This window comes from Ranitomeya imitator, chromosome 5 (genome assembly GCF_032444005.1).
Source record: "Ranitomeya imitator isolate aRanImi1 chromosome 5, aRanImi1.pri, whole genome shotgun sequence".
Lineage (NCBI taxonomy): Eukaryota > Metazoa > Chordata > Amphibia > Anura > Dendrobatidae > Ranitomeya > Ranitomeya imitator.
Window position 1 is genome coordinate 580,431,185 of NC_091286.1, and position 140,166 is coordinate 580,571,350.

Sequence of the window (140,166 nt, forward strand, 5' to 3'; positions counted from 1 at the left end):
TTCACTTTCTAAGCCAGGGACGGTATGTGTAAAGAGCTCCATGGAGTAACCCGTTGTGTCGCCTGCTGCATTCTTCTCTGTTGTTGTTTTTGCTGAAGAGGACAAGGAAGCGACTTGTCCCTGACCGTGAACATCCACTAACGACGCGCTGCTTTGACATTTACCAGTTTCACGAGAGGAGGCAAAAGAGCTAGAGGCCGAGTCAGCAAGATAAGCCAAAACTTGCTCTTGCTGCTCCGGCTTTAAAAGCGGTTTTCCTACTCCCAGAAAAGGGAGCGTTCGAGGCCTTGTGTAGCCAGACGACGAACCTGGCTCCACAGCTCCAGACTTAGGTGCAATATTTTTTTTCCCACGACCAGCTGATGCTCCACCACTACCACTACCCTCATTACCAGCTGACAATGAACGCCCCCGGCCACGACCTCTTCCACCATACTTCCTCATTGTTTTAAAAACGTAAACAAACTAACGGTATTTGTTGCTGTCACACAAATTACACGGTGAGCTATAACTTCAGTATGATTTAGCTACCCCTTTACAGGTGAGTGAGACCACAACGAAAATCAGGCACAATGTTACACACTCTGTTGTTGGTGGCAACAAATGAGAGAGATGCCACACACGCAGGACTGTCACTGAAGCACAAATGTAAATATTAATCTCCCACTGATTTGATTTTTTTTTTTTTTTTTCAGGGAGACTTTAGGAAAAAAAAAAAATAGAATAAAATGATTTTTTCAGGAAGAATTTAGAAACCAAATAAAATAAAATGATTTTTTCAGGGAGAATTTAGAAAACAAATAAAACAAAAAAAGGCTTTCTATGGCCCACTGAGTGAGAGATGACGCACACAGGAGTCAGGAGTGGCACACAAGCCCAGAGGCCAATATTTATCTCCCACTGATTGATGTAGTGATTTTTTCAGGTAGATTTTGGAACCCAAATCAAGCTAAAAAAAATAATAGGCTTTCTATGGCCCACAATTGGAGAGAGAGAGAGATGGCACACCCAGGAGTCAAGACTGGCACACAAGCAGAAAGGGCAATATTAATCTCCCACTGATTTGTTTTTTTTTGTATTTTTTCAGGGAGACTTTAGGAAAAAAAAAATAGAATAAAATGATTTTTTCAGGAAGAATTTAGAAACCAAATAAAATAAAATGATTTTTTCAGGGAGAATTTAGAAAACAAATAAAACAAAAAAAGGCTTTCTATGGCCCACTGAGTGAGAGATGACGCACACAGGAGTCAGGAGTGGCACACAAGCCCAGAGGCCAATATTTATCTCCCACTGATTGATGTAGTGATTTTTTCAGGTAGATTTTGGAACCCAAATCAAGCTAAAAAAATAATAGGCTTTCTATGGCCCACAATTGGAGAGAGAGAGAGAGATGGCACACCCAGGAGTCAAGACTGGCACACAAGCAGAAAGGGCAATATTAATCTCCCACTGATTTGTTTTTGTTTGTTTTTTTTTCAGGGAGACTTTAGGAAAAAAAAAATAGAATAAAATGATTTTTTCAGGAAGAATTTAGAAACCAAATAAAATAAAATGATTTTTTCAGGGAGAATTTAGAAAACAAATAAAACAAAAAAAGGCTTTCTATGGCCCACTGAGTGAGAGATGACGCACACAGGAGTCAGGAGTGGCACACAAGCCCAGAGGCCAATATTTATCTCCCACTGATTGATGTAGTGATTTTTTCAGGTAGATTTTGGAACCCAAATCAAGCTAAAAAAATAATAGGCTTTCTATGGCCCACAATTGGAGAGAGAGAGAGAGATGGCACACCCAGGAGTCAAGACTGGCACACAAGCAGAAAGGGCAATATTAATCTCCCACTGATTTGTTTTTTTTTTTTTTTTTTCAGGGAGACTTTAGGAAAAAAAATAGAATAAAATGATTTTTTCAGGAAGAATTTAGAAACCAAATAAAATAAAATGATTTTTTCAGGGAGAATTTAGAAAACAAATAAAACAAAAAAAGGCTTTCTATGGCCCACTGAGTGAGAGATGACGCACACAGGAGTCAGGAGTGGCACACAAGCCCAGAGGCCAATATTTATCTCCCACTGATTGATGTAGTGATTTTTTCAGGTAGATTTTGGAACCCAAATCAAGCTAAAAAAATAATAGGCTTTCTATGGCCCACAATTGGAGAGAGAGAGAGAGATGGCACACCCAGGAGTCAAGACTGGCACACAAGCAGAAAGGGCAATATTAATCTCCCACTGATTTGTTTTTTTTTGTTTTTTTCAGGGAGACTTTAGGAAAAAAAAAAATAGAATAAAATGATTTTTTCAGGAAGAATTTAGAAACCAAATAAAATAAAATTATTTTTTCAGGGAGAATTTAGAAAACAAATAAAACAAAAAAAGGCTTTCTATGGCCCACTGAGTGAGAGATGACGCACACAGGAGTCAGGAGTGGCACACAAGCCCAGAGGCCAATATTTATCTCCCACTTTTTTTTTTTTGTTCCAGGGAAAATTTATAAACCCAATAAAAAAAATAATAAATAGGCTTTCTATGGCCCACTATCTGAGAGACAGAGAGAGATGGCACGCTTAGGACTGGCACACAAGCCCAAAGGCCAATATTAATCTCCCTTTTTTTTTTAAGGGAGAATTTATAAAACCAAAAAAAAATAAATAAATAGGCTTTCTATGGCCCACTATTTGTGAGAGAGATGGCACGCTCAGGACTGGCACACAAGCCCAGAGGCCAATATTAATCTCCCACTTTTTTTTTTTTTTCCAGGGAAAATTTATAAACCCAATAAAAAAAAAAAAAAAAAAAAGGCTTTCTATGGCCCACTATCTGAGAGAGAGAGATGGCACGCTTAGGACTGGCACACAAGCCCAAAGGCCAATATTAATCTCCCACTGATTGATTTATTGATTTTTTCAGGTAGAATTTAGAACCCAAATAAAGCAACAAAAAAAAAAAAGGCCTTTCCATGGCCCACTGAGTGAGTGATGATGCACACAGGAGTCAGGAGTGGCACACAAGCCCTGAGGCCAATATTTTTCTCCCACTTATTGATGTAGTGATTTTTTCAGGTAGATTTTATAACCCAAATCAAGCAAAAAAATAAATAGGCTTTCTATGGCCCACTGAGTGAGAGATGACACAGACAGGGATGGCACTCTAGCAGAAATGTCAATCTTAATCTCCCACAAAAAAAAAAAAAAAAACAGGGAGTGTCCTTCAATTACTATCTCCCTGCAGTAATCTCAGCCAGGTATGGCAGGCAGCAATAAGGAGTGGACTGATGCACAAATTAAATAAAAAGTGTGTACAAACCAAAAAGATAGCTGCGCAGAAAGGAAGGAACAAGAGGATTTGTGCTTTGAAAAAAGCAGTTGGTTTGCACAGCGGCGTACACACAGCAATGCAGCTATCAGGGAGCCTTCTAGGGCAGCCCAATGAGCTACAGCGCTGAGGGGGAAAAAAAAAAAAATGTAGCTTCCACTGTCCCTGCACACCGAAGGTGGTGTTGGGCAGTGGAAATCACTACAGCACAAGCGGTTTGGTGGTTAATGGACCCTGCCTAACGCTATCCCTGCTTCTGACAAAGCGGCAGCAACCTCTCCCTAAGCTCAGATCAGCAGCAGTAACATGGCGGTCGGCGGGAACTCCCCTTTATAGCCCCTGTGACGCCGCAGACAGCAAGCCAATCACTGCAATGCCCTTCTCTAAGATGGTGGGGACCAGGACCTATGTCATCACGCTGCCCACACTCTGCGTTTACCTTCATTGGCTGAGAAATGGCGCTTTTTGCGTCATTGAAACGCGACTTTGGCGCGAAAGTCGCGTACCGCATGGCCGACCCCGCACAGGGGTCGGATTGGGTTTCATGAAACCCGACTTTGCCAAAAGTCGGCGACTTTTGAAAATGAACGACCCGTTTCGCTCAACCCTAGTTGCTATATCAGGTTATTGTTGAAAATATGTTGAAAAAAATCAAATCAGACAATGCTAGCAGCAGGGGAGACGCTTCCTCCTTGCCCAAACAAGGAGGAGAGGTGAGGGAGACACTCAGCAGAGGCAGGAGAACACTGTCAAAGGCCTGGGCCAATTTCATGACACCATTCCAGCATCCAGGGCCTGCAGACCAAATATTTTTTACAAGGAGGGAAAAGTTTTTAAAGATGGTCAAGCAATACCTGGCCAACCAAACCAGCGTACTCCCTAATTCCTTTGCAACCTTCAACTATTGGTTCTCAGAGCTGGACACCTGGCAGGAGCTGTCCCTTTATGCCTTGGAGGTGTTGTGCTGCCCAGCCTCTACCATCTTGTCTGAGCGTGTTTTTAGCACTGCCAGGAGGGGTCATAAAAGACAGGCGCTTTCATTTTTCAACAGAGAATGCTGACAGGCTCACTCTGATAAAAATTAACAAAGCCTGGATTAGCCCCACTTTTCCACACCACCAGATGATAGCAGCACATAAAATGTTTTTTAATGTTCAATATTTGAATGAGGCCTTCCAGTTGTTTACTTCAACGGTGTATGAATGACCCTCCTTATAATGTTTTCCTGGCTGTGCATTTTGAGCCAAGCCTTTATGAGTGTAGGAGTACATAAACTACACTAAATTGTTAACGTTTTTTATGAGGCATGGCACTTGGTGCTTTCAAGATTATATGGATGACCCTCCTTATAATTGTTTCCTGGCTTTGTACTTTGTGCAATACCTTTATGAGTGTATGAGTACAGCAACTACACTTTAAAAATATTTGAATGAGACCTGTCAGTTGTTGCCTTTCAGAGGTCTATGGATGATCCTCTTTATAATTTTTTCCTAGCTTTTCACTTTCTGCAAAGCCTTTGAGTGTAGAAGTACATCAGCTAGACATTCAAAATATTTACATTAAATAAATTTTTCTGGATTCAATTAGTTATTCCTACAGTTGAATGCGGTTATTAATGTATTACGGTGGTATGTAAAACTACAAAAAAGTGAAGAAAAATATTTCTGGATTCAATTAAACATCTATAGAGTATTACGTGCTTTGGGGAAAATTTCAGTGATATATAACTATCTAAAAAAGAATATAAAAAATTATCTGGATTCAATTACACATCCATATACTATTACGTGCTATGGGGTACATTGCGGTGTTATCTAACCCTACAAAAAATAGTTAAAAAATGTATCTGTAATAAATTGTTCATCCATAAATTGTTACGTGTTCTTGGGTACATTTAGGTGGTATCTACCCCCCCCCAAGAAAATTCAACATTTTTTGGTATTATATTGCTCATTCATGGAGTATTACATTTTCTTGGGTACATTTCGGTGGTATCTAACCCTCCCAAAAAAAATTTCAAAAATTTTCAGCATTATATTGCTCTTCCTTAAAGTATTACATGTTATTGGGTAGGTTTCGATGGTGTATAACCTTCAAAACAAGTTGTCAAATTTTTCTTCTTGTCACATTTCGCTGGTATGTTAAACTTTAAAAAATACCTTCCAAAACTTGTTATGGATTCAAGCATTCATCCGTACACTTTAAAGTTGTTCTTGTTACATTTCACTGGTATATTAAAGACTCAAAAACCCTTCCAAAACTTTTTAGGGATTCAATTAGTTATCCATACACTGTAACACAGTTCTTGTTAGATTTTGCAGGTAAAGTAAACTCTCAAAAAAACCTTCCAAAACTTTTAGTGGATTCCAGGATTCATCCATACACTGTAAAGCGGTTGCTGTTATGTTTCGCTGGTATATTAAACTCACAAAAAAACTTCCAAAAATTTTTATGGATTCAATGATTCAGCCATAAACTGTAACACAGTTCTTATTACATTTGGCTGGTATATTAAATTCTAAAAAAAAAGCTTTCAAAATTTTTTGGATTCAATGATTCGTGCATACAGTTTAACGTGCATTGTGTAAAATTACGACGGATTGAAAATTAAAAAAAATGCTTGGCCTGGTACAGTTCACAAAATAGTGATGCCAAAAAAATTGATTATTGTCATATATACTATACAACCTAAAAAACACCAAAATTAGCCTGCTACAAGTGTACACCTTCTTAATATTTTAATGAGACCATTCAGTTGTTGCCTTCAAGGTGACCCTGCTTGTAATTTGTGGAAGGCTTTGCACTCTGCATAACTTTTAGTAGTGTAGGAGTACCAGAACTTTTCTTTGCTCACAATATTTAAATGAGACACTATATTTGGTGCCTTGAAGGGTGTATGCATGACTCCTCAGCCCTATCCTGGTATGCATGGCTCATTATACCCATCCTGGTCTGCATGGTCCCCTCATCCCTATCCCGGTCTGTATGGCTCCTCATCCCTGTCCTGGTCTGCATGGCTCCTCATCCCTGTCCTGGTCTGCATGGCTCCTCATCCCTATCCTGGTCTGCATGGCTCCTGATTTCTATCCTGGCCTGCATGGCTCCTCATCCTTATCCTTGAATGCATGGCTCTTCATCCCCATCCTGGTATGCATGGCTCCACATCCCCATCCTGGTATGCGTATGCATGGCTCTTCATCCCTATTTTTGTATGTATGACGCTTCATCCCCATCCTGGTCTGCATGTCTCCTTATCCCTATCCTTGTATGCATGGCCTCCTCATCACTATCCTTGTATGCATGGCGCTTCATCCCCATCCTGGTCATCATGGCTCTTCGTCCCCATCCTGGTCTGCATGGCTCCTCATCCCTATCCTGGTATGCATACCTCTTCATCCCTATCCTGGTCTGCATGGCTCCTCTTCCCTATCCTTGTATGCATGGCTCCTCATTAAAAACAAAACAAAACCATCCTACTTACCATCCCTGCGCTCCCTCGAAGTGTCTTGTTCCGGTGCAAGCAGTTAATTTATGCTTGTAAGCAGCACATGGCAGGGACATCATGGGAGTGAAGAAAAGTGAATATTCATTTCTCTTAAGTAGCGGGCACGAGTGACTGCCTGGTTGCTGCAGGAAGACGGCCGCTGCGACTACTGTGCCACCGCAGTGAATATTCATTTCTCTTTAGTAGCGGGCACAGGCTTTAGCTGCAGAAGGCACCCCCTCCATCTTCTGGGACCCTCACTCAAGTATAAGCCAAGGGGGGTGTTTTCAGCACAAAAAAATGTGCTGAAAAACTCGGTTTATACTCAAGTATGTACGGTGCACTGCAATTTCAAATTTTTTACTACAAATTTCAATTTTGATTTACTTAACATTTTTTTTCATTTTTTTTTTAAAATCTTTTTAAATTTTGCCTTATATAAAAGCCATTATACAGGAAAGAATGTTAACATTTTTTTTTTCATGTAAACTCCATGAAACTCCAATGTTTTTTTGTCAGTCCTTAAAGTGGACTAAAAGTGTGACACCATTGTTCTCAGCAGTGATCTGGGAGTCAGAGATGCTTCCAGGGGTTTTCCTCATCCTGTTCTCCTTCCATTCAGCACTTTTTCCATCCATTTCAACATTTTCACTGCTCCCAGACCTCTTTATAGGGTCTGCTGGAAGAATGTTCAGATTTCCAATTGACTCCCAATATACTCGTTACTTGATATGAGCATTGGAGCATTAGGAAGTGTGCGGTTCGAGCAAGGAGCACCAGAGCATTTTAGTGTTCGCTCATCTCTAATAATAATGGGTACATGTTGTATCCGTTAAAAAAACGGACATGTGAATGAGACCTAAGGCAGACTACATTGCCTATAAAATAAGAGTTGCTTTGCAAAGGGAGTAGAATCTCATCACAATGTTCTTACTCCTATGTAATAGAAAAACGTAATAAATCAGTGACATAGAGCTGCTATCTAACTACACTGCAAAATCCCCAGTGCATCTAATGTGATGCAGTTTCAGCCTGTCTCCTCTGCCTCCTGCTTGTGATTTTTCCCTTTCAACTTTTAGCTGTACAAAGTTCCATAAGAATTTACTGTATTTATTGTTTTGTTATTTATTGTTTTGTTATTTTATTTTATTCTATTTTTACTTTTATGCTACATGAATGTTTCATGCCATTGCATTTATGTTAACCTTGCTCTCTCTATGTCTTGTTTTGGTTGAAAATGTTAATAAAATTGTTTGGAAAAACAAAGTTGCAGCTCATCGAAATATACAATATATCAATTTTTGAGGGACATCCAGTTTTAGGTAATGTCATTGTTGTGCCAACTTTAAGCCACTTCTTGATGACTGTCTTCACAGTTTTGCATGATATAGCTAATGCCTTGAAAAAAATGTTGTACTCTTCTACTGACTGCTAACTTCCAGCAATGAGATCCCTTTGCTGTATTGTAAGCCGATTATGGACCATGGCTTTTGCTGTCAAAGGAAACTAAAAAAATGTCTGGAAAATCCTACTAGAGCAGTTAAACATTAATCAGAATAACTGTAAATGATGGCAGCTGAGTACAAATACTATTTATTATGAGTTCAGATAGGATTGGCTAATTCCAAACATAAAGTAAAAGGCAGTTAGTAGACATTTTGTACATAGCTTCTATGTCACAAGCGGCGTCGGACTGGAGCACTTTGGGCCCACCAGAGAAAATCATTCTTGGGGCCCACTATGTAGCTACATAGAAATAAATACAAGACCACCAATTGTGTGGCAAAACATGCTAATATCAGGGTATAATATAAGGTAGTACTCATCTTAATTATGTAGCAGGAGTTGGGGTAGGCCCCTCATAGAATATAACACCTCCATCATTGCCTTCACTTCATCAACACCTCCATCATTGCCTTCTCACCCACTACCCCTCATTGCCCTTTCCACCACCTCAATCAATGCTTTCTCACCCACCACCTCCATCATTGTCTATTCCACCACCTCTATCATTGCCTCCTCCCCATTACCATCTTTGTCCTTTCCACCACTACCATAATTGTCCTTTCCACCACAACCATCATTGCCATCTCCCCCACCACCCCATCATTGCCTTCTCCCCTACCACCTCCATCATTGCCCTTTCCACCACCTCTATCATTACTTTCTCCCCCACCACTCCCATCATTGCCCTCTCCATCTTCTCCATCATTGCCTTCTCCCCCACCACCACTTCATTGCCCATACCAACACCGCCATCATTGCCTCTCCCCACCACCATCATTGTCGTTTCCACCACAACTATCATTGCCTTCTCCCCCACCACCCATCACTACCAATGCCACCACCTCCATCATTGCCTCCTCCCCCACCACCCCATCATCTTTTCCACCACCACCAACATTGCTTCCTCCCCCACCACCCCATCTTTTCCACCACCACCAACATTGCCTTCTCCCCCACCACCCCATCACTGCTCTCTCCATCACCCACATCACTGCCCTCTCCAATACACACACACACAGCCCCACTCTCACCTACACACACCACCACACACACACACACAAAGCACCGCACCACTCACACACACACACACACACACACACACAGAACCGCACCACTCTCACACACACGCACACAGACACACAACACCTCTCACCTCTGCGCATGTTTCCCGCAGCCACAGCACATCCTGGCAGCATCTTTGTCGCCGGCAGCTTTCTCTCTGAAACAGCTGCGCACTGAATGATGTCATCCAGCTGCGCTGCTGTGTCAGACAGGAAGCGCTGGGCAGGAAGCAATACGGCATGGGATTCCTGCAGCTACTTTCCGCTGCCATTTTCTCCTGTAGGCAGCGGAGCTGCAGGGATCGCTCCCTGCCTGCCAATTTCCCTCAGTGTTAGCCACCTTGCAGGGGCCCATCTCCGGGGCCCCGATGCAGCCGCACCAGCTTTACATGCAGTATGTCTTCCCCTGCAGGAAGTGTTAGCCTCAGCCTGTGGCTAACACTGCCTGCTATTAAAGTGAAATGAATATTCACTCCTCTCCACGCCCATAAGGGCGTGGGGAAGCGTGAATATTCATTTCTGTTTAGCAGCAGGGACAGGCTTCTGACTCCAGCTGCTGTTCCGCCGCTAGCACCAGCATGCCCCCCTGAATCACTGGCCCCATAGCAGCTGGGTGTGCCGCTATTAGCGACACACCATTGGCTGGGGCCCCTAGCGCAGCGGGGGACCTAGGCAGCTGCAGGCCCTGTATGCCAGCAGGTGTAAGTGCCTGGGCCCCTGTGGGCCAGTCCAACCCTGGTCACAAGTATAATACTGTATAGACTTATAATCTAATTAATCTTTAAGTGAAACCTAGAGCTGTTGACATGTCGCTCAAAACCAGAAACATTCATGTTTTATTTGTTATTCATACTTGCCAACTCTTTTGGAACATCCCCCAAGAAAAAGGAAAATCTTCCAGACTCTCTGAAGAGTTTGCAAATTCAGTGGCCCTGCTGAATGTGCCTGGAAACTCATAGAAATCAAGAGAGTCCAAGAGAGTCTAGAAGGTGCCTTGTGCCCTAAATATCTGGAGGTAGGACCCAGAGAGGACAATGGTTGTGACATGTAAAAGAGATGTAATTATTCTCCAGCCCTTCCAGATGCCAACCATCAAAAAATGTACACCCATGTTATAAAATTTCCAATTTTGGTCAGTCTTAGGGCATGATACAGTCACAATGTCTTCAAAAACCAAGAAGAAGGGGAAAGGGGCTGCAGTTAAAGCAGTAGATTCATCAGCTCTGAAGAAATTCCTGAAGAGATACGAGCATCATTGTGGGCAATATCAATCATTTGTCAGCCCCACCATCACTCATACCCTCAAAAAATGTATCCAAGATGGATCCAAATATGTCAAGGTAAGCCTGGAACAATGAGACATTGATAATGAAGAATAAAAGAATACAGTAGATCATCTACTTTTGCAATTTTCAGATGTAATCGACAACATCCAACCATGCCTATTAGTCTTATCGCTGTAGAACTATTTACATTAATTACATTTTCAACTGAAAATCAAACAATCATATATTTGGAATGATAATGAAAATTTCTTCATAAAAACCCTAAAACTGCGATGCAATAGTGTTTAAAGATATAATAAAAAAATTTCACTAACAAAGTAAAATTCTGTCTGCCAACACTAGACAATCCAATAATTTCAAACGTATGCTTTTTAGATATTTGTTATTAAATTGGCTAAATTAATTTTAAATTGTGAAGACTGATATTTGACATTGGTAATGGGGCTTTCTTGTGGTTTATTTTCCTGCAGATCATCTTGTCGTGTCCTGAGACCTCCCCCAATGGTTCCTCCCCAGTTTTATTAAGACCACTACTGATGACTATACGGGATGAGCGATATATGCTTGCCACAGACTTGTGCTTATGGGGAGTTCCTCTCAGTAACCAGGATGTCGCCAGTCTTGTGCGTTTGTAGGTTACATGTATTTGGGGAAAATCAAACATTTCCGGTATATTATAATCTTGTATTTTCCATTGCCGTGACTTCATGGAATTGTCCGACATGGGTAGAATTGTCAATGGGTTTCTTTTATATTTTCTTTTCAATAGTGGCTAGTTTTGATCTTTTTAACAACCTATGAGATATGATTTCTCTTCTTTATTCAGGCTATACTACTGGAATTAAGAGGGAGAACGTCATATCCATTTATAAAACTGGAAGCTATAGACTGTGGGATTGACGTGTGGTCAATGGAGAGGTTGGGGAAAGCAGTTCAGTACACCAAGTTAACATCCATAACACTGGATCACAATGAGTAAGATGATGATCATGTCCTGCGGTTCATACAGGATCCATGAACACATTTCTGCGTAACAACACATTATATTATTTATTTAGATTTCAAGATGAAGGGATTCGGAGTCTTATCCGAGGTCTTGAAGGTAACGTGAAGCTGGTGTCTCTGAGCCTATGTTATTGCAAACTTGGTCCTCCTAGCGGAGCAGTACTGGGGAACCTTTTGGCAGAATCGGCCATCAGGTAATTTTTATGGAAGATTTGCTGATGTATTGTGTCATGTATCAATCTTATTGTTTATTTCAGATTATTTATTAGCAATTTATTTATCCAGCACTTTACAGCAGCACTTTACAGCTTTTAGAGGGTCCAAAAGGTTCCTCTAGCCCATATGTAGGTGGCGGACATACCTTTGGTGCAACCTGTTCAGCCACACAGGAACACAAGTGGTAAGGGAGCCACTACCACCTCCAAATCAGGTGGAATTGAGCATTAGGATGATGAACTGCAAAGGGACAATATATCATTCTCGCCCAGAGGCCCTCATCTGTCTGTATTGGCTCCTGACCATAAGAAAATACTAATATTATTACAGACCCATGGTAGCTCGGAATCCTGTTGGAAATTTTGCATCGAGACTCTAGAGTTTTAAATTATTCCATTGGATCTATGCCATGTTGACTCTATGTTTTGTCATGCAGTGAACTGTATCTCACTGGAAACTACTTGCAGTGCTCTGGGGCAGTGGATCTAATAACTGCCATTGCAGAATATGTCCAGAAAAAAGCAATAGAAAAGTCACCTGAAGAGGCATCCAGCCTGGCGCATCAGATTCTAGAAGGTAAAATGGAAGTTTTCTTTATCTATTACGAGTCGAGTCATCTTGAGTTTTAACATCAGAATGATTCAGTTAATAATGAAAATTGGCCAGTATTTTATTGCAAATAGCGGCCCCTAACGCACCACGTTTATTATATGTTTTGGATCATATTTCCACCTTACTTTGAAGTTTTGACCAAAGCATAGCTAAGAGGACTACGAAAATTAGCAACATGTATTAATGGCACGTGCGTAAAATGTCTAATATGTGCCAAGATGTTCCAAAAATATAGCACAGCATTAGCCAATCTGATTAGTAAACGTAGAAGTGGGAAACAGAGCGCACAATAGGGGGATCTCCTATGGAGGGAGAGTAGGAGAGTGCTGGTAACACATACCTGGTGAAGATGTGACAGACACAACTCCTATGTAGTCAAGAAGAAAAACATCTGCTGCTGCCCCATGGCTGGTGGAGATATTGGATCCAGTTGGAGGAACATGTAGGTGGGCTGCGCTGCTGGAGTAAATCAATTCTTCAGGAATGATGATGAGAAAAAGTTTTTTTTTATTGACAACGCGTTTCAAAGCGATACCGGCGTCTTTATCAAGTGAAAAATGTAAAATGTGTAACTCTGGTTAGTAAGTCATAAATTTTGGTATAAATTATATTTGAAGAGTATCTACCACCCATTTAATGGATTGTCCTCATCAAAAAAAACTTTCTGCTTTGAGCTGCCATTGTTATAAAAAAAATAAACTTAACCTCCTTGGGGCTACGTGATGTCTACGCTGCAAGCAAGGACCATCGGAAAGGAAGAGCTTTGACTCCGGACCAAGAGTGTGGGGTGGGAGGATGAGTACCTTATATTCAGTGTGTTTGTTTTTTATAACTACTGTAGTTTATAGCAGAGATTTTTCTGAAAGGGAACTATCCCCATAAGATACAAGTGGGCCACCAAAGAAAGTTGATTTTTTACTAAGTAACTTTAAATTGAAAAAGTGCCCAGAAGTGCTCCTAATGCTATCCCAGAGGACCTAACTTTCTAGCAAAAATCTGACAAAAACTTCCAAGTTGTGGGGTCCCAGCATTCAGCTAACATAGAGAAACTCAAAAAAACACATCATAAAAAGCAGACTCACCAAAAGCTTGTCAGATAACAAATGCACTAGCAGGGTGCAGCAGGCCCCCACTGATAAAGGCTGGAGCAGCACAGGTGCAAGCTACTGATGAGAACAACCACCCACTTACCTAAATAATGGAGGGGTGGCTGCCTAGTAGCAAAAATGCACACAGATAAGGCTTGCATAAGACCCTGTTCACACAGATAGGTGTGGTGCATAGTGTCTGGACAACCTATTGATCACGCTCATAGTATTAGCAGGCGGGTCGTTCAGTACTATATATAAATGCACCACACAAAAACCAAGCTAACATAAAGGGGCCCTGCGGCACCCTGCAAAAATGATAAAAAGTGCAATAAAAAGATGAAAAAATTAATGCATATAATATATTAAATGAGGTATTGGTTACAATTTTGGCCAAAATGGATAAGCTCGCAACCCAACGTCAAGGGTCCTCATAAACTTGTGAGTCCTACGCTAATATCCAAACAGCTGACATAGAGAAACTCAAAAAAACACATCATAAAAAGCAGACTCACCAAAACCTAGAGGATTTGTCATCTGACAAGGTTTTGGTGAGTCTGCTTTTTATGATGTGTTTTTTTGTCCCAGCATTCAGAGCGGGATCCCATTATCCTCCACAGCGTGCCCCATTGGCAAAGCACGGTATCTCGCGCATTTTTCTGAAATCTTGTGCTTTTAACTACAACAGGGATGCTGCTTAGCTAAAAGCATGAGATCCTGTGATAAGTGAAATTTTGAGCTTTTCCAGTGAGGGGGCTACAGAGGGTGATGAGGTCCTGCTCCTAATGCTGGGATGTCACAATCCAGAAGTTTGGAATTTTTCTAGAAAATCGTGTTTTTTAGGCTTGCATTGGGGACACTTCTGGGCATTTTTTTTAATCAATATAATTTAGTAAAATGACTTGCTCGCTGTTGTCCATTGTTTTCTTGAATAAAACGTGCAGCCACAGACAATAAGTTCTTTTTAAGCCACAATATGTGACTTTTTGCAGTTTTGTATGTGCTCTTTCCATTCAAGTCTATAAACAGCCGAGCAAGGGGCTACCTCACTTGGCAGAACTTTTCGCACAATAGATGGGGTTTCCAGAAAAGAACTGTCCCCTCTATAAAACATTGATAACATCTGTCATCTATAGTATTAGTAATCAGTATTTAGAACACGTTGAAAACAAACCACAAAGTGAATTGTGTATTTTAATGTAATACAACCTTCTGTTCTGGGCTTCATGAACAGCACAAGACCAATCTGGTGTTCATACAATGATCTCAGGAGAGCCAGCAGCTATGGAAAACTCCGTAACATCACCCGACAGACGTTCTGACAAGAGGAAACGCAAGAAAAGGGGTAAATATGTCTACAATCACCATAAAACTGATTATGGACAAAATCCACATAAGCACAGGGAGAACATGGAGGACAGGAACATGGAGATGCTAGACCAGATGGACATGGACTACTAGCTGTGATATGACTGAGCCTCCATGTTTTTCTCTAAGGGCAGATGCAGAAGACCGTATAACTTGGACGAGTGCTATCCATTATTTTGATGGGATAGCACTCGTCCTCATGTTATTCTATGGGGCCGTAAACATGTCAGTCACGGGAAAAAAATGCAGCATGGACGTTTTGCCTCTGAGAATCGTATGGCACTCGCCCATTCAACTCTATGGGTCTGATTTTCATGGACTGACAGAATGGAGAGGATGGAGAAACCTTTTTTATCTCCAAATTTGAGAATATCAGGTCACACTCTGATCATATCATGATTAGCAAAATTGGATCGATGTTCTCGGATGTGGAGAAAACAGTTGTCTGCTTCTGCCATAACCTAGAGAGTCTGAAGCTGCTCCATTTTCATTAAGTTCTTGCTTTCATCATTCATGAATGTGTTTGTCAGAAATTTTTTTTATAGACCATAGGGTGATTTCAGCTTTTGAGCTGCCTGTGGTACAAAAAAAAATCATGTCTCTACATTAGAGATATTAAAGAGGGATGGTTTCATGCACTTTCATTCAGGGTTTTCCAGTTTCTCCTGACTGTAGCTAGCAGCACTGAGTCTCTGCTGTTGGTCCCGGTTTCTCTGTTATTGTTCTGTTATTGTCTGCAACGCTGATGGTACATCAACAGGTCTGCTGCCGAAAAGTGAGCTCAGTGGCTCGTGATGTCTACTCGGGCAGCTTGCAGCTGGGAAAAAGACATGTTCCGAAACCGGAAAGCCCCTCTAATACCCTCTGACAAGTATCTTTACATGTAAAATACAACAATGGATACTTACACTCCAAAAAACCCTTTCTGATCAAACTTTTATGGAAAAAAAACAATACTTATGGTAGCACTCAAGGGGCTAGCCTCATAGAAGTCCTCATTATGCTAGACTCGCTGTAGTGCCCATCACTGTAGTGCCAGCCTTATTATAGCGCATCTATCTATGTTCCATGTATCTCTCATCTCCATTGTCGTCAGTCATACGGCTAACTTTAGCGCAAATGTGATTGATGCAGCTGGTAAAATGTTCCCATGCGGAGGCCATGGAAAGGCTACTCAATTTTTTTTCTTCATTCTTCACATGTATACATCTTTAAACTTATTAGTAATAATGTGAATGCATAAGTTATTTATATGTGATCAGGAAGAAAGAAAAAGGACAAACCAGTACCACTTCCGGGGCCCTGGGTTAGTAAACTGAACCTGGCTAACAATGGTATCGATGCAAGAGGCAAGGAAGGAGAGACTGGGGTGCTGGAGTTTTCTCAGTTACTGAGTAGGTAAGTGAGGAACCTATTACTGAACACTTCTAAATAAATACCATTCATCTGATCATTATCAGTGTGCGCGTCACAAGCACTACTCAACCATATGGCAAGCATTCGTTGACTTTCTTGTAAATGTGGCCATGATTGTGAGTTTTTCCATACAATGGTCATTCTGTTTTCTACCCCTCTTATACAGTTTGCATTACAGCACATCTCCTATGGGCATGAGGGGATCTGCTGTTGACAAAGTTTGATTTCTATATCATCATAAAAGACTTTATTAGCAAATAACGATCAAATTATCGATCATTCGACATTTGATCAACATGTTTACATTGCCCAATTATAGGGAGCGCATGTTTATACCAAATATTGGGTGATTATCACAGTTGAAAAGGCCTTGATACGACATGGATTTGTCCATTAATTATATTAATTATGATGCCTTATGGTGGGTCACCATGAACATAACCTCAGATGCTCGGTGGACCTTTAACCAAGACTTGGAGGATTACATGTTATTTTGAGAAAGGAAACTCAACTGTCATTCTGAACTCATTCTGTTATCACTTACCCCACTGCCTTTCATTTGTTTTTAGTATTTTCAGGTTATATTGCACAATGCACTATGAGCCACTTTCTTTAGTTTGAGACACTCTTTATTGAACTGTTCATACTATCTTGAATGGCAGCGTTACACACCTATCTCAAATCCAAGGCAGGGGTTCCTCTCCCTTCCTCTATGACTGCCACATGTTGGGTTTCAAGCTTGGCATACCTCACTGACATCATCATCCAAAGTATTTTAAAAGGAACCTGTCACCTGAATTTGGCGGGACAGGTTTTCGGTCATATGGGCGGAGTTTTCGGGTGTTTGATTCACCCTTTCCTTACCCGCTGGTTGCATGCTGGCTGCAATATTGGATTGAAGTTCATTCTCTGTCCTCCGTAGTACACGCCTGCACAAGGCAAGATTGCCTTGTTCAGTTACTGTTAATTTGCAGTTTGCCAATAACCATTTTTTTCTGCTGCAATATTCTCTACAAGCTCCTATGTCTCTGCAGTTTGCATCTTATGATTCTCAGGCCTGCTGATTTACCTATCATCTGCTGTAAGCATAACGATCTATCTAGAGACTGTTCATATTCAACTGAAATCATCTCTGAGAATTCCTGTAGTTTATACAATCTGCATTTACTGCTCCTCAGACCTGTTGTTAATTCATTAACTGCTGTAAGCATTATGGAATGCTATTTATGTTGCAATCATCTCTGCGAATTACTGTGGTTTTTGTAATCTGCATCTACTGCTACCTGCTGTTTAACCCTTTGCCTGCTGTAAGCTTTACAAACTGCTATCTTTTCACATTATGCTGTAATTATCCCTGAAAAGTCCTGAAGTTTATACAACCTTCATTTACATCCTGGTTCAGACCTGCCTTTTAATTTTTCACTAACTCTTTACTACACTCCTGACTCCATGACTTCTGTTGTTTCCTACTCTGCTTGTTTGCTTACTTGCTATCCAGAATAGCCCGTTGCCCTCACACTTGGTTCATGTGACCTGTGGCGTGGCAACTCCACTTCACCAGGTGTGTCCTAACATGACAATGGTATTGTCGAGACCCTAGGTATACCGGGTGACCCCCTTACCTTGGATCACCTCGCTTTTTCTCCGATACCTTCCCCCAAACCCATTCCCACAAAACACAAGACAAGAATTATCTTTTGGAATAATTTGGCCACACCAGCCTTTTATTTAACACATAAATAAATAACAATTAACCACAATGTAAATATTATCTTGAACTAGAGGAGTCCTTGAAGCTACAAAGGATCTGGCGAATATCCCAAACATAACTGTGAACATAACCGTAAACACATAATTACTCCCAGCCGTTCCCACCCTGGCTCAGGAGCACCAATAAACCCCAAGGGTTTCACTGTTCACGAAAACTTCACGGGGATTCGGCCACCCCAGCCGAAAGTCCCCACCACAATTTACCAGATCCAAAACCTGTTAAACTCTGAAAACAGGGGACCCATATGCCGATGGATCCCCAGAACCAATTTCCACCAACTCCAAGGACTCCCCCCAGCCGCCACAACGAGGGCCGATGACCACCTCAAAGGCCCGAGACCCCCCCAAAACGAAAAGCCATGGCCCTTTCGATACCTTCCTGCAGGCCTAAAGCCCACAGATCACTACCAACCGCATTCAAATGCACGCCATCCGCCAACCAATAACCACCTTCACCCTTTTCTAACTCGAAATGTCGCACCGCCACACCCCCATTCCGCGACACAAACGCCGATACCGCCCTGTTCACCTTCACCCTGGCCTTGTTCATTTTAACACAAGATCGCATGTTCCGCCAACGAGAACACGGCACGATTTCCGACCAAACAACAGTAAGGCCGGGATACAACACCCACAATCGCAGCAAATCCTGCTTAATGTCCTTATTAATTCCCTGAACGAGCGGACCCCGAGGTCATTCCCCCCGGTGTGCAGCCAGTTTGAAAATGTTTGCGGTATCAGACGCCATCTCTGTTTCTCCTCATCCTCTTTCTTATTTTCTTCTTTTTTGCTCTTATGCAAATTAAACTTCTCTAGTGGAAGCAACGAGAAAATTTCAACATATTCATCTTTACCTATTTTCTCTTTCACTTCCTTCTTAAGATTGGCCCCCAAAGGGCCTTCAAAACAAACGTAGACTTCCCCGTGAGCCCTATCATCAAGATGCACCCTGCATTCCTTTTCCTCTTCCGTCTGCACCGACACCGAAACAGGCGACACCTGCACTTGAGTTGTCGCCACAACACCAACCGGTGGCCCGCAAGGGGCTACCCAAGCAGCTAACTGCCTCTGCTCCACTAAACCCCTATCCAACCTAGACCACAACGCCTGTACGCTATGTAGCAACTGCTGTACCCCTGCCCCCCCCCGAAATGGCAGCACCATTCGCCCCCTCCGCCCCAGCCATACTACCCAGCGTACCACCAGCCACCGGTACTAAAACATTTTGCATAAATGGAGTAGACATGGACATGTACTCACCAGGCTGCGAGGAGGCTGTGACTCCTCCAGCCGATCCGCCGGTCTCCAGACGTCCCTGCTGCCCGACCTCCTGACTCGACACCTGCTGCAATCGCTGTGCCTCCTGCGAGTAATCCAATGCCGCCGCTGGGGACTGAGGTGTAATGCTGCCTCCGGAAGATCCTGAGCCTCCGGCCGAGGCCCACTGTGCTCCAGCCACCCGAACAGGCACTGCTGCTGAGCCGCCGCAATTGTCCAGCTGGGCCGGATAATGCCCAGCTCCCGGCGACAGAACCGGCGCGTCTCTGGGCTGACACAGGCAGTCCGCCCCCCGCTGGCTCCGTCGCTGCTGTACTGCATAGGGACAGGCTGTGCGACAGGAGCATCGCCGCTGCGGCCCCCCGCACTGCTGCGCCTCCCACGCTGCCCGGCGCGTGCTGGCTCTGCCCCCTACTAGCGCGAGGCTGAGGCCCCGTCACCGCCGAAGGGACCCGCCCGGCAATAGGATTCCTCCCAGGCCGGGGCCTGCTGGCACCGCTACTCACCGGCGCCCGGCCTGGAGGGTCCCGGGAGGGGCTCCTGCGCCTGCGGGGGCCACTGGGAGCCATATCTGGGGACAGTCTCTCTGGGGGCCTACATCTCCGGGCCGGCAGCTCAAGCGGAGACGCTACTGCCGCCGCTTGACTCCCGCCGATAATCGCCGCCACCTGCGCCTCCAGCTAGCCATCAGGGTGCGAAGCAGCTACAGCCCTGAGGCTCTCCAAGACACGGTCCACCGCCGACATGGTGAGGGATGTCTGTTCCTGAGTCTTGAAGAGCGGGAACTGACAGGCTCCACCCCCACCTATCCCATATTACCCCCCATACCTAGGCCCTCCTCCCAATCACCCTAAAACCCACCTCCAACCCCTTGTCATGCTGGCCTCCGCTCAGGCCTTGCTGTGGGGGTTGGGCGGCCCGGCTCCAGCCATTACTGATACCTCCACTACCACTGTAATTTACTAGGAATGATCCTGAAATATTTTCCAATCTTGAATCGTTGAGGTGACATTACATAAAATCTGTATGCAACAGCCCTATTTTAAAACCTTTCATTCAGAAATGCCTCTGAGATTTAGCAAAGTATCTGAGAGAAATGATTAACCCCTTAGTGACCGAGCCAAATTTTTGAAATCTGACCAGGGTCACTTTATGTGGTAATAACTCTGCAACGCTTCAACAAATCCCAGTGATTTTGAGATTGTTTTTTCGTGACACATTATACTTTATGATAATGGTAAATTTTGTTCAACATTTTTTGTGTTTATTTATAAAAAATATCAAAAATTTTAGAAAAATGTAAAAAAATTAGCAATTTTCTAAATTTGAATGATTATCCCTTTAATCCGGATAGTCATACAACAGCAAACCATTAATAAATAACATTTCCCACATGTCGGCTTTACATCAGCACCATTTGTAAAATGTTGCTTTATTTCGTTAGCATTTTAGGAGGTTTAAAAATGTAGCAACAATTTTTCATTTTTTCAAAGAAATTTACAAAATTTATTTTTTTAGGGACTTATCCATGTTTGAAGTCACTTTAGGGGTCTCATATATTGGGAAACTCACAAACGTGATACCATTTTAAAAACAGCACCCCTAAACATATTGAAAACTGCTGTCAGGTAGTTTATTAACCCTTCAGGTGCTTTACAGGAATTAATGCAAAGTGGTATGACAGAAATGAAAATGTGTATTTTTACCACCTAAATGCCGCTAACTTCTAAACAGATTACTACAGCCGTCAGACTCTAAGGCCACTATTTGGTCATGAATTGCCATGGCAAACATCAGGACAACAAAATCATGATCTGAGGGCACCAATTGTGACAAAGAAGAAGCCCCCACACACTGTTAACCATTTATAATGATGTAGTCACTATTGACAGCAGCATCTAAGGGGTTAAACAGATTTAGATGGTGCAAATACTGATCGTGGCTGGTACAGCAAGTTGTCAGCTATAGTGTACAACCGACAGATGCTGGATTGTCATCTGTATGGGGAGGCTATTCTCTTATATCTCAGGTCAGTTAAAAGGCGTATTGGCGGTCATTAAGGGAAATATCTCTAATGTCAGTCGTCAGTCAACAGGTTCACAAAATCAGTGAATCCATGGAAAACTTTGCAGAGACAAAACTGTCCTTTCACAACTAAAATGTAAAAGTTTATGTATGGGATGATATTAGTGAATTCCATGTATATTGGCTCTGATTTAAGATATATTAGAGTAATCACAGTCTCTAAACAAAGTTCATTTATATTTTCTAGTCTCATTCGCTATTCTGAGCAGCTTTCTGAACTTGACATTGATGACAACTGCCTTGGAGAACTACCAGCCACGGACATCCTGGAGGCTCTAACAGACAGAAATCAAGGTAAGGCTTCCATAGTAAAGGGACCTCCAGGGTCATTGTGTCCAAACTCCTGATCAATGCAGGATTCATCATTAAGCATTAGATGTTCCAAGCATATGGGTACAGTCCTACATCCTCCCAGCTTGACACTAGCGCTCAAGTATGGGGAGCTAGAATTACGTGATGATTCACTTAACTCCACTTCCCCTAGCAACCCAAGAACGGGTTCTGAATCCAGAGAAAAGGATATACCATAAATGATAAATGGCTGCAGGTCCTACTTATGACAGCTTGTGAACTAGAAGGTTACATTCACTATATAAAAAGACACATATGCATGTTTTTCTCAATATCTGACATGAAATCAGAATAAACCCTTACCGTTTAAGGTCAATTAGGATTACCATAATTATTAATATTTGTCCAATGCCAGGATAATGAGAGAGACAGAGAATGTTTTAAGGCATTTTATTACTTACGGCAAAGTCAAAAGTTTACATACATTTCATTAGTATTTGGTAAAATTGCCCTTAAACTGAATAACTTGGGTCAAACGTTTGGGATATCCTTGAACAAGATTGTCACAATAGTTGGTTGGAATTTGGTCCCTTTCCTCCTGAGAAAACTGGAGTAACTGATCCAGGTTTGTAGGTCGCCTTGCTCGCACCGGCCTTTTCAGCTTTGCTCATAAATTTTCAATAGGATTGAGATAAGGGGTTTGTGATGGCCACTCCAAAACATTAACTTTGTTATCCTTCAGCCACATTATTATTGTTATCATTTTGGCTGTATGCTTCGGGTCATTGTCCATTTGTAAGACCCATTTCTGTCCAAGCTTTAACTTCCTGGCTGATGTCTTGAGATGTTGCTTCAGTATTGCCACATAATCTTCTTTTCTCATAATGACATCTATTTTGTGAAGTGCACCAGTCTCTCGTGCAGCAAAACAACCTCACAACATGTGTGTTTCACAGTTGGGATGATGTTCTAAAGGTACCTGCACACTGAGCGACTTTAGAACGATAACGATAGCGATCCGTGACATTGCAGCGTCCTGGATAGTGATATCGTTGTGTTTGACACACAGCAGCGATCAGGATCCTGCTGTGAGATTGCTGGTCGGAGCTAGAAGGCCAGAACTTTATTTCGTCGCTGGATCACCCGCTGTCATCGCTGGATCGGCGTGTGTGACGCCAATTCAGCGATGTCTTCACTTGTAACCAGGGTAAACATCGGGTTACTAAGCGCAGGGCTGCGCTTACTAACCCGATATTTACCCTGGTTACCTAAAAAAAAAACACTAACAGTACATACTTACATTCCGGTGTCTGTCACATCCCTCGCAGTCAGCTTCCCGCACTGACTGTGAGCGCCAGCCGTAAAGCACAGCGGTGACGTCCCCTGGTTACCCGGGGACCTCGGCATCGTTGGTCGCTGGAGAGCTGTCTGTGTGACAGCTCTCCAGCGACCACACAGCGACGCTGCAGCGATCGGCATCGTTGTCTATATCGCTGCAGCGTCGCTTAATGTGACGGTACCCTTAGGCTTGTAAGTTTCTCCATTTTTCCTCCAAACATAATGACGTTCATTATGCCCAAAAAGTTCAAGTTTCATTAGACCCCAGGACATTTCTCCAAACATTAAGGTATTTGTTCCTGTGTGCATTTGCAAACATTAATCTGGCTTTTGATGTTTCTTTTGGAGTAATTGTGTCTTCCTGGCAGAGTGGTCTTTCACCTTATGTTGATACAGTACTCTTTTCACTGTGGATATTGGCACAATCTTACCAGCTTCCGCCATCATCTTCACAAGGTCTTTTGATTTTGTCCTTGGGGTGACATACACATGTCGGACCAAAGCACGTTCATTTCTACGACACAGAACCTGATTTCTTCCTGGGCGTTCTGATGGCTGGACATTCCCATCTTGTTTGTTCTTGCGTATAATTGTACAGATTATCGAGGCACCTTCAGGTATCTTGAAAATGCAGGTTCACAATTCTCTTTCTGATATATTGGCTGATTTCTTTAGACTTTCCCATGATATTACACAAAGCAGTGTGTTTCAGGTGTGCATTAAAATACATCCACAGGTGTTTCTCTAATTAACTCAGATGTTGCCAAAAAAACAGAAGCTTCCAAACACATGACATCATCATATAGGCAGTCCAGAATTGTTTTAAGGCATAGTAATGTTAGTGTATGTAAAGTTTTCACTTTGCAGCATGTAATAAAAATGCCTTAAACATTCTCTCTCTCATTATTCTGGCATTTGGAAAATATTAATAATGATGGTAATTCTAATTGACTTTAAACGGGAAAGGTTTATTCTGATTTCATGTCAGATATTGAGAAAAACATGCAGATGTATCTTTTTATATAGTGTATGTAAACTTCAAGTTTCAACTGTATATATTTTTTAGACCATGTTGGGCCCTTTTTGAAGACAGAAAAAAGGCGAATAATCCATGTAATGTCTTCCATAAACTGCAGTTTAATGACACAAACCAGAAGTGACACATAAAGGTTTCTGTTCCACCATCCCATCAGGAAAACTACCACGCTTGAAAATTAAAGTAACAGCTCAGATATCACCAGTTACATTTAAAGCCATCCTAAAACAGAGCGGGAAGATGAAGACCTCAAAGAAGAAAAGAAGAAGAAAGGTAACTGTATAATTTTCTAATAATAAAGCTGAAATAATTAATAGAGTTTACTTATCATTATGTAGTAGGACATATTTTACGTATCTCATATCAGAACTATTAAATCCCAGATTGTTACGGTATCTGATCAGGTTTAATTTTGGCTTCAGTGATTTAAAACCCAGAAGTTTTGCTACAGCACGCTAAGTGTTAAGAGGAGTTAAGCAGCCAATTTGTTTAAGGGCTGGGTTTTTGTAGACAACCATGGAGCGGGTGGGAGGTTGTCGACCTTATCTCCACGCCACGGTGTGGTCTGGGGCTTAAATAGTCGGCCTCCAGAGGCATTCAGGATTCGGTAGGTCTGGAGAGTGGAGCTCCAGTGCGTTGTGTCCAGTGAAGGAAAACTGAACCTTTGGATGGTGATTTCTCCGGAGTGGGCGGATTTCCCGCAGATGTATGGAGTGTGTTATACCATTTTGTTTTGTTTTCCTATTTTGCCCTAAGAGCTGTGTTTATTTTTACATCACCGTGGTTTATGCCGCATGTATATAATAAACCAGTAAAGGACTGAAAAGAGACAGCGTTCCGATGCTTGCCTCCGTGTCAGCCGAGTGAACCGCTCCACCACAATTGGTAACATTACACATGTCTCAGATTACACTGTGGATTTTCTCTGTAACATTTGGATCAGACGTTACCAAATCTCATCCACAACGCTTGTAAGTGTAAAACAATGGATTTCTGGAATGAAAATCCACTGTGTATTGAACCTGTGTGACCATACTCTAAAATTTACCCGACTCCTGAGCAATCTTTTTTTTTCTGCACAAGTTGCAATAACAGGACTATTAAAGAGGTTTTTCAGGATAATCCCAAATTTCTGCAGTTGGAGGTAGCTGAATCCTATGCAAAATCCTATGCTATGTGCACATGGTCAGGATTCTTTTTTCGCTCACTGTCTCTTTTGGTCTCACTCAATGGTCATCTGAAGCCACCCATAAAGATGGCCACACACTGGACCTCATCTTCACCCGCCTTTGTTCCCTTACTAATCTCACCAACTCACCCCTCCCTCTGTCTGACCACAACCTACTGACATTTTCTTCTCTCTCCCCTCCTAGCGCACAACCTCCACTCCACAAACTCACTCACCCTCGCAGAAATCTCAAACACCTCAATTTACAATCACTGTCTGAGTCCCTTCTCCCTCTTACAAACATAGCTTCCTTCCATGGCACAGACGCTGCTGCCTCTTTTTATAACACCACAATAACAGCAACACTTGATTCGGCCGCCCCACTCATGCATAGCAAAACTCGTAGAATCAACAGGCAGCCCTGGCTAACCAGCCTGGCCAAAGAACTGAGACGGGCTTCCAGCATCGCTGAACGGCGATGGAAGAGATCTTGTTCTGCTGAGCACTTCACTGCATACAAGCAGTCCCTCGCCAGCTTCAAGTCCGCGCTCACTGCCGCAAAACAAACTTACTTCTCATCTCTCATATCCTCCCTGTCGCACAACCCTAAACAGCTCTTCAACACTTTCAATTCTCTACTCCATCCCCCAGCATCTCCTCCCTCCCCTATCATTTCAGCTGAAGAATTTGCCTCTTTCTTTAAGCAGAAGATAGATAACATCAGACAAAGCTTTGGCCCGCAGCCCCCAATGCCCCTCCTCTTGACTACTCAGCCCTGTTCCAAAGCCAGCTTCTCCACCATGACAGCAGATCAGCTCTCCCTCCTTCTATCAAGATCACATCTCACCACTTGCACTCTTGACCCGCTCCCATCCCACCTCATCCCTAACCTCACAAAAGTCTTCATCCCAACCTTAACACAACTCTTCAACCTCTCACTTACAAACGGTGTCTTCCCCTCATCCTTCAAACATGCATCAATCACACCTATCCTCAAAAAACCCTCCCTCGACCCATCCTCCATGTCCAGCTATCGCCCGATATCCCTTCTCCCTTTTGCCTCAAAACTACTGGAACAGCATGTCCATCTTGAACTGTCCTCCCACCTCTCCTCCTGCTCCCTCTTTGACCAGTTACAATCTGGCTTCCGAACACATCACTCAACAGAAACTGCCCTAACTAAAGTGACCAACGACCTACTAACCGCCAAGAGCAAGCGACACTACTCTGTCCTCCTCCTCCTGGACTTGTCTTCAGCCTTCGACACTGTGGACCACTCCCTTCTGCTACAGATCCTCTCATCTCTTGGCATCACAGACTTGGCCCTATCCTGGATCTCATCATATCTAACAGATCGGACATTCAGTGTCTCCCTCTCCCACACCACCTCCTCATCTCACCCCCTGTCTATCGGTGTTCCCCAAGGTTCAGTTCTAGGACCCCTACTCTTCTCCATCTACACCTTCGGCCTGGGACAGCTCATAGAATCCCACGGTTTACAATATCATCTCTATGCTGATGACACGCAGATCTCTGGACCCGACCTCACTTCCTTACTGACCAAAATCCCGCAATGTCTGTCTGCTATTTCATCCTTCTTTTCTGCTCATTTTCTAAAACTGAACATGGACAAAACAGAATTTATCATCTTTCCCCCACCTCACTCTACCCCTCCACCCGACCTATCCATCAATGTCAATCGCTGCTCACTTTCCCCGGTCCCGCACGCTCGGTGCCTCGGGTGATCCTTGACTCTACCCTCTCTTTCAAGCCACATATCCAAGCCCTTGCCTCCTCTTGCCGATTCCAACTCAAAAACATTTCCCGGATCCGTACATTCCTTGACCATGAAACCACAAAAACACTAGTAACATAGTAACATAGTTAGTAAGGCCGAAAAAAGACATTTGTCCATCCAGTTCAGCCTATATTCCATCATAATAAATCCCCAGATCTACGTCCTTCTACAGAACCTAATTGTATGATACAATATTGTTCTGCTCCAGGAAGACATCCAGGCCTCTCTTGAACCCCTCGACTGAGTTCGCCATCACCACCTCCTCAGGCAAGCAATTCCAGATTCTCACTGCCCTAACAGTAAGGAATCCTCTTCTATGTTGGTGGAAAAACCTTCTCTCCTCCAGACGCAAAGAATGCCCCCTTGTGCCCGTCACCTTCCTTGGTATAAACAGATCCTCAGCGAGATATTTGTATTGTCCCCTTATATACTTATACATGGTTATTAGATCGCCCCTCAGTCGTCTTTTTTCTAGACTAAATAATCCTAATTTCGCTAATCTATCTGGGTATTGTAGTTCTCCCATCCCCTTTATTAATTTTGTTGCACTCCTTTGTACTCTCTCTAGTTCCATTATATCCTTCCTGAGCACCGGTGCCCAAAACTGGACACAGTACTCCATGTGCGGTCTAACTAGGGATTTGTACAGAGGCAGTATAATGCTCTCATCATGTGTATCCAGACCTCTTTTAATGCACCCCATGATCCTGTTTGCCTTGGCAGCTGCTGCCTGGCACTGGCTGCTCCAGGTAAGTTTATCATTAACTAGGATCCCCAAGTCCTTCTCCCTGTCAGATTTACCCAGTGGTTTCCCGTTCAGTGTGTAATGGTGATATTGATTCCCTCTTCCCATGTGTATAACCTTACATTTATCATTGTTAAACCTCATCTGCCACCTTTCAGCCCAAGTTTCCAACTTATCCAGATCCATCTGTAGCAGAATACTATCTTCTCTTGTATTAACTGCTTTACATAGTTTTGTATCATCTGCAAATATCGATATTTTACTGTGTAAACCTTCTACCAGATCATTAATGAATATGTTGAAGAGAACAGGTCCCAATACTGACCCCTGCGGTACCCCACTGGTCACAGCGACCCAGTTAGAGACTATACCATTTATAACCACCCTCTGCTTTCTATCACTAAGCCAGTTACTAACCCATTTACACACATTTTCCCCCAGACCAAGCATTCTCATTTTGTGTACCAACCTCTTGTGCGGCACGGTATCAAACGCTTTGGAAAAATCGAGATATACCACGTCCAATGACTCACCGTGGTCCAGTCTATAGCTTACCTCTTCATAAAAACTGATTAGATTGGTTTGACAGGAGCGATTTCTCATAAACCCATGCTGATATGGAGTTAAACAGTTATTCTCATTGAGATAATCCAGAATAACATCCCTCAGAAACCCTTCAAATATTTTACCAACAATAGAGGTTAGACTTACTGGCCTATAATTTCCAGGTTCACTTTTAGAGCCCTTTTTGAATATTGGCACCACATTTGCTATGCGCCAGTCCTGCGGAACAGACCCTGTCGCTATAGAGTCACTAAAAATAAGAAATAATGGTTTATCTATTACATTACTTAGTTCTCTTAGTACTCGTGGGTGTATGCCATCCGGACCCGGAGATTTATCTATTTTAATCTTATTTAGCCGGTTTCGCACCTCTTCTTGGGTTAGAATGGTGACCCTTAATATAGGGTTTTCATTGTTTCTTGGGATTTCACCTAGCATTTCATTTTCCACCGTGAATACCGTGGAGAAGAAGGTGTTTAATATGTTAGCTTTTTCCTCGTCATCTACAACCATTCTTTCCTCACTATTTTTTAAGGGGCCTACATTTTCAGTTTTTATTCTTTTACTATTGATATAGTTGAAGAACAGTTTGGGATTAGTTTTACTCTCCTTAGCAATGTGCTTCTCTGTTTCCTTTTTGGCAGCTTTAATTAGTTTTTTAGGTAAAGTATTTTTCTCCCTATAGTTTTTTAGAGCTTCAATGGTGCCATCCTGCTTTAGTAGTGCAAATGCTTTCTTTTTACTGTTAATTGCCTGTCTTACTTCTTTGTTTAGCCACATTGGGTTTTTCCTATTTCTAGTCCTTTTATTCCCACAAGGTATAAACCGCTTACACTGCCTATTTAGGATGTTCTTAAACATTTCCCATTTATTATCTGTATTCTCATTTCTTAGGATATTGTCCCAGTCTACCAGATTAAGGGCATCTCTAAGCTGTTCAAACTTTGCCTTCCTAAAGTTCAATGTTTTTGTGACTCCCTGACAAGTCCCCCTAGTGAAAGACAGGTGAAACTGCACAATATTGTGGTCGCTATTTCCTAAATGCCCAACCACCTGCAGATTTGTTATTCTGTCAGGTCTATTAGATAGTATTAGGTCTAAAAGTGCTGCTCCTCTGGTTGGATTCTGCACCAATTGTGAAAGATAATTTTTCTTGGTTATTAGCAGAAACCTGTTGCCTTTATGGGTTTCACAGGTTTCTGTTTCCCAGTTAATATCCGGGTAGTTAAAGTCCCCCATAACCAGGACCTCATTATGGGTTGCAGCTTCATCTATCTGCTTTAGAAGTAGACTTTCCATGCTTTCTGTTATATTTGGGGGTTTGTAACAGACCCCAATGAGAATTTTGTTACCATTTTTCCCTCCATGAATTTCAACCCATATGGACTCGACATCCTCATTCCCTTGGCTAATATCCTCCCTTAAAGTGGACTTTAGACAAGACTTTACATAGAGACAAACCCCTCCTCCTCTCCGATTTTTACGATCCTTTCTAAACAGACTGTAACCCTGTAAGTTAACTGCCCAGTCATAGCTTTCATCTAACCATGTCTCGGTTATTCCCACTATGTCAAAGTTACCTGTAGATATTTCTGCTTCTAGTTCTTCCATCTTGTTTGTCAGGCTTCTGGCGTTTGCGAGCATGCAGTTTAGAGGATTTTGTTTTGTTCCAATCTCCTCGCTGTGGATTGTTTTAGAAATGTTCTTACCTCCCTTCTGAGTATGTTTTCCTGGGTCGTCTTTGTTCGAGTCTAATGTTTTTCTTCCCGTCCCCTCTTCTTCTAGTTTAACGCCCTCCTGATGAGTGTAGCGAGTCTTCTGGCGAATGTGTGTTTCCCAGGTTTGTTGAGGTGTAGTCCGTCTCTGGCGAGGAGTCCATCATACCAGTAATTCACACCGTGGTCCAGGAATCCAAATCCTTGTTGTCTGCACCATCGTCTTAGCCAGTTGTTTGCATCAAGGATCCTGTTCCATCTCCTGGTGCCATGCCCGTCTACTGGAAGGATAGAAGAAAAAACTACCTGTGCATCCAGTTCCTTTACTTTCTTCCCCAACTCTTCAAAGTCCTTGCAGATTGTCGGTAGGTCCTTCCTTGCCGTGTCATTGGTGCCAACATGTATCAGAAGAAATGGGTGGACGTCCTTGGAGCTGAAGAGCTTTGGTATCCTATCGGTCACATCCTTGATCATCGCACCTGGAAGGCAGCATACTTCTCTTGCAGTTATGTCCGGTCTGCAGATGGCTGCTTCGGTGCCTCTCAGTAGTGAGTCTCCCACCACCACCACTCTTCGTTGCTTCTTGGCTGTACTTTTTGCTGTCACTTGTTGCTGTGTGCCCTTTTCTTTTTTGCTTGCTGGTATTGCTTCATTCTTAGGTGTGCCATCTTCATCCTCTACAAAGATTTGATATCGGTTCTTCAGTTGTGTGGTTGGTGATTTCTCCATGGTCTTCTTGCTTCTTTTGGTCACATGCTTCCACTCATCTGCTTTTGGAGGTTCTCTGACACTTTTTGCACCTTCTGTGACCAGTAGAGATGCTTCTGTTCTGTCTAGAAAGTCTTCATTCTCTTTGATGAGTTTCAAAGTTGCTATTCTTTCTTCCAGACCCCGCACCTTTTCTTCTAAAAGGGCCACTAGTCTACACTTCTGACAGGTGAAATTGGATTCTTCTTCTGGTCGATCTGTGAACATGTAGCACATGCTGCAGCTCACCATGTAGGTTGTCACATCTGCCATGTTGCTCCTAGATCCTGCTGACTTGCTGTGTGTTTTCCTTGTTGTGTAATCTACTCAGCCAAGCTCTCTTGCGATAATGTCCTACAGGCAAAAATTACGGCGCGCGGTTTGGTGATGCTTTCGAAGCAGCTGGTCCCGGCTGTACCCAACGATCTTCTAGCTTAGGGAGACTTCGCTTCTCCCAGAAGGCACCTGGAATATGCAAATTAGCCTCCTGAAGCTTGAATCCCTGGTTTGGTGATGCTTTCGAAGCAGCTGGTCCCGGCTGTACCCAACGATCTTCTAGCTTAGGGAGACTTCGCTTCTCCCAGAAGGCACCTGGAATATGCAAATTAGCCTCCTGAAGCTTGAATCCCTGGTTTGGTGATGCTTTCGAAGCAGCTGGTCCCGGCTGTACCCAACGATCTTCTAGCTTAGGGAGACTTCGCTTCTCCCAGAAGGCACCTGGAATATGCAAATTAGCCTCCTGAAGCTTGAATCCCTGGTTTGGTGATGCTTTCGAAGCAGCTGGTCCCGGCTGTACCCAACGATCTTCTAGCTTAGGGAGACTTCGCTTCTCCCAGAAGGCACCTGGAATATGCAAATTAGCCTCCTGAAGCTTGAATCCCTGGTTTGGTGATGCTTTCGAAGCAGCTGGTCCCGGCTGTACCCAACGATCTTCTAGCTTAGGGAGACTTCGCTTCTCCCAGAAGGCACCTGGAATATGCAAATTAGCCTCCTGAAGCTTGAATCCCTGGTTTGGTGATGCTTTCGAAGCAGCTGGTCCCGGCTGTACCCAACGATCTTCTAGCTTAGGGAGACTTCGCTTCTCCCAGAAGGCACCTGGAATATGCAAATTAGCCTCCTGAAGCTTGAATCCCTGGTTTGGTGATGCTTTCGAAGCAGCTGGTCCCGGCTGTACCCAACGATCTTCTAGCTTAGGGAGACTTCGCTTCTCCCAGAAGGCACCTGGAATATGCAAATTAGCCTCCTGAAGCTTGAATCCCTGGTTTGGTGATGCTTTCGAAGCAGCTGGTCCCGGCTGTACCCAACGATCTTCTAGCTTAGGGAGACTTCGCTTCTCCCAGAAGGCACCTGGAATATGCAAATTAGCCTCCTGAAGCTTGAATCCCTGGTTTGGTGATGCTTTCGAAGCAGCTGGTCCCGGCTGTACCCAACGATCTTCTAGCTTAGGGAGACTTCGCTTCTCCCAGAAGGCACCTGGAATATGCAAATTAGCCTCCTGAAGCTTGAATCCCTGGTTTGGTGATGCTTTCGAAGCAGCTGGTCCCGGCTGTACCCAACGATCTTCTAGCTTAGGGAGACTTCGCTTCTCCCAGAAGGCACCTGGAATATGCAAATTAGCCTCCTGAAGCTTGAATCCCTGGTTTGGTGATGCTTTCGAAGCAGCTGGTCCCGGCTGTACCCAACGATCTTCTAGCTTAGGGAGACTTCGCTTCTCCCAGAAGGCACCTGGAATATGCAAATTAGCCTCCTGAAGCTTGAATCCCTGGTTTGGTGATGCTTTCGAAGCAGCTGGTCCCGGCTGTACCCAACGATCTTCTAGCTTAGGGAGACTTCGCTTCTCCCAGAAGGCACCTGGAATATGCAAATTAGCCTCCTGAAGCTTGAATCCCTGGTTTGGTGATGCTTTCGAAGCAGCTGGTCCCGGCTGTACCCAACGATCTTCTAGCTTAGGGAGACTTCGCTTCTCCCAGAAGGCACCTGGAATATGCAAATTAGCCTCCTGAAGCTTGAATCCCTGGTTTGGTGATGCTTTCGAAGCAGCTGGTCCCGGCTGTACCCAACGATCTTCTAGCTTAGGGAGACTTCGCTTCTCCCAGAAGGCACCTGGAATATGCAAATTAGCCTCCTGAAGCTTGAATCCCTGGTTTGGTGATGCTTTCGAAGCAGCTGGTCCCGGCTGTACCCAACGATCTTCTAGCTTAGGGAGACTTCGCTTCTCCCAGAAGGCACCTGGAATATGCAAATTAGCCTCCTGAAGCTTGAATCCCTGGTTTGGTGATGCTTTCGAAGCAGCTGGTCCCGGCTGTACCCAACGATCTTCTAGCTTAGGGAGACTTCGCTTCTCCCAGAAGGCACCTGGAATATGCAAATTAGCCTCCTGAAGCTTGAATCCCTGGTTTGGTGATGCTTTCGAAGCAGCTGGTCCCGGCTGTACCCAACGATCTTCTAGCTTAGGGAGACTTCGCTTCTCCCAGAAGGCACCTGGAATATGCAAATTAGCCTCCTGAAGCTTGAATCCCTGGTTTGGTGATGCTTTCGAAGCAGCTGGTCCCGGCTGTACCCAACGATCTTCTAGCTTAGGGAGACTTCGCTTCTCCCAGAAGGCACCTGGAATATGCAAATTAGCCTCCTGAAGCTTGAATCCCTGGTTTGGTGATGCTTTCGAAGCAGCTGGTCCCGGCTGTACCCAACGATCTTCTAGCTTAGGGAGACTTCGCTTCTCCCAGAAGGCACCTGGAATATGCAAATTAGCCTCCTGAAGCTTGAATCCCTGGTTTGGTGATGCTTTCGAAGCAGCTGGTCCCGGCTGTACCCAACGATCTTCTAGCTTAGGGAGACTTCGCTTCTCCCAGAAGGCACCTGGAATATGCAAATTAGCCTCCTGAAGCTTGAATCCCTGGTTTGGTGATGCTTTCGAAGCAGCTGGTCCCGGCTGTACCCAACGATCTTCTAGCTTAGGGAGACTTCGCTTCTCCCAGAAGGCACCTGGAATATGCAAATTAGCCTCCTGAAGCTTGAATCCCTGGTTTGGTGATGCTTTCGAAGCAGCTGGTCCCGGCTGTACCCAACGATCTTCTAGCTTAGGGAGACTTCGCTTCTCCCAGAAGGCACCTGGAATATGCAAATTAGCCTCCTGAAGCTTGAATCCCTGGTTTGGTGATGCTTTCGAAGCAGCTGGTCCCGGCTGTACCCAACGATCTTCTAGCTTAGGGAGACTTCGCTTCTCCCAGAAGGCACCTGGAATATGCAAATTAGCCTCCTGAAGCTTGAATCCCTGGTTTGGTGATGCTTTCGAAGCAGCTGGTCCCGGCTGTACCCAACGATCTTCTAGCTTAGGGAGACTTCGCTTCTCCCAGAAGGCACCTGGAATATGCAAATTAGCCTCCTGAAGCTTGAATCCCTGGTTTGGTGATGCTTTCGAAGCAGCTGGTCCCGGCTGTACCCAACGATCTTCTAGCTTAGGGAGACTTCGCTTCTCCCAGAAGGCACCTGGAATATGCAAATTAGCCTCCTGAAGCTTGAATCCCTGGTTTGGTGATGCTTTCGAAGCAGCTGGTCCCGGCTGTACCCAACGATCTTCTAGCTTAGGGAGACTTCGCTTCTCCCAGAAGGCACCTGGAATATGCAAATTAGCCTCCTGAAGCTTGAATCCCTGGTTTGGTGATGCTTTCGAAGCAGCTGGTCCCGGCTGTACCCAACGATCTTCTAGCTTAGGGAGACTTCGCTTCTCCCAGAAGGCACCTGGAATATGCAAATTAGCCTCCTGAAGCTTGAATCCCTGGTTTGGTGATGCTTTCGAAGCAGCTGGTCCCGGCTGTACCCAACGATGTTCTAGCTTAGGGAGACTTCGCTTCTCCCAGAAGGCACCTGGAATATGCAAATTAGCCTCCTGAAGCTTGAATCCCTGGTTTGGTGATGCTTTCGAAGCAGCTGGTCCCGGCTGTACCCAACGATGTTCTAGCTTAGGGAGACTTCGCTTCTCCCAGAAGGCACCTGGAATATGCAAATTAGCCTCCTGAAGCTTGAATCCCTGGTTTGGTGATGCTTTCGAAGCAGCTGGTCCCGGCTGTACCCAACGATGTTCTAGCTTAGGGAGACTTCGCTTCTCCCAGAAGGCACCTGGAATATGCAAATTAGCCTCCTGAAGCTTGAATCCCTGGTTTGGTGATGCTTTCGAAGCAGCTGGTCCCGGCTGTACCCAACGATGTTCTAGCTTAGGGAGACTTCGCTTCTCCCAGAAGGCACCTGGAATATGCAAATTAGCCTCCTGAAGCTTGAATCCCTGGTTTGGTGATGCTTTCGAAGCAGCTGGTCCCGGCTGTACCCAACGATGTTCTAGCTTAGGGAGACTTCGCTTCTCCCAGAAGGCACCTGGAATATGCAAATTAGCCTCCTGAAGCTTGAATCCCTGGTTTGGTGATGCTTTCGAAGCAGCTGGTCCCGGCTGTACCCAACGATGTTCTAGCTTAGGGAGACTTCGCTTCTCCCAGAAGGCACCTGGAATATGCAAATTAGCCTCCTGAAGCTTGAATCCCTGGTTTGGTGATGCTTTCGAAGCAGCTGGTCCCGGCTGTACCCAACGATGTTCTAGCTTAGGGAGACTTCGCTTCTCCCAGAAGGCACCTGGAATATGCAAATTAGCCTCCTGAAGCTTGAATCCCTGGTTTGGTGATGCTTTCGAAGCAGCTGGTCCCGGCTGTACCCAACGATGTTCTAGCTTAGGGAGACTTCGCTTCTCCCAGAAGGCACCTGGAATATGCAAATTAGCCTCCTGAAGCTTGAATCCCTGGTTTGGTGATGCTTTCGAAGCAGCTGGTCCCGGCTGTACCCAACGATGTTCTAGCTTAGGGAGACTTCGCTTCTCCTAGAAGGCACCTGGAATATGCAAATTAGCCTCCTGAAGCTTGAATCCCTGGTTTGGTGATGCTTTCGAAGCAGCTGGTCCCGGCTGTACCCAACGATGTTCTAGCTTAGGGAGACTTCGCTTCTCCCAGAAGGCACCTGGAATATGCAAATTAGCCTCCTGAAGCTTGAATCCCTGGTTTGGTGATGCTTTCGAAGCAGCTGGTCCCGGCTGTACCCAACGATCTTCTAGCTTAGGGAGACTTCGCTTCTCCCAGAAGGCACCTGGAATATGCAAATTAGCCTCCTGAAGCTTGAATCCCTGGTTTGGTGATGCTTTCGAAGCAGCTGGTCCCGGCTGTACCCAACGATCTTCTAGCTTAGGGAGACTTCGCTTCTCCCAGAAGGCACCTGGAATATGCAAATTAGCCTCCTGAAGCTTGAATCCCTGGTTTGGTGATGCTTTCGAAGCAGCTGGTCCCGGCTGTACCCAACGATCTTCTAGCTTAGGGAGACTTCGCTTCTCCCAGAAGGCACCTGGAATATGCAAATTAGCCTCCTGAAGCTTGAATCCCTGGTTTGGTGATGCTTTCGAAGCAGCTGGTCCCGGCTGTACCCAACGATCTTCTAGCTTAGGGAGACTTCGCTTCTCCCAGAAGGCACCTGGAATATGCAAATTAGCCTCCTGAAGCTTGAATCCCTGGTTTGGTGATGCTTTCGAAGCAGCTGGTCCCGGCTGTACCCAACGATGTTCTAGCTTAGGGAGACTTCGCTTCTCCCAGAAGGCACCTGGAATATGCAAATTAGCCTCCTGAAGCTTGAATCCCTGGTTTGGTGATGCTTTCGAAGCAGCTGGTCCCGGCTGTACCCAACGATGTTCTAGCTTAGGGAGACTTCGCTTCTCCCAGAAGGCACCTGGAATATGCAAATTAGCCTCCTGAAGCTTGAATCCCTGGTTTGGTGATGCTTTCGAAGCAGCTGGTCCCGGCTGTACCCAACGATCTTCTAGCTTAGGGAGACTTCGCTTCTCCCAGAAGGCACCTGGAATATGCAAATTAGCCTCCTGAAGCTTGAATCCCTGGTTTGGTGATGCTTTCGAAGCAGCTGGTCCCGGCTGTACCCAACGATCTTCTAGCTTAGGGAGACTTCGCTTCTCCCAGAAGGCACCTGGAATATGCAAATTAGCCTCCTGAAGCTTGAATCCCTGGTTTGGTGATGCTTTCGAAGCAGCTGGTCCCGGCTGTACCCAACGATCTTCTAGCTTAGGGAGACTTCGCTTCTCCCAGAAGGCACCTGGAATATGCAAATTAGCCTCCTGAAGCTTGAATCCCTGGTTTGGTGATGCTTTCGAAGCAGCTGGTCCCGGCTGTACCCAACGATCTTCTAGCTTAGGGAGACTTCGCTTCTCCCAGAAGGCACCTGGAATATGCAAATTAGCCTCCTGAAGCTTGAATCCCTGGTTTGGTGATGCTTTCGAAGCAGCTGGTCCCGGCTGTACCCAACGATCTTCTAGCTTAGGGAGACTTCGCTTCTCCCAGAAGGCACCTGGAATATGCAAATTAGCCTCCTGAAGCTTGAATCCCTGGTTTGGTGATGCTTTCGAAGCAGCTGGTCCCGGCTGTACCCAACGATCTTCTAGCTTAGGGAGACTTCGCTTCTCCCAGAAGGCACCTGGAATATGCAAATTAGCCTCCTGAAGCTTGAATCCCTGGTTTGGTGATGCTTTCGAAGCAGCTGGTCCCGGCTGTACCCAACGATCTTCTAGCTTAGGGAGACTTCGCTTCTCCCAGAAGGCACCTGGAATATGCAAATTAGCCTCCTGAAGCTTGAATCCCTGGTTTGGTGATGCTTTCGAAGCAGCTGGTCCCGGCTGTACCCAACGATCTTCTAGCTTAGGGAGACTTCGCTTCTCCCAGAAGGCACCTGGAATATGCAAATTAGCCTCCTGAAGCTTGAATCCCTGGTTTGGTGATGCTTTCGAAGCAGCTGGTCCCGGCTGTACCCAACGATCTTCTAGCTTAGGGAGACTTCGCTTCTCCCAGAAGGCACCTGGAATATGCAAATTAGCCTCCTGAAGCTTGAATCCCTGGTTTGGTGATGCTTTCGAAGCAGCTGGTCCCGGCTGTACCCAACGATCTTCTAGCTTAGGGAGACTTCGCTTCTCCCAGAAGGCACCTGGAATATGCAAATTAGCCTCCTGAAGCTTGAATCCCTGGTTTGGTGATGCTTTCGAAGCAGCTGGTCCCGGCTGTACCCAACGATCTTCTAGCTTAGGGAGACTTCGCTTCTCCCAGAAGGCACCTGGAATATGCAAATTAGCCTCCTGAAGCTTGAATCCCTGGTTTGGTGATGCTTTCGAAGCAGCTGGTCCCGGCTGTACCCAACGATCTTCTAGCTTAGGGAGACTTCGCTTCTCCCAGAAGGCACCTGGAATATGCAAATTAGCCTCCTGAAGCTTGAATCCCTGGTTTGGTGATGCTTTCGAAGCAGCTGGTCCCGGCTGTACCCAACGATCTTCTAGCTTAGGGAGACTTCGCTTCTCCCAGAAGGCACCTGGAATATGCAAATTAGCCTCCTGAAGCTTGAATCCCTGGTTTGGTGATGCTTTCGAAGCAGCTGGTCCCGGCTGTACCCAACGATCTTCTAGCTTAGGGAGACTTCGCTTCTCCCAGAAGGCACCTGGAATATGCAAATTAGCCTCCTGAAGCTTGAATCCCTGGTTTGGTGATGCTTTCGAAGCAGCTGGTCCCGGCTGTACCCAACGATCTTCTAGCTTAGGGAGACTTCGCTTCTCCCAGAAGGCACCTGGAATATGCAAATTAGCCTCCTGAAGCTTGAATCCCTGGTTTGGTGATGCTTTCGAAGCAGCTGGTCCCGGCTGTACCCAACGATCTTCTAGCTTAGGGAGACTTCGCTTCTCCCAGAAGGCACCTGGAATATGCAAATTAGCCTCCTGAAGCTTGAATCCCTGGTTTGGTGATGCTTTCGAAGCAGCTGGTCCCGGCTGTACCCAACGATCTTCTAGCTTAGGGAGACTTCGCTTCTCCCAGAAGGCACCTGGAATATGCAAATTAGCCTCCTGAAGCTTGAATCCCTGGTTTGGTGATGCTTTCGAAGCAGCTGGTCCCGGCTGTACCCAACGATCTTCTAGCTTAGGGAGACTTCGCTTCTCCCAGAAGGCACCTGGAATATGCAAATTAGCCTCCTGAAGCTTGAATCCCTGGTTTGGTGATGCTTTCGAAGCAGCTGGTCCCGGCTGTACCCAACGATCTTCTAGCTTAGGGAGACTTCGCTTCTCCCAGAAGGCACCTGGAATATGCAAATTAGCCTCCTGAAGCTTGAATCCCTGGTTTGGTGATGCTTTCGAAGCAGCTGGTCCCGGCTGTACCCAACGATCTTCTAGCTTAGGGAGACTTCGCTTCTCCCAGAAGGCACCTGGAATATGCAAATTAGCCTCCTGAAGCTTGAATCCCTGGTTTGGTGATGCTTTCGAAGCAGCTGGTCCCGGCTGTACCCAACGATCTTCTAGCTTAGGGAGACTTCGCTTCTCCCAGAAGGCACCTGGAATATGCAAATTAGCCTCCTGAAGCTTGAATCCCTGGTTGTGCATGCCCTTATCATCTCCCGCCTTGACTACTGCAACCTCCTACTCTCTGGCCTCCCTTCTAGCACTCTGGCACCACTCCAATCCATCTTAAACTCTGCTGCCCGACTAATCCACCTGTCTCCCCGTTATTTCCCAGCCTCCCCTCTCTGCCAGGCCCTTCACTGGCTTCCTATTGCCCAGAGGCTACAGTTCAAAACACTAACAATGACATACAAAGCCATTCACAATCTGACTCCTCCATACATCTGTGACATGGTCTCCCGCTACCTACCTACACGCAACCTTCGATCATCTCATGATCTCCTACTCTACTCCTCTCTCATCTCTTCCTCCAACAACCGCATCCAAGACTTTTCCCGTGCTTCCCCCATACTCTGGAACTCTCTACCCCAACACATCAGGCTCTCACCTACCACGGAAACCTTCAAAAGGAACCTGAAGACCCACCTCTTCCGACAAGCCTACAACCTGCAGTGATCCCCAGTCTACTGAAGCGCCACATGGCCAGCTCTACCCTCACCTAGTGTATCCTCACCCATCCCCTGTAGACTGTGAGCCCTCGCGGGCAGGGTCCTCTCTCCTCCTGTACTTGTGTGTGCCTTGTTTTACTCATGTTTATTGTACTTGTCTATATTTGCCCCATTCACATGTAAAGCGCCATGGAATAAATGGCGCTATAAAAATGAATAATAATAATAATAATTCTGCTGACCAGGCAACAAGCGGTCTTCACGTGACTGCATGCGCGCTATTTACAGATTGGCAAATACAAGCCAGCTAGCAACAATTCCTGCTTCTCTCAATATACTATTGGTACAAGTGAATGAGAATGAAATAACAAACGTGATCGGATGATGGTCGCTCGTTACCTGCTCGAGCGGAATCCTGACAGTGTGCACAGGATTCATCAGATAGATACAGTAGATAAAGGTGGTAAATATATGGTAGGTTAGTCCTGAAAACCTCTTCAATGAGTTAACTGTACACAAACTAATTTCCAGCAAGATAATTGCTTCTCCTAAGTTTGCTAATTTCATATTTTTAACCCCTTCCCGACCCATGACGCCACGTAGGCGTCATGAAAGTCGGTGCCATTCCGACCCATGACGCCTATGCGGCGTCATGGAAAGATCGCGTCCCTGCAGATCGGGTGAAAGGGTTAACTCCCATTTCACCCAATCTGCAGGGACAGGGGGAGTGGTAGTTTAGCCCAGGGGGGGTGGCTTCACCCCCTCGTGGCTACGATCGCTCTGATTGGCTGTTGAAAGTGAAACTGCCAATCAGAGCGATTTGTAATATTTCACCCATTATAACGGGTGAAATATTACAATCCAGCCATGGCCGATGCTGAAATATCATCGGCCATGGCTGGAAATACTAGTGTACCCCCACCCCACCCCTCCGATCGCCCCCCCACCCCCTCGATCTGGCCGGTACACTGCTCCGGCTCCCCTCCGCCCTGTGCTCCGCTCCCCCCCGTGCTCGTGTCCGCTCCCCCCGTGCTCCAATCACCCCCCCGTGCTCCGTTCCACGCCCCCCGCGCTCCGTTCCACCCCTCCCGCGCTCCGATTCCCCCCCCGTGCTCCGATCCCCCCCCCCCGTGGTCCCCCCCCACCCTATCATACTTACCGATCCAGCCGTGGTCCCGTCCGTCTTCTCCCGGGCGCCGCCATCTTCCAAAATGGCGGGCGCATGCGCAGTGCGCCCGCCGAATCTGCCGGCCGGCAGATTCGTTCCAAAGTGCATTTTGATCACTGAGATATAATCTATCTCAGTGATCAAAATAAAAAAAATAATAAATGACCCCCCCCCCCTTTGTCACCCCCATAGGTAGGGACAATAAAAAAATAAAGAAATTTTTTTTTTTCCACTAATGTTAGAATAGGGTTAGGGTTAGGGGTAGGGTTAGGGGTAGGGTTAGGGGTAGGGTTAGGGGTAGGGTTAGGGGTAGGGTTAGGGCTAGGGCTAGGGGTAGGGTTAGGGTTAGGGGTAGGGTTAGGGCTAGGGTTAGGGTTAGGAATGTGCACACGTATTCTGGTCCTCTGCGGATTTTTCCGCTGCGGATTTGATAAATCCGCAGTGCTAAACCGCTGCGGATTTATGGCGGATTTACCGCGTTTTTATGCGCATTTCACTGCGGTTTTACAATTGCGATTTTCTATTGGAGCAGTTGTAAAACCGCTGCGGAATCCGCACAAAGAAGTGACATGCTGCGGAATGTAAACCGCTGCGTTTCCGTGCAGTTTTTCCGCAGCATGTGTACAGCAATTTTTGTTTCCCATAGGTTTACATTGAACTGTACACTCATGGGAAACTGCTGCGGATCCGCAGCGTTTTCCGCAGCGTGTGCACATACCTTTAGAATTAGGCTATGTGCACACGGTGCGGATTTGGCTGCGGATTCGCAGCAGTGTTCCATCAGGTTTACAGTACCATGTAAACATATGAAAAACCAAATCCGCTGTGCCCATGGTGCGGAAAATACCGCGCGGGAACGCTGCGTTGTATTTTCCGCAGCATGTCAATTCTTTGTGCGGATTCCGCAGCGTTTTACACCTGTTCCTCAATAGGAATCCGCAGGTGAAATCCGCACAAAAAACACTGGAAATCCGCGGAAAATCCGCAGGTAAAACACAGTGCCTTTTACCCGCAGATTTTTCAAAAATGGTGCGGAAATATCTCACACGAATCCGCAACGTGGGCACATAGCCTTAGGGTTAGGGTTGGAATTAGGGTTGTGGTTAGGGTTAGGGGTGTGTTGGGGTTAGTGTTGTGGTTAGGGGTGTGTTGGGGTTAGGGTTGTGATTAGGATTATGGCTACAGTTGGGATTAGGGTTAGGGGTGTGTTGGGGTTAGTGTTGGAGTTAGAATTGAGGGGTTACCACTGTTTAGGCACATCAGGGGTCTCCAAACGCAACATGGCGCCACCATTGATTCCAGCCAATCTCGTATTCAAAAAGTCAAATGGTGCTCCCTGACTTCCGAGCCCTGACGTGTGCCCAAACAGTGGTTTACCCCCACATATGGGGTACCAGCATACTCAGGACAAACTGCGCAACAATTACTGGGGTCCAATTTCTCCTGTTACCCTTGTGAATCTAAAAAAATGCTTGCTAAAACATAATTTTTGAGGAAAGAAAAATGATTTTTTATTTTCACGGCTCTGCGTTGTAAACGTCTGTGAAGCACTTGGGGGTTCAAAGTGCTCACCACATATCTAGATAAGTTCCTTGGGGGGTCTAGTTTCTAAAATGGGGTCACTTGTGGGGGGTTTCTACTGTTTAGGCACACCAGGGGCTCTGCAAACGCAACGTGACACCCGCAGACCATTCCATCAAAGTCTGCATTTCAAAAGTCACTACTTCCCTTCTGAGCCCCGACGTGTGCCCAAACAGTGGTTTACCCCCACATATGGGGTATCAGCGTACTCAGGAGAAACTGGACAACAACTTTTGGGGTCCAATTTCTCCTGTAACCCTTGGGAAAATAAAAAATTCTGGGCTAAATAATTATTTTTGAGGAAAGAAAACGTATTTATTATTTTCACGGCTCTGCATTATAAACTTCTATGAAGCACTTGGGGGTTCAAAGTGCTCACCACACATCTAGATAAGTTCCTTTGGGGGTCTAGTTTCCAAAATGGGGTCACTTGTGGGGGGTTTCTACTGTTTAGGCACATCAGGGGCTCTGCAAACGCAACGTGACGCCCGCAGAGCATTCCATCAAAGTCTGCATTTCAAAACGTCACTACTTCAATTCCAAGCCCCGGCATGTGCCCAAACAGTAGTTTACCCCCACATATGGGGTATCACCGTACTCAGGAGAAACTGGACAACAAATATTGGGGTCAAATTTCTCCTGTTACCCTTGGGAAAATTAAAAAATTCTGGGCTAAATAATTATTTTTGAGGAAAGAAAACGTATTTATTATTTTCACGGCTCTGCATTATAAACTTCTATGAAGCACTTGGGGGTTCAAAGTGCTCACCACACATCTAGATAAGTTCCTTTGGGGGTCTAGTTTCCAAAATGGGGTCACTTGTGGGGGGTTTCTACTGTTAAGCCACATCAGGGGCTCTGCAAACGCAACGTGACGCCCACAGAGCATTCCATCAAAGTCTGCATTTCAAAACGTCACTACTTCACTTCCGAGCCCCGGCATGTGCCCAAACAGTGATTTACCCCCACATATGGGGTATCAGCGTACTCAGGAGAAACTGGACAACAACTTTTGGGGTCAAATTTCTCCTGTTACCCTTGGGAAAATAAAAAATTGCAGGCTAAAAGATCATTTTTGAGAAAATAATTTTTTTTTTTATTTTCATGGCTCTGCGTTATAAACTTCTGTGAAGCACTTGGGGGTTCAAAGTCCTCACCACACATCTAGATTAGTTCCTTTGGGGGTCTAGTTTCTAAAATGGTGTCATTTCTGGGGGATCTCCAATGTTTAGGCACACAGGGGCTCTCCAAACGTGACATGGTGTCCGCTAATGATTGGAGCTAATTTTCCATTTAAAAAGCCAAATGGCGTGCCATCCCTTCCGAGCCCTGCCGTGCGCCCAAACAGTGGTTTACCCCCACATATGGGGTATCAGCGTACTCAGGACAAACTGGACAACAATATTTGGGGTCCAATTTCTCCTATTATCCTTGGCAAAATAGGAAATTCCAGGCTAAAAAATCATTTTTGAGGAAAGAAAAATTATTTTTTATTTTCATGGCTCTGCGTTATAAACTTCTGTGAAGCACCTGGGGGTTTAAAGTGCTCAATATGCATCTAGATAAGTTCCTTGGGGGGTCTAGTTTCCAAAATGGGGTCACTTGTGCGGGAGCTCCAATGTTTAGGCACACAGGGGCTCTCCAAACGCGACATGGTGTCCGCTAACAATTGGAGCTAATTTTCCATTCAAAAAGTCAAATGGCGCGCCTTCTCTTCCGAGCCCTGCCGAGTGCCCAAACAGTGGTTTACCCCCACATATGAGGTATCGGCGTACTCGGGAGAAATTGCCCAACAAATTTTATGATCCATTTTATCCTACTGCCCATGTGAAAATGAAAAAATTGAGGCGAAAAGAATTTTTTTGTGAAAAAAAATTACTTTTTCATTTTTACAGATCAATTTGTGAAGCACCTGAGGGTTTAAAGTGCTCACTAGGCATCTAAATTAGTTCCTTGGGGGGTCTAGTTTCCAAAATGGGGTCACTTGTGGGGGAGCGCCAATGTTTAGGCACACAGGAGCTATCCAAACGCGACATGGTGTCCGCTAACGATGGAAATAATTTTTCATTCAAAAAGTCAAATGGCGCTCCTTCCCTTCCGAGCCTTACCATGTGCCCAAACAGTGGTTTACCTCCACATGTGAGGTATTGGTGTACTCAGGAGAAATTGCCCAACACATTTTAGGATCCATTTTATCCTGTTGCCCATGTGAAAATGAAAAAATTGAGGCTAAAAGAATTTTTTTGTGAAAAAAAAGTACTTTTTCATTTTTACGGATCAATTTGTGAAGCACCTGGGGGTTCAAAGTGCTCACTATGCATCTAGATAAGTTCCTTGGGGCGTCTAGTTTCCAAAATGGGGTCACTTGTGGGGGAGCTCCAATTTTTAGGCACACGGGGGCTCTCCAAACGTGACATGGTGTCCGCTAAAGAGTGGAGCCAATTTTTGATTCAAAAAGTCAAATGGCGCTCCTTCCCTTCCAAGCCCTGCCGTGCGCCAAAACAGTGGTTTACCCCCACATATGAGGTATCAGCGTACTCAGGACAAATTGGACAACAACTTTCGTGGTTCAGTTTCTCCTTTTACCATTGGGAAAATAAAAAAATTGTTGCTAAAAGATAATTTTTGTGACTAAAAAGTTAAATGTTCATTTTTTCCTTCCATGTTGCTTCTGCTGCTGTGAAGCACCTGAAGGGTTAATAAACTTCTTGAATGTGGTTTTGAGTACCTTGAGGGGTGCAGTTTTTAGAATGGTGTCACTTTTGGGTATTTTCAGCCATATAGACCCCTCAAACTGACTTCAAATGTGAGGTGGTCCCTAAAAAAAATGGTTTTGTAAATTTCGTTGTAAAAATGACAAATCGCTGGTCGAATTTTAACCCTTATAACTTCCTAACAAAAAAAAATTTTGTTTCCAAAATTGTGCTGATGTAAAGTTAACATGTGGGAAATGTTATTTATTAACTATTTTGTGTCACATATCTCTCTGGTTTAACAGAATAAAAATTCAAAATGTGAAAATTGCGAAATTTTCAAAATTTTCGCCAAATTTCCGTGTTTATCACAAATAAATGCAGAATTTATTGACCTAAATTTACCACTAACATGAAGCCCAATATGTCACGAAAAAACAATCTCAGAACCGCTAGGATCCGTTGAAGCGTTCCTGAGTTATTACCTCATAAAGGGACACTGGTCAGAATTGCAAAAAACGGCAAGGTCTTTAAGGTCAAAATAGGCTGGGTCTTGAAGGGGTTAAGGTAAATCAGAGATACTGTGTCATCATTTACTCTCCACTGTGTAATAAAGTGGAGAACAGTTTGTGCCCAACAAGGGACCATAAGACGTGAGCAAAAACTCTACAGGGACTAGCAAGACATCTGGATGCCCTGGATGACCAAACTGGGGCAAAGGAGGACACCCCAGCAACTCCAATCACATTCTACGTGTTTTGGCGCTTACAAATATAGCTGTTTAGCTTCTTTCCAACTGGTAAACATCCAGAAATAATAATTTATCTTGTCTCCTATCACATTTTATCATTTCTACAGAAAAACTGAGAGAAGTAAATGTCATGAACATCATTACCCAGAGTGAAATAAAAAAAACATGGAGCTAAATTACTGGTCTAGAAATGAGGCCTATCAACATGAGACAAGCAACAGGACCAGCATCGGAAGCATGAGCCCCGGGTATACCAACAGACAGATACCCAGCCCTGTAACACTGGGGTAATCGACGTCCCTTCCAGAAGTATTTGTGAGGCTAAGGCTGGACACACGTGACCAAAAATCCATCCACTATTGTCGCCAATAACCAACTCGCTTTGAGAGAAAGTCAGGTGACCATTGGCCAATGTGGGTGGTCGAAGGTTTTAGCCACACAATGTGGTCTTACCCAAGCACCCATTTTTTAATTATTTACTATTTTTACTTGGCTATAAGAAGTTATATGTAATGATACCGTATTGTCCAAACCTAACTAGTCTACTTTACCATCATGACTCACGTCCGGTGGCCCTCATAGCCAGCATGGAGTGATGATGACGTTGTAGTTCCACCCAATCTTTTTTGTTATGCAGCTCATTCTTGCAGTCTGAAGTGGAGCCCACTGGGAATCTTTCATCAGAACATGTCCCATTCATTAAATTAAGTTAAATGACAAATATATATTTTAAGTATTGGTTGTTCTGGGTTTTTTTATGCGTGTCATTTCATATATTAAAGAAAATCTTGAAATATTGCAGTTTTCACTCTGACTGCTGACCCCTCATTATAGACCTCACACTTACTTTTCTGTAAAGATCTCAGTAGTCGGGTCATTACTATATGAGGAAGACAACAATGATGTGTAACACCAATATATTGATAACACAGGATCCATAGCTAATATATCAGTATCAGTACGGCACGTGGAAGCAAAATAGGCAAACACACAGAACCGGGGCACAAAATGTTTTAGGCACAGTGGTTTGCGCAAGTATTCACACCCCATCCTTGGCATTTCTTGCATTTTACTACCTCACAACTTGGAATCACACTGTTTTTTAAGGGTTTGCATCAGTTCATGTAAAGAACATGCCTATAGCTGTGAACATTTGTTTTTCTTTTTATTATGAAACAAACAACAAACAGGACAAAATATCTGAAAACTTTAGTGTGCCTAACTTTCCGACCCCCCTCCCCCCCCCAAAGTCAGGACTTTGTAAAGCCTCCTTTTGTGAAAATTAATGAAGCAAGTCGCTTTGGATGAGTCTCTATGAGCTTCCCACGTCTTGCCGCTGGGATTTTTGCCCATTCCTCAAGGAAAAACTGCTCAAGCTCCTTCAAGTTAGATGGTTTCCTTTGGTGAACAGAAATCTTTCAAGTCTGACCACAGATTCTCAATTTGATTAAGGTCTGGGCTTTGACTAGGCCACTCCAAAATATTTACACGTTTCCTCTTAAACCACTCGAGTGTTGTTTTAGCAGTATGCTTTGGGCCATTGTCTTCTTGGAAGGTGAAACTCCGTACCAGTCTCAAATCATTGACAGATTGCAATAGGTTTTACTAAAAAATATCCCTGTATTTCGCACTTTTCATCTTCCCCTCGACTTGGACCATTTTCCCTGCCCCTGCTGCTGAAAAACATCCCCACAGTATGATGCTGCCATCATTTTTCACTGTGGGTATGGTATTCTTGAGTTGATGAGCTGTGTTGGTTTGGTGACAGACATAGCGTTTAACTTGGTGGCCAAAAAGTTCAATTCTGACCACAGCACCTTCCTCCATACATTTGGGGTGTCTCCCACATGTCTTTTGGCAAACACAAAACAAGCCTTACAATTTTTGTATAACATAATTCAATTAAATAATTATTTAAAAAAGCATTTATTACCCTTGCTTTTCCTATGCTAATGAGGGCTTTGAGTAGTCGATGGGGCGTTAGTTCCTCAGACTAGTCAGCCCTCTTTTCATGTTATCACGCCCCTGTGGGCATGATAACATAATTTGCAATGACTGGCCACATCGCCAGCTCATGCAAATTTATGCATGTGGGCTGCTCATTCCAGCAGTGTCACTGCGTTTCTGAAGCCAATTGTACGCTTCCCAGCTTCAGAGATGTGCACTACGCGTGACCGGAAGCCATCTTCTGAACTCCTGAGGTGTGATGACATGGAAAGAGGTCACGCTAGTCTGTGGAAAAAATGCCCCATCGACTAGTCAAAGACCTCATTAGCATAGGAAAAGTAGAGGTTAAAAATTCTTTTTTACATAATTATTTAACTGAATTACCGTATATACTCGAGTATAAGCCGAGATTTTCACCCCACTTTTTTGGGCTGAAAGTCCCCCTCTCGGCTTATACTCGAGTCATATACCCGGGGGTCGGCAGGTGAGGGGGAGCGGGGGCTGTGTAGTTATACTTACCTGCTGCGGCGCGGTCCCTGCAGTCCCTGGCTTCCCTGGCGCTGCAGATTCTTCCTGTACTGAGTGGTCACATGGCACCGCTCATTACAGAAATGAATAGGCGGCTCCACCTCCCATAGGGGAGGAGCCGCATATTCATTGCTGTAAATGATCGGTAACTGTGACCGCTCAATTACAGGAAGAAGCTGCAGCGCCGCGGAAGCCAGGGACTGCAGGGACCGCGCCAGGAGCAGGTAAGGGGAGCGCAGCGCTGCGCGATATTTTCCTGCTCCTCGCTCTGGTGCGGCTCCGTCTGCAGCGTCCTCTAGCAGTGACGCTCAGGTTAGAGGGCGCGGTGACGTAGTCAGTGCGCGCCCTCTGCTGAGCGTCAGTGCTGGAGACGGAGCCGCACGAGGAGCAGGTAAATATTGAAAGCGCCGGCACCCTGAGCAAGAGAGATGAGTATGTGATTTTTTTTTTTATGGCAGCACCAGCAGCATTCTATATGGCACAGCTTTACAAGGAGCATCTATGGGGCCATAAAGAACGGTGTAGAGCATTATATATGGCACAGCATTATATAAGGAGCATCTATGGGGCCAAAAAGTACGGTGCAGAGCATTATATATGGCACAGCTTTATAAGGAGCATCTATGGGGCCATAATCAATGGTGCAGAGCAATATACCGTATATGGGGCACAGCTTTATAAGCAGCATCTATGGGGCCATAATCAACGGTGCAGAGCAATATATATGGGGCACAGCTTTATATGGAGCATCTATGGGGCCATAATCAACAGTGCAGAGCAATATATATATGGCACAGCTTTATAAGGAGCATCTATGAGGCCATAGTGAACGGTGCAGAGTATTATATGTGGCACAGCTTTATATGGAGCATCTATGGGGCCATAATGAACGGTATAGAGCATTCTATATAGCACAGTTGTATATGGAGCATCTATGGGGCAATAATGAACGGTATGGAGCATCTATTTTTATTTTTGAAATTTACGAGTAGCTGCTGCATTTTCCACCCTAGGCTTATACTCGAGTCAATAAGTTTTCCCAGTTTTTTGTGGCAAAATTAGGGGGGTCGGCTTATACTCGGGTCGGCTTATACTCGAGTATATACGGGTATGTTATACAGGGATTGTTAGGGAGGGAGTTTAATCACACATAGCTGAATGCTGCTGGATTGGAGGGCAGGTGGACCTGACAGGTTCCCTTTAAAGATGACACAATTCCTTTGTATTTTTTGGCAGAACCAATTTTAAAAATTACACTTTTGGAGATTTGTGTGCTCAGATAACTTTGACCAAGGTTTCAGAACTTAATTATCCTGTTAGGGTTATGGCTTGTTCACTATCATTGTTAGGGAAGGCCAGGTGATGCAAATTTCCCAGCCTCCTCTAACCTTGTGCCAAAAACAGCAGCCATGGGTTCTTCTAAGCAGCTGCCTAGCACTCTGAAAATGAAAATGGTGGAGGCCCACAAAGCAGGAGCAGGGCATAAGAAGATAGCAAAGCGTTTTCAAGTTGACCTTTCCTCAGTTTGAAGTGTACTTAAGGAAAAGCAGCTAACAGGAATAGTGAAGGTCAAGATAAGGTCTGGAAGACCAAGCAAAAGTTCAGTGAGAGCTACTTGTAGGATTGCTAGAGAGTCAAATCAGAACCCCCGCTTGACTGCAAAAGACCTTCAGAAAGATTTAGCACTCTGGAGTTGTGGTACATTGTTTTACTGTTCAGAGACACCTGCACAAATATGGCATTCATCAGGGCCGTATTTAGAGTTTTTGCTGCCCTAGGCACTTTTCGTGCTGCCTCCCCCATTGGTAACTAAGACTAATGCAGACACTGTCAGCAGTGTCTTCGGCTACTTTCACATCAGCGATTTTTACCATTCGCGGCAGATCGGGCAGTTTTTCTGCATCTGCCATGTAACGCATCACTTACGGCAACACTGCGTTCGGCCTCATTCATTCCCTGTGGGACTTGCAGACATGTGCCACACTTGCGGTTTTGCCGCGATCCGGTAAATGCGGTACTTGCAGCAACGGAAAAAAAACGCTGCTAGCAGTGTTTTTTTGTCTCATCTTAAAGGGAACCTGTCACCCCGATAAAAATACTGTTAAATAGGGCCTGAGCTGTGCGTTACAATATTTATTTTGTGTACCCCGAACTCGGCTTCAGGAAAATGGCCACCGCGATCTCCATCTGCGCACGCGTGGCATCCTGCGGCCATTTTCCTGGAGCCCCGGGCAGCAGAGGACTCCATCTGCGCACGCGCGGCCTCAGGAAGATGGCCGCCCCCACCGATCACCAGGGAAATAGATCCGATCGCGCGTTTTTTCTTCACCTGCGCAGTGGATTCAGCAGTTGGGCATGCGCAAACCACTACGCCACCAACGGAAAGATATGCAAGATCTGGGGGAAGAAACAGCGATGTCACCATGCCCATATGACCAGACCAGCCTGATTGACAGGCGAAAACGGCGACTTTGGTAAGGTATTTCGGCAGCATAGGTGGGGAATCAGGGTACACAAAATACACTATTGTAACACACAGCTCAGGCCCTATTTAACAGTATTTTTATCTCATACTGAAAAAACGGGGTGACAGGTTTCCGTAAAACCGCAAGTGCTGCACATGTTCGCAAGTCCCATAGGGAACCAGTAAGGGGTCCAAATCTATGTATATGCCCATGTAGCTCTTTCAAAGACAATTCCAGCAATATTTTTACATGTTCAGTCAATTCATCTGAAATCGATTTGCATACAAATGAGGGAGTAGATCTGTTACTCCAGCTCTAAGCTCTATACCCCCTCAGTACCATATTATATAGTATATAACACAGCCACATAGTACATAGCACAGCCACGTAGTATATAGCAGCCACGTAGTATATAACTCAGCCCACGCAGTATATAACTCAGCCCACGCAGTATATAACACAGCCCACGCAGTATATAACAGCCCACATAGTATATAGCAGCCAGGCAGTATATAACACAGCCCACGTAGAATACAACACAGCCCACGTAGTATATAGCAGTGTGGGCACCATATCCCTGTTAAAAAAAGAATTCAAATAAAAAATAGTTATATACTCGCCCCCCGGCGTCCACCAAAGCTGTACCGATGCGCGTGATGCTGCCGCCAGATTCCGTTCCCAGTGATGCATTGCAAAATTACGCACACACACACACACAGCTCCGCTGCCCGTGCACACACACACATACAGCTCTGCTGCCCACACACACACATACAGCACCGCACAGACACACGCATACATACAGCTCCACGCGCACACACACACACATATACAGTGCCTACAGGTAGTATTCAACCCCCTGCAGATTTAGCAGGTTTAATAAGATGCAAATAAGTTAGAGCCTTCAAACTTCAAACAAGAGCAGGATTTATTAACAGATGCATAAATCTTACAAACCAAAAAGTTTTGTTGCTCAGTTAAATTTTTATAAATTTTAAACATAAAAGTGTGGGTCAATTATTATTCAACCCCTAGGTTTAATATTTTGTGGAATAGCCTTTGTTTGCAATTACAGCTAATAATCGTCTTTTATAAGACCTGATCAGGCCGGCACAGGTCTCTGGAGTTATCTTGGCCCACTCCTCCATGCAGATCTTCTCCAAGTTATCTAGGTTCTTTGGGTGTCTCATGTGGACTTAATCTTGAGCTCCTTCCACAAGTTTTCAATTGGGTTAAGGTCAGGAGACTGACTAGGCCACTGCAACACCTTGATTTTTTGCCTCTTGAACCAGGCCCTGGTTTTCTTGGCTGTGTGCTTTGGGTCGTTGTCTTGTTGGAAGATGAAATGACGACCCATCTTAAGATCCTTGATGGAGGAGCGGAGGTTCTTGGCCAAAATCTCCAGGTAGGCCGTGCTATCCATCTTCCCATGGATGCGGACCAGATGGCCAGGCCCCTTGGCTGAGAAACAGCCCCACAGCATGATGCTGCCACCACCATGCTTGACTGTAGGGATGGTATTCTTGGGGTCGTATGCAGTGCCATCCAGTCTCCAAACGTCACGTGTGTGGTTGGCACTAAAGATCTCGATCTTGGTCTCATCAGACCAGAGAACCTTGAACCAGTCAGTCTCAGAGTCCTCCAAGTGATCATGAGCAAACTGTAGACGAGCCTTGACATGACGCTTTGAAAGTAAAGGTACCTTACGGGCTCGTCTGGAACGGAGACCATTGCGGTGGAGTACGTTACTTATGGTATTGACTGAAACCAATGTCCCCACCGCCATGAGATCTTCCCGGAGCTCCTTCCTTGTTGTCCTTGGGTTAGCCTTGACTCTTCGGACAAGCCTGGCCTCGGCACGGGAGGAAACTTTCAAAGGCTGTCCAGGCCGTGGAAGGCTAACAGTAGTTCCATAAGCCTTCCACTTCCGGATGATGCTCCCAACAGTGGAGACAGGTAGGCCCAACTCCTTGGAAAGGGTTTTGTACCCCTTGCCAGCCTTGTGACCCTCCACAATCTTATCTCTGATGGCCTTGGAATGCTCCTTTGTCTTTCCCATGTTGACCATGTATGAGTGCTGTTCACAAGTTTGGGAAGGGTCTTAAATAGTCAGAAAAGGCTGGAAAAAGGGATAATTAATCCAAACATGTGAAGCTCATTGTTCTTTGTGCCTGAACTACTTCTTAATACTTTAGGGGAACCAAACAGAATTCTGGGGGGTTGAGGGGTTGAATAATAAATGACCCTCTGAAAAGACTTTTCACAATTAAAAAAAAAATAAACAAAGAAATAACATTCTTTTTTGCTGCAGTGCATTTCACACTTCCAGGCTGATCTACAGTCCAAATGTCACAATGCCAAGTTAATTCCAAATGTGTAAACCTGCTACATCTGCAGGGGGTTGAATACTACTTGTAGGCACTGTAGCTCCGCTGTCCGTGCACGCAGACATACAGCTCTGCTGCCCGCACACACATACAGCTCTGCTGCCCGCACACACACACACATACAGCACTGCACAGATACACACATACATACAGCTCCGCGCGCACACACACAGCTCCGCTGCCCGTGCACGCACACACATACAGCTCCGCTGTCCGTGCACACACACACATACAGCTCTGCTGCCCGCACACACACACACATACAGCACCGCACAGACTCACGCATACATACAGCTCTGCTGCCCGCACACTCACACATACGGCTCTGCTGCCCGCACACTCATACGGCTCTGCTGCCCGCACACTCACACATACGGCTCTGCTGCCCGCACACTCACACATACGGCTCTGCTGTCCGCACACTCACACATACGGCTCTGCTGCCCGCACACTCACACATACGGCTCTGCTGTCCGCACACTCACACATACGGCTCTGCTGCCCGCACACTCACACATACGGCTCTGCTGCCCGCACACTCACACATACGGCTCTGCTGCCCGCACACTTACACATACGGCTCTGCTGCCCGCACACTCACACGGCTCTGCTGCCCGCACACATACGGCTCTGCTGCCCGCACACACATACGGCTCTGCTGCCCGCACACTCATACGGCTCTGCTGCCCGCACACTCACACATACGGCTCTGCTGCCCGCACTCTCACACATACGGCTCTGCTGCCCGCACACTCACACATACGGCTCTGCTGTCCGCACACTCACACATACGGCTCTGCTGCCCGCACACTCACACATACGGCTCTGCTGCCCGCACACTCACACATACGGCTCTGCTGCCCGCACACTCACACATACGGCTCTGCTGCCCGCACACTCACACGGCTCTGCTGCCCGCACACTCACACGGCTCTGCTGCCCGCACACATACGGCTCTGCTGCCCGCACACACATACGGCTCTGCTGCCCGCACACACATACGGCTCTGCTGCCCGCACACACATACGGCTCTGCTGCCCGCACACACACATACATACAGGCACACACACACCAGCACTGGCAATGTTTGCTCCTAGGACCCAGATAGAGTGAGTGGGGGTGTATTACACCCCACCCCCACCACTCACTCTCTGGATCCGTCTGCTGGGAGCAAAGATCAAACATTCAAGGGCTGCTGTGTTTTCACGGCTCCTCCAGCCTCAGGCACTAGTACAGTCAGAAATGAGGCTGTCGGAATGTTAGGGAAGGGGTGAGGACTGTGAGGTGAGTCACAGACAGAGCCGTGCATTGCAGCAGGCAGGGCACGGGCAGGAGCCAGGAGGGACATCATTACAGAGACAGTACACTACTTACTGTGTATGTACTGCTCTACTGCGAGTTCTCCAGGCAGGCAATGTGAGTCCATGACAGGACCCAGGGTCTGGACACAGGGCGCCGCTGCTCCACCTCAGCAGTCACATTCTGCCGGGCACCAGTGAGGCTGACTGTGAGCAGGGGGTCACTGTGTCTCAGTAGGGGAAGTAGGGAGAGTCGGCACCAGCACCACGTGTTCTGGGTGCCGCTCTGCCGCCCCCTGTCTACTCTTCAGGAAGGGACGCACAGGGCTAGTATTTAAAAAAAAAAAGGAAAAAAAAGAAAAAACCTTGCTGAGGTGCCGCCCCCTCGCCTGTCCCCGCCCTAGGCACGTGCCCTCAAGTGCCTAGTGGCAAACACGGCCCTGGCATTCATGGAAGAATCATCAGGAGAAAACCTCTCCTGCATCCTCACCATAAAATTCAATGCCAGAAATATGCAAAAGAAAATCTAAATAAGCCTGAAGCATTTTGAAAACAAGTCATGTGGACCAATGATGTTAAAGTAGAACTCTTTGGCCACAATGATCAAAGATATGTGTGCAGAAAAAAATGCACAGAATTTCAGGAAAAGAACATCTCCATAACCATTAAGCATGGGGGAGGATCAATCACGCTTTGGGGTTGTATTGCAGTCAATGGCACAGGGAACATTTCATAGGTAGAGGGAAGAATGGATTTAATGAAATTTCAACTAATTCTTGATGCAAACATAACACCATCTGTAAAAAAGTTGAAGTTGAAAAGAGGATGGCTTCTACAAATGGATAATGATCCTAAACACACATCAAAATCCACACTAGACTACCTCAAAAGGCGAAAGCTGAAGGTTTTACAATAGCCTTCACTGTCCCCTAATCTGAACATCATTGAAAATCTGTGGCTAGACCTCAATAGTGCAGTGCATGCAAGACGACCCAGGAATCTCACAGAACTGGAAGAGTTTTTCAAGGAAGACTGGATGAAACTCCCTCAAATAAGAACTGAAAAACTCTTGTCTGGCTGCAAAAAGCGTTTACAAGCTGGGATACTTTAAAAAGAGTGAGCTACTAGGTAATAACCTTGCAGGGTGCCCAAACTTTTGCATCGGTCCATTTTCCTTTTTGTAATTTTTAAAATGTAAAAGATGAAAATATATTTTTTGTTTTTGCATAAAATACAAAGGAGGGTAACTTTAGGCCTTTTAGAGATAATTTAATCTTCAACTTACTTAAGTGTTCACAATAATAGCAATTGAGATTTTGGTTTGGCTATTATCCTAAGTCATGTGACAAGGCTCGTTAAAGGGTCGACATTGACTGTTAGGATAGCTACTTCCAATAGGTGGCTCTAGAGTTCTAGTTCTCTTCCTCTCTGAAGAGACAATTTGCATATTTCCCAGAGGAGCATTGCGGCTTTAAGTCTCCTCACCTCGACATGCTTATCATGTCACTCTCTGCGAGGAGAAACAATACTTCTTGGATCCTGACCAGGAGTGCTCAAACTTTTACATGCCACCGTACTGACAGAGCATGTGACACTTAGCACACAGGAGGGCTTCCTTTCACTAAGGACTTATGAAGGTAATTAGTTGCATCAGAATTTTTTTGTGGCTTCATAGCAAAAGGGGTGAATACATATGCACTTCCCAATTTTCAGTTATTTGATCCCATAAATTTAATTTATGCCTATATTTTTCACGCTTCACTTCACCAACTTAGACTATTTATTGCTGATGCATCACACACAAATCGGATTACAAAAATATTTAAACACAGGTTGTAGTGTAACAAAATAGGTAAAAAGCCAAGGGGTGAATACATTTGCAAGCCACTATATATATATATGTAAAATGATGTGTGATGTGCTGAATACAGTGGGGAAAAAAGTATTTATTCAGCCACCAATTGTGCAAGTTCTCCCACTTAAAGGGAACCTGTCACCCCCAAAATGGAAGATGAGCTAAGCCCACCGGCATCAGGGGCTTATCTACAGCATTCTGTAATGTTGCAGATAAGCCCCCGATGTATCCTGAATGATGAGAAAAAGAGGTTAGATTATACTCACCTGGGCAGGCGGTCCGATCCGATGGGCGTCGCGGTCCTGTCCAGGGCCTCCTATCTTCATAGGATGACGTCTAGTTATGAACGAATATACTCTTTACTCGAGATTTCCCGAGCACGCTTGGGTGACCTCCGAGTATTTTTTAGTGCTCGGAGATTTAGTTTTTATTGCCTCAGCTGAATGATTTACATCTGTTAGCCAGCATAAGTACATGTGGGGGTTGCCAGGTTGCTAGGGAATCCCCACATGTAATCAAGCTGGCTAAGAGATGTAAATCATTCAGCTGAGGTGAGGAAAACTAAATCTCCGAGCACTAACAAATACTCAGAGGTAACCTGAGCGTGCTCGGGAAATCTCGAGTAACGAGTATATTCGATCATCACTTCTTGTCTTCACGCTGCGGCTCCGGCGTACTTTGTCTGCCCTGTTGAGGGCAGAGTAAAGTACTGCAGTGCGCAGGCGCTGGGCCTCTCTGACCTTTCCCGCAGCGTGAAGACATGAAGAGGACGTCATCGTAGGAAGATGGGAGACCCCAGACCGCAACACCCATCGGACCAGAACCGGACCGCCCGCCCGCCCAGATGTGTATAATCTAACCTCTTTTTCTCATCTTTCAGGATACATCGGGGGCTTATCTGCAGCATTACAGAATACTGTAGATAAGCCCCTGATGTTGGTGGGCTTAGCTCATCTTCGATTTTGGGGGTGACAGGTTCCCTTTAAAAAACATGAGAGGCCTGTAATTGACATCATAGGGAGACCACAACTATGAGCGTCAAAATGAGAAAACAAATCCAGAAAATCCCTTTTCTGACTTGGCAAGATTTATTTAGCAAATTATGGTTGAAAATAAGTATATGGTCATTAATAAAAGTTCATCTCAATATTTTGTAATATATCCTTTGTTGGCAATGACAAAGGTCAAACGTTTTCTGTAAGTCTTCGCAAGGTTGGCATATGGTGGTATGTTGGCGCATGTCTGCTGCGTCCAATGTGCTGCCGTCTATTGAACGTAGGTGAATCCACATGTTTTCACTGAACCGTGCGGATTCACCGCACCGTGCGGATTCACCGCGTCCAACTCACAGCGTTTACTGATCGTGGGCACAAACCCTTACAGAGAACACAACGGCTTCAGGGTGGAAGCTCGCCAAGGACGGTCGGCTCGCTTTCTTTTTACTGTTTGTCATCTTTGTACACCCAAAGTGTTAAACGACACTCAAAAAACTGAAAATGTGCACATAGCCTAAGGAATCCGGAAAGTTTGCGCCTCTGAAACCTGCAGAACTGCGAATGGTGCTCTGGACTATCAAGCCACCATCAGTATTCGGTCAGTATTTTACCTCAGTATTTGTAAACCAAAACCAGGAGAGGAACAATCAGAGGAAAAGTATAATAGAAACATCTGCACCACTTCTGTATTTATCACCCACTGCTGGTTTTGTCTTACAGACACTGAGGTAAAATACTGAATGTGTGAACCCGGCCTAATACTGATGAGAAAACATTTCCCCACCAGATACGTTATATAGTCTGTGTTAATCATGTGACCAAACCCTGAAGCCAGAAAATGCCTGCACAGTCCCAACAATGCAACGCACATAAAAAGTGACGAATATTCAATATTAAGATGAATCTGTATGGCCGGTGGACGTCACAGTGTAGAGATCGGATGACTGAGCGGTCGTGTTTATTCGCTGCAGTGACATATATTAATACATGGCATTACAAGAGTTATCACAGCCTTACAGCCGTGATGACGATTTCCATAAAAGTTGGAAGTTTACAAATATTTACAGACTGAGATGCTGGTAAACGACAAAACTAGTCAGATCAAGCACGGGGTATGGAAAAAAAAAAAGAAAAGGTAAATAGAAAAATAAAAAAAAATGTTATGGCTCTTGTAAAAAAAAAGATAATTGCTGCACCCCAAAAATGCTAATTTATAAAACATCTGATACATCACCAGAAAATGAGCTGATGCTATAATAATAATAATCTTTATTTTTATATAGCACTAACATATTCCGCAGCGTTTTACATTTTGTACACATTATCACTATGAAGTTACAGCAGGTGACACAGATCCCATTTATAAGACATAGTGTATAACAACTGCCCCTCCCCCATCCGCCCCTGGGGACACACACAAGACAATGAAGTTTTTAGAAGTTTTCCTGCATCTTCAGTTTCTTATCTTGCGCTCCCCCTGCTGGTCAGACCCTGCAATCACATCCCTCAGCTCTCCTCTGACGTCACGTCACCAGCTCCCGCCGTCATTGGACCTTTAAGGCAATGCCGCACGCTCCAGTTCCCTGATTGGTCGTTCTCTCCGTTATAGTTTCCGGTTCTTGCCATTCCTCATCGCTGATTGGTCATCATCTATGACCTCGCCGTTCAATAGGGCAGATCCCTCTACGCCTCTTACCGGTATGGCCGATCGGCGGGCGGAGCTCACCCGGCCGAGTGTCAAGATGTTTTCTCTGAAGAAATGGAACGCGGTGGCGATGTGGAGCTGGGACGTGGAGTGCGACACGTGCGCCATCTGCAGGGTGCAGGTCATGGGTGAGCGCCAGGGGATCCGGCCCTGCGGTAACGCGGCGGTGGGGTGTCGGGTGTGATGCGGCAGATGTGCGCCTGTGCTGCCGGCCCTGGGACACATGTGCTTTGTGGGCACAGGTCACACGGTGCGGATCTGCCATGTCATCCCTGGTAATGCAGCTCTGAGCACAGTGCCAGGCCATGGTGCCCACCTGTGCCCCTCCTCATACCAGCCCCCCACATTATCATATGTGTGCTGCTCCTTACTGGTCCATAGTATGGGGGGCACAGACCCTGATCAGTGACCCCCCCTTTCCCCCCCACTGATCACGAGGGTTCAGCCCCATTATCCCCCCCCCACTATCTGGTCACGCCACCTCGGACCGTCCATTAGGAATAAGTGATCCGTTGTGGAAATGGAAGCAGAAGGGTCCCGCCATTATTATGGGGTCTAGTTTGTTTAAAAAAGAAAAAATTGGATTTCATGAAGGTTTTTTTTTTCCCCCTAAATAACAGACCTCGCTATAACCATTGGCCCCTTCTGCTTCTCTCCCGCACCTGATACAACGGATCTTATTCCTAAAATACACTGCCCGGGACCTGTGAGCGGCGGCTGTATAACCGAGCACTTCTGAAGTGCTACTTGGAGCCTTAAAGGGGTCGTCCACTAGTCAGACAGCGCCTTCTCAGTTGCCGTATTCCTTATTCCCTCCTGAAAGCTGTGCATCCGGGCTCACGTGTACGGCAGTCGGCGGCCCGTCACACTCTGCCTTCAGCAGACGTCAGAGAGCAGCGCCCATCACTTCTTCCCGGTGTTAATATCATCCAAAGGAAGAGTGAGTGATTGGCTGCAGGGCTTACGTGACAGAACAACGTCATGTGAGACCTGACGGAGCTGGAACAAGGGGAGGACGGGCTGTTATAACTTAACATGGGGGATTCTGTAGCAATTGTGAAGGGGCTGTCCGAGTAATGGATAATACCTCTGAGGCCGGGGTCCCACTGGCGTATTGCATCGGATGCGAGATCATCAGATACGATATGCTAATGACACTCAGCTCCTGCTCGCCATGCGTGTCATGCGTCTGTGCTCCGATTCTCTCGCACAGGGAGGATCGGAGGAGGCGGAGAAACTAATTTCTCCATCTCCTCCATTGCTGGGGTCCGCTTATAACGCACATCACTCGGATGATATCCGAGTGGTGTGCGTTGTCTCACTCGCACCCATAGAAGTATGAGTGCGAGTGAGCCGAGAGTTTTCCTCAGGCCGAGACAATCGCAGCATGCTGTGATTGTCTCGGACTGAGGAAAACGGCCGACAAAGTCGGCTGGTGGGAGCTGCCCCATAGCTTAACATTGGTCCGAGTGCAATGCGATTATTTATTTATTTATTTTTTCTCCTCCTTATACCACACTGCACTCAGCCGTATTATGGTCCAGTGTGACCCTGGCCTTAAAAGGAGCCTGTCATGTGGGTTGGGGGGGAATTAGACTGTCATGTGGGGTGGGGGCCCCGCTGCCAGGAGGAAATGAACTTTATCTCTCCCTTGAGCGTTCAGTCACAGATCCGTGGCTTCAGTCACTTCCCAGTACATAGAGCAGCGGCTGTAACTAATCACTGACCGACAGCACTGCACTGATGAGCCGGCTGTCAGTCAGTGCTGGGGTGTAGTTACAGCTGCCTCTTACTGTATACTAGTCGGTGACTGAAAGCCGGATGCTGCAGGGAGGAATCGAGGTAATTTCCTCCCAGTATCTGAGCTTTCAGTGCAGCAGCTAGGTAGCTTCAGAACACTGTTAACTTGCTGATTAACACTCTATCTGCAGGTTAATACCTTTTTTTTTTTTTTCTTTCCATGACCGATTCCCTTCAAAGGCTTTGTGTCAAGTTCTTAAATGGGTAGAATTGAAAATGATTTTGAAAATAAGCAACTTTGTCATTCACCGCTTATTAAAAACTAGATGGAGGCCTTATACTATCGCATCGGGTGAGCGGTAATGTCACGATGGGGGTAGACATGCGGCGCTATTGTTGCCTAATAGCATCCTGTGATAATTTAATGACTTTTGCATCAGGGGACTCATGTGCTTGACGCCTACGCTTACATGCATTGTTTTTGTCCCAGCGATCCTGTTGCTCTTCAAGAGTCTCATTTGCCCTTTGTTGTTTTCGACATTGTGCCTTTGCTGCTGTACTTTCATTGTCATTGGCGTACTTTTTATGAGGAGCCATGTTGGCGTTAATATTTGCTTTTTAAAAGGTTTTTTCCAACAAACAAAATTTCATTTTAAAAATTGCCTGTGACCGTGTACAGAGCATACATGAGCTCCTGGGCAGGGGAGGAAGCAAAAGACAATACTGACATTACAGCAGGAGATCGCAGAGGATTAATTTTGTGAGAAAAAAATGTTTTAACCCCTTCGTGACCCAGCCTATTTTGAACTTAATGACCTGGCCATTTTTTACAATTCTGACCAGTGTCCCTTTATGAGGTAATAACGCAGGAACGCTTCAACGGATCCTAGCGATTCTGAGACTTTTTTTTTTCGTGTCATATTGGGCTTCATGTTAGTGGTAAATTTAGGTCGATAAAATTTGCGTTTATTTGTGAAAAATCTGGAAATTTGGCGAAAATTTTGAAAACTTCGCAATTTTCAAATTTTGAATTTTTTATTCTGTTAAACCAGAGAGTTATGTGACACAAAATAGTTAATAAATAACATTTCCCACATGTCTACTTTACATCAGCACAATTTTGGAAACATTTTTTTTTTTTTTTTGCTAGGAAGTTATAAGGGTTAAAATTTGACCAGTGATTTCTCATTTTTACAACAAAATTTACAAAAACAATTTTTTTAGGGACCACCTCACATTTGAAGTCAGTTTGGGGGGGTCTATATGGCTAAAAATACCCAAAAGTGACAACATTCTAAAAACTGCACCCCTGAAGGTGCTCAAAACCACTTTAAGAAGTTTATTAACCCTTCAGGTGCTTCACAGCAGCAGAAGCAACATGGAAGGAAAAAATGAACATTCAACTTTTTAGTCACAAAAATGATCTTTTAGCAACAATCTTTTTATTTTCCCAATGGTTAAAGGAGAAACTGAACCACGAAAGTTGGCCAATTTCTCCTGAGTACGCTGATACCCAATATGTGGGGGGGAACCACTGTTTGGGCGTACGACAGGGCTCGGAAGGGAAGGAGCGCCGTTTGACTTTTTGAATGAAAAATTAGCTCCAATCATCAGCGGGCACCATGTCGCGTTTGGAGAGCCCCCTGTGTGCCTAAACATTGGAGCTCCCCCACATGTGACCCCATTTTGGAAACTAGACCCCTCAAGGAACCTATCTAGATGTTTAATGAGCATTTTGAACCCCCAGGTGCTTCACAAATTGATCTGTAATAATGAGAAAGTACTTTTTTTTTTTTTTTCCACAAAATATTCTTTTAACCTCAATTTATTTTTCATTTTCACATGGGCAACAGGATAAAATGGATCCTAAAATGTGTTGGGCAATTTCTCCTGAGTACACCGATACCTCATATGTGGTCACAAACCACTGTTTGGGCACATGGTAAGGCTCGGAAGGGAAGAAGCGCCATTTGACTTTTTGACATGCATAGTGTGGATGTGTTGTAGTGTGTGTGTGGTGTATACTACATCACACACACCAACCTGACGTAGGGTCAGGTTGGCGAGTGTGGAGTAGTGTACATCAGGTTGGTGTGTGGAGTAGTGTACATCAGGTTGGTGTGTGGAGTAGTGTACATCAGGTTGGTGTGTGGAGTAGTGTACATCAGGTTGGTGTGTGGAGTAGTGTACATCAGGTTGGTGTGTGGAGTAGTGTACATCAGGTTGGTGTGTGGAGTAGTGTACATCAGGTTGGTGTGTGGAGTAGTGTACATCAGGTTGGTGTGTGGAGTAGTGTACATCAGGTTGGTGTGTGGAGTAGTGTACATCAGGTTGGTGTGTGGAGTAGTGTACATCAGGTTGGTGTGTGGAGTAGTGTACATCAGGTTGGTGTGTGTTTAAAAAAAAAAAAAAAAAAAAAGTGTGTATGTGCGAGGGTTTAGTGAAACTTTATACTGCAGGAGGGAGCTGTCAGGCGAAGGGGCCTGGGGAGATGCAGGAGCCAGCAGCAGGGGTGGGGGGGGCAGGGGGTGATCAGAGTGATCACTGGATCGGTTGATAACCGGGGGCTGTCAGGAGTGGGGGGAAGGAGGGGGCAAGGGAGATGTAGGAGCCTGCAGCAGGGAAGGGTGATCACTGGGCATCGGGGGTGATTTCTGGGGCATGGGTGGGAGTGGAGGTCGGGTGGGGGGATTACCGGGAGGCAGCGGCGATCAGGAGTCAGCAGCGGTGGCGATCAAGCGGCGGCGGTCAGGCGGCGGGAGCAGCAGGCAGGAACCTCACTCTCCAGCTTCTACGGAAGGGATGAAGCTGGAGAGTGATGTCAGACATGTTTCACTCCGCCCCTCCACATCTGATTGGAGGGAAAGTGTCACATGGATGCTTTCTCCAATCGGGGGGGGGGGGGGGGTGAAACAGAGGTCACAGGAGCGATCGTGGACATGGTGGTCAAAGCCACCCCCCTGGGGTCAACTAGAGGTCCTCGCGTACCTGCGGGTTGGGTGGCTGACATTTCATTGACCCCGGTCACCCGACCCGCAGGAACGCGATCAAACCATGACGCATATGCTGCGTCATAGGTCAGATTGGCACTGACTTTCATGACGCAGTGTATGCGTCATAGGTCGGGAAGGGGTTAAAAACAGTCAGTGAAATATTTTACCTCACAAAATGAATCCACTGTGATCCCCTGCTGTAATGTCAGTATTGTCTTTCTTCCTCCCCTGCGTTGTATGCTCCGTATACGGTCAGGCACAGTCAATATTTAAAATGAACTTTCATTTGTGGGAAAACCCCTTTAGGGTATGTGCACACGTTGCGTTTTTTTCTGTGGATCCGCAGCTGATTGGCTGCTGCGGGTTCGCAGCAGTTTTCTCTGAGTTTACAGTACCATGCAAACCTATGGAAAACAAAATCCGCAGTGCACATGCTGCGGAAAAATAATAGGAATCCGCAGGATGTAAAACCGCGGGTGGAATCCGCAAAAAAAAAGTGGTAATTCTGCAGGTAATCCACAGTGCGGTTTACCTGCGGATTTACCAAAATCAGTGAGGAAAAATCCGCAACACTTTCCACAACGTGTGCACGTGGCCCTAATGTGACCGGCTTCCTCTGCGTGTAACATTCTGCAGCATGCCAATTCTTTGTGCCGATTCCGCAGCGGTTTACACCTGCCCCATAATAGGAATCCGCAGGTGGAATCCGCAAGAAAACCGCATAAAATCCGCAGGTAAAACGCAGTGCCTTTTACCTGTGGATTTCTCAAATCCGCTGTGGAAAAATCCGCAGAGCTCAAAACTATGTGTGCACATACCCTTAATGGTTGGTAGGGGATCAAATACTTATTTCTCACTGCAAAATAAATGTATATAATTTATACAATGTGATTTTCTGGATTTTATTTTTTTGATATTCTGATATTCTATCTCTCAATGTTAAAATTAACCTACCCTTAAAATTGTAGACTGGTCATGTCTTTGTTAGTGGGCAAAGTTACAAAATCAGCAAGGGATCAAATACTTATTTCCCCTACTGTATCTGTTTTAAAGTAATCTCGCAAGGCTGGCCTGGCTCTACCGCAAAGAGAGCTTTAGTTGTGTGTGTGTGTGTTTTTTTTTTTTTTTTTTTTAAACACCTCCGTATTAGGACTTGTGCACACGTTGCAGATTTGGTAGCAAAACATGAGGCAATCCTGATGCCAGCAAAGTGAATCTGACGTGTCATGCACGGGATGGGTATTTTTGACTTGTAATATTTGGTGCAGAAAATAAATCTTCAGCATGTCCGTTCTTCTTTCTTTTTTTTTTTTTTCACCGTTGACCTCACTCAAATCGGTCAAACGCATAAAAAATGCATATTTTTTGCAGCTGCAAAACGTCTGCATCCATTTACTCAATGTGTGCGCATAGCTGTAAAGCGTGACTTTTCAGAATAAACTGTCCTGTGTGTGTAAATGAGGAATAACACTGTTTCTGGCAATTGCATGACATGTATCCTGTATTTCTCTGTCCCCCATGACGGCACCATGGAGAGAGGTGATCCGCCCACCAAGGACAGGAAACCTACAGATAAAAAGGCGGTACCTCTCCCGCATCAGTTTGGTTTCCTGTCCTTGATGGGAGACCTACAGAAGCCTACCTCGTCCGTCATGGGATTCCGGGGCCAATCAGTCCAGTTCAGGCAGCAGGGGTCCCCCTGCCTCGGCTGGTGTGGTGACCCGAGGCGCCACCACTGGGTTTAGCAAGCCTCTAGGGTGTGCGAGGAGAGGCGGCAAGGAGAGGATTGCGGCCGCCTCTCCGGGTAAGAAACTCTGCAGCATCCCCGGGGGGGTCCCTCTGAGGAGAAGGAGGCAGTATATGTGCTGCCTCCCTGAGCGTTAGTCTGCCATGGCTGGGGTGGCCGGGGGTTCTGGGAACCAGCATCCACAAGCAGTGATGCGCCGCGCCATCTTGTGGCCGGTACCGCTGCAATGGCATTCCTGGCGACACTGCGCGAGAGCAGGGTGCGATTTGGAACAATGCATGACTGGGTAACCAGTCATTGCGCCTGCGCGGGCGCAAAGCAGGACTGGGTAATCCAGTCGCTGCTATTTAAAGGGGGCAGCCTCAGGTTGAATGCTTCTGATGGAGCTCGACCAGCATTCCCCTGGCATTATGAGCGACCTGGACCCACAGGGATCACCCCTAGCCAGATCTCTGCCGTCGCAGCAGCAGAAACGACGGCTGCAAAAGGACACCAGGAGGTTACCGGTAAAGTACGCTCGGGTTCGCAACACAGTAAAGACTCCAGCGCAGCGTCCAGCGCAAGGGATAAGCCGACTGCAGATGCAGATCATCCCCAACCGGTACTAATGGGTCTGCCAGGTGGTGAGTGATCTTCATGAAAGCCAGTGGTTAATGAGGCCCTATATTTGTCTTTTTCTTTAGGGGAAGAAGAGCTCAGGGAAAACTAAACACAAAATATGAGCCCTCTGTAGAGAGGATCTTCCCTCTACTTGGGAGAAAAAAGACTTTCTCGGTCTCCCATGACAGCACTACGGAGAGAGGGGATCTGCCCTTCAGGGACAGGAAACCTACAGATAAAAGGGCGGTACCTCTCCCTCGCATCAGTTGGTTTCCTGTCCCTGAACAGGGAACCTCTTTTCGGTGGTACCTGTTAGGAAGACCGATGGACCGGGCGGTCGAGTTCCGGCAGCGAGGAGGCTCCTGCCGCGGCTTGTCCGGCTCCCGAAGCCGCCACCGCTGGAACCGAGGGGTTCTTCAGGGTGGGCGGAGGGAGAACGCCGCCGATTCCGATGTGAAGACGGGGCGCTGGATCACCCGGAGCAAGCGCACGCTCCGGGTGTACTAAGATGGCCGCCGCTCCGGAAATGCGGCAGGACTTCCGGGTCATCGCCGCGCGCATGCGCGGAAGCTTCCTTTCTCCCTGGAGGACGTCACGCAGGACCGGAAGTGCGGGGAACGCCGGAGGTGGCGCCAAATACAAATAGGGAGATGGTGCACACATAGTTGTCGCACCATCTCCCTGTAAATCATGGAGGACAGCGATCCACAGGAGCTGCAGCCGAGGCAGCAGCACCATAAGAAAACAGACCCTAAGAGCGCCAGGAGTGGGTCTAGCAGTCGTTCTACACAGCGCAGCAGGTCTGCTGCGAAGACTAATTCACCTCCTCGGGAACCTTCCATTCCAGACCCAGGGCCCCCTCCAGAACCGGTACCTGCCTGCACGTCCGAATGGTGAGTTGATCTTCGTGAATGTATATATTATAATAGGGCTCCCTCTTCTCCCATAATAGGGAAAGAAGAAGTTGGAGAAAAGGAAAAACAAATCCTGCCCCATCTGTGACAAAGCTTTACCAGTAGCCTGGGACAAAAAGCTTTGTAAATCATGTATCCAGCGTGTGCTATGTGAGGAGACTCCCGAATTTGCATCCGAGCTAAAAAGTATCATTTAGATCTGAGGTTCAGAATGCTGTATCTTCCTCCAAAAAAGGAAAAGATAAAGTAAAGGAAACAGTACAATCCCACTCTGTCCGATCCTCATCTGAAGACGCAGATTCTGACGATTCTGACTCCTCCCTATCCTCCTCCGAGGAAGATTCAGGCCGACATTGTTTTCCACTCGAGGAAGTGGATGCCTTAGTGAGAGCCGTTAGGGCTACTATGGGGGTGGAGGAGCCTAAACCTGACAAAACAGCCCAAGACGTAATGTTTGGTGGCTTGGGACAAAAAAAACCTGAAAACCTTTCCTCTAAATCCCAATGTCCAATCCCTAATTAAAAAAGAATGGGAAAAACCAGATAGGAGAAACTCTTCGGTGCCCTCGCTTAAAAGGAAGTATCCCTTCGAAGATGACGCATCCACTTCCTGGGATAAGGCACCAAAGTTGGATGTAGCGGTGGCAAAAGCCTCGAAAAAATTTGCGCTCCCGTTCGAGGACATGGGTACCCTCAGAGACCCTTTAGATAAGAAAGCAGACACATTTCTTAAAGGGGCATGGGAATCGGCTGGGGGTAGCTTGAGGCCTACTCTTGCGGCTACCTGCACCTCCAGATCTCTGATGGTGTGGATTGATCAATTAGAGAGTCAAATTAGAGACGGGCTACCCAGGAATAAATTACTGGATTCTATCCCTGCAATTAGAGCAGCAGCAGCAGCATTCCTGGCGGACTCCTCGGCAGACTCCGTACGGTTAACATCTAAGGCCGCTGCTCTCTCCAACGCAGCCAGAAGAACCTTATGGCTCAAAAGCTGGCCTGGGGATCTCCAGACAAAGCTAAAGCTATGTTCTATTCCGTGTGAAGGAAATTTTCTGTTTGGAGAGTCCCTGGATGACATCCTCCAAAAAGCAGGAGACAAAAAGGGGTTTCCAAATTTGGGCCCAGCCCCATTCAGGCAGTCCTTTCGGAATCGGAGATTTTTCCGCAGCAGACCCCCCAGGGAGCAGAATAAATGGGAAGAAGGCAGGAGAAGGGATAGAGGTTACCTCTTTGGCAACACCTCTCGTGACAAAAAAACCTCCAAATGACATTGTGCCTACGGTAGGGGGAAGACTCACATCATTCCTTCCCGCCTGGAAGAAAATATCCAACAACACCTGGATTCTAAACATCATACAGTACGGTCTAAAAATAGATTTTATTTCTTTTCCTCCCCGGAAGTACATAGAAACGAAAATAAGATCTTCAGTGGCAGAACAAGCAGCTTTAGAGAGAGAAATTATTTCCCTACTGCAAAAATCTGTGATTCAAGAAATCCCCCCTCAGGAAGTAGAAGAAGGGTTTTTCTCCCCTCTTTTTTTAGTACCAAAACCCGATGGGTCCTTTCGGACCATTATAAATCTAAAAAACCTGAACAAATACGTAAAAAATTACAAATTCAAAATGGAAACAAAGTCCACCATAAAAATCCTGTTTCCGAATTGCTACATGGTCGTGATAGACCTAACCGATGCATATTATCATGTGCCCATCCACAATCAGTCTCAAAAATTCCTGAGATTGGCAGTTCCCATAAAAGGACAATTAAGATTTTTTTCAGTACAGAGCTCTTCCGTTCGGAATCTCTATAGCTCCTCGAATATTCACGAAGGTAATAGCGGAAATGATGGCCCACATAAGGGAACAAAATATATTAATAGTCCCTTACCTAGACGACTTTCTCATCGTAAGCAACTCGGCCCAAAGTTGCAAAGAACAGAGGGACCGGGTAATGACTATCTTGACGGACTTGGGGTGGCTCATAAACTTAAAAAAATCAAAGTTGGAACCCTGTCAAGTACAGGAGTTCCTAGGTCTGACATTAGACTCCCGAGACCAAGAATGCCGACTTCCAAACCCCAAAAAAGACAACATATTAGCCATGATAGCGCGAACCTTTCACCATCCTTCCATGACTCTGAGGAGAGCAATGTCACTACTAGGCTCTCTGTCCTCATGCCTACCAGCGATACCCTTCGCACAGTTCCACACAAGAGAACTTCAGTGGCACGTACTCGAATGGCAGTCAATACTAAAAGACAATTTGGAAAGTCAAATCACCCTGAATTCCTCAGTTATTCATTCCCTTCGTTGGTGGGCAGAAAGCCAAAACTTATCAAAGGGAGTTCCTTGGGTGACACAAATATCCTGGGTGATAACAACCGATGCGAGTCCCACAGGGTGGGGGGCTCACATGGGGGACAGAGTGGCTCAGGGAACCTGGTCAGTTCAGGAACTATCAGCATCCTCAAACCAAAAAGAACTTTGGGCAGTGCTTCAGGCTCTTCTTTCTTTTCTGACCTATATTCAGGGACATCATGTCCGAATCTTTTCGGACAACAAAGGGACTGTAGCGTATATAAACCACCAGGGAGGAACAAGGTCTCAGGCACTCATGAGTTCTTCAGCCAAAATTTTCAACCTTGCGGAAGAAAATCTACTATCCCTCTCTGCGCTACACATTCAGGGTTCAAACAACGAGAGAGCAGATTACCTGAGTCGATCGCTGTTAAAACAAGGCGAGTGGTCCCTAAACCAATCCATCTACGATCAGATCACAAAAATGTGGGGAGCACCGACAATAGATCTATTCGCCAATTACAAAAACAAAAAGGTGAACAAATTCTGCTCACTGAACCCGGTAGGGAATCCACAGGCTCTAGATGCCTTTATGATTCCGTGGACTCAAAAATTAACTTATGCTTTTCCTCCAACTATTCTGATCCCGGCAGTCATTCGGAAAGTCAGAGAGGACAAAGCGAAAATGATCCTCATAGCCCCGTTCTGGCCAAAAAGGACGTGGTTCTCCTGGCTGAGGATGCTTTCGGTCTCTGACCCATGGGTCCTGCCGAATATACCAGACCTTCTACATCAAGGGCCGATCTTCCACCCACAGGAATCGAACTTACATTTGACAGCCTGGTTTTTGAACGGGGACTATTAAAAGAAAGGGGTTTCTCAGATAACTTAGTCACCACGTTGTTGAAAAGTAGAAAACCCATCACTACTAGAATATATGGGAAGACATGGAAAAAATTTCTGTCCGTCTCCAAAGTAAAAGTCCAAGATGGGCCCTCAATTCCTAAAATACTGGAGTTCCTACAAAAAGGTCTGGAACAGGGGTTGTCGGTTAGTACTCTTAAAGTACAAATAGCAGCTCTAGGAGCACTCTATAACCATAATATTGCGGCCAACCCATGGATAATTAGATTTGTTAAGGCGGTGACAAGATCAAAGCCATTAGTCTATCAGAAAGTGCCCTCATGGGACTTAAATTTAGTCCTCTCGGCGTTAACGGGTCCTCCATTCGAACCCATAGAAACGATTCCCATTAAAACTTTTATCACTTAAAACCATTCTCTTGGTAGCGTTAACATCCGCACGCAGAATAAGTGACATTCAAGCCTTATCCTCTAATCCACCCTTCACTAAAATATTAGATGATAGTCACTCTTAGACCTGACCCGGCCTATTTGCCAAAAGTGGCATCAAAATTCCATAGGTCACAAGAAGTCTCCCTGCCATCCTTTTGTCCAAACCCAAAAAATTAGAAAGAGCAGAACTTCCATAATCTAGACGTCAGAAGGTGCCTAATCCAATACTTAGATTCCACCAGAGAGTATAGGAAGGAAGGCTCTCTGTTTGTCTGTTTCCAGGGTCCCAGAAAAGGTTTTCGGGCATCCAAGGGTACTTTGGCGAGGTGGATAAAGGAGGCGATAGTCTTGGCATATTCATCTTCGGGGAATGAGATCCCAGATGGTATAAGAGCACATTCCACAAGAGCAGTAGCTACCTCATGGGCTGAGAGGTCACCTGGTCATCACCATCGACCTTTTTTAGACACTATAGATTAAATCTAGCCTCTGTGTCTGACTTAACCTTCGGACGAAGGGTTCTTGAGGCGGTGGTCCCTCCCTAAGCTTAATCTCTGCAATTCTCTCCGTAGTGCTGTCATGGGAGACCGAGAAAGTCGTAGTTACTCACCGATAACTGTGTTTCTCGGAGCCCATGACAGCACTCGCTTATTCCCTCCCATCACGAGTGCGGTGAGCACCTTTAATTACATATAATGTATATAGTATGAGTATAGGCACGGGGTTCCTCTTTTAAGAAATGTTGTAATATGATTTTTTCTCTGTTGTAAACTAACCTGGAAGTCCTCCGATGCTCTGTAAACAAACTGATGCGAGGGAGAGGTACCGCCCTTTTATCTGTAGGTTTCCTGTCCCTGAAGGGCGGATCCCCTCTCTCCGTAGTGCTGTCATGGGCTCCGAGAAACACCGTTATCGGTGAGTAACTACGACTTTGCAGCTCATGTGTACAGTAGACAGTGTGTGAAGGGCTTCCTGGGTTTGCATCAGACCTCAAAACCCTGATAAAAAAACCAGGTGGAAGACACCTTTAGATCCCTACATGGGGGGGAGGGGGAAAGCGAATACCAGGCACAGATCTCCAACATCTGAGATCAGTGACACGAATAGTGAAGAGGGGGACTCGGACACCTCTAACTCTTCAACTTCATCTTCCACTGGGGGTCATAGCTGCTTTCCTCTAGAAGAGACTGATAGCCTCGTCAAAGCAGTTAGGAACACCATGGGGCTATCTGACCATCACCCAAAAAAATCAGTACATGACATTGTTCGGGGGTCTTCAACTTAATGATGAAATCCAGGCCTTGATTAACAGAGTGGAAAAAGCCCATAAGAAAATACCCTTTTGATGACCAATCTTGCTCCTTTTGGGAAAAAGCTCTCAAATTGGACGTTGCCATCGCAAAGGCATCTAAAAAACATGCCCTTCTGTTTGAGGACATGGGAGTCCTGAAGGATCCCATGGACAAGAAACGGAAGCGTTCCTAAAAAGCTCATGGGAAGCAGCTGGGGGAGGACTAAAACCGGCAGTGGCCGCCGTCTGCACATCCCATTCCCTAATGGTCTGGCTAGTTCAATTTGAAACTCAGCTTAACCCCTTTCTGCCATCAGACGTACTATTGCGTCCATGGGGGGTGGGCCCTACTTCCCAAGGACGCAATAGTACGTCATATGCGATCGGCAGCGCTCACGGGGGGAGCGGCGCCGATCGCGGCCGGGTGTCAGCTGCCTATCGCAGCTGACATCCGGCACTATGTGCCAGGAGCGGTCACGGACCGCCCCCGGCACATTAACCCCCGGCACACCGCGATCAAAGATGATCGCGATGTGCCGGCGGTGCAGGGAAGCACCGCGCAGGGAGGGGGGCTCCCTGCGGGCTTCCCTGAGACCCCCGCAGCAACGCGATGTAATCGCGTTGCTGCGAGGGTCTTGCCGCCCTCCCTCCCTGCTCCAGGTCCCGGATCCAAGATGGCCGCGGATCCGGGTCCTGCAGGGAGGGAGGTGGCTTCACAGAGCCTGCTCAGAGCAGGCACTGTGAAGCAGCCTGCACTGCTATCAGATCAGTGATCTGACAGAGTGCTGTGCAAACTGTCAGATCACTGATCTGTGATGTCCCCCCCCTGGGACAAAGTAAAAAAGTAAAAAAAAAAATTTCCAAATGTGTAAAAAAAAATTAAAAAAAAATATTCCTAAATAATGAAAAAAAAAAAAAAAATATTCCCATAAATACATTTCTTCATCTAAATAAAAAAAACAATAAAAGTACACATATTTAGTATCGCCGCGTCCGTATCGACTCACCCTATAAAACTGGCACACTAGTTAACCCCTTCAGTAAACACCGTAAGAAAAAAAAAAAAACGAGGCAAAAAACGACGCTTTATTATCATACCGCCGAACAAAAAGTGGAATAACACGTGATCAAAAAGACAGATATAAATAACCATGGTACCGCTGAAAGCGTCATCTTGTCCCGCAAAAAACGAGCCACCATACAGCATCATCAGCAAAAAAATGAAAAAGTTATAGTCCTGAGAATAAAGCGATGCCAAAATAATTATTCTTTCTATAAAATAGTTTTTATCGTATAAAAGCGCCAAAACATAAAAAAATGATATAAATGAGGTGTCGCTGTAATCGTACTGACCCGAAGAATAAAACTGCTTTATCAATTTTACCAAACGCGGAACGGTATAAACGCCTCCCCCAAAAGAAATTCATGAATAGCTGGTTTTTGGTCATTCTGTCTCACAAAAATCGGAATAAAAAGCGATCAAAAAATGTCACGTGCCCGAAAATGTTACCAATAAAAAGTCAACTCGTCGCGCAAAAAACAAGACCTCACATGACTGTGTGGACCAAAATATGGAAAAATTATAGCTCTCAAAATGTGGTAACGCAAAAAATATTTTTTGCAATAAAAAGCGTCTTTCAGTGTGTGACGGCTGCCAATCATAAAAATCCGCTAAAAAACCCGCTATAAAAGTAAATCAAACCCCCCTTCATCACCCCCTTAGTTAGGGAAAAATAAAAAAATGTATTTATTTCCATTTTCCCGTTAGGGCTAGGGTTAGGGCTAGGGTTAGGGCTAGTGTTAGGGTTAGGGCTAGGGTTAGGGTTAGGGCTAGGGTTAGGGCTAGGGTTAGGGCTAGGGTTAGGGTTGGGGCTAGGGTTAGGGCTAGGGTTAGGGCTAGGGCTACAGTTAGGGTTGGGGCTAAAGTTACAGTTAGGGTTTAGATTACATTTACAGTTGGGAATAGGGTTGGGATTAGGGTTAGGGGTGTGTCAGGGTTAGAGGTGTGGTTAGGGTTACCGTTGGAATTAGGGTTAGGGGAGTGTTTGGATTAGGGTTTCAGTTATAATTGGGGGGTTTCCACTGTTTAGGCACATCAGGGGCTCTCCAAAAGCGACATGGCGTCCGATCTCAATTCCAGCCAATTCTGCGTTGAAAAAGTAAAACGGTGCTTCTTTCCTTCCGAGCTCACCCGTGTGCCCAAACAGGGGTTTACCCCAACATATGGGGTATCAGCGTACTCAGGACAAATAGGACAACAACTGTTGGGGTCCAATTTCTCCTGTTACCCTTGGGAAAATACAAAACTGGGGGCTAAAAAATAATTTTTGTGGAAAAAAAAAAGATTTTTTATTTTTACGGCTCTGCGTTATAAACTGTAGTGAAACACTTGGGGTTCAAAGTTCTCACAACACATCTAGATAAGTTCCCGGGGGGGTCTAGTTTCCAATATGGGGTCACTTGTGGGGGGTTTCTACTGTTTAGGTACATTAGGGGCTCTGCAAACGCAATGTGACGCCTGCAGACCATTCCATCTAAGTCTGCATTCAAATGGCACTCCTTCCCTTCCGAGCCCTCCCATGCGCCCAAACAGTGGTTTCCCCCCACATATGGGGTATCAGCGCACTCAGGACAAATTGGACAACACATTTTTGGGTCCAATTTCTCCTGTTACCCTCGGGAAAATACAAAACTGGGGGCTAAAAAATAATTTTTGTGGGAAAAAATTTTTGTTTTATTTTTACGGCTCTCCATTATAAACCTCTGTGAAGCCCTTGGTGGGTCAAAGCGCTCACCACACATCTAGATAAGTTCCTTAGGGGGTCTACTTTCCAAAATGGTGTCACTTGTGAGTGGTTTCTACTATTTAGGTACATTAGGGGCTCTGCAAACACAACATGGCGTCTCATCTCAATTCCTGTCAATTTTGCATTGAAAAGTCAAACTGCGCTCCTTCCCTTCCGAGCTCTCCCATCCGCCCAAACAGTGGTTTACCCCCACATATGGGATATCAGCTTACTCAGGACAAATTGTACAACAACTATTGGGGTCCAATTTCTTCTCTTACCCTTGGAAAAATAAAAAATTGGGGGCGAAAAGATAATTTTTGTGAAAAAATATGATTTTTTATTTTTACGGTTCTACATTATAAACTTCTGTGAAGCACTTGGTGGGTGAAAGAGCTCACCACACCTCTAGATAAGTTCCTTAGGGGGTCTACTTTCCAAAATGGTGTCACTTGTGGGGGGTTTCAATGTTTAGGCACATCAGGGGCTCTCCAAACGAAACATGGCGTCCCATCTCAATTCCAGTCAATTTTGCATTGAAAAGTCAAATGGCGCTCCTTCGCTTCCGAGCTGTGCCATGCGCCCAAACAGTGGTTTACCCCCACATGTGGGGTATTGGCGTACTCAGGACAAATTGTACAACAATGATTGCGGTCCATTTTCTCCTGTTACCCTTGGTAAAATAAAACAAATTGGAGCTGAATTAAATTTTTTGTGAAAAAAAGTTAAATGTTCATTTTTATTTAAACATTCAAAAAATTCCTGTGAAGCACCAGAAGGGTTAATAAACTTCTTGAATGTGGTTTTAAGCACCTTGAGGGGTGTAGTTTTTAGAATGGTGTCACACTTGGGTATTTTCTATCATATAGACCCCTCAAAATGACTTCAAATGAGATGTGGTCCCTAAAAAAAATGGTGTTGTAGAAATGAGAAATTGCTGGTCAACTTTTCACCCTTATAACTCCCTAACAAAAAAAAATTTTGGTTCCAAAATTGTGCTGATGTAAAGTAGACATGTGGGAAATGTTACTTATTAAGTATTTTGTGTGACATATCTCTGTGATTTAATTGCATAAAAATTCAAAGTTGGAAAATTGCGAAATTTTCATAATTTTCGCCAAATTTCCGTTTTTTTCACAAATAAACGCAGGTACTATCAAAGAATTTTTACCATTGTCATGAAGTACAATATGTCACGAGAAAACAATGTCAGATTCACTGGGATCCGTTGAAGCGTTCCAGAGTTATAACCTCATAAAGGGACAGTGGTCAGAATTGTAAAAATTGGCCCGGTCATTAACGTGCAAACCACCCTTGGGGGTAAAGGGGTTAAAAACAAGTTGTTGCGCGACACTATTCTGAACACCTTGCCAGTAATGTTGGGGGCTGCCGCTTTCTGGCAGATGCTTCCGCTTACTCAATAAGACTAGCTGCTAGATCAGCGTTTTTTTTTTTTCTAACGCGGCCAGGCGGGCTCTTTGGCTTAAGTGTTGGCCAGGGGACCTTCAAACAAAATCGAAGCTATGTACCATCCCCTGCGAAGGAGAATTCTTATTTGGCCCCACTTTAGATGACATCTTGGATAAAGCGGGGGATAAAAAGAAGTCATTCCCTATCCTCACTTATCCTTCCTACAGGAGGCCCTTTTGGAGCAAGAGGTTCATCCGTAGGAAGCCTGGGAAAAATCAGGATAGATGGGAAGACAAGAAAAGCAAAAACAAGGGGTTCATGTTCAATAAGAGCCCCACTGACAACAAAAAGCCCGCCCAATGAATTTTTCCCCCGGGTGGGGGGGAAGGCTGTCCCTCTTTCTCTCAGCCTGGGAGAAAATTAACTACAGTCCATGGATATTGGACATAATAAAGTCGGGACTAAAACTAAAATTCCACAAACTTCCTCATCCCTCCTTCATGAAAACATCTCTGAGATCGTCAGTGGAGGAACAACTGGCGTTAGAGCAAGAGATTATGGGACTAGTAGACAAAGGGGTTCTCCTGGAGGTCCCCCCCCCAACCCCCCAGGAAAAAGAAAAAGGATATTACTCCCCCCTTTTCCTGAGGAAAAAACCGGACTGGTCCTACAGGACAATCATAAATCTGAAGAGTCTAAACAAATATCTAAATGTGCAGCCATTCAAAATGGAAACAATAAGAACATTGCTAAAAATTTTGTTTCCACTTTGTTTTATGGCAGTCCTGGACTTGAAGGACGCATATTACCACGTCCCTATCCACAGAGACCCATCAGATATTCCTCAAGATAGCAGTCCACATCAGGGGGATAAGTCATTTCCAATTCACAGCCCTCCCTTTCGGACTAGCCATAGCACCGCAAGTTTTCACCAAGCTGGTAGCAGAGGTAATGGCCCACCTGAGGGAGCAAGACACCCTGATTGTGCCATATCTCGACGATTTCCTAGTAATCGGCAACTCTCCTCAGCATTGTGAAAGTCAATTAGAAAAGATCATGCACTCCTTAGAAAGCCTAGGCTGGCTGGTGAACTTAACTAAGTCCAAATTAGTACTGTGCCAAGTTAAGGAATATCTGAGCATCACATTGGACTCTGTCAGGCAGGAATGCTGTCTTCCCTCGGAAAAAATGCAAAGGATGGTGGGACTAGTATCCAGAAAGAAGGATCTCCCCTCCGTATCCCTACGTCAAGCTATGTCCCTCCTGGGGTCCATGACTGCTTGCATTCCTGCAGTCCAATGGGCTCAACTTCATTCGAGAGATCTTCAAATTTTGTCAGAACCAGTTTCTCTAGAACGAAATTTAGAAGGTCGGTTCAGTTTTATCTCCAAATACAATTCTCTTGCTAGATTGGTGGATGTCGTGGAACAATCTTTCCCGAGGTGTCCCTTAGATAACTCAGGTCTCAAAAGTAGTGACTACAGACGCAAGCCCCAGTGGGTGGGGGGCCCATCTGAACGATCTCATAGCTCGGGGAGTCTGGTCAGGCAACCTGAAGGGGGTATCTTCCAACATGAAAGAAATACTTGCAGTCAAGTTTGCACTCTAAGAGTTCCTAGATCCCCCTTCACTCTCATCATGTCAGAATTATGTCAGACAACAGAGTAGTGGTAGCATACCTAAATCAACAAGGGGGTACCTGTTCCGTCTCTGATAGAAATAACCAAATCAATCTTCCAGATATCTGAGAACAACCTGCAGTCATTGTCAGGCCTTCACATAAAGGGGTGGACAATTACAGTGCAGACTTTGAGTCGGTCCCGTCTAAAACAGGGGGAATGGGAATTGAACCAGGCAGTGTTCAACCAAATCTCAGAAAGGTGGGGAGTACTGGACATAAACCTCTTTGCGAACAATCTGAACAGAAAGGTAGACGACTTTTGCTCCATAATACCATTGGGGAACCCTGTATCACTAGATGCATTCCTGATTCCTTGGTACCACCAGCTGGCATATGCCTTTTCCCCCAATCACTCTAATACTGAGGAAATTACAGGAAGACAGAGCTCATGTAGTCTTGATAGCTCCATTCTGGCCGAAGAGGGCATGGTTTTCCTGGATGAGAAGGATGTCGGTTTCCGACCCCTGGGTACTCCCAGACCTTCCAAATCTCCTCTCCCAGGGACCCGTACAATATCCGCAGGTTGTAAGTTTACACTTGACAGCCTGGAATTTGAAAGGGAGCTGTTAGAAAGTAGAGGGTTTTCACCTTGGCTGGTGTCTACCCTGCTGCAAAGTAGGAAACCAATTACGACTAAACAGTACGGGAAAATATGGAAAAAAATTCCTGTAGTCCTCAGGCGCCAAGCTAGATGGAAAAATCCCCTAAAAGCCATACTAGAGTTCCTTCAAAAGGGGTTAGAGATGGTTCTGGCCACAAGTACCCTAAAAGTCCATATAGCCGCTTTGGGGGCACTATTCAATTGCGATCTGGCAGGGAATCGTTGGGTTTCCAAGTTCATTAGAGCAGCAGGAAGGTCAAGGCCTCTACCCTCATGCATTACTCCTCAGTGGGATTTAAGTCTAGCCCTTACGGCCCTGACTAAACCTCCCTTTGAACCCTTGGCAGATGTCTCCTTGAGAATCCTATCTCTTAAAACATCCTTATTGGTCGCCCTCACCTCTGCGCGTAGGGTTAGTGACATACAAGCCTTGTCAGCCAACCCCCTTTCACTCAATTCCTGGATGATAGGGTTGTTCTCAAAACTGATCCGGCCTACCTCCCAATAGTAGCTTCTCTGTTTCACAGAGCACGAGAGATATCTCTTCCCTCCTTTTGTCCTAACCCCAAAAACAAGGAGTCCTTGCACACATTGGATGTTAGGAGATGCTTAATCCACTACATAGAAGCCACTAGGGAGTGTAGGGAGGATGGATCTCTTTTTGTCTGTTTCCAGGGTCACCATAAGGGGGGGGGGGAAAAGCCTCAAGGCACCCTAGCAAGATGGATCAGAGGCGCCATCAGCCTGTTGTACTCATCAGGTGGTGTACCAGTTCTGGGAGAAATCGGAGCACACTCAATGAGAGCAGTAGCCACCTGGGCGGAAAGGGCCGGTACTTCTATTGATCAGATATGTAGAGCTGCTACCTGATCTTAACCCTCGACATTGTATAAGCACTATAGATTGGACCTTATCTCTTCCTCGGACCTCACCTTTTGGGAAAAGTGCTGGAAGCCGTGGTCCCTCCCTAAGGCCTGTCCCACACGTCCAGATAATTCCGGGACCAGAAAAATCAGTACCGGAGTTATCTGTGTCCGTGTGCTTACGCGGCACATCAGTGTGGCACACGTGCGGCAGCCGTGTGCCGTCCGTGTGCCGACTGGGTACCACACGCACTGTGCAGGAGACAGCGCTACAGTTAAGTGCTGTCCCCTGCTTTGGGTGCTGAATCCAGAATTCATTCCTTCTTCCCAGCAGCGTTCGCTGGAGAGAAGGAATGAAAAATTATTTATTTATTTTTTGTTGTTAAAATAAAGTTCCCGGTAATCTCCCCCCTCCCTCCCCCTGTGCGCCCGCCCGCTGGCATTAAAATACCTACCCAGCTCCCCCGATGCTTCCTCTCAGCATCGCAGCTCTTCCTGTATGAGCGGTCACGTGGTACCGCTTATTACAGTGATGAATATGCGGCTCCACCCCTAACTGAAATTAACTTTTTGATATTCTAATTTTATGAGAAGCACCGGTATATGTATAGCATTAGTGAGCTGTGTAGATGTAAAGCCAGCACTAGTTTGAGACACTTGAAGCTGCAGCATGACCTGCCTGTCTGTGTCTGCCTTGGCTCACATTCTGCTCCTCACTCCTCCCATCACACCCTCCATAAATTATAATGGAAGGTGTAATCACCCCTCACGGTCCATCTGGCTTTGATAAACGAGCCCAACTCAATCTTGATCAAAGTGACTCATGAGATCAGAAGGCACGGAGTGAATGAAGTGGCTCATAAGTGGAGACAGGAGCAGATTTCTCTGAGACATACTTTCTTATATTCACCTGTACTATTTTATTTATGCAAAATGTAATCCATTTAATAATGTAATTTTTCAGGTGCCACTGCGCCACATGCTTATTTAACTGTATTAAGTGCTATTTATCTGTATTTCTAGATGCCTGCCTGCGATGCCAAGCTGAGAACAAGCAGGAGGACTGTGTGGGTATGTTACTGTGTTTCTATGCTTTCCATCAGTGATGGATCCCTTTTCTTAATCAAGTTATTGTATTAGGTCAAATTACCATATATACTCGACTATAAGCCGACCCCCCCCCCCCCCCCCCTAATTTTGCCACAAAAAACTGGGAAAACTTAATGACTAGAGTATAAGCCTAGGGTGGGAAATGCAGCAGCTACCGGTGAATGTCAAAAGTAAAAATAGATACCAATAAAAGTAAAATTGAGACCTCAGTAGGTTGTGTTTTTGAATATCCATATTGAATCAGGAGCCACATATAATGCTCCATAAAGTTTGACGGGCCCCATTAAATGCTCCATATTAACATATGCCCCATATAATCCTGCATAAAGGGTAATAAGGGCCCCATAAGATGCTGCATAGACACATTTGCCCAATATAATGCTGCACAAACGTTATGGCCCCATAAGATGCTCCATACAGACACTTGCCCCTTATAGTGCTGCACATGGCCCCATAAAATGCTCCATACAGACACTTGTCCCTTATAGTGCTGCACAAACGTTATGGCCCCATAAGATGATCCATACAGTCACTTGCCCCATATAATGCTGCACGAACGTTATGGCCCCATAAGATGCTCCATACAGTCACTTGCCCCTTATAGTGCTGCACAATCGTTATGGCCCCATAAGATGCTCCATACAGTCACTTGCCCCATATGCTGTGGCTGCGCTAAAAAAAAAAAAATCATATACTCACCTCTCCGTCACTCAGGACCACGGCACTTTCACCTGCTCCTCGTTCGGGTGCGGCTCTGTCCTCAGAACTGACGTTCAGCAGAGGGCGCGCACTGACAACGTCATCGCGCCCTCTGACCTGAGCGTCACAGCCAGAGGACGCTGATGACGGAGCCGCACTGTAACGAGGAGAGGTAAATATCGCGCAGCGCTGCGCTCCCCCTCCCCGTATACTTACCTGCTCCTGGCGCGGTGCAGTCCCTGCTTCTCCCAGCGCAGCATATTCTTCCTGTACTGAGCGGTCACCGTTACAGCTCATTACAGTAATGAATATGTGGCTCCACCTCTATGGGAGGTTGAGCCGCATATTCATTACTGTAATAAGCGGTACCATGTGACCGCTCAGCACAGGAAGAATGTGCAGCGCCAGGAAGCAGGGACCTGCAGGGACCGCGCCAGGAGCAGGTGAGTATAATTAGAGAGCCCCCGCTCCCCCTCCCCTGCCGACCCCTGGGTATGACTCGAGTATAAGCTGAGAGGGGGACTTTCAGCCCCCAAAAATGGGCTGAAAATCTCGGCTTATACTCGAGTATATACGGTAAGTGTCCAAATATGAAGCAATAATTATTTTGGGGGGTGCTAAGTACAGATGTCAACAATATACCTGGTGTCAGTTGAATCCATTCTTAGAGTTCATCCTTGGGTGAGGGGGATCTGTTGCTCCAAGAGACAGTGAACAGATTTCAGGCTGGGCATCCAAGCACCTGTATATGGCATATAGCGCATCCAATGCAGGCCGAGACTTTTTTTTTTTTTTTTTTTCCAAGCCGAAAACACTGTGGGAATTGTTCCTTTATCTCGGAGTTTTGGAAATCTAAAGTGTCGTGTTGTTGAGCTGCACAGCCACCTGTATGGATCAGTAGGGGGCAGTACTGGGCTGAGGCCGCTGACAGAGCTGAGCATTTCTGGCTGACACCACGAACTGCTGATCAGCAGGGGTATTGGGTGTCGCACCCCACCTCCTTAATTAGATATTCATGACCTAGACTTAATATAAGGTATTAATGTAAAAGACACCCAGACAGGGCCGGCGTCAGCACCCGGGCAAATGCCGGGGCCCTAGAGAGAGAGGGGGGCCCACTCACGCTGTCATAGATACAGCTGGGAGAGCAGAGCAGGAGAACATGCTCTCTCCACACACAAAGTCACTGCTGGCTGTCTTCTCTTAACCCCTATGTGCCAGCTCTGACACAAGCATCTTCTCACTCAGTCAGTGCAGCCAGGCAGGCACATAGGGGTTAAGAGAAGGCAGCCAGTGTGACATTGTTTGGGCGGAGAGAGCACATTCTCTGCTCTGGCCCCTGGCTGGCTGCAGTGCTGCTGAACAGACACTTATCAGGCAGATTCTGGAGGAGCTCCTACCAGTGCCTGAGTGAGTGCAAAGGTATCCAGCAGTGGTTGCAGTTGGTCTTATGGCTCAGTCTGCTGCTGCTGTCTCTGCTGCCTAAAAATGTGGGTGATGTCTGGAGGAGCCGCTGGTGGGGTGCAGCCTGCAGCCGCCCAGCTCACCCAGAACCCCAGAATACATGCATGCCACACCGAACCTGCACCAGTGGGGTAGGAAGAAGCTTAACCCCTTCCCATCTGTATGAAGGTTATTGCTGAACCTTAAAGATAACAATCCGACCTGCATAAATGGGGTTAACCAGATGCCAGGAGGAAGGGGAGCTGCTGCCATGGATAAAACTAAGCTGTGGGCTGTACGTTGGGGCCCCGTGGCCCCAGGCTGGTGACTGGAGGGACTCTGCCCAGTGCTGGCATGTGGGTGATTTCTGCTCCGGAGTCTCAGCTTCTCTCCTCCAGGTCACACTGTGCAGTCACAGCAACATTGGTTGTGTCTGTCCAGTTCCCAGCAGCTGCCACTGCTCCCACCAAGGACATGGCATCACTTAACCCTTCCCCTGCAGCCACCGGCAACAAATCCACATTATTCCTTGATTAAATCAGGTTCCAACCCAATAGAGGAGCAGACATTTCCTGCTGCCATTAGGGTCCGGGAGGGGGTGACATTGGCTGCCCTGCTACTCTGTAGTGGTGGGTGACAAGGGTAACATGGGGTAACGATGACCGAGAAATGCACAGGATAATAGTGAGCGTGACAGAGGGCAGTGTATGGTATGGAGCAGTCAGGGGGTGGGCTGCAGGATCCCCCCATACTGTACATGACTGCTCGGGACAGGGAGGTGTTTAATGAGCTTCTAATGACGGGGCACTAATTGGGTCATTAGGGTTTGTGGAAAGGATTCAGCATCAGGTCCCTCATTAATGCCCGAGCCACCTGTTACTTTGTAGCACAGATCTGTCGGGGCCGCAAAACCAAACAACGTTGTTTATGTAGAAAAGTCTTTGTTTCATAGAAAATCTTTTCTGTTTTGAGTTTTTCTGATACAACAACGCCCTGCTCAAGACACTGCACAGCAACTCTCCTGTATATATACACTGCACAGTACCGCTCCTCCTGTATATATACACTGCACAGTACCACTCCTCCTCTATATATACACTGCACAGCACCTCTCCCCCTGTATATATACACTGAACAGCACCTTTCCTCCTGTATATATACACTGCACAGCACCTTTCCTCCTGTGTATATATACACTGCACAGCACCTCTCCTGTGTGTGTGTATGTATGTATGTATGTATGTATGTATATATATATATATATATATATATATATATACTGCACCTTTCCTACTGTCCTATATATACACTGCACAGCACCTTTCCTCCTGTATGTATACACTGCACAGCACCTCTCCTGTATATATACACTGCACAGCACCTTTCCTCCTGTATGTATACACTGCACAGCACCTCTCCTGTATATATACACTGCACAGCACCTCTCCCCCTGTATATATACACTGCACAGTACCACTCCTCCTGTCCTTATATTCACTGTAGAATTTACAATAGCTGTCACTCATGTAAGAAGTGAAATCTGGCATTGTACTATATATTTCTCTGCTGTATCTGTGCATAATAAATCGGGGTATGTGTTAAAGGTGGGGGCCCACTGAGACTCTTTCGCCCGGGGCCCCCGACAACCTGGAGCCGGTCCTGCACAGAGAACTTCTTTAACTAACAAAACATAGCTTGCAGAGTTGAGCAAAAAGGTTTGCACTCCCATATGGCCATAGCTAGAACAAAAGGCATAGAAAAGTGGCACAAAATTTTTGGCAGGATGTGCTCTGATCTAGATCTAGTGGTTAGAATTGAGCAAATAGATTTGAGCTGCCCTGGTCTGGGGTCCAGTCTTGTCCTCTGTGGCATCTGGACCAAAGTCTTCAGTTCTCAACCTGGGGTCATTGGCGCCTCTTGTGCTTGCTGCCCGGCCGGGCCAAAGATGCCATCCACAGAATTGATGACCTCCGTGGTCCAACGCCCAGGCTTATCTTGCCTGGCAGCCTAGTAGGCTCGAACCGTCAAGAATACCACCTGCAGACCTTAAGACCGCTCAGGTCCAGATGCCACGGAGGGCAGGACAGGACCCCAGACCAGGGCACCTCAAATCTCTTCCTCAGCTCCAACCGCTAGATTTAGATCATTGTGACGCTTCTCTGCCTTTTGATGTAGCTATGGCCGTTTTGCTGTGAGAAGCGTGGTCAGGTTAGTAGGGTCAGGCACTGCCAGGATTAGCAGGGTCTTTACTTTAATCTCTTTGGTCTCTTAAGAAGGTATTATCATTGGTGGGTAAGTCTCTTAAAAGAGCATACTGTGTACATTGCTAGATCCCACACTTCTAGTCATAAATGGAGCGCACATCTCCAGGTCAGGAATCAGATGTAGACTGTGAGCAGGAGGTGTCGTATCCCCCTGCCCCTACAACTCATTAGTTTCTTCATCCTTTTTCCTTCCTTGGAGTTGGAGATTATTTCCCTGGATACAGACTCGTTCATTACAGATCCGCAGTGTCACTCTGCTTCTCCTGCTTGTGGCTTGTAATAAAAGAGCAATACGATTCCCCGGTCTCCCCCCCCAAATCCATAAAGGGATAGTAAGTGTAAACCCATCCTCCAGGCCCCACGCCGTGTGTGGTCGGTAATGACGTGCTCATTCACACTGTGCTCTGTTCTCTTACAGTGGTATGGGGAGAATGTAATCACTCGTTCCACAACTGCTGCATGTCCCTGTGGGTGAAGCAGAACAACCGGTGCCCATTGTGCCAACAGGACTGGGTGGTACAAAGAATAGGAAAATAGTGTCTGCCAGACGTGGCAATCTTCTATACATTTCTGACGCCCAGATCTCGCTGCTCCACGTGAATGACTGGTGATATCCAACAAGACACTAACTGATGGAAGCAAGTGGAATATCCTAGTGTATTTGCAGGGGATCCTGTGTACCCCTCGTTCATTAAAGTTACCTTACCTGTTGTGCTGCCTTTTTTGGAATTATGGAGTGTACAATGTTCATTCATTTTTTTTTTTTTTTTTTTTATTTATTTATTTAAATATACACTTATCAGTTTTCACTGCCATTTTTGAGGTCACTAAACATGCTGTTCTATAAGACTGGAAGGTCACATGTCTTCACTTAAATTTATCACTATGCAACAGATCCGCAAGACATGGATGCAAATTAGAAGCCTTCCACGTTTCATCTGTGCTTCACAGAGCTCCATAGCCTAGCGTGACTGACTAATGGATCAGGATAGGACCTGCCCTGAGACTCACGGATCAGTATACACTTCCCCTCTCACTGCTGATAGGCTACACACTATAGCTTCTTAATTGAAAAAATATATATAAATAACTGGAGTACAAGTTGGTGTGTATGCGAAAAAAATAGCATGTTCACACTGGCCACTAAACCGACAAAACCCAAGACAGAAACAAAATGAACATAAAACCTGCTGTAAGTAAAAGCACTTATGCATATAAATAACATAGGATACCTAGTAAACAGATCTACAGGTGCTTGTCACATATCATCAAGTTAATTTTTCAGTACAAAAAGTGAAACTCATTGCCTACAGTGAATGAAAACCCCCAACCTCATTATCTCAGTAAATTAGAATACTTTATAATTCCAGCTTGAAAAATGATTTTAAAATCTGAACTGTTGGCCTGCTGAAATGTATGCTCTGTAAATGCACTCAATACGTGGTCGGGGCATCAATGCGGCGTGGCATGGAGGGGATCAGCCTGTGGCACTGCTGAGGGGTTATGGAAGCTCAAGTTGCTTTGATATCAGCCTTCAGCTCGTCTGCATTGTTGCGTCTGGTGTCTCTGATCTTCTTAACAATACTCCATAGATTCTCTATGGGGTTAAGGTCAGGTTAGTTCGCTGGTCAATCAAGCACAGTGATACTGTTGTTTATCAACCAGGTATCGGTGCTTTTGGCAGTGTGGACAAATGCCAAGTCCTACTGGCGAATGACATTTCCATCTCCATAAAGCTTGTCGGCAGAGGGAAGCATAAATTCCTGGTAGACGACTGCGCTGACTTTGGTCTTCATAAAACACAGTGGACCTACACCAGCGGATGACATGGCTCCCCAAACCATCACTGATTGTGGAACTTTTTGAAGATATTCTAATTTTGTGAGAAGCACCTGTATCTTTGATTGCTGCTGATTTTCATTCTAATTTTGTATTACAGTGGTTAGTCTAGTCTGGTTCAAGACCCCTAAAGGGACTAGAAGATAAAGTTTTAGTATTTTGACATGCATGAAAGTGCAAGTTATTAAAATATAACATTATTTCAACCGTATGGTAGGAGTGGAAAAGACCAAAAAATCAAAGAGCCAGAATTTAGGCGTTCAGTCACTGTGTGTTCCTAAGAATTGCTGAAATGAAAAACAGTTAAAACGTCAAACTAGCAAAAAAGCCCTCACACAGCTCCATCGGCAGAAACATCAATGATGGGTCTCTAGAATGTTGTCTGTGTTTTTTTTTTTTTTCAGAACTTCTTTTCAGCACCACTCGAGTGTTTGTTTTTTAATTTCAGCGCTGGAGTGATGTTACTAATCCAATGTCCCTGATCCTAGTCTTATACTTACCTGCTGCCATCTTCATCTTTTATCGGCGCCGCTTAGGTCCTGTAGCGCCATCTCGTGACCGCGGTGTCTGACTGACCAAAAGTAATGGTCACAAGCATTCAATAGAAGTCTATGGGTGCCAGAACGAGTTTCTCATAGACTTGCATTGAAAAGTGACCTCTGGCTCTTGCTGAAGACGGAACAGCGCAAAAAACTCTGGGGGGTGCTTTAACCTCTCTATGACCTCGGACGGGATAGTACGTCCGAGGTCAGATACCGCGCTTTGATGCAGGGCTGCGGCGGTGAGCCCGCATTAAAGCCGGGACATGTCAGCTGTTTTGAACAGCTGACATGTGCCCGCAATAGCGGCGGGTGAAATCACGATTCACCCTCCGCTATTAAGTAGTTAAATGCCGCTGTCAAACGCTGATCACATGATCGGGGGTCAGCGATGCTTCTCCATTGTAACCATTGAGGTCCTTGAGACCTCTATGGTTACTGATGCCGGCCTGCTGTGAGCACCACCCTGTGGTCGGCGCTCACAGCACACCTGCATTTCTGCTGCATAGCAGCGATCTGATGATCGCTGCTATGTAGCAGAGCCGATCGCGTTGTGCCTATGGAGGCTATTGAAGCATGGCAAAAGTAAAAAAAAAAAAATGTAAAAAAAATATAAACGTTTAAATCACCCCCCTTTCGCCCCATTCAAAATAAATCAATAAAAAAAAATCAAACCTACACATATTTGGTATCGCCGCGTTCAGAATCATCCGATCTATCAATAAAAAAAAAGGATTAACCTGATCGCTAAATGGAGTAGCGAGAAAAAAATTTGAAACGCCAGAATTACGTTTTTTTGGTCTCCACGTCATTGCATTAAAATGCAATAACAGGCGATCAAAAGAATGTATCTGCACCAAAATGCTATCATTAAAAACGCCAGCTTAGCACGCAAAAAAGAAGCCCTCACCCGACCCCAGATCATGAAAAATGGAGACACTACGGGTATCGGGAAAATGTCGCAATTTTTTTTGTTTTTTGTTTTTTTAGCAAAGTTTGGAATTTTTTTTCACCACTTAGATAAAAGAGAACCTAGTCATGTTTGGTGTCTATGAACTCGTACTGACCTGTAGAATCATAATGGCAGGTGAGTTTTAGCATTTTGTGGACCTAGTAAAAAAGCCAATCAAAAAAAAAGTGTGTGGGATTGCACTTTTTTTTGCAATTTCACCGCACTTGGAATTTTTTTCCCGTTTTCTAGTACACAACACGCTAAAACCAATGATGTTTATCAAAAGTACAACTTGTTTCGCAAAAAATAAGCCCTCACATGGCCATATTGACAGAAAAATAAAAAAGTTATGGCTCTGGGAAAAAGGGGAGCAAAAAACGGAAAATCCCAAGGTCATGAAGGGGTTAACTAAAATATGAAAAAGTTATTCAAACTTTTTATTGCTGTAATCATATACATGTTGTCCTACTCCAAGCTGTTCAGGCTTGAGAGCCAACTACCAATTAAGTAAAACAGGTGATGTGCATCTCTGTACTGAGGAGGGGTGTTTCTAATGACATCAAAACCCTATATAAGTTGTGCTTAATTATTAGGCAACTTCCTTTTCTTTGGCAAAATGGGTCAGAAGAGAGATTTGACGGGCTCTGAAAAGTCCCAAATTGTGAGATGTCTTGCAGAGGGATGCAGCAGTCTTGAAATTGCCAAACTTTTGAAGCGTGATCACCGAACAATCAAGCGTTTCATGGCAAATGGCCAACAGGGTCGCAAGAAGAGTGTTGGGAAAAAAAGGCGCAAAAATTGAATTGAATTGAAAATCAAGCGTGAAGCTGCCAAGGTGCCATTTGCCACATTTCAGAGCTGCAACGTTACTGGAGTAACAAAAAGCACAAGGTGTGCGCTACTCAGGGACATGGCCAAGGTAAGGAAGGCTGAAAAACGACCACCTTTGAACAAGAAAAATAAGATAAAATGTAAAGACTGGGCTAAGAAATATCTTAAGACTGACTTTTCAAAGGTTTTATGGACTGATGAAATGAGAGTGACTCTTGATGGGCCAGAGGCTGGATCAGTAAAGGACAGAGAGCTCCACTCCGACTCAGACGCCAGCAAGGTGGAGGTGAGGTACTGGTATGGGCTGGTATCATCATAGATAAACTTGTGGGACCTTTTCGGGTTGAGGATGGAGTGAAGTTCAACTCCCAGACCTACTGCCAGTTTCTGGAAGACAACTTCTTCAAGCAGTGGTATAGGAAGAAGTCGGTATTGTTCAAGAAAAACATGATTTTCATGCAGGACAATGCTCCATCACATGTCTCCAAATACTCCACAGCGTAGCTGGCCAGTAAAGGTCTCAAAGAAGGAAAAATAATGACATGGCCCCCTTGTTCACCTTATCTGAACCCCATAGAGAACCTGTGGTCCCTCATAAAATGTGAGATCTACAGAGAGGGAAAACAGTACACCTCTCGGAACAGTGTCTGGGAGTCTGTGGTGGCTGCTGCAGGCAATGTTGATCGTAAACAGATCAGGCAACTGACAGAATCTATGGATGGAAGGCAGTTAGTGTCATAAAGAAAGGTGGCTATATTGGTCACTAATTTTTGGGGGGGTTGTTTTTGCATGTTAGAAATGTTTATTTCTAAATTTTGTGCAGTTATATTGGTTTACCTGGTGAAAATAAACAAGTGAGATGGGGATATATTTGTTTTTTATTAAGTTGCTTAATAATTCTGCACAGTAATAGTTACCTGCACAAACAGATATCCTCCTAAGATAGCCAAATCTAAAAATAACCCACTCCAACTTCCAAAAATATTAAGCTTTGATATTTTCGAGTCTTTTGGGTTGATTGAGAACATAGTTGTTGATCAATAATAAAAATAATCTTCTAAAATACAGCTTGCCTAATAGTTCTGCACGCAGTGTATATTGCTAAAAAAAAATAAGGGGAACACTTAAACAACAGAATATAACTCCAAGTAAATCAAACTTCTATGAAATCAAACTGACCACTTAGGAAGCAACACTGTTTGACAATCAATTTCACATCCTGTTGTGCAAATGGAATAGACAATAGATGGAAATTATTGGCAATTATCAAGACACAATCAATAAAGGAGTGGTTTTGCAGGTGGGGAACACAGACCACTTCTCAGTACCAATGTTTTCTGGCTGATGTTTTTGTCACTTTTGAATGTTGGTTGTGCTTTCACTCTCGTGGTAGCATGAGATGGATTCTACAACCCACACAAGTGGCTCAGGTAGTGCCGCTCATCCCGGATGGCACATCAATGTGAGCTGTGGCAAGAAGGCTTGCTGTGTCTCGCAGCGTAGTGTTCAAAGGCTGGAGGCGCTACCAGGAGATGTGGAGAAGGCCGTAGGAGTGCAACAAGCCAACAGCAGGACCGCTACCTCAGCCTTTGTGCAAGGAGGAACAGGAGGAGCACTGCAAGAGCCCTGCAAAATGACCTCCAGCAGGGCACAAATGTGCATGTGTCTGCACAAACGGTTAGAAACTGACTCCATGAGGATGGTCTGAGTGCCCGACGTCCACAGATGGGGGTTGTCCTCACAGCCCAACACCTTGCAGGATGCTTGGCATTTGCCACAGAACACTAGGATTGGCAAAGTTGCCACTGGCGCCCTGTGCTCTTCACAGATGAAAGCAGGTTCACACTGAGGACATGTGACAGACATGACAGAGTCTGGAGATGCTGTGGAAAGCGATTTGCTGCCTGAAACATCCTTCAGCATGACCGGTTTGGCAGTGGGTCAGTAATGGTGTGGGGTGGCATTTCTTTGGAGGGTCGCACAGCCCTCCATGTGCTTGCCAGAGGTAGCCTGACTGCCATTAGGTACCGAGATGAGATCCTCTGACCCCTTGTGAGACCATATGCTGGTTCGATTGGCCCTGGGTTCCTCCTAATACTGGACAATGCCAGAACTTATGTGGCTGGAGTGTGTCAGCAGTTCCTGCAAGATGAAGGCGTTGAAGCTACTATGGACTGGCCCGCCAGTTCCCCAGACCTGAATCTGATTGAACACATCTGGGACATCATGTCTTGCACCATCCACCAGCGTCACATTGCACCACAGACTGTCCAGTAGTTGGCGGATGCTTTAGTCCAGGTCTGGGAGGAGATCCCTCAGGAGACCTTCCACCGCCTCATCAGTAGCATTCTCAGGCGTTGTAGGGAGGTCATATAGGCATGTGGAGGCCACACACACTACTGAGCATCATTTCCTTGTCTTTAGGCATTTCCACTGAAGTTGGATCAGCCTGTAACTTCATTTTCAATTTTGAGCATCATTCCAACTCCAGACCTCCGTGGGATATTAGTTGTGATTTATGTTGATAATTTTTAGGTGTTATTGTTCTCAACACATTCCACTATGTAATGAATAAAGATTTACAACTGGAATATTTAAAGGGAAGGTGCCATAAAAAAAAATTTTTTTTCAGAAATTGTAAAAATGTAAAGAATTAATGATTACATTTACTTAAAAAATATTATCATTTGTTTATAATTTAGTAAAATATGAAAAATAATTTGAAAAGTTTTGGAATTTCCACTTTTCAACACTAGGGGGAGCAGCTGCTGAAATTTCAGAAAAACCTAGTGTACAAATAGCTCACATTACAGCACTGCAGTAATTATGGGCGGAGTCTGCTGACCTGTGTGATGTCTCCTCCCCTTCTGGGTGTTTGCTAAGGGATTAGAGAGGATGAGATTCAGGGACCCAGTGAGCAGCCATTTTGTTGGTGACTGCAGAGTATGGCTGCCGTCACACTATCAGTATTTGGTCAGTATTTTACCTCAGTATTTGTAAGCCAAAACCAGGAGTGGAACAAATAGAGGAAAAGTATAATAGAAACATGTCACCACTTCTGCATTTATCACCCACTCCTGGATTTGGCTTACAAATACTGAGGTAAAATACTGACCAAATACTGAGCGTGGACGGCAAACCTTAGGCTACTTTCACACTAGCGATTTTGGCTGTACGGTGCAATGCGTCATTCAGGAGAAAAAACGCATCCTGCAAAGTTGTCTGCAGGATGCGTTTTTCCCCATAGACTAACATTACCGACGCATGTAACGTTTGTGCGTCGAGTCCACCATTTTCGACCGCGCATGCACGGCCGAAACTCCGCCCCCTCATGCCCAGACCTTACAATGGGGCAACGGAAGTGTCGCAAGACTGCTTCCGCTGCCCACGTCGGGCATTTCTTTCACAGCATACGTCGGTACGACGCACTGTGAAAGGCCCGTACCGACGCTAGTGTGAAAGCAGCCTTATACTGACAAGTAGACAGTCACCATGGCAGGCAGCAAGGATTCTGGGAGATATGTGGTGGAGGGAGCAGGGTGACAGCAGCACAGAGTATTTCAGGAGAGCAGTGTGCTGGTCTATAGGGGCCCCCTGTTTGGTGCGCGGAGCAGCCAGGGATTATACATAGAGCGCTGTCTTATACACACCTGGATGGACCATCTGCTCCACAGAAATCCAGGAAACATTTCTGAGGATTGATGGCCTGTTCTGATCCAGACTTTGCATGCAGACCCCATTCCCCTCCTCAGATCCTGTCCTGGCGATGTGTGAAAGCAAGGCGACAGGCACAATCGGGGTGACGCTGGGAAGGAAATGTAGCCATATAGTAACAATAAAAATGAGACCCCTCTCTTCAGCTGCCTCACCAGCCTTCCCCTGACTACACCTAACTGGAGGTCATGCTGTCCCCTCTATTACCCCAGACCCGCGTGCAGGTGCTCAGCCAGAACCACCCTAGAATGGGTCCGCTTTCTGAATATAATACTGACATACAGATCACACATAATACCGCCATGTAGATCACACATAAAACCACCATATAATTCTCACATAATACTGCCACATAGATAGATCACACATAATCCCACAATACAGTTCTCATATAATCCCGTCATATAGTTCTTATATTATTGCACCATACTGATCAAACATAATACAACCATACATATTACATATAATACTGTCATATAGATCACACATAATGCCATCATACAGGTCACACATAATAATTAGCGGCATCAAGTGTGGTCTATATGGCAGCATTATGTAAAAAATATACATTATATGGTGGCATCATGTTTGATCTATATGGCAGCAGTATGCAAAAAATATATATATGGCAACATTACGTTCCGTCCATATTACAGTATTATGTAATAGATATATCTGGCGGCATTATGTATGACCTATATGGCAGCATTATGTAATAAATATATATGGCGGTATATTTATTATGTAAAGGCAGGAAAGTTGTGAGCTATGCCCTTCTGTGACCCCCACAATTATTTTTTTTTTTTTTTTTTTTGGGGGGGGGGGGCAATTAGACCTTATGCTATGTCGCCCTATGATTTGTATGTACGCCCCTGGTGACGATCCTCACAGCTTGTCCTGAAAGACAGCAGGCTTGGGGTGTCGGTGAGATTGAGGTGGGTTTCAGGGAGCAGGAGATGGGTATCAGGGGGCATGGGGTGGGTCAGTGAGCTTAGGGTGGGTGTCAGGGCTCAGTCTCAGTCTTTCCTCTTCTGCTCCCTGGATCACTAGTCTCAGACCACCTGCCCTCTGCTCTGCACTGTATAGTAGGACGATCAGGCAGGAGACCTGAGGAGCTGCAGGACTACAACACTTAGGAGCTCAGTCCTGGCATGCTGGGACTTGTAGTGACACAGCAGCTAGAGCTTGCTGAGTGTCATCACCCCCTGGGTCTGCTTCCTTGTGCCAACCATAGCCCAAATGTTAGAACACTATTACTGTGCCAACCATAGCCCACCTCTTTACACTGTGCAGACCTCCCACCTGATCCATAGGTGAAGCCCCCAGGCTGCTGCCTGCCTGCACACTGATCCCCCTGCACCATGCACAGCTGCAGGCAGGGAAGGGTTAACCATTACAGGCCAGCCTGGGTGCCGCCCCTTGTAACCAGGAGGGATCCCCTGCTGCAGAGAATCATGGGGCTTCAGACTCCAGGCTGCAATCTACAGGGACAGTCACTGTGTGGGGTGATGAAGTGTTGCCACAGATCAGTGCTGCACACATAACGCTCCATGTACAGGGAGACACACTGCTGCTGCTGGGGGATTTCCTGCCCCTGGACTGAGGGAGGAAGCTTTCAGCAACACAGTTCAGGTCGGCAGTGATGGCAGCCTGTACTGTAATAAGTACAGGCTGTGATCACTGCTAGTGCTGCAGATACTTACCCCAAACCCTCGCTCCCAGCAGCTTCTCCTCAACATCTTCTGTCCTCGCAGCCCACAGCAAACAAAATGGCCGCGATCTCCTCTCACAGCTCCTCTCACAGCTGTGACGTAGCAGCCCAGTGTGCGTGTCCAGGTCACAGCTGAGAGGCAGGAGGAGCGGCCTCAATGTAAGAGATGCGGTCGGGTCCGACTGTTGGCTCCTATGTCCATGTGTGCCGTAAGTGAGGAGTGCAAGTGTCCTTCCCAGACACACACACCCCCACTAGTCAAAATGGCAGCCCCCAGTGGCACACACAAATGTCAATAAATAAAAAACTATTAAAGTAGTTAATTTAATTTTGTATTAAAAATAATTGATTGTATAATCAATAATTATTAATACAAAAATTAAAATCACGGCACCTTCCCTTTAATTCAGTGATATCTAAGATGTGGGATTTTAGTGTTCCCTTTATTTTTTTTAGCTATATATATATATAGTAGTGAAATATGTATAAGTATATATGTGTGCAGTGAACTATGTATAGGTTTATTGTGTGACTAGTAATAATTTAACATCTGTCCTGAAGGCTGCAGGTCTCACCCAGGTGTCGAAATATGTATTTTACCCTTCGCCACGACAGCACCCACTTTGAGAGAGGGACCCGCCCATAGGAACAGAAAACCTACAGATAAAAAGGGCGGTCCCCCTCTCCTCCTCAGTTGGTTTCCTGTTCCTATCGGAAATCCCTGGAATACCTACAGATGGAGGTGGTTGGAGCACCTCCGCTTTTTTCCTACCTGAGCCTATGCACCCGCCTGCGTGGTTCTCTTGGTGACAGCAGGGGCTGTGGCATCAGAAGCAGCGGCGGGGGAGCCACTGCATGCAGCCTCCGGCCGGCAGGTTCCGGGCGTGGAAGTCTGGCCTACGGAGGGAGCGTGTGCATGGGGCGCCGGTTCCGGCTGTACTAGGAGCGGCGCCGACCCTGATGCGCAAGTAAGTCTGCGCTGCTTCATTGAACCGGAGGTGGTTGGAGCACTTCTGGTTCGCGGTGGGCGGCGCGCTGCTGGGAGCCGCGCGATTCAAATGAGAGGCCAGGACACAGAGCTGGTGCTCAGTATGTCGTTCCCGGCAGATAGTGAGCTTCCACTGGCAGTGAAACGTGATAGCGCTGACAAAAGCAGCGCTAAGGGTTCAAAGTCATCGGCTAAAAAGAGTGGTCGTTCCATGGATGGATCTGACACTCACAGAAGTAAATCAAGTAGTACGGATACAGCTCTACTCAGACCCCGCACAGCGTCTCCTCCTCCAAGACGGGTATGATAATGGAAATGATGGCTTCACTGGGTGAGTGTTGCATCCTCTACCTATAAGCTGATCCCTTCCTTCTCTGATCTCCCCTAGGCTAAGAAGACCAATAAATCTAAACATAAAGAGTGTGCTCTGTGCACGCAGCCCTTATCCGACACATATCCTAAAAGGTTGTGTCAGTCCTGTATAAGCCAAACCTTACAGGATGAGGCGGCTGTTACGACCACAAATATTAGAACCATAATACGGCAAGAAATACAGTCTCTGGGATCAGAGTCCTTAAAAAAGCATGATAGTAAACACCTGTCTCCAGTTCAGAATCTGAAGAGGGCTTAATTCGATCATCCAACACCTCAGGATCATCTCCTAGTTCCGATGAAGGTGGAGCATGTTTTCCCGTTGAAAGCATTGACAACCTTATAAAATCCATTAGAAATACTATGGGGTGCCCAGACACTAAAGGAGTCAAATCTGCTCAAGATATTATGTTTGCAGGTCTGGGTCATAAAAAGAGACAAGCTTTTCCAGTAGTCTCTGCCATCAAGGACCTTGTAAAGAAAGAATGGGACAAACAGGGGAAGGGGTTTCTCCCGTCCTCTTCTCAGAGACGTTACCCCTTTAGTGATGAGGACTTAGCGGTATGGTCCAAAGTCCCAAAGGTTGATGCAGCTGTGGCATCCACCTCGAAACAGTCATCTCTCCCTGTGGAGGATGCAGGAATCTTACTAGATCCCTTAGACCGCAAAACAGAAGCTCTCCTGAAAAGATCCTGGGAGACGAATACAGGAGTTTTCAAACCGGCTATATCAGGGACGTGCACAGCCAGGTCCCTATTAGTCTGGGTAGACCAGCTGGAGCAACAAGTAAAGAGCAGGGTCACAAGAGATAAAATTCTCCAAACTTTGCCACTGATTAAAAGTGCCGCAGCATTCTTAGCTGACGCTTCAGCGGATTCCCTCCGTTTAGAAGCGAGGTCAGCAGGTCTGGTCAATGCAGCTCGTCATGCCCTTTGGCTCAAAGGATGGAAGGGAGATGCACAATCAAAGACCAGATTATGTTCAATCCCATGCCAGGGTGAGTTCTTGTTTGGGAAGGTCCTGGATGACCTATTTAACAAGGCAGGAGAGAGAAGGAGAGGCTTTCCTAAACAGTTTCTTCCTTCTTACAGGAGAGCGTTTAGAAGACGGCCATTTAACAGGAGGAGGCCGTATGAGCCACAAAAAGACCGCTGGGAATCAAAAGAAACCAAACCGAAAGGTGCCTTATATAGTAACCCCTATACATCTAGGCGGGGGCGACTATCAGTAATGAGATCCCAGTTGGTGGCAGACTGAAGTTTTTTTTATCATAAATGGGAAGATATAACATCAAATCAATGGATCCTCCGTCTAATAAAATCTGGACTAAGATTAGATTTCTTTAAATTGCCACAGGATAACTTTGTAGTAACATCACTAAAAGCGCCGGAACAACAAGAAGCGCTTCAGTTAGAAGTTCTGAGCCTTTTGACTAAGAATGTTCTCATCGAAGTACCAAAGAGTCAGGAAGGGAGGGGATTTTATTCCCCTTTATTTCTGGTTCCGAAACCAGATGGTACTTTTCGTACTATAATTTATTAATCTAAAGAAACTAAATTCTTTTTTGCATGAGCACACCTTTAAGATGGAATCAATAAGATCAACCATAAAACTTTTGTTTCCTAGGTGCTTTATGGCAGGTCTGGATTTAAAGGATGCATATTACCATCTTCCAATCCATGCAGACCACCAACAATATCTCAGAGTGGCGGTAAACCTACAAGGCCGGGTCCGTCACTTCCAGTTTACGTCCATGCCATTCGGCCTTTCTATGGCTCCTCGGATTTTCACGAAAGTCATGCTAGAGGTGATGGCCTATCTACGTCATCAGGACACGCTAATTGTGCCCTATTTAGATGATTTCCTAATAATTGGTAATTCAGCATCTCAGTGTGAAGAACGCTTGTCTAATACCATTTCATCATTACAGGCTCTAGGCTGGATTGTAAACTTCAAAAAATCAAGGCTGCATCCAGAAACTCTTCAGTCCTTCCTAGGACTAGTCTTGGACTCTGTAAGTCAAAAATGTCTCTTACCAGAATCCAAAAAATCAACCATAATTTCAAAAGTCACTACAGCAAGATCTAGTCCTCATATGTCCCTTAGAGATGCCATGTCTCTTGGGTTCACTCTCCTCCTGCATTCCTGCGGTTCAATGGGCCCAATACCATACTAGGGCTTTACAACACCAGATACTCCATGCTCAGTCATATTGCCAGGAGCATCTAAATACAAAAATTACCTTATCTGATGACGTGCTTCAATCACTTCTTTGGTGGTTAAATAAGGACCATTTGTCCAGAGGAGTCTCATGGACAATTAGGTCCTCTAAATTACTCACTACTGACGCCGGCCCAGAGGGGTGGGGAGCCCATCTGGATCAAAATATAGCCCAAGGTTGCTGGAATTCTTTAGAGATTCAGCAGTCTTCCAACTGAAAGGAATTAAATGCAGTATATTATGCTTTGAAATTTTTCCTTCCCCAGCTTCGTGGTTCTCATGTCAAGATCCGATCGGACAACACAACTGTCGTCGCATATTTAAATCGGCAAGGCGGAACGCGATTGGGAAGTCTGATGTGTTCAGCGGCAGACATATTCGATCTAGCAGAACCCAATTTTCTTTCTCTCATGGCTGTTCATATCAGAGGAGTAGAAAACTCAAAGGCCGACTTCCTAAGTCATCACATGCTCCACCAGGGAGAATGGACCCTCAATCCTCGCATATTCAGAAACATAGTGGACATATGGGGTCTTCCGCAGATAGATTTGTTTGCAACCAGGAGCAACAGGCAGGTACCAATGTTTGCATCCCTGAATCTGGCAGATCATCCAGATATAGTAGACTCACTCCAGTATCCTTGGAATTACGATGTAGCCTACGCCTTCCCACCAATGATGCTAATTCCATTGGTGGTCAAGAAGATAAGAGAAGAAAAATCAAGGGTGATTCTGATAGCCCCATTTTGGCCGAAGAGGCCCTGGTTCTCCTGTCTTCGAGCGATGTCAGTTTGCGATCCATGGATTCTGCCAATGACACCAGACCTACTGTCTCAAGGTCCATTCTACCATCCACAAGTAAAGGGGCTCCACCTCACGGCGTGGAACTTGAGAGGCAGATATTATCTTTGAGAGGGTTCTCTCAAGAGCTAATCAACACACTACTGTTAAGCAGAAAAAAATCTACAACTATAATATATAGTAGAATATGGAGAAAATTCCTCGACTTTTATACAAAACCTTTTTCTAGCAAGGTTCCTATTAAAGCCATCCTTGAATTTTTACAAAGAGGCCATGAGCTGGGGTTATCAGTTAGTACTTTGAGAGTTGAAGTATCTGCCTTGGGAGCCCTTTATAGTGCTAATATTGCTGGTAATAGATGGATAATAAGATTTATTAGAGCATGTGAAAGATGTACACCAGTACATGTCCCACGTTTACCACCCTGGGACTTGAATTTAGTCCTAGATGCCTTAACGGGACCTCCCTTTGAGCCCTTGCATTCTATCCCTCTCAAAAATATTACATACAAGGTAGCTTTATTGATAGCTTTGACCTCTGCCAGAAGAGTGGGAGATATCCAAGCTCTTTCCATAGATCCTCCGTTCCTAATGACATATCAGGACAGAGTAGTTCTCAAACCCGATCCTTTATATCTCCCTAAAGTAGCTACAAAATACCATAGATCCCAAGAAATTTTTCTACCTTCCTTTTATGATAATCCAGCAAATTCAGAGGAGAAGCTACATATGTTGGATGTAAAAAGAGCGGTCCTGAGCTACATAGAGAGAACCCAGTCCTACAGACAGAGTAGGGCTCTGTTTGTCTCTTTTCAGGGTCATCGAAAAGGCTACGGGGTCACAAAAGCTACCTTGTCTCGATGGATCAAAGATGCCATCTGTCTTGCATACTTGTCAAAAGGCAAAGATCCTCCAGAGGGAGTAAAGGCGCATTCAGCTCGAGCCGTATCATCCTCGTGGGCGGAGAATAAAGACATCTCCATCAAGCTCATATGTAAGGCCGCAACCTGGTCGTCGCCTTCAACTTTCTATAGACATTATAGACTTGATCTGTCTTCTACATCTGACTTGGCATTTGGGAGAGCCGTCCTTAGTACGGTAATCCCACCCAGGTGAAGGTTCTCTGCAAATCTCTCAAAGTGGGTGCTGTCGTGGCGAAGGGTAAAAAGCCGTATTACTTACCAGTAATGCCCTTTTAATGAGCCACGACAGCACCCTGTCACTTCCCACCCTAATAGTTATTAACACAAGATATTCTCATGGGTGAATATAGATAACATACAAACAAATTGTGGATATATTTATACTAATTTAACAACGGCGGTTCCTCTTGTACTCTGAAAAACAACTGAGGAGGAAAGGGGGACCGCCCTTTTTATCTCTGTAGGTTTCCTGTTCCTATGGGCGGGTTCCTCTCTCAAAGTGGGTGCTGTCGTGGCTCATTAAAAGGGCATTACCGGTAAGTAATCTGGCTTTTTTCTGAGACAGCAGACTTCTGTCTCCAAATGTGCCAGGGGGCCTAGCTAGGTTCAGGAAGGAGAGGAAGCGCTTCACACCTTCGGCTCTTTGGAAGAGAGATGTCAATTACAGCCTGACCCTATCTATCTGTGGGAAGCTTTACACAAGGAATCCCTAAGAGAAAATAATATATTCATTGGGGGCGCGGCCGTGGTCCAATCAAAAACAAGCAATTAGAATATCAACTTGAGGGGCTGGTCTAGATATCTGACCTCCTGGGTGACTCTATAAATTTGGCTTGTATATATTCAAAATTGTTCACATGTGAGGGCAGCCTGGGAAGCTAATGTGTTCCAGTCCATATTCAACCCCCCCTTAGGGAGCAGAAGCAGACTACAAGTTAGCTATTTCTGTAAGTTTTCTCCTGTTTATTTTATACTGTTTTGCATAGTTGTTTGTCTTTTTATTACCATATTTTATATCTTCTTTACTGTAAGCACTACTTTTTGTATTAAAGCATAAACTTTAACCGTTAAACCTTGTATGTTCTAAAGAATCCATAGTCTAAGGTATGTGACCCTTATGAATGACAGACTGTAGTAGTAATATTTCCGGGACTCATTGTCTGTGTGTTTGGTGAGTGGTGGCAGCGTGTATGAGCGGGTGTGTGGCCTGGGTCGGTGTGTGATTTATGCTCCCATTACAGCATAGGACAGAGATTGAATGCTGGACTGAGAGAGGGGAGATAGATTAACCCTTGCATGCGCAACCCCAAGTCGCGTGCTGAGAGCGGGTACATGACAAATTGGTAGCAGCACGGAGAGGGATCTGTGACAATTGATGGCAGAGTGGTGGGATAGAATTATTTATATTAGAGCATTAGTGTATGGTTTAAACAATTATTCCCTGTACTAAAGAATTGGTATCCTTGCGAGGTGTGCACCAGTTCTACAAGGTTCAACTCAGTGCTTACTTAGACATACTTGCAAACAGTTTCCCCTCCCTGTTTTTCTTTTCTATCTTTTATTTGGCAAAGGCTGTTCATCGATATGGCAGCCCAGTACAAGAAGCAAAGTAAAGAGGCTCTGACCTACCTCTGTGAGCAGAGAGGAATAGAGACAGCCGATAGATCCAGGGAGCTGCTGATACGCGCCTTGGTCGAGCAGGACACAGAGCAAAGTGCTGAAGCATCTGGCCAAGGAGAGAGTCCACCTCAGAGAGATCGAGGAATGCCAGCTCTTGCACCAGAGATGCCTGATGGAAGTGGCAGCAATGCCAGTGCTGAGGAGCCTATGGACTGTACTTTACAAATAGACTTACAACAGTTGGGAACAAGTGATCCCAATCTGCGTAGGCAGCTTATTCTACAGTACCGACAGGCTGCAGAACGCCAGGACCGGGCCAAGAGAGAGGCTGCAGAACGCCAGGAGGACAGAGCTTTCCAGCTTCAGATGGTTCAAATAGAGAGGGGTATGCGTCCTCAGCTAACCCCCTCCCAGGATATAAATCCGAGGAGACCACATCTGGAAAACTTCCCTGTGATGGAGAAGGATACGGACTTAGATACTTTCCTTCGGGAGTTTGAAAAAACCTGCAGGCAATACCATCTGCCCCGTGAACAGTGGGCACGGTATTTAACCCCAGAGTTGAGAGGCAAAACCCTGGAAGTATTTGATGGCCTCCAACCAGAACTAGATGGGAACTATCTATATACATAATTGTCTAAGGGGTACTTCCGTCTGTCTGTCTGTTCTTCTGTCACGGATATTCATTGGTCGCGGTCTCTGTCTATCATGGAATCCAAGTCGCTAATTAGTCGCGCCAGCTTCCTCTCATGGCTGCTGCGACCAACCAGCGATGGCCACAGTCCGATTAGTCCCTCCCCTACTCCCCTGCAGTCACTGCCCGGCGCCCACATACTACCCTCCGGTCTCCCCCCGCAGGCCCCGGCCGTGCCAGTCTCCTGCCCGCAAACAGCTCAGGTGGTGGGCTCCACACTCCCACCAGCCTGGCACACCGCCCTCAGCCTCCCAGGACCGTCCTCTGCTTACTTCAGAGCGCTGCCCTACAGGGTGCCTCCGGGGCAGACCGGGTGCTCTATGTACCTCTCCGCCCACGGCGCCGTCACGCTGGCCGCGGCTGTAGCACCGGGCACAGTCCCGCCATCTTCTGCACAGGAATACGCGCTCCGGTAACGGTAAGAGCACTACATTGTGCTGACCTAGAGCCTCCACTGCCAGCAGCCGCCGGCAGGGGGCGCTCTTCTCATCCAGAACGGGGAAGCGCGGCCGTGTTATCCCGGTACCCCCGGTGTACAGCACAAGTCCGGGAACGCTGCGCCCCTGGCGGCATCTCCAGGCTGCATGGTGTGCACTGCAGACATGCTGCGACCTCAGGACACAGTACCATTCATCTCTATCAGTGCTGTTAGTATTTTATGGGAAGTATACTACGTGTGTGTGCTGTATACTATCTGGCTGGGCAATATACTACGTGGCTGGGCAATATACTACGTGACTGGGCAATATACTACGTGGCTGGGCAATATACTACGTGACTGGGCAATATACTACGTAGCTGGGGAATATACTACGTGACTGGGCAATATACTACGTGGCTCTGCTATATACTATGTGGCTGGGCAATATACTACGTGGCTGGGCAATATACTACGTGGCTGGGCAATATACTACGTGGCTGGGCAATATACATTGCCCAGCCACGTAGTACATTGCCCAGCCACGTAGTATATTGCCCAGCCACGTAGTATTTTGCCCCGCCACGTAGTATATTGCCCAGCCACATAGTATATAGCAGAGCCACGTAGTATATTGCCCAGCTACGTAGTATATTGCCCAGCCACGTAGTATATTGCCCAGCCACGTAGTATATTGCCCAGCCACGTAGTACATTGCCCAGCCACGTAGTACTACTTGGCTGGGCAATATACTACGTGGCTGGGCAATATACTACGTGGCTGTACTATATACAACGTGGCTGTGCTATATACTACGTGGCCTGTGACGTGGACATGCATATTCTAGATTACCCGATGTGTTAGAATCGGGCCACCATCTAGTAAGGCCATAAAAGAGGCCCTGATTAGGAAATACAACCTAACAGCAGAAGTGTATCGGAGGAAGTTCCTGAACATACAACGTGGATCAACTGACAGCTATGCAGATGTTGTGAGCACCTTGAGGACTACGCTCCATCAGTGGATCAGGGGACTTTCTGTTACAGTTTTGAGGACTTAACGGATCTTATGGTCAAGTATCAATTTCATCACATGTGCCCCACGGATGTATGACAATTTGTGTGTGATCGGAAGCTTTAAACGGCGGATCAGGCTGCAAAGATTGCGGACTGATATGTGGCTAACAGGATGCCTGAGGTGCGGAAGCCATCGGGATTCAGCTGGAAGGGAGGTAAGCCAAACGGGGACCCTTCTCCCTCTGCCGGCCCATCACCAGTGCTGTCCAAGCCCACCTCCTATGGGATCCCGGGGACTAGACATTCTTTAAGTGATGCACGACGGTGCTTCTCCTGCAACAAAGTTGGATATGTTAGCGCTGTCTGCCCTGATAGGGTTAAACTCCCAACTACAACCACAAAGCCGTCTGTGTCCCCACCGTCTGTCCTCTTTGTGGCCGGCTCTGATACGAGGGCTAATGAGAACTGTCAATCTGTCACTGTTGGCAATAAAGTCACCATTGGTCTCAGAGACACTGGGGCAGAGGTGACCCTGGTGCGTCCAGCAATGGTAAACCCTGCCGATATCATACCAGGAAAGATTATGTCTATAACCGGGATTGGAGGGGTCAGCCCTGCCGAGCCCATGTGTACCTGAACTGGGGAGCAGGGAAAGGATTGAGAGAAGTGGGAGTATCAGAGGCTATTCCCACCAATGTGTTGCTAGGCACGGACCTGGGGTGGAGGGTGTCCCACTATGTTCCTCCCTTGCAAGTAAATGCTACAGAGAAGGTGGAAGCAAGTGACCCACCAGAGATCCCGTGTGAGGAGGGAGAATGTACCACTGCTCAGGACTGTACGTATGTGGCAGCTGTGACCCGGAGTCAGGCTGTGGCTCAGACTCAACCCCAGAGATTAGAGGATGAGTCTCAGAACTGCCAGAACAGGAGGCCCATACTGTGGCCCCAATGCCTCCTCACATGGCAGACCCATTAATGTCCCTGATAACCGACACTGAAGACTCAGCTTCAGACCAGGGCCTGGCAGGCACACTAGCCAGGGCCTGCAGACTGACAGTCAGAGCTTCCAGGAGGCCCTGCGGACAGATGTAAAGGCCCCTTCACATTAAGCGACGCTGCAGCGATTCCGACAACGATCCGGATCGCTGCAGCGTCGCTGTTTGGTCGCTGGAGAGCTGTCACACAGACCGCTCTCCAGCGACCAACGATGCCGGTAACCAGGGTAAACATCGGGTAACTAAGCGCAGGGCCGCGCTTAGTTACCCGATGTTTACCCTGGTTACCTTCCTAAAAGTAAAAAAAACAAACAGTACATACTTACCTAACGCTGTCTGTCCTCCAGCGCTGTGCTCTGCACTCCTCCTGTACTGTCTGTGTGAGCACAGCGGCCGGAAAGCAGAGCGGTGACGTCACCGCTCTGCTTTCCGGCTGACCGACGCTCACAGCCAGTACAGGAGGAGTGCAGAGCACAGCGCTGGAGGACAGACAGCGGTAGGTAAGTATGTAGTGTTTGTTTTTTTTACTTTTAGGAAGGTAACCAGGGTAAACATCGGGTAACTAAGCGCGGCCCTGCGCTTAGTTACCCGATGTTTACCCTGGTTACCAGTGAAGACATCGCTGGATCGGTATCACACACGCCGATCCAGCGATGTCAGCAGGAATCCAGCGACGAAATAAAGTTCTGGACTTTATTCAGCGACCAACGATCTCCCAGCAGGGGCCTGATCGTTGGTCGCTGTCACACATAACGATTTTATTAACGATATCGTTGCTACGTCACAAAAAGCAACGATATCGTTAACAATATCGTTATGTGTGAAGGTACCTTTAGTCTGGAAGAGCTCAGATATCTTGCAGACCGACCCCCTGCTGCTTCTGACAGTATACTGGGACCAGGGCAGACTGTATAAAGAGACTCTCCCCACGGATACTACAGAATCTTGGGACCATGAAAGGCGGCTGATCGTTCCTTATCCATTTAGAGAACAATTTTTGAGAATTGCCCATGAAATTCCTCTGGCTAGGCACCTTGGAATACAAAGGAGTAAAGCTCGCCTGACAAATAACTTCTATTGGCCCAAGATGGGGACAGATATTGCCAATCACTGTCGATCATGTGTAGTTTGTCAGAGAGTTGGAAAGTCTGAGAATATACTGAAAGCTCCATTGATACCACTGCCTGTGATCGAAGAGCCTTTTCAGCGAGTGGCTGTGGATATCATAGGGCCACTTGCAATCCCTAGCAGCTCTGGCATAAAGTACATCCTCACAGTGGTGGACTATGCTACATGATACCCGGAAGCTGTGGCACTGTCCTCCATCCGAGCAGACAAAGTGGCGGATGCTTTACTGACTGTGTTCTCTCGTGTATGTAGGGAGATCTTAACCGATCAGGGAACCCAGATCAAGTCCGATCTGATGGAAAGCCTCTGCGAGAAAATACAATATAGCATGTTGTGGCCACCGCCTATCATCCCCAAACCAACGGACTCAGCGAGCATTTTAATGGAACATTAAAGCAAATGCTCAACATGCTGGTGGAGACTGAAGGGAGTGACTGGGAGCGGTACCTCCCCCATCTGTTGTTTGCGTACAGAGAGGTACCCCAGGCGTCTACAGGATTCTCCCCCTCTGAACTGGTTTATGGGAGGAGGGTCAGGGGGCCACTTGATTTGATTAAGGACTTTTGGGAGGACGACCCCAAAACTACAGGAGTCTCAGTGGTTGAATATGTGCTGCAGCTCAGAGAAGGAATGCAAAAACTGAGCAACCTGGCCCAAGAGAACGTGACTCAGGCCCAGATCACCCAGAAGTTCTGGTACGACCGTAATGCCAGACTGAGGGCCTATGAGGAGGGGCAGAAGGTTTGGGTGTTGGTCCCTGTGTTACAGAATAAATTCAAGGCTGCATGGGAGGGTCCATACCCTTTATACAAGTGGCTAAATGATGTTAATTATGTGGTAACACTAGATGAGCATGCAAAGCGTCAGAAAGTATTTCATGTAAATATGTTGAAGGTTCATCATGACAGGGAGACCTTTGTCTTACCTGTCTGCAGCCTGCCTGAAGAGGGGGAGGCTGATCTGTTACTAGATGTGGGGGCTGGGACTCAGTATATGGAGTCCCTGGAGTCAGCAGAGTTTAACCCTGAGCTATCCCACAGTCAGAGGTCTGAACTGATGGGGGTGCTCAGCGAGTTCACCAAAGTCTTCACAGGGGAGCCTGGGAGGACGCACTTAGCTACTCACCATATGGACACGGGTACTAATCCCCCAGTACGGCAGTCTGCATACAGGGTGTCAGCGAAGGTGAAGGCACACATGAGGGAACAGGTAGAGGAGATTCTGAACCTCAAGGTAATACAAAAATCGCAGAGTGCCTGGGCCTCGCCTGTGGTTCTTGTCCCGAAAAATGACCGTACTACCCAGTTCTGTGTAGACTATAGGAAATTAAATGTACTGACTACATGTGAGGTCTACCCCATGCTGAGGATAGACGAGCTGTTAGAGCAGCTAGCTAAGGCATCGTACCTCACCATCATGGACCTGAGTAGGGGATACTGGCAGATACCCCTGAACAGAGAAGCTCAGGAGAGGTCTGCCTTTATAACGCCATTCGGGCTGTTTGAGTTTCTGGTGATGCCATGTGGTATGAAGAATGCCACTGCCACCTTCCAGAGGTTGGTCAATCACTTATTGGAAGGATGTGATGATTTTGCCATTGCTTATCTTGATGATATAGCCATTTTTAGTAATTCTTGGGAGGAACACCTCCTACATCTTTCGCATGTGTTGCAAAGGCTTAAAACTGCAGGTCTTACTGTTAAGCCAGGGAAATGTCAGGTAGCCATGCAGAAAGTACAATACCTAGGACACCGGATGGGGGGAGGACTGCTAAAACCTGAGTCAGGGAAGGTAGAACCCACAACAGCCTGGTCCCCCCCCCCCCCCCCCCCGATACCAAGAAGCAGGTACTGTCCTTCCTGGGTACAGCTGGCTACTATAGGAGGTTTGTGCCAAACTACAGTGCTCTGGCCAAACCTTTAACTGATTTGACCAGGGGGAAACTTACCAAAATTGTCTCCTGGAGTCCTCAGTGTGAGGAATCATTTTCTGCCCTAAAGTCAGCATTGGTTAGTTCACCCGTTCTTCAGGCCCCAGATTTCAGTCGCAGGTTTGTAGTGCAGAGAGATGCCAGCTCCTATGGGCTAGGTGTGGTTCTCAGCCAGGTGAACCAACAAGGAGAGGAGCACCCAATTCTGTACCTAAGCAGGAAACCCCTGCCACCATTGAGAAGGAATGTTTGGCAATTGTGTGGGCTCTGCAGAAGCTGCAACCATACCTCTAGGGGCGCAACTTCACCGTGATCACAGATCATAACCCATTGAGTTGGCTCAACAGAGTAGTTGGGGACAACAGGAAATTGCTTAGATGGAGTCTGATGTTACAACAATATGATTTCACAATTAAGCATAAGAAAGGAATCGATCATGGCAATGCTGCTGGCCTATCTCGCCAAGGTGGGGCAGAACCAGATACGTGCTCGGGAGCTGACCTGTAAGTCAACCCCCATGCACATTCATAAGGAAGGAGGTGTAGTGAAATATGTATAAATATATATGTGTGCAGTGAACTATGTAGTATAGGTTTATTGTGTGACTAGTAATAATTTAACATCTGTCCTGAAGGCTGCCGGTCTCACCGAGGTGTTAATATGTATTTTCCTGAGACAGTAGACTTCTGTCTCCAATCTTGTCAGGGGGCCCAGCTAGGTTCAGGAAGGAGAGGAAGCGCTTTACACCTTCAGCTCTTTGGAAGAGAGATGTCAATTACAGGCTGACACTATCTATCTGTGGGATGCTTTACACAAAGAATCTCAGAGAAAATAATATATCCATTGGGGGCGCAGCCGTGGTCCAATCAAAAACAAGCAATTAGAATATCAACTTGAGGGGCTAGTCTAGAAATCTGACCTCCAGGGTGACTATAAATTTGGCTTGTATACATTCAAAATTGTTCACATGTGAGGGCAGCCTTGGAAGCTGATGTGTTCCAGTCCATATTCACCCTCCCTCAGGGAGCAGAAGCAGACTACAAGTTAGCTATTTCTGTAAGTTTTCCCCTGTTTATTTTATACTGATTTGCATAGTTGTATGTCTTTATTACCATATTTTTATATCTTTTTCTTTACTGTAAGCACCGTACTTTTTGTATTAAAGCATACACTTTAACAGTTGAACCTTGTATGTTCTAAAGAATCCATAGCCTAAGGTGTGTGACCCTTATGAGGGACAGACAGTAGTAGTAATATTCCGGGACTCATCGCCCGTGTGTTCGGTGAGTGGTGGCAGCGTGTATGAGCGGGTGTGTGGCCTGGCTCGACGTGCGATTTTTCTCCCATTACAGCATAGGACAGAGATTGAATGCTGGAATGAGAGAGGGGAAATAGATTAACCCTTGCAGGCGCAACCCCAAGTCGCGTGCTGAGAGTGGGTACACGACAAATTGGTAGCAGCACGGAGAGGGATCCGTGATATATATATATATATATATATATATATACAGTGGAGCAAAAAAGTATTTAGTCAGTCAGCAATAGTGCAAGTTCCACCACTTAAAAAGATGAGAGGCGTCTGTAATTTACATCATAGGTAGACCTCAACTATGGGAGACAAACTGAGAAAAAAAAATCCAGAAAATCACATTGTCTGTTTTTTTAACATTTTATTTGCATATTATGGTGGAAAATAAGTATTTGGTCAGAAACAAAATTTCATCTCAATACTTTGTAATATATCCTTTGTTGGCAATGACAGAGGTCAAACGTTTTCTGTAAGTCTTCACAAGGTTGCCACACACTGTTGTTGGTATGTTGGCCCATTCCTCCATGCAGATCTCCTCTAGAGCAGTGAAGTTTTTGGCTTTTCGCTTGGCAACATGGACTTTCAACTCCCTCCAAAGGTTTTCTATAGGGTTGAGATCTGGAGACTGGCTAGGCCACTCCAGGACCTTGAAATGCTTCTTACGAAGCCACTCCTTCGTTGCCCTGGCGGTGTGCTTTGGATCATTGTCATGTTGAAAGACCCAGCCACGTTTCATCTTCAATGCCCTCGCTGATGGAAGGAGGTTTGCACTCAAAATCTCACGATACATGGCCCCATTCATTCTTTCATGTACCCGGATCAGTCGTCCTGGCCCCTTTGCAGAGAAGCAGCCCCAAAGCATGATGTTTCCACCACCATGCTTTACAGTAGGTATGGTGTTTGATGGATGCAACTCAGTATTCTTTTTCCTCCAAACACGACAAGTTGTGTTTCTACCAAACAGTTCCAGTTTGGTTTCATCAGACCATAGGACATTCTCCCAAAACTCCTCTGGATCATCCAAATGCTCTCTAGCAAACTTCAGACGGGCCCGGACATGTACTGGCTTAAGCAGTGGGACACGTCTGGCACTGCAGGATCTGAGTCCATGGTGGCGTAGTGTGTTACTTATGGTAGGCCTTGTTACATTGGTCCCAGCTCTCTGCAGTTCATTCACTAGGTCCCCCCGCATGGTTCTGGGATTTTTGCTCACCGTTGTTGTGATCATTCTGACCCCACGGGGTGGGATTTTGCGTGGAGCCCCAGATCGAGGGAGATTATCAGTGGTCTTGTATGTCTTCCATTTTCTAATTATTGCTCCCACTGTTGATTTCTTCACTCCAAGCTGGCTGGCTATTGCAGATTCAGTCTTCCCAGCCTGGTGCAGGGCTACAATTTTGTTTCTGGTGTCCTTTGACAGCTCTTTGGTCTTCACCATAGTGGAGTTTGGAGTCAGACTGTTTGAGGGTGTGCACAGGTGTCTTTTTATACTGATAACAAGTTTAAACAGGTGCCATTACTACAGGTAATGAGTGGAGGAAAGAGGAGACTCTTAAAGAAGAAGTTACAGGTCTGTGAGAGCCAGAAATCTTGATTGTTTCTGACCAAATACTTATTTTCCACCATAATATGCAAATAAAATGTTAAAAAAACAGACAATGTGATTTTCTGGATTTTTTTTTCTCAGTTTGTCTCCCATAGTTGAGGTCTACCTATGATGTAAATTACAGACGCCTCTCATCTTTTTAAGTGGTGGAACTTGCACTATTGCTGACTGACTAAATACTTTTTTGCCCCACTGTATATATATATATAATTTATTATTATAGCGCCATTCCATTACTCTTTACATGTGAGGAGTGGTTTACATAATAAAAAACAAGTACAATAATGTTAATCAATACAAGTCACGACTGGTAATTTCATTTGTTTTATTTTACAATTACACCTCACCTGTTTTTTTTTTAATTTACTACTTTTCAGCATTTAACAACACTTTAATACGGCTCTGTTGATGGGGAAAAAAGTTATGGCTCTGTGAAAATCACATTGTATGATCTTTACATAATTTGCATTTCATTGCATGAAATAATTATTTGATACAATAGAAAAACAGAACTTAATATTTGGTACAGAAACCTTTGTTTGCATTTACAGAGGTCAGATGTTTCCTGCAGTTCTTGACCAAGTTTGCACACACTGCATCAGGGATTTTGGCCCACTCCTCCATACACATCATCTCCACATCTTTCAAATTTCAAGGCTGATGCTGGGAAACATTGAGTTTCAGCTCCCTCCAAAGATTTTCTATGGGGTTCAGGTTTGGAGATGGCTAGGCTACTCCAGCACCTTGAAATGCTTCTTACGGAGCCACTCCTTAGTTGCCCTGGCTGTGTGTTTTGGGTCATTGTCATGCTGGAAAACCCAACCACGACCCATCTTCAATGCTCTTACTGAGCGAAGGAGTTTGTTGGCCAAAATCTCGCGATACATAACCCCAGCCATCCTCCCTTCAATACAGTGTATTCATCCTGTCCCCCTCTGCAAAAAAGGTCCCCCAAAGTATAATGTTTCCCCCATCATGCTTCATGGTTGGGACGGTGTTGTTGTGATTGTATTCATCCTTCTTCCTCCAAACACGATGAGTGGAGTTGATACCAAAAAGTTCTATTTTGGTATCCTCTGACCACATGACCTTCTCCCATGCCTCCTCTGGACCATCCAGATGGTCACTGACAAATTTCAAACAGGCCTGGACATGTGCTGGCATGAGCAGGGGGACCTTGTGTGCCCTGCAGGATTGTAATTGATGACAGCGTAGTGTGTTACTGATGGTTGTGTTTGAGACTGTGGTCCGAGCTCTCTTCAGGTCATTGACCAAGTCCTGTGTAGTTCTGGGCTGATTCCTCACCTTTCTCAGAATCATCCTTACCCCACAAGGCAAGATATTGCATGGAGCCTCAGACTCAGGAAGATTGACAGTCATCTTATGTTTCTTCCATTTTCTAGTTGTCACCTTCTCACCAAGCTGCTTTCCTATTGTTCTGCAGCCCATCCCATCCATGTGCAGGTCTACAATTTTGTCCCTCGTGTCCTGAGACAGCTCTTTGGGATTGGCCATGGTGGAGAGGTTGGATGGTGATTGATTGAGTGTGTGGACAGGTCTCTTTTATACAGGTAATGAATTTAAACAGGTGCAATTAAACAGGTAATGGTGTAGAGTAGGTGGGCATCTTAAAGAAAAGCTAACTGTCTGTGAGAGCCTGAATTGTTGCTGGTTCGTAGGTGATTAAATACTTATTTCATGCAATAAAATGCAATTTAATTATGTAAAAATCATACAATGTGATTTTTCTGGTTTCTTTTTTTAGATTCTGTCCCTCACAGATGAAGTGTATCTACGATAAAAATTACCGACCTCTCCATTCTTTGTAGGAGGGAAAACTTGAAAAATCAGCAGTGTATGAAATAGTTGTTTTCCCCATTGTATCTCATGGGATTTTTGCCTTGGTCTGGATTAACATTTTATTCTATAGGTTAAAGAGGCTCCCTTTTCCCTCCGATCTGCGCCTCTTCAATGTTGTCGCAAGGGGATGATTGTTGCCATGGTGACCTGACGTTGTCCCGACATCACCATGGCAGAGACCCGACTTCACCAGGGCTAATAAGCTTGCTAGATCATGCACAGTGCATGGTCTCACAAGCTTGTGTTAGTGCAGCACTGACAGTTTATAAAGCACTAGATGGTGGCTCGATTCTAACGCATCGGGTATTCTAGAATATTTATGTAGTTTATTTATGAAGATTTCAGAATAATGCAATTTATACACAGGATTCGGCCGGCCGGGAGCGACCAGTTAGCGAAGCATGGTTCAAATCCCACACCAATTAGCGGCTGGACTGTGTCTGTCGCTGATTGTTCGTGGCCAGCCGGGCCAGGGCGAGCTCCAGGTTTTTGAGGGCCCCAGGCAAAAGAGTCTCACAGCCCATGTAGCATTTAATACAGCCCACGTAGTATATAGCACAGCCACGTAGTATATAGCACAGCCACATAGTATATAGCACAGCTACGTAGTATATATCAGCCACGTCGTATATAGCACAGCCACGGAGTATATTGCACAACCACTTAGTATATTGCACAGCCACGTAGTACATAGCACAGCCACGTAGTATATAGCACAGGACACATAGTATATTGCACAGCCACGTAGTATATAGCACAGCCACGTAGTATATTGCACAGCCACGTATATAGCACAGCCCACGTAGTATATAGCACAGCGGTGTAGTATATAACACAGCCCACGCAGTATATAACACAGCCCACGTAGTATATAACAATGTGGGCACTATATCCCTGTTAAAAAGAGAATTAAAATAAAAAATAGTTATATACTCACCTTCCGGCGGCCCCCGGATCCAGTCCAGGCCTTTAGCGATGCTCCTGACGATGCTCCGTTCCCAGCAATGCCTTGCGGCAATAACCCGTGATGATGTAGCAGTTTCGCGAGACCGCTACGTCATCTGGGGTCATTGCCACAATGCATTCTTGGGACCGGAGCGTCGTGAGGAGCGGGAAAGGCTGCCGCGGACGCCGGAAGGTGAGAATATAATGATTTATTTTTTTATTATTTTTAACATATGTTTTACTATTGATGCTGCATAGGCAGCATCAATAGTAAAAAGTTGGTCACACTTACAAGGTTAATGGCAGCGTTAACGGACTGTTTTACACTGCGTTTTGCCACGGTGTAACAGAATGCTAAAACGCTATGTGGGCGCTGACTGGAGGGGAGTATGGAGGGGCCAATTCGCGGCCAGACTGTGCCTGTCGCTGATTGGTCGCGCCTAGCCGGCCGCGACCAGTCAGCGATGTGGGATTTCCGTGACAGACAAACAGACGGAAGTGGACCTTAGACAAATATATATAGAGATTGCAATGCTTTGTAAGTGTGAACAGACTGCAAAAAGTGAAAGTACCATAGAGGGACTAATTAAAAAAGTTAAAGAATTGTAAAAATATATTTTTAAAAAATGACAAAATAATAGTAAAAATAAATAAATATTTTTGTGAGCAAAAAATAAACAAAAAAGTACACATAATTGATATCGTCACATCCACAAAGACCCGACATATAACACTGTCCCACTAGTTAACCCCTTCAGTGAAAATCTTCAAAAGAAACGAAGCAAAAGAATGGTTTTTCATCAGACCGTCGAACAAAAAGTGGAATAAAATGCGATCAAAAAATGAATGTAAATAAAAATGGTATAGCCGAAAACATCATCATGTCCTGCAAAAAACAAGCCGCCATACGGCTTCATCAGCGGAAAAATGAAAACGTTTTAACTCTCAGAATAAAGCAATGCAAAAATATTTTTTTTTTCTATAAAATAGTTTTTATTGTGTAAAAGCGCCAAAAAAGCAAAATAATGTAAATGTGGTATCACTGTAATCATACTGACCCAAAGCATAAATCTGCCTTATCAATTTTACCACATATGTATCGGCATTTAACCCCCCAAAATAAGTGTAAATCTCTGAAGTACATGATTCAGACGGAACCTCTGACGGAAGATTTCCTATGATGAGGCAGATGGAGGCACTGTGGACCATCTGGCCTATGATGTCCATCTTTTTAGGCGTGCATAAAAGTGACATCAGCCACAGTTTTGTGCACCACTAAAAAGAAGGACACCGCTGAACAGAGGCGAGGCAGAGTCCAGAGTAACTCTGCTGCCTCATTATAGTGAATGGATCTCTTGAGGATTTCATCTGAATCACGTAATTCGAAGATTTAGATGAAAACCCCAATATAAGTGTGCAGTGTAGAGCGCAGGATAAATGTGATCCCAAACGTTATGTAAAATGTTTCCAATAAAAGCTTCAACTGAATCCACAAAACAAGCAAGTCAACACTCAGGTGCGTCAACTGTTAAAGGAAATATAGGGGGCGCCCATATTACTGGTAGTACAAAGGCTCTGGAAAAATGCTATGGCTCCTCACACCCCAAAAGAAATTCAGCGAATTCTGCACTCCCAAATCCAAATGCCCTCCTTTTTTCTGAGCCCCACAGTGTGCCTAAACCGCAATGATAGCCCGCCTATTTTACCGGTGCATGTCTCCAGAAGCTGGGCATAAAGTACAGGGCACTACAGTGTACTGGTCACTACAACGTACTAGGCACAACAATAGCAGATTGGCAATTTTCGTTCCGCAATATCCACCTGCTGCTTGTTTCTGTAAAACACCCATGGAGTCAAATCATCACTACACCTATAGATTAATTCCCAAAGCGGTATAATTTCCAAAATGTGGTGAATTGAGGGGGGGATTTTTCCATTTCGATTCCAGCCATTTTTGCTTTCAGAAAGTCAAATGGCGCTTCTTTCCTTACATGATCTGCCATGCGTCCAAGCAGTAGTTTTCCCCCACATATGGTTTATAGTGGGTATTAGGGTTGAGCGAAACGGATCGTTCATTTTCAAAAGTCGCCGACTTTTGGCACAGTCGGGTTTCATGAAACCCGACCCGATCCCTGTGTGGGGTCGGCCATGCGGTACGCGACTTTCGCGTCAAAGTCGCGTTTCAATGACGCGAAAAGCGCCATTTCTCAGCCAATGAAGGTGGACGTAGAGTGTGGGCAGCGTGATGACATAGGTCTCAGTCCCCACCATCTTAGAGAAGGGCATTGCAGTGATTGGCTTGCTGTCTGCGGCGTCACAGGGGCTATAAAGGGGCGTTCCCGCCGACCGCCATGTTACTGCTGCTGATCTGAGCATAGGGAGAAGTTGCTGCCGCTTCGTCAGAAGCAGGGATAGCGTTAGGCAGGGTCCATTAACCCCCAAACCGCTTGTGCTGTAGCGATTTCCACTGTCCAACACCACCTTTTGTTTGCAGGGACAGTGGAAGCTACATTTTCTTCCTCAGCGCTGTAGCTCATTGGGCTGCCCTAGAAGGCTCCCTGATAGCTGCATTGCTGTGTGTACGCCGCTGTGCAAACCAACTGCTTTTTTCAAAGCACAAATCCTGTTGTTCCTTCCTTTCTGCACAGCTATCTTGTTTGTTTGTCCACACTTTTGATTTAATTTGTGCAGCAGTCCACTCCTTGTTATTGCTGCCTGCCATACCTTGCTGAGATTACTGCAGGGAGATAGTAATTGTAGGACAGTCCCTGTTTTTTTTTTTTTAATTCTCCCTGAAAAAAAATAAATAGTGGGAGATTAATCTTGGCATTTGTGCTTGAGTGCCAGTCGTGTGTGCCATCTCTCTCCAATTGTGGGGCACAGAGAGCCTAGTGTCTATAATCTTTTTTTTTTTTTTTTAATTCTCCCTAAAAAAAAAAATAGTGGGAGATTAAGATTGGCATTTCTGCTAGAGTGCCAGTCCTGTGTGTGCCATCTCTCTCCAATTTTGGGGCACAGAAAGCCTAGTGTGTAATACTGGGCCTGATTTCTTGACAATTCTCCCTACCAAAAAAAAGTAGTTGGAGATTAAGATTGGCATTTCTGCTAGAGTGCCAGTCCTGTGTGTGCCATCTCTCTCCAATTTTGGGGCACAGAAAGCCTAGTGTGTAATACTGGGCCTGATTTCTTGACAATTCTCCCTACCAAAAAAAAGTAGTTGGAGATTAAGATTGGCATTTCTGCTAGAGTGCCAGTCCTGTGTGTGCCATCTCTCTCCAATTTTGGGGCACAGAAAGCCTAGTGTGTAATACTGGGCCTGATTTCTTGACAATTCTCCCTAACAAAAAAAAGTAGTGGGAGATTAAGATTGGCATTTCTGCTAGAGTGCCAGTCCTGTGTGTGTGGCATCTCTCTCAAATTGTGGGCCACAGAAAGCCTAGTGTCTGCAATACTGTTTTTTTTTTTTTTGGTTTTTAATTCTCCCTTTAAAAAAAAAAAGGGAGATTAATATTGGCATTTGTGCTTGAGTGCCAGTCGTGTGTGCCATCTCTCTCAAATTGTGGGCCACAGAAAGCCTAGTGTCTTTTTTTTTTTATTTTGTTTTTTAAATTCTCCCTGAAAAAAAATAAATAGTGGGAGATTAATATTGGCATTTGTGCTTCTGTGCCAGTTGTGTGTGCCATCTCTCTCAAATTGTGGGCCACAGAAAGCCTAGTGTCTGTTTTTTTTTTGGGGGGGGGGTTTAAATTCTCCCTGAAAACAAATAAATAGTGGGAGATTAATATTGGCATTTGTGCTTCTGTGCCAGTCGTGTGTGCCATCTCTCTCAAATTGTGGGCCACAGAAAGCCAAGTGTCTGTTTTTTTGTTTTTTGTTTTTTAAATTCTCCCTGAAAAAAAAAATTGTGGGAGATTAATATTGGCATTTGTGCTTCAGTGCCAGTCCTGCGTGTGTGGCATCTGTCTCATTTTGTGCCACAGAAAACCGAGTGTGTAACGTGCCTGATTTTCCTTGCAGTCTCACCCACCTATAAAGGGATATCTAAATCCTACAGAAGTTTGAGTTCACCTTGTAAGTTGTTTTACAGTAACAAATACCGTTACTTTGGTTACGTTTTTAAAACAATGAAGAAGTCTGGTGGAAGAGGTTGTGGCCGTGGGCGTTCATTGCCAGCTGGTAATGATGGTAGTGGTGGTGGAGCATCATGTGGTCGTGGGAAAAACAATATAGCACCTAAGTCTCGAGCTGTGGAGCCAGGTTAATCGTCTGGCTACACAAGGCCTCGAATGCTCCCTTTTCTGGGAGTAGGAAAACCGCTTTTAAAGCCGGAGCAGCAAGAGCAAGTTTTGGCTTTCCTTGCTGACTCAGCCTCTAGCTCTTTTGCCTCCTCTTCTGAAACTGGTAAATGTAAAAGCAGCGCGTCGTTAGTGGATGTTCACGCTCAGGGACAAGTCGCTCCATTGTCCTGTTCAGCAAAAACAACAACAGAGAAGGATGCGTCAGGCGACACAACGGGTTACTCCATGGAGCTCTTTACACATACCGTTCCTGGATTAGAAAGTGAAACAGTTAACATGCCATGCCCATTACAAGTTGAATTGGACATAGAGTGCACAGATGCACAGCCACAACCAGATTACTATGCTGTTCCTTTGTGTTATGACCTGGTGGTTAGGAGCACCCGGAATGACAGTTAAACCACATACAGGACGAACTCTGGGATGTGGGAACTCTGCTGACCGCAAGCCCTAATCCTATCACACACACTAGAAATAGCCGTGGAGCGCTCCTGACCAGACCTAGGCGCCTCGTCACAGCCTAAGGGCTATCTAGCCCTAGAGAAGGAAAATAAAGCCTACCTTACCTCAGAGAAATTCCCCAAGGGTAAAGGAAGCCCCCCACATATATTGACTGTGAGTAAAGATGAAAGTCACAAACGCAGAAATGAAACAGGTTACAGCACAGAGAGGCCAGACTAACTAAATAGACAGAGGATAGGAAAGGTAACTTTGCGATCAGCACAAAAACCTACAAAAGACCACGCAGAGTGTGCAAAAAATACCTCTGCACTGACTCACGGTGCGGAAGGGGCCACTCTGCATCCCAGAGCTTCCAGCTAGCAAGACAAAATCATGATAACCAGCTGGACAAGAAAACAGAGAACAAATAAAGACTATCAGGAACTTAGCTTCTGCAGGAGAAGGCAGGTCACCAGAGTGTTATGACCTGGTGGTTAGGACAATAATGGACCTAGTGTGTAAGAGCACACGGAATGACCTAATAGTTACTAATAATATAGGACGAGCTCTGAGACGTGGGAACTCTGCTGACCGCAATCCCTAATCCTATCACACACACTAGAAATAGCCGTGGATTGCTCCTAACGCTCCCTATGCAACTCGACACAGCCTAAGAAACTAGCTAGCCCTAGAGAAGAAAAATAAAGCCTACCTTGCCTCAGAGAAATTCCCCAAAGGAAAAGGCAGCCCCCCACATATAATGACTGTGAGTAAAGATGAAAATTACAAACACAGAGATTAAATAGATTTAGCACAGTGAGGCCCGACTTACTGAACAGACAGAGGATAGGAAAGGTAACTTTGCGGTCAGCACAAAAACCTAGGCGCTCCCTGTTATGAACAGGTAATTCAGAACCACAATGGACATAGAAGAACAGAGCACACAAAGTGACCTGACAATTACCAAAAACAAAGGACGAGCTCTGAGACGTGGGAACTCTGCTGACCGCAATCCCTAATCCTAACACACCACACTAGAGGTAGCTGTGGATTGCGCCTAACGCTCCCTATGCAACTCGGCACAGCCTGAGAAACTACTAGCCCTGAAGATAGAAAAATAAGCCTACCTTGCCTCAGAGAAATTCCCCAAAGGAAAAGGCAGCCCCCCACATATAATGACTGTGAGTAAGATGAAAATACAAACACAGAGATGAAATAGATTTAGCAAAGTGAGGCCCGACTTACTGAATAGACCGAGGATAGGAAAGATAGCTTTGCGGTCAACACAAAAACCTACAAACAACCACGCAGAGGGGCAAAAAGACCCTCCGCACCGACTAACGGTACGGAGGTGCTCCCTCTGCGTCTCAGAGCTTCCAGCAAGCAAGAAAAACCAATATAGCAAGCTGGACAGAAAAAATAGCAAACAAAAATAACAGAAGCAAAACTTAGCTTATGCAGGATAGACAGGCCACAGGAACGATCCAGGAGGAAGCAAGACCAATACTAGAACATTGACTGGAGGCCAGGATCAAAGCACCAGGTGGAGTTAAATAGAGCAGCACCTAACGACTTAACCTCATCACCTGAGGAAGGAAACTCAGAAGCCGCAGTACCACTCTCATCCACCAAAGGAAGCTCATAGACAGAACCAGCCGAAGTACCACTCTCGACCACAGGAGGGAGCTTGGCCACAGAATTCACAACAGTACCCACCCCTTGAGGAGGGGTCACCGAACCCTCACCAGAGCCCCCAGGCCGACCAGGATGAGCCACATGAAAGGCACGAACCAGATCGGCAGCATGGACATCAGAGGCAAAGACCCAGGAATTATCCTCCTGACCATAACCCTTCCACTTAACCAGATACTGGAGTTTCCGTCTCGAAACACGAGAATCCAAAATCTTCTCCACTATATACTCCAATTCCCCTTCAACCAAAACCGGAGCAGGAGGATCAATAGATGGAACCACAGGTGCCATGTGTCTCCGCAACAATGACCTATGGAACACGTTATGGATGGAAAAAGAAGCTGGAAGAGTCAAACGAAAAGACACAGGATTAAGAACCTCAGAAATCCTATATGGACCAATGAAACGAGGCTTAAATTTAGGAGAGGAAACCTTCATAGGAATATAACGAGATGACAACCAAACCAAATCCCCAACACGAAGTCGGGGACCCACACAGCGCCTGCGGTTAGCAAAACGTTGAGCCTTCTCCTGGGACAAAGTCAGATTGTCCACTATATGAGTCCAAATCTGCTGCAACCTATCCACCACAGTATCCACACCAGGACAGTCCGAAGACTCAACCTACCCTGAAGAGAAACGAGGGTGGAACCCAGAATTGCAGAAAAACGGCGAAACCAAAGTAGCCGAGCTGGCCCGATTATTAAGGGCGAACTCAGCCAAAGGCAAAAAGGACACCCAATCATCCTGATCAGCAGAAACAAAACATCTCAGATATGTTTCCAAGGTCTGATTGGTTCGTTCAGTCTGGCCATTTGTCTGAGGATGGAAAGCCGAGGAAAAAGACAAATCAATGCCCATCCTAGCACAAAAGGCTCGCCAAAACCTCGAAACAAACTGGGAACCTCTGTCAGAAACGATGTTCTCTGGAATGCCATGTAAATGAACCACATGCTGGAAAAACAACGGCACCAAATCAGAGGAGGAAGGCAATTTAGACAAGGGCACCAAATGGACCATCTTAGAGAAGCGATCACAAACCACCCAAATGACCAACATTCTTTGAGAGACGGGGAGATCCGAAATAAAATCCATAGAGATATGTGTCCAAGGCCTCTTCGGGACCGGCAAGGGCAAAAGCAACCCACTGGCATGAGAACAGCAGGGCTTAGCCCGAGCACAAATCCCACAGGACTGCACAAAAGAACGCATATCCCGCGACAGAGACGGCCACCAAAAGTATCTAGCCACCAAATCTCTGGTACCAAAGATTCCAGGATGACCAGCCAACACCGAACAATGAACCTCAGAGATAACTTTATTCGTCCACCTATCAGGGACAAACAGTTTCTCCGCTGGGCAACGGTCAGGTTTATTAGCCTGAAATTTTTGCAGCACCCGCCGCAAATCAGGGGAGATGGCAGACAAAATTACCCCCTCTTTGAGAATACCCGCCGGCTCAGGCAAACCCGGAGAATCGGGCACAAAACTGCTAGACAGGGCATCCGCCTTCACATTTTTAGAGCCCGGAAGGTACGAAACCACAAAGTCAAAACGGGAGAAAAACAGCGACCAACGAGCCTGTCTAGGATTCAACCGTTTGGCAGACTCGAGATAAGTCAAGTTTTTGTGATCAGTCAAGACCACCACGCGATGCTTAGCTCCTTCAAGCCAATGACGCCACTCCTCGAATGCCCACTTCATGGCTAGCAACTCTCGATTGCCAACATCATAATTTCGCTCAGCAGGCGAAAATTTCCTGGAAAAGAAGGCGCATGGTTTCATCACCGAGCAATCAGAACTTCTCTGCGACAAAACAGCCCCTGCTCCAATTTCGGAAGCATCAACCTCGACCTGGAACGGAAGCGAAACATCTGGTTGGCACAACACAGGGGCAGAAGAAAAACGACGCTTCAACTCCTGAAAAGCTTCCACAGCAGCAGAAGACCAATTGACCACATCAGCACCCTTTATGGTTAAATCAGTCAACGGTTTAGCAATGCTAGAAAAATTACTGATGAAGCGACGATAAAAATTAGCAAAGCCCAGGAACTTCTGCAGACTCTTCAGAGATGTTGGCTGAGTCCAATCATAAATAGCCTGAACTTTAACAGGGTCCATCTCGATAGTAGAAGGAGAAAAAATTAACCCCAAAAATGAAATCTTCTGAACACCAAAGAGACACTTTGACCCCTTCACAAACAAAGAATTAGCACGCAGGACCTGGAACACCATTTTGACCTGCTTCACATGAGACTCCCAATCATCCGAGAAGACCAAAATATCATCCAAGTATACAATCAGGAATTTATCCAGGTACTCTCGGAAGATGTCATGCATAAAGGACTGAAACACTGATGGAGCATTAGAAAGTCCGAATGGCATAACCAGGTACTCAAAATGGCCTTCGGGCGTATTAAATGCTGTTTTCCATTCATCGCCCCGTTTAATACGCACAAGATTATACGCACCACGAAGATCTATCTTGGTGAACCAACTAGCCCCCTTAATCCGAGCAAACAAATCAGACAGCAGCGGCAAAGGGTACTGAAATTTGACTGTGATCTTATTAAGAAGGCGGTAATCAATACAAGGTCTCAAAGAACCATCCTTCTTGGCCACAAAAAAGAACCCTGCTCCCAATGGTGACGACGACGGACGAATATGACCCTTCTCCAAGGATTCCTTTATATAACTCCGCATAGCGGCGTGCTCAGGTACAGATAAATTAAACAGTCGACCCTTAGGAAACTTACTACCAGGAATCAAATTAATAGCACAGTCGCAATCCCTATGAGGAGGTAGGGCACCGGATTTGGGCTCTTCAAATACATCCCAGTAATCTGATAAAAACTCAGGGACTTCAGAAGGAGTGCAAGGCGAAATTGACAGTAATGGAACATCACCATGTACCCCCTGACAACCCCAGCTGGACACAGACATAGATTTCCAATCCAACACTGGATTATGGACCTGTAGCCATGGCAACCCCAAAACGACCACATCATGCAGATTATGCAAGACCAAAAAGCGAATATCCTCCTGATGTGCAGGAGCCATGCACATGGTCAATTGAGTCCAGTACTGAGGCTTATTCTTGGCCAAAGCATCAATTCCTCTCAATGGAATAGGACACTGCAAGGGCACCAAGAAAAAACCACAGCGCCTGGCAAACTCCAAGTCCATCAAATTCAGGGCAGCACCTGAATCCACAAATGCCATTACAGAAAAGGACGACAGAGAGCAAATCAGAGTAACGGACAAAAGAAATTTAGACTGTACCGTACCAATGGTGGCAGACCTAGCGAACCGCTTAGTGCGCTTAGGACAATCGGAGATAGCATGAGTGGATTCACCACAGTAAAAACACAGCCCATTCCGACGTCTGTGTTTCTGCCGTTCAGCTCTGGTCAAAGTCCTATCACACTGCATAGGCTCAGGCCTATGCTCAGAGAACACCGCCAGATGGTGCACAGCTTTGCGCTCACGCATGCGCCGATCGATCTGAATGGCCAAAGACATAGACTCATTTAGACCAGCAGGTGTGGGAAATCCCACCATGACATCCTTAAGGGCTTCAGAAAGACCCTTTCTGAAAATTGCCGCCAGGGCACATTCATTCCACTGAGTAAGCACAGACCACTTTCTAAACCTCTGACAGAACACCTCCGCTTCATCCTGACCCTGACACAAAGCCAGCAAGATCTTCTCTGCCTGATCCAATGAATTTGGTTCATCATAAAGCAATCCAAGCGCCAGAAAAAACGCATCAACATCACGCAATGCCGGATCTCCTGGCGCAAAGGAAAATGCCCAGTCTTGAGGGTCACCACGTAACAAAGAAATAATGATTTTTACTTGTTGAGCGGGGTCACCAGAGGAGCGGGGTTTCAAAGCTAGAAACAGTTTACAATTATTTTTGAAATTCAAGAACCTAGATCTATCCCCAGAAAATAAGTCAGGAATAGGAATTCTAGGCTCTAACATAGGATTCTGAACCACAAAATCTTGAATGTTTTGTACTCTTGCAGTGAGATGATCCACACACGAGGACAAACCTTGAATGTCCATAACTACATCTGTGTCCTGAACCACCCAAAGGTCTAGGGGAAAAGAAAGACAAAACACAGTGCAAAGAAAAAAAAATGGTCTCAGAAGTTCTCTTATCCCTCTATTGAGATGCATTAATACTTTGGGCCAGCTGTACTGTTGTGACCTGGTGGTTAGGAGCACCCGGAATGACCTAATAGTTAAACCACATACAGGACGAACTCTGGGATGTGGGAACTCTGCTGACCGCAAGCCCTAATCCTATCACACACACTAGAAATAGCCGTGGAGCGCTCCTGACCAGACCTAGGCGCTTCGTCACAGCCTAAGGGCTATCTAGCCCTAGAGAAGGAAAATAAAGCCTACCTTGCCTCAGAGAAATTCCCCAAAGGTAAAGGAAGCCCCCCACATATATTGACTGTGAGTAAAGATGAAAGTCACAAACGCAGAAATGAAACAGGTTACAGCACAGAGAGGCCAGACTAACTAAATAGACAGAGGATAGGAAAGGTAACTTTGCGATCAGCACAAAAACCTACAAAAGACCACGCAGAGTGTGCAAAAAAGACCTCCGCACCGACTCACGGTGCGGAAGGGGCCACTCTGCATCCCAGAGCTTCCAGCTAGCAAGACAAAATCATGATAACCAGCTGGACAAGAAAACAGAGAACAAATAAAGACTATCAGGAACTTAGCTTCTGCAGGAGAAGGCAGGTCACCAGAGAGATCCAGGAGCGAACTGAACAAATGCAAAAACATTGACAGCTGGCATGGAGCAACGATCCGAGAGGAGTCAAACAGAACAGCCAACCAAAGGATAATCCACGTCACCCGTGTAAGGAACCTCAGAAGCCGCAGCCTCACTCATAGCCACCAGAGGGAGCCCATAGACGGAACTCGCCGAAGTACCATTCACGACCACAGGAGGGAGCTTGACAACAGAACTCACAACACCTTTGACTCAGACCACAACATTGCCCTCACAGTGTACTGATCCAGAATCAGACCCTGATGAGACTATGGTGCCCCGTCACGAACGCTATACCACCGGCTTACACGGTGACACAGACGAAGTTGCACCCGAGATAGAAGAGGAGGTCATAGATGACCCAGTTGTTGACCCCGATTGGCAGCCATTGGGGGAACAGGGTGCAGGCGGCAGTAGTTCTGAAGTGGAGGAGGAGGGGCCGCAGCAGGCATCAACATCGCAACAGGTTCCATCTGCCGGGCCCGTATCTGGCCCAAAACGCGTGGCAAAGCCAAAACCAGTTGGAGGACAGCGTGGCCATCCGGTTAAAGAAGCTCAGTCTGCAATGCCTGAAACGGTATCCGATGCTAGAAAGAGTGCAGTCTGGCATTTTTTTAAACAACATCCAATTGATCAGCGCAAAGTCATCTGTCAAAAATGTTCAACTACCTTAAGCAGAGGTCAGAATCTGAAAAGTCTAAATACAAGTTGCATGCATAGACATTTAACCACCATGCATTTGCAAGCCTGGACTAACTTCCAAACGTCCCTTAAGGTTGTAGCACCCTCGGCCAATGAAGCTAGTCAGCAACGCTACATCCCTTCCGTCACTGTAAGGCCACCATTTTCCGCACCACCTGCAGTATCTGTGCAGGTTTCATTGCCAGGCCAAAGCAGTCAGGGTCAGGGAATCAAAAGTTTCGTAGTAGGAAACACTGCATCTAGGGCACCGGCAAGAATACCGTCTCCAACCGTCTCTCAGTCTGCCATGTCCACCGGCACCCCCGCTAGTTCCACGATCTCCAGCTCTCCAGTCCAGCTCACCCTACATGAGACTCTCGTTAGAAAAAGGAAGTACTCATCCTCGCATCCGCGTACACAGTGTTTTAACGCCCACATAGCTAGACTAATCTCGTTAGAGATGATGCCCTACCGGTTAGTTGAAAGCGACGCTTTCAAAGCCCTGATGGACTACGCTGAACCACGCTACGAGCTACCCAGTTGACACTTCTTTTCGAGAAAAGCCATCCCAGCCCTCCAACAGCATGTTAAAGAGCGCATCGTCCATGCACTCAGGCAATCTGTGAGTACAAAGGTGCACCTGACAACAGATGCATGGACCAGTAGGCATGGCCAGGGACGTTACGTGTCCATCACGGCACACTGGGTGAATGTGGTGGATGCAGGGTCCACAGGGGACAGCAATATTGGGACAGTTCTGCCTAGCCCACGGTCTAGGAAACAGTTGGCTGTAGGCGTTCGCCCCCCCTCCTCCTCCTCCTCGCCCTCCTGCAGAAGCGAGAGCTCGTCCACAGACTGCAGTGGCACAACCACTCCATCCGCAGCTGCCACTGTTGCACACCAGGTGTCCCATTATGGGGCAGCTACTGGCAAGCGTCAGCAGGCTGTATTGGCTATGAAGTGTTTGGGCAACAACAGACACACCGCGGAAGTTCTGTCCGAGTTCTTGCAGAAAGAAATGCATTCGTGGCTGGGCACTGTAGATCTTGAGGCAGGCAACGTAGTGAGTGATAACGGAAGGAATTTCATGGCTGCCATCGCCCTTTGCCAACTGAAACACATTCCTTGCCTGGCTCACACCTTAAACCTGGTGGTGCAGTGCTTCCTGAAAAGTTATCCGGGGTTATCCGACCTGCTCCTCAAAGTGCGCGGACTTTGCTCGCATATCCGCCGTTCGCCCGTACACTCCAGCCGTATGCAGACCTATCAGCGGTCTTTGAACCTTCCCCAGCATCGCCTAATCATCGACGTTGCAACAAGGTGGAACTCAACACTGCACATGCTTCAGAGACTGTGCGAACAGAGGCGGGCTGTTATGTATTTGTGGGAGGATACACATACACGGGCAGGCAGTAGGATGGCAGACATGGAGTTGTCAGGTGTGCAGTGGTCGAAGGTACAAGACATGTGTCAAGTCCAGTGTTTTGAGGAATGCACACAGCTGGTAAGTGCAGACAACGCCATAATAAGCATGAGCATCCCCCTAATGCGTCTGCTGATGCAAAGTTTGACGCACATAAAGGAGCAGGCGTCTGCAGCAGAGGAAGAGGAAAGCCTTGATGACAGTCAGCCATTGTCTGGTCAGGGCAGTGTACAGGACGAGCTGGCGGGCGAACAGGAGGAGGAGGACGAGGAGGATGATGGGGATGAGTATTTTTTAATGAGGAAGCTTCTCCGGGGCCACTGGAAATTGGTGGCGTGGCAAGGCCGGGTTCTGGTTTTTTGAGGGACACAAGTGACGTAGATTTGCCTGAAACTGCCACTCAACCCAACCGCAGATTTGACAACTGGAACTTTGGCCCACATGGCGGATTATGCCTTACGTATCCTCAAAAGGGACACACGCATTACTAAAATGATGACCGATGACGATTACTGGTTGGCCTGCCTCCTTGATCCTCGCTATAAAGCCAAATTGCAAAATATTATGCCACATGAGAACTTAGAACTAATATTAGCAACCAAACAATCAACTCTTGTTGACCGTTTGATTCAGGCATTCCCAGCACACAGCGCCGGTGATCGTTCTCACACGAGCTGCGTGGGGCAGCAGACCAGAGGTGTTAGAGGTGCACAAATCAGAAGTGGCGTCGGACAGAGGGGTTTTCTGACCAGCTTGTGGAGTGATTTTGCTATAACCGCAGACAGGACAGGTATTGCAGCATCAATTCAAAGTGACAGGAGACAACATTTGTCCAGTATGGTTACTGTTATGAACAGGTAATTCAGAACCACAATGGACATTGAAGTTCAGAGCACAGAAAGTGACCTGACATTTACCAAAAACATAGGACGAGCTCTGAGACGTGGAAAATCTGCTGACCGCAATCCCTAATCCTATCACACCACACTAGAGGTAGCCGTGGATTGTGCCTAACGCTCCCTATGCAACTCGGCACAGCCTGAGAAACTAACTAGCCCTGAAGATAGAAAAATAAGCCTACCTTGCCTCAGAGAAATTCCCCAAAGGAAAAGGCAGCCCCCCACATATAATGACTGTGAGTTAAGATGAAATACAAACACAGAGATGAAATAGATTTAGCAAAGTGAGGCCCGACTTACTGAATAGACCGAGGATAGGAAAGATAGCTTTGCGGTCAACACAAAAACCTACAAACAACCACGCAGAGGGGCAAAAAGACCCTCCGCACCGACTAACGGTACGGAGGTGCTCCCTCTGCGTCTCAGAGCTTCCAGCAAGCAAGAAAAACCAATATAGCAAGCTGGACAGAAAAAATAGCAAACAAAAATAACACAAGCAAAACTTAGCTTATGCAGGATAGACAGGCCACAGGAACGATCCAGGAGGAAGCAAGACCAATACTAGAACATTGACTGGAGGCCAGGATCAAAGCACCAGGTGGAGTTAAATAGAGCAGCACCTAACGACTTAACCTCATCACCTGAAGAAGGAAACTCAGAAGCCGCAGTACCACTCTCATCCACAGGAGGGAGCTTGGCCACAGAATTCACAACAGTACCCCCCCCTTGAGGAGGGGTCACCGAACCCTCACCAGAGCCCCCAGGCCGACCAGGATGAGCCACATGAAAGGCACGAACCAGATCGGCAGCATGGACATCAGAGGCAAAGACCCAGGAATTATCTTCCTGACCATAACCTTTCCACTTAACCAGATACTGGAGTTTCCGTCTCGAAACACGAGAATCCAAAATCTTCTCCACTATATACTCCAATTCCCCTTCAACCAAAACCGGAGCAGGAGGATCAATAGATGGAACCACAGGTGCCACGTATCTCCGCAACAATGACCTATGGAACACGTTATGGATGGAAAAAGAAGCCGGAAGAGTCAAACGAAAAGACACAGGATTAAGAACCTCAGAAATCCTATATGGACCAATGAAACGAGGCTTAAATTTAGGAGAGGAAACCTTCATAGGAATATAACGAGATGACAACCAAACCAAATCCCCGACACGAAGTCGGGGACCCACACAGCGCCTGCGGTTAGCGAAACGTTGAGCCTTCTCCTGGGACAAAGTCAGATTGTCCACTACATGAGTCCAAATCTGCTGCAACCTATCCACCACAGTATCCACACCAGGACAGTCCGAAGACTCAACCTACCCTGAAGAGAAACGAGGGTGGAACCCAGAATTGCAGAAAAACGGCGAAACCAATGTAGCCGAGCTGGCCCGATTATTAAGGGCGAACTCAGCCAAAGGCAAAAAGGACACCCAATCATCCTGATCAGCAGAAACAAAACATCTCAGATATGTTTCCAAGGTCTGATTGGTTCGTTCAGTCTGGCCATTTGTCTGAGGATGGAAAGCCGAGGAAAAAGACAAATCAATGCCCATCCTAGCACAAAAGGCTCGCCAAAACCTCGAAACAAACTGGGAACCTCTGTCAGAAACGATGTTCTCTGGAATGCCATGTAAACGAACCACATGCTGGAAAAACAACGGCACCAAATCAGAGGAGGAAGGCAATTTAGACAAGGGCACCAAATGGACCATCTTAGAGAAGCGATCACAAACCACACAAATGACCGACATTCTTTGAGAGACGGGGAGATCCGAAATAAAATCCATAGAGATATGTGTCCAAGGCCTCTTCGGGACCGGCAAGGGCAAAAGCAACCCACTGGCACGAGAACAGCAGGGCTTAGCCCGAGCACAAATCCCACAGGACTGCACAAAAGAACGCACATCCCGCGACAGAGACGGCCACCAAAAGGATCTAGCCACCAAATCTCTGGTACCAAAGATTCCAGGATGACCAGCCAACACCGAACAATGAACCTCAGAGATAACTTTATTCGTCCACCTATCAGGGACAAACAGTTTCTCCGCTGGGCAACGGTCAGGTCTATTAGCCTGAAATTTTTGCAGCACCCGCCGCAAATCAGGGGAGATGGCAGACAAAATTACCCCCTCTTTGAGAAAACCCGCCGGCTCAGACAAACCCGGAGAATCGGACACAAAACTCCTAGACAGGGCATCCGCCTTCACATTTTTAGAGCCCGGAAGGTACGAAACCACACAGTCAAAACGGGAGAAAAACAGCAACCAACGAGCCTGTCTAGGATTCAACCGTTTGGCAGACTCGAGATAAGTCAAGTTTTTGTGATCAGTCAAGACTACCACGCGATGCTTAGCTCCTTCAAGCCAATGACGCCACTCCTCGAATGCCCACTTCATGGCTAGCAACTCTCGATTGCCAACATCATAATTTCGCTCAGCAGGCGAAAATTTCCTGGAAAAGAAGGCGCATGGTTTCATCACCGAGCAATCAGAACTTCTCTGCGACAAAACAGCCCCTGCTCCAATTTCGGAAGCATCAACGTCGACCTGGAATGGAAGCGAAACATCTGGTTGGCACAACACAGGGGCAGAAGAAAAACGACGCTTCAACTCCTGAAAAGCTTCCACAGCAGCAGAAGACCAATTGACCACATCAGCACCCTTCTTGGTCAAATCAGTCAACGGTTTAGCAATGCTAGAAAAATTAGCGATGAAGCGACGATAAAAATTAGCAAAGCCCAGGAACTTCTGCAGACTCTTCAGAGATGTTGGCTGAGTCCAATCATAAATGGCCTGAACTTTAACAGGGTCCATCTCGATAGTAGAAGGAGAAAAAATGAACCCCAAAAATGAAATCTTCTGAACACCAAAGAGACACTTTGACCCCTTCACAAACAAAGAATTAGCATGCAGGACCTGGAACACCATTCTGACCTGCTTCACATGAGACTCCCAATCATCCGAGAAGACCAAAATATCATCCAAGTATACAATCAGGAATTTATCCAGGTACTCTCGGAAGATGTCATGCATAAAGGACTGAAACACTGATGGAGCATTAGAAAGTCCGAATGGCATAACCAGGTACTCAAAATGGCCTTCGGGCGTATTAAATGCTGTTTTCCATTCATCGCCCCGTTTGATACGCACAAGATTATACGCACCACGAAGATCTATCTTGGTGAACCAACTAGCCCCCTTAATCCGAGCAAACAAATCAGACAGCAGCGGCAAGGGGTACTGAAATTTGACCGTAATTTTATTTAGAAGGCGGTAATCAATACAAGGTCTCAGCGAACCATCCTTCTTGGCCACAAAAAAGAAACCCGCTCCCAATGGCGATGATGACGGGCGAATATGACCCTTCTCCAAAGACTCCTTCACGTAACTCCGCATAGCGGCGTGCTCAGGTACAGATAAATTAAACAGTCGACCCTTAGGAAACTTACTACCAGGAATCAAATCGATAGCACAATCACAATCCCTATGCGGAGGTAGGGCATTGGACTTGGGCTCATCGAATACATCCCGGTAATCCGACAAGAACTCTGGGACCTCAGAAGGGGTGGATGATGAGATAGACAGAAATGGAACATCACCATGTACCCCCTGACAACCCCAGCTGGACACAGACATAGATTTCCAATCTAATACTGGGTTATGGACTTGTAGCCATGGCAACCCCAACACGACCACATCATGCAGATTATGCAACACCAGAAAGCGAATATCCTCCTGGTGCGCAGGAGCCATGCACATGGTCAGCTGGGTCCAATACTGAGGCTTATTCTTGGCCAAAGGCGTAGCATCAATTCCTCTCAATGGAATAGGACACTGCAAGGGCTCCAAGACAAACCCACAGCGCCTAGCATACTCCAAGTCCATCAAATTCAGGGCAGCGCCTGAATCCACAAATGCCATGACAGAATAGGAAGACAAAGAGCAGATCAAAGTAACGGACAAAAGAAATTTCGACTGTACCGTACCAATGGTGGCAGACCTAGCGAACCGCTTAGTGCGCTTAGGACAATCGGAGATAGCATGAGTGGAATCACCACAGTAGAAACACAGCCCATTCTGACGTCTGTGTTCTTGCCTTTCAGCTCTGGTCAAAGTCCTATCGCACTGCATAGGCTCAGGTTTATGCTCAGATAATACCGCCAAATGGTGCACAGATTTACGCTCGCGCAAGCGTCAACCGATCTGAATGGCCAAAGACATAGACTCATTCAGACCAGCAGGCATAGGAAATCCCACCATGACATCCTTAAGGGCTTCAGAGAGACCCTTTCTGAAAATAGCTGCCAGCGCACATTCATTCCATTGAGTGAGCACGGACCACTTTCTAAACTTCTGACAATAAATCTCTATCTCATCCTGACCCTGACACAGAGCCAGCAAATTTTTCTCTGCCTGATCCACTGAATTAGGTTCGTCGTACAGCAATCCGAGCGCCAGAAAAAACGCATCAATATTACATAATGCAGGATCTCCTGGCGCAAGGGAAAATGCCCAGTCTTGAGGGTCGCCACGTAATAAAGAAATAATGATTTTAACTTGTTGAACTGGGTCACCAGAGGAGCGGGGTTTCAAAGCCAGAAACAGTTTACAATTATTTTTAAAATTCAAAAACTTAGCTCCATCTCCAGAAAATAACTCAGGAATAGGAATTTTAGGTTCTAACATAGGATTCTGAACCACTAAATCTTGAATGTTCTGTACTCTTATAGTGAGATTATCCATCAAAGAGGACAGACCCTGAATATCCATGTCCACACCTGTGTTCTGAACCACCCTGATGTAAAGGGGAAAAGAAAGACAGAACACAGTGCAAAGAGAAAAAAATGGTCTCAGAACTTCTCTTTTCCCTCTATTGAGAAGCATTAGTACTTTGGGCCTCCAGTACTGTTATGAACAGGTAATTCGGAACCACAATGGACCTTGAAGTTCAGAGCACACAAGGTGACCTGACATTTACCAAAAACATAGGACAAGCTCTGAGACGTGGAAACTCTGCTGACCGCAATCCCTAATCCTAACACACCACACTAGAGGTAGCCGTGGATTGCACCTAACGCTCCCTATGCAACTCGGCACAGCCTGAGAAACTAACTAGCCCTGAAGATAGAAAAATAAGCCTACCTTGCCTCAGAGAAATTCCCCAAAGGAAAAGGCAGCCCCCCACATATAATGACTGTGAGTAAAGATGAAATACAAACACAGAGATGAAATAGATTTAGCAAAGTGAGGCCTGACTTACTGAATAGACCAAGGATAGGAAAGATAGCTTTGCGGTCAACACAAAAACCTACAAACAACCACGTAGAGGGGCAAAAAGACCCTCCGCACCGACTAACGGTACGGAGGTGCTCCCTCTGCGTCTCAGAGCTTCCAGCAAGCAAGAAAAAACCAATATAGCAAGCTGGACAGAAAATATAGCAAACAAAAATAACACAAGCAGAACTTAGCTTATGCAGGATAGAGAGGCCACAGGAACGATCCAGGAGGAAGCAAGACCAATACTAGAACATTGACTGGAGGCCAGGATCAAAGCACCAGGTGGAGTTAAATAGGGCAGCACCTAACGACTTAACCTCATCACCTGAGGAAGGAAACTCAGAAGCCGCAGTACCACTCTCATCCACCAAAGGAAGCTTATAGACAGAACCAGCCGCAGTACCACTCACGACCACAGGAGGGAGCTTGGCCACAGAATTCACAACAGTTAGGCCTACTAAGCCTGTCTGCGGTCCCTCCTTCCAATAGTCCTTCACTGACCACACCACTGCTGTCCGTGCACCCCTGGAACCTATTTTAAAGTGCCTACAGACAACTTTTGTTATGTTAGGCCTACTAAGCCTGCCTGCGGTCCCTCCTTCCAATAGTCCTCCACTGACCAGAGCATTGCTGCCCGTGTACCCCTGGAAGCTATTTTAAAGTGCCTACAGCCTACTTTTGCTTTGTTAGGCCTACTAAGCCTGTCTGCGGTCCCTCCCTCCAGTAGTCCTCCACTGACCACACCACTGCTGCCCGTGTACCCCTGGAACCTATTTTAAAGTGCCTACAGCCAACTTTCGTTATGTTAGGCCTACTAAGCCTGTCTGCAGTCCCTCCTTCCAATAGTCCTCCACTGACCAGACCAATGCTGCCCGTGTACCCCTGGAAGCTATTTTAAAGTGCCTACAGCCTACTTTTGTTATGTTAGGCCTACTAAGCCTGTCTGCTGTCCCTCCTTCCAATAGTCCTCCACTGACCAGACCAATGCTGCCCGTGTACCCCTGGAAGCTATTTTAAAGTGTCTACAGCCTACTTTTGTTATGTTAGGCCTACTAAGCCTGTCTGCTGTCCCTCCTTCCAATAGTCCTCAACTGACCACACCACTGCTGCCCGTGTACCCCTGGAACCTATTTTAAAGGGCCTACAGCCAACTTTTGTTATGTTAGGCCTACTAAGCCTGTCTGCGGTCCCTCCTTCCAATAGTCCTCCACTGACCAGACCAATGCTGCCCGTGTACCCCTGGAAGCTATTTTAAAGTGCCTACAGCCTACTTTTGTTATGTTAGGCCTACTAAGCCTGTCTGCGGTCCCTCCTTCCAATAGTCCTCCACTTACCAGACCAATGCTGCCCGTGTACCCCTGGAAGCTATTTTAAAGTGCCTACAGCCTACTTTTGTTATGTTAGGCCTACTAAGCCTGTCTGCGGTCCCTCCTTCCAATAGTCCTCCACTGACCAGACCAATGCTGCCCGTGTACCCCTGGAAGCTATTTTAAAGTGCCTACAGCCTACTTTTGTTATGTTAGGCCTACTAAGCCTGTCTGCGGTCCCTCCTTCCAATAGTCCTCCACTGACCAGACCAATGCTGCCCGTGTACCCCTGGAAGCTATTTTAAAGTGCCTACAGCCTACTTTTGTTATGTTAGGCCTACTAAGCCTGTCTGCGGTCCCTCCTTCCAATAGTCCTCCACTGACCAGACCAATGCTGTCCGTGTTCCCCTGGAACCTATTTTAAATTGCATAGAGCATCCTTTTTTTAATTGTAGGCGTACTAAGTCTGTCTGCGGTCCATAATTGAAATTGTCCTCCACTGACCAGAGCAATGCTGCCTGTGTACCCTTGTAAACTTTTTTAAACTGCATTGAGCCAAATTTTTTGTTTAAGGCCTACTACCTGTGTCTGTCTGCGCCACTCAATACAGCTGTTCTCCTCTGAAAAAAGCTGAGCGTCAATAGTCTGGTTTTCAGCCTATAGGAATTTGAAAACTGCATTGGGGCTACTACTTCGGTAGGGCCTACCAACGGTGTCTGCCGCTCCAAGGTGTTCTCCAGGTTGCCTCTCCATAGCTTCGATCTTCTAGCTCTCGTTCAGTAGTTGTTGAAACAACACTGCATTAGGCCTACAAGTTTGGTCTGGGTTGTAGAGACGGTGTCTGCCGCTCCAAGGTGTTTTCCAGGTTGCCTCTCCATAGCTTCTATCTTCTAGCTCTCGTTCAGTAGTTGTTGAAACAACACTGCATTAGGCCTACAAGTTGGGTCTGGGTTGTAGAGACGGTGTCTTCCGCTCCAAGGTGTTCTCCAGGTTGCCTCTCCATAGCTTCGATCGTCTAGCTCTCGTTCAGTAGTTGTTGAAACAACACTGCATTAGGCCTACAAGTTGGGTCTGGGTTGTAGAGACGGTGTCTGCCGCTCCAAGGTGTTCTCCAGGTTGCCTCTCCATAGCTTCGATCTTCTAGCTCTCGTTCAGTAGTTGTTGAAACAACACTGCATTAGGCCTACAAGTTGGGTCTGGGTTGTAGAGACGGTGTCTTCCGCTCCAAGGTGTTCTCCAGGTTGCCTTTCCTGAGCTTCTATCTTCAGGCTCTTGTTAAATAGTTGTTAAATGGAACAACTGCATTTGGCCTACTAGTTGGGTTGGGGCCTACTATCGGTGTCTGCTGCTCCTTGCTGTTCTCCTCCACTGAACAAAGCTGTGCCGCCTGTTTACTACTGTTGCCAATTTTGAACTGCATTTAGACTACTTACTGATTTGGGCCTACTCTCTGTGTCAGCCTCTCATTACAGTTGTCCTCCACTGCAATGCCCCCTGGTTAGTCCTGTTACCAATTTTGAACTGCATTTAGCCCACTTTATTCTTTGGGCCTATATCTGTGTTTCCTCCTCATCCTGCCCATTGCCCAGCCAGTGATAGATGAGTCTGCTGGTACATTGACCCATAACGCAACATTCCCCGTGCACGCTACACAGCAAGATTGTGACCCTGCTGAAAGTCAGGTTCCCCTTCCCGCATACCATACCACCTTACACGGGGACAAAGAGGAAGGTGCAAATGAAAGTGCAGGTTCCTTCATCAGGTGGGGGGAGGAATACTCGTTGGCGACGTCACTGGCACAGGGCCCCTCATAGTACGCAAAAGTGTCGCTGCCGGTGGGAGGCGCCCCCGCTGTGCAAACACACCGCCGTACTTTGAGGGGCCTTGTGCCAGTGCCAATGCCAACGAGTGGGCCCCCCCTGCTTGCTCAGGATCACAGCACTTGCAAAGTTGAAATACTTACCTCTCCCTGCTCCACTGCCGTGATGTGGTCCAGATTTCCTGGGCCCACTAAATACTTGAACCAGCCCTACCCCCCACAACTTTAGCCAAATGACCCCCAATTTCCAATGCCTTACTATTATTATAAGGTAAATTAAGATTGACAAGCTTCAGTAACAAGAATGGATGTTTTTGCCATTAAAATATAGAACGTAAAATCACTGCACTCGTACGATGAAGATATTCAATTCATGTGAATAATTTTATTAGATAAATGTTCAGGTGAAGCGATAAGTATAAAACGTTTCGGCCAGCCCGTGGCCTTGTTCACTAAATCGCTGAAACAAATAGAACAGAACAGTAGTAAATAACTATGTACAAGACAAAGACAAGATTACATATATACATATATACAGTTCAGAAAACATGTCAATACTTGTGTTTGAGGAAATGGAGGCCATCTAGGCTCGTACCATCAACAATTAACAAGGAACAAAAGCAAAGGAGCAAGAGAGATGCACAATAAATAATTAGTTACAGAAGAGACGGTAGGAAAAGATAGTCCAGCGTACCCTTAGGTAGTAGATTCTTCCTTCGAATGCGTAAATATTGCTGCTGGGGTGTCAGCCAAGAGAAAAAGGTAAACAACCTGTAACGGGTAATAGGAAAGATGAGCGGGACTGCTGCCTGACAGGTGCTTGTATGACCTCAGGTACAACCATAGATAGGTGTAGCTCGGCCGCCATTGAATGTATGCACCTCTCCTTAGTATTGATGATGCCATAGTCGTAGCCAGTACTGTGGGAAAATTTGTGTAGCTGCAGAGAGGGGCAGTGGAGAGTACGTAAGTATCTAAAATGCTACTAGTAACGTGTATGCAGCAGAAAGAAGAGAACACTACCTGCTGGATAGTGGAGCCAGTCAAAGCCAATGTACAATGAGCTAAACCACCGGAATAAGGGAACCAATGTCACTAGAAAGAAAAAGGGGGGGGGGGAGCATATGTATATATGTATATATGTAATCTTGTCTTTGTCTTGTACATAGTTATTTACTACTGTTCTGTTCTATTTGTTTCAGCGATTTAGTGAACAAGGCCACGGGCTGGCCGAAACGTTTTATACTTATCGCTTCACCTGAACATTTATCTAATAAAATTATTCACATGAATTGAATATCTTCATCGTACGAGTGCAGTGATTTTACGTTCTATGATTGAGAGGACCACAGGTTCCGTTCATTTGCACCGTCACCTTCAGAACTGTCGAGTGCTAGCCTTCTATAACTCTCTTTGCCATTAAAATGGCCACTGTACATGTTTTCCTGGCCTCCACTCACTGCCGACTATGCTCCCCCATTGACTTGCATTGGGTTTCGTGTTTCGGTCGATCCCCGACTTTTCACGATAATCGGCCGATTCCACTCGACTCGACTGTTGAGATAGTCGGGTTTCGCGAAACCCGACTCGACCCTAAAAAACTAAAAGTCGCTCAACCCTAGTGGGTATTAGTGTACTCTGGAGAAATTGCACAACAAATTTTGGGGTCTATTTTCTCCAGTTACCCTTGTGAAAATAAATAGTAAAGACTTAAGTAAAATGTTATTTTTTTTCTTCCACATTGCTTTGAAGCACTTGAAGAGTTAATAAACTTCTTGAATGTGGTGTTGAGGACTTTGAGGGGTGCAGTTTTTAGAATTGTATCATTTTTGAGTATTTTCTGTCATATTGGCCCCCCAGATTCACTTTAAATTTGATGTGGTCCCTAAAAAACAGGTTTTGTAAATTTTGTTGGAAAAGATCGAAATTGCTGATCAAATTTTAACCCTTCTAACTTGATAACAAATTATATTTAAAAAATAATGCAGATTTAAAGTAGACATGTGGAAATGTTAGTTATGTTAACTATTTTGAATGACATAACTGTCTGGTTCAAGGGCAGAAGATTTCAAAGTTTAAAAATTGCGACGTACTTAAAACTATATTAGCATTCTAGACGCTGACACAGTAGAAAGCAAACATGGAGGAGGGAGCATCCCATCATTTCCCTTCTGTGTATGATATCTCAGCACAGCGGGTGCGAAGACTTCATTACAACTCGCACACTGTACTGAGATGTGCAGAGGATCTGAAGATATCATGAAGTAGCAGGAAAATGGGCAGAGGTGAGTATGTATTTATTTATTTTTTAATGTTGGGTCATTATACTGTATGGACCACTATGTGGGGCTATTATACTGTATTGAGCACTATATGGGTCCTTTATACTGTATGGCATGCTATGTGGGGCCATTAAACTGTATGTACCACTATGTGGGGCCATTATACTGTATGTAGCACTATGTGGGTCCATTATACCATATGGAGCACTTTTGAGGCCATTCTACTGTATGGAGCCCTATGTGGGGCCTATTATACTGTATGGAGTACCTTGTGGGACCAGTATACTGTATGGAGCACTATGTGGGGCCATTATACAGTATGGAGCACTATGTTGGGCCATTGCACAGTATGGAGCACTATGTTGGGCCATTGTACAATATGGAGCACTATGTGGGACCATTATACTGTGTGGAGCACTTTTTTGTGGCCATTATACTGCATGGAGGGCTGTGTTGGGATTACAGTTAGAGAATCATACTGTGATTGGGTCACCATTGTTTGTCGGATTGAGGGCGCGGGGTACTGTAGGGTCATCATACTGTGCTTGAGGAGGAATTCACTGTGGGGGTATCATACTGTGTTTGGGGCACTTTTGTTTGCAACACACTTTATTTGTTTTATTCAATGCTTTTAATTTGTTGTTATTACTTACAGTTGTGCTCAAAAGTTTACATACCCCAGCAGAATTTTTGCTTTCTTGGCCTTTTTTTTCAGAGAATATGAATGATAATACCAAAACTTTTTCTCCACTCATGGTTAGTGGTTGGGTGAAGCCATTTATTATCAAACTACTGTGTTTTCTCTTTTTAAATCATAATGAAAACCCAAAACATCCAAATAACCCTGATCAAAAATTCACATGCCCTGGTGATTTTGACCTGATAACATGCACAGAAGTTGGCAAAAAAAGGTTTGAATGGCTACTAAAGGTAACATCCTCACCTGTGATCTGTTTGCTTGTAATCAGTGTGTGCATAAAAGCTGAGTCAGTTTCTGGGATCCAGACAGACTCTTGTATCTTTCATTCAGTCAGTGACATTTCTGGATTGTGAGTCATGGGGAAAGCAAAAAAAATTGTCAACAGATCTATGGAAAAGGTAGTTGAACTGTATAAAACAGGAAAGGGATACAAAATGATATCCAAGGAATTGATAATGCCAGTCAGCAGCGTTCAAACTGTGATTAACAAATGGAAAATCAGGGGCTCTGTAAAAACAAAACCATGGTCAGGTAGACCAACAAAAATGTCGTCCACAACTGCCAGGAAAATTGTTCGGGGTGCTAAGAAAAACCCACAAATAACATCAGCTGAAATACAGGACTCTCTGAAAACTAGCGGTGTGGCTGTTTCAAGATGCACAATAAGGAGGCACTTGAAGATAAATGGGCTGCATGGTCAAGTCACCAGAAGAAAGCCATTACTGCGCAAATGCCACAAAGTATCTCACGTACAATATGCAAAACAGCACAGAGACAAGCCTCAAAACTTCTGGAACAAGGTAATTTGGAGTGATGAGAAAAAAATGAACTTTTTGCCCACAATCATAAACATTACATTTGGAGAGAGGTCAACAAGGCCTATGATGAAAGGAACACCATTCCTACTGTAAAACATGAAGGTGGATCACTGATGTTTTGGGGATGTGTGAACTACAAAGGCACAGGAAACTTGGTCAAAGTTGAAGGAAAGATGTATGCAGCACGTTATCAGCAAATACTAGAGGCAAATTTGCACTCATCAGCCCGGAAGCTGCGCATGGGACGTACTTGAACGTTCCAACATGACAACGATTCAAAACATAAGGCCAATATTTCAATATTTTATCCTAAGATCTATTAATTAAAGTATACAATGTTGGTGGGACAACCGCTTTAAGTTTTTTCCATATGAAAAAGTTCATTGTTGTATTTGACA

General features: G+C 45.7%; 2 protein-coding genes across 2 annotated transcripts; both read left to right on the forward strand.

Moving 5' to 3' along the window:
- Positions 1 to 10,246: 10,246 nt before the first annotated feature.
- Positions 10,247 to 46,810, forward strand: LOC138680896 (uncharacterized). The gene is made up of 11 exons (XM_069768110.1): positions 10,247 to 10,379; positions 10,502 to 10,704; positions 11,121 to 11,273; positions 11,477 to 11,625; positions 11,709 to 11,849; positions 12,308 to 12,447; positions 14,806 to 14,916; positions 16,202 to 16,337; positions 21,676 to 21,782; positions 24,311 to 24,426; positions 46,110 to 46,810. Exons 2-11 carry the CDS (start codon positions 10,525 to 10,527, stop codon positions 46,116 to 46,118), a joined length of 1,242 nt encoding a protein of 413 aa, XP_069624211.1. The 5' UTR covers positions 10,247 to 10,379; positions 10,502 to 10,524; the 3' UTR covers positions 46,119 to 46,810.
- Positions 46,811 to 59,120: 12,310 nt separating this feature from the next.
- RNF7 (ring finger protein 7) lies at positions 59,121 to 85,630 on the forward strand. Its single transcript, XM_069727872.1, has 3 exons — positions 59,121 to 59,310; positions 80,427 to 80,474; positions 85,338 to 85,630. The coding sequence occupies exons 1-3, from the start codon at positions 59,130 to 59,132 to the stop codon at positions 85,454 to 85,456; spliced, it is 348 nt and encodes a 115-aa protein (XP_069583973.1). The 5' UTR covers positions 59,121 to 59,129; the 3' UTR covers positions 85,457 to 85,630.
- The last annotated feature ends 54,536 nt before the right edge of the window (positions 85,631 to 140,166 follow it).

What these genes read in the sequence shown, in the direction of transcription:
- LOC138680896 (XM_069768110.1), top strand. Translation starts at nt 10,525, where the DNA reads ATGTCTTCAAAAACCAAGAAGAAGGGGAAAGGGGCTGCAGTTAAAGCA. An exon ending in ATGGATCCAAATATGTCAAG is followed by an intron (nt 10,705 to 11,120) that starts GTAAGCCTGGAA and finishes ATTTTCCTGCAG; the next exon opens with ATCATCTTGTCGTGTCCTGA. An exon ending in ACCAGGATGTCGCCAGTCTT is followed by an intron (nt 11,274 to 11,476) that starts GTGCGTTTGTAG and finishes TTCTTTATTCAG; the next exon opens with GCTATACTACTGGAATTAAG.
- RNF7 (XM_069727872.1), top strand. Translation starts at nt 59,130, where the DNA reads ATGACCTCGCCGTTCAATAGGGCAGATCCCTCTACGCCTCTTACCGGT. An exon ending in CTGCAGGGTGCAGGTCATGG is followed by an intron (nt 59,311 to 80,426) that starts GTGAGCGCCAGG and finishes CTGTATTTCTAG; the next exon opens with ATGCCTGCCTGCGATGCCAA. An exon ending in CAAGCAGGAGGACTGTGTGG is followed by an intron (nt 80,475 to 85,337) that starts GTATGTTACTGT and finishes GTTCTCTTACAG; the next exon opens with TGGTATGGGGAGAATGTAAT.